Source organism: Ambystoma mexicanum, assembly GCF_040938575.1.
Source record: "Ambystoma mexicanum isolate Mex_15411 chromosome 12 unlocalized genomic scaffold, UKY_AmexF1_1 Mex_chr12_unloc.2, whole genome shotgun sequence".
Lineage (NCBI taxonomy): Eukaryota > Metazoa > Chordata > Amphibia > Caudata > Ambystomatidae > Ambystoma > Ambystoma mexicanum.
Window position 1 is genome coordinate 11,044,020 of NW_027182323.1, and position 119,666 is coordinate 11,163,685.

The 119,666-nt window shown below is 45.5% G+C and overlaps 20 non-coding genes across 20 annotated transcripts; 9 read left to right on the forward strand and 11 right to left on the reverse strand.

The window, feature by feature from the left end:
- Nucleotides 1-7,259: 7,259 nt before the first annotated feature.
- Nucleotides 7,260-7,331, forward strand: TRNAQ-CUG (transfer RNA glutamine (anticodon CUG)). The gene has a single exon. It is a non-coding gene; the product is annotated as a tRNA-Gln (tRNA).
- A 7,648-nt stretch (nt 7,332-14,979) lies between these two features.
- TRNAR-UCG (transfer RNA arginine (anticodon UCG)) lies at nt 14,980-15,052 on the reverse strand. The gene has a single exon. It is a non-coding gene; the product is annotated as a tRNA-Arg (tRNA).
- Nucleotides 15,053-24,732: 9,680 nt separating this feature from the next.
- On the reverse strand, nt 24,733-24,805 carry TRNAR-UCG (transfer RNA arginine (anticodon UCG)). The gene has a single exon. It is a non-coding gene; the product is annotated as a tRNA-Arg (tRNA).
- A 6,661-nt stretch (nt 24,806-31,466) lies between these two features.
- On the forward strand, nt 31,467-31,538 carry TRNAQ-CUG (transfer RNA glutamine (anticodon CUG)). The gene has a single exon. It is a non-coding gene; the product is annotated as a tRNA-Gln (tRNA).
- Nucleotides 31,539-34,531: 2,993 nt separating this feature from the next.
- Nucleotides 34,532-34,604, reverse strand: TRNAR-UCG (transfer RNA arginine (anticodon UCG)). The gene has a single exon. It is a non-coding gene; the product is annotated as a tRNA-Arg (tRNA).
- Nucleotides 34,605-44,284: 9,680 nt separating this feature from the next.
- Nucleotides 44,285-44,357, reverse strand: TRNAR-UCG (transfer RNA arginine (anticodon UCG)). Its single transcript has one exon. It is a non-coding gene; the product is annotated as a tRNA-Arg (tRNA).
- Nucleotides 44,358-51,018: 6,661 nt separating this feature from the next.
- Nucleotides 51,019-51,090, forward strand: TRNAQ-CUG (transfer RNA glutamine (anticodon CUG)). Its single transcript has one exon. It is a non-coding gene; the product is annotated as a tRNA-Gln (tRNA).
- Nucleotides 51,091-54,083: 2,993 nt separating this feature from the next.
- TRNAR-UCG (transfer RNA arginine (anticodon UCG)) lies at nt 54,084-54,156 on the reverse strand. Its single transcript has one exon. It is a non-coding gene; the product is annotated as a tRNA-Arg (tRNA).
- Nucleotides 54,157-60,780: 6,624 nt separating this feature from the next.
- On the forward strand, nt 60,781-60,852 carry TRNAQ-CUG (transfer RNA glutamine (anticodon CUG)). The gene has a single exon. It is a non-coding gene; the product is annotated as a tRNA-Gln (tRNA).
- Nucleotides 60,853-63,846: 2,994 nt separating this feature from the next.
- On the reverse strand, nt 63,847-63,919 carry TRNAR-UCG (transfer RNA arginine (anticodon UCG)). Its single transcript has one exon. It is a non-coding gene; the product is annotated as a tRNA-Arg (tRNA).
- A 6,610-nt stretch (nt 63,920-70,529) lies between these two features.
- Nucleotides 70,530-70,601, forward strand: TRNAQ-CUG (transfer RNA glutamine (anticodon CUG)). The gene has a single exon. It is a non-coding gene; the product is annotated as a tRNA-Gln (tRNA).
- Nucleotides 70,602-73,595: 2,994 nt separating this feature from the next.
- Nucleotides 73,596-73,668, reverse strand: TRNAR-UCG (transfer RNA arginine (anticodon UCG)). The gene has a single exon. It is a non-coding gene; the product is annotated as a tRNA-Arg (tRNA).
- Nucleotides 73,669-80,329: 6,661 nt separating this feature from the next.
- On the forward strand, nt 80,330-80,401 carry TRNAQ-CUG (transfer RNA glutamine (anticodon CUG)). The gene has a single exon. It is a non-coding gene; the product is annotated as a tRNA-Gln (tRNA).
- Nucleotides 80,402-83,395: 2,994 nt separating this feature from the next.
- Nucleotides 83,396-83,468, reverse strand: TRNAR-UCG (transfer RNA arginine (anticodon UCG)). The gene has a single exon. It is a non-coding gene; the product is annotated as a tRNA-Arg (tRNA).
- Nucleotides 83,469-90,129: 6,661 nt separating this feature from the next.
- Nucleotides 90,130-90,201, forward strand: TRNAQ-CUG (transfer RNA glutamine (anticodon CUG)). Its single transcript has one exon. It is a non-coding gene; the product is annotated as a tRNA-Gln (tRNA).
- Nucleotides 90,202-93,195: 2,994 nt separating this feature from the next.
- TRNAR-UCG (transfer RNA arginine (anticodon UCG)) lies at nt 93,196-93,268 on the reverse strand. The gene has a single exon. It is a non-coding gene; the product is annotated as a tRNA-Arg (tRNA).
- A 6,661-nt stretch (nt 93,269-99,929) lies between these two features.
- Nucleotides 99,930-100,001, forward strand: TRNAQ-CUG (transfer RNA glutamine (anticodon CUG)). The gene has a single exon. It is a non-coding gene; the product is annotated as a tRNA-Gln (tRNA).
- Nucleotides 100,002-102,994: 2,993 nt separating this feature from the next.
- TRNAR-UCG (transfer RNA arginine (anticodon UCG)) lies at nt 102,995-103,067 on the reverse strand. The gene has a single exon. It is a non-coding gene; the product is annotated as a tRNA-Arg (tRNA).
- Nucleotides 103,068-109,728: 6,661 nt separating this feature from the next.
- Nucleotides 109,729-109,800, forward strand: TRNAQ-CUG (transfer RNA glutamine (anticodon CUG)). The gene has a single exon. It is a non-coding gene; the product is annotated as a tRNA-Gln (tRNA).
- A 2,993-nt stretch (nt 109,801-112,793) lies between these two features.
- Nucleotides 112,794-112,866, reverse strand: TRNAR-UCG (transfer RNA arginine (anticodon UCG)). Its single transcript has one exon. It is a non-coding gene; the product is annotated as a tRNA-Arg (tRNA).
- Nucleotides 112,867-119,666: the final 6,800 nt, after the last annotated feature.

Below are 119,666 nucleotides of genomic sequence, written 5' to 3' on the forward strand. Positions count from 1 at the left end.
GAAAAACTATAATTTGAATGACAAATGGGAACCAAAACAACACTTTGGCGGAGAGGCTGGTGTCCTTTCCTTTGGACCAGCTGGGCTGGTCAAGATTACTTCTGTATACTTTCTTCCTTACTTCCCCACCACAGCAATGCTTGGGTGTTTTCTGGGATTTGTAGTGAACCAGCACATAATACTCAAACTCACTTAACCATCCCAGCACAGTTGATTTCATTATGTATGTGCAGGTAAATATTATTAAGGATGCTAGATTGCTAAGCCATTCTCCTAAATAACTTACTATGCTGCCACAACCGTAGATCACAATCTGCCCTTCTTTGCAGATCTCTCTGGCACCACAGTTTAATTATGTTGGCGGTTATTTCATATTTGATTTTCGAATGGATTGTGTCCTCCAACATATTCCTCATCTTTGATATTCACGCCCAGCATCGGCTGCTTCGGAAAAAAAAATTCTTGGCAGAGGGCACCGTGCGTCGATGGCCTCGAGTTGATGTCCCTCGAAGGCCTCCGTCGAGGGTGACATCATAGGGTGTACAAGTAGCAAGCGCGGCGCCCCACATTGGCCTCAGTTACGTTTTTCCACAGAACGTGTTGCTTCGGAGACTCAGCGGGCCTCGTTAGTATTTCTACTACGTAGTTCGTTCTTCGACAGAAAATCATCGAAGATGTCTTCATCATCAACCCCGATTACCCCTCGCTCGGGTTTCAAGAAGTGCAAGGAATGCAGTTCAAAAATGTCATTCAATCAATGCATCAATCGTGCCTGTGGTGTTTGGGAGAAGGCCACGACACGGAGCCCTGCTCGAAGTGCCAGGCGATGACGGGTAAATCCCTGCGAGAGAGGAAGGGGAAATTACAGGTGGGTCGTAAAACCAAAACCGACCTATCCTTGACCGTCGAGTCTGGAGTTCATTCTCCTCGACGCAAAAGTGAGCAAAAGAGGTTGAGATCCCGAAGTGGCTCCCGCCACTCAGCGTCTTTGGCGAAGCGATCGAAGAAGCGACGCCACTGGTCGCCTCCTTCATCATCGTCAGACGAATCCCCCAGGAAATGTAAGCGTTCCACCAAGCATTTTTCTTCTGCAGTGTGGGAGGCGTTTCTCCTAAAAATGCTTGAAGTGTTTGAGAAGGCCAAGCCTCTGTCCGCGCCTTCTACAGGAGCCTGCCGAGAGCATTCCCGTTCCAACACTTGCGTGCCCTCGAGCCTGGGTGATCGAAGAAAAACCCATCGAGAGACTTCGAGGTCTCAGATGAAAAAGAGTCACTTGAGTCGTGATGAGTGCTCGAGGTCTTCAATGCCGTCCAAGGCTCCTCATACTCCAAAGGTGAAATCTTCAAAGGTGGTTGTCGAGGCCTCAACGCCATTGGCGCCATTTACATCAACGCCCTTGTCGACGTCAACACCAAAACCATTGGCGCCGAAGATTTCTAAGGTGTCAGCTCAGCCCTCTGAGCATGTTGCAGCAAAAGAAAAAGCTGCTAAACCAAAGCCTTCCACAAAAGGGCCACCCCCTTTTCACCATACTCCTTTACCCAGGAAGGAATATTTTAAAGACTTGTCTTCAATATTTGAAGAAGAGGAAAGATCTGAGGAAGGGGGGTTCCTTTTGGTCTGGAGTTTGGTACCCTTCCATGTGGCCTTACAAAATAGGGTGGCCAAGAATTGGGAGTCCCTGGATTCTATCCCTGCTGTGGATAAATCCCTCACTAGAAAATACCCCCCTTCCATTAGCGACGCCAGCTATCTGTCCAAACACCCCACTCCTGATAGTCTGGTAGTCCAGGCAGCCACAGTTACATCTAACAAGGCGGTGTACCCTACCAACCCTCCAGATAGGGACGACAAGCGTGTGGATGGATGGGCACGCAATGTATTTTCAGCTGGCAGTATGGCCTTTAAGTCGGCCAACTCCACTTGTTCCTTAGCCAAGTTTTCGTACACTCTGTGGGAGTGCATCTCTGTGGCGGCAGAGCACATACCAGAAGGGGAGGAAAGGCAGGGTTTCTAGCTATCATTAGAGATGGCAAGGAGGCCATGCAAGAATCCCTTCAGTCTGTATTGGACACTGCAGATAGCGTCAGCAGGTCCATGGCTAGTAGCACGGTTATGCACAGGTTTGCATGGTTCACGCAAGTCGGGTTTCGCACCAGATGTGCAGTCCTGTCTTCTGAACATGCCATTTGACGGGTCTCACCTTTTTGGCAACAAGGCGGACGAAAGTCTTCAAAGGTTGCAGACCTCAAAAGCGGCTGCCAAATATTTAGGGGCCACTGTTAGGCAACCTCAGCCTTTTCGTTCATCAGGACAATCTTGGAGGGGACGATCCTATCGTTACTACTCCACATATGGAAAGGCGAGAGGAATGGCCAGTCAAAGAAGTCAAAGGAAAATCCCTCGTGGTGGACGGGGTAAAAGTGCAATGCCAGTTCCAGCTCCAGCTTCTTTGCCATCAGCAGCTGCAGCAACCACCTCAAAACCACTTTGAGAGCTTGCGTCACGAAACACCAGTGGGGGGCAGACTATCTCAACATCTGCAAGAATGGCGAGACATTACTTAAGATGCCTGGGTTCTGGAAACAATAGCCCAGGGTTACTGCCTTCCATTCTTAACGCAGCCTCACAACAATCCACCGGGAAACACTCTTTGAGGATTCTAGATCCGCTCCTTGTGCAGGAAATATAAACCCTGCTAGCGAAAGGTGCTATAGAACCCGGTACCTGTAGCAGAGAGGAACATGGGTTGGTATTACCCATATTTTTTGATCCCCAAGAAAGACACAGGACTGAGACCTATCTTAGACTTCCGATACTTGAAAAAGTTCATCAGGAAGGACAAGTTCAAGATGGTTACTCTTTCTCAGATCCTTCAGGCCCTCCGACTTCGGGATTGGTTGATGTCTTTGGACCTTCAGGATGTTTATTTTCATGTGTCGATCCATCTCAAGCACAGAAAATACCTGTGGTTCGCCGTTGGCGGCTCACACTATCAGTTTCGAGTCCTGCCATTTGGGTTGACCTCCACCCCAAGGGTCTTCACCAAACTGATGGTAGTGGTGGCAGCGTATCTCAGGAGAGGGGGGATTCATGTCTACCCCTACTTGGATGATTGGCTGATCAGGGCACGCTTTCCTGAGCAAGCCCTGGATCATCTCAGGGTCACTTGCCACTCTCTTCACAGACTGGGCTTCTCCCTCAATTTAAAGAAGTCACAGATAACACCTTCCAAACGGCTCCAATACATTGGAGCTGTATTAGACACGTCTTTGGGAAAGACCTCGCCACCCAAGCCGAGGGCTCAAGACATTCTTCAGATGGTTTCCAAATTTCAAAGTGCCCAAAATCTCCCAGGCTATGATTTCATGAGGTTGGTCGGCCTCATGGCATCCTGCATTTTTCTGGTGCCAGAAGCCCACCTGAGAATGAGATCCCTTCAATGGGCTCTGAGAACTCAATGGTCCCAATTCTCAGGGAGGATGACGGACCTGCTTCAGGGTCCAAGCAGGGTCGCTCAGGATCTCCTGTGATGGGCCTGCGAGGACAATATTCTGAAAGGAGAACTTTTTTGGCAACAATGGCCAGAGATTACAGTAGTGATGGGCACCCCACTCACGGGGTGGATATCCCACGGCAACGATCTGACAGTCAGCGGTCGTTGGTCTCCATTGGAGTCCAAACTACACATCAACCTTATGGAGCTGAGGGCAATCAGACTAGCGCTGAAAGCGTTCCTGCCATCTGTACGTGGAAAGAATGTCCTGATAGTGACGGACAGCACAGTGGCCCTGTATTACCTCAACAAAAGAGGAGGTGTAGGGTCACTACCACTGTGCAGAGAGGCAATGCAGCTCTGGTACTGGGCAATTCAGGAAGGAATCTCCTTATAGGCAGTTCACCTGGCCGGGGTGGAAAACACGACGGTGGACGCTCTGAGCAGGCAGGGTGCAGTGCCCCACGAATGGGAACTAGCTCATGAAGTCCTTCAAGAGAATTCCAACCTTTGGGGAACCCCTCAAGTAGACCTGTTTGCGACCGGAAGCAACCGGAAGTACGAAAGGTACTGCTCAAGAGAATTTCCTCCGAGAGGAGCTCTAGGAGACGCGTTGCTGATGGATTGGGACTTCCCACTACTATACGCTTTCCCTCTAATCCCCGTCATTCCTCAAGTAATCAGGAGGTTGAGACGGTTCTAAAACCGCATGATCCTAATTGCCCGGATTGGGCCAGGAGAACATGGTACCCGGACCTTCTAGACATGTCCATCTGTCCTACCATTCGTCTTCCGCCGAGAGAGGATCTTCTCTCACAAAGGGAGGGACAGGTTCTCCATCCAGAGGTCAACACTCTCAACCTTCACGCTTGGTTTCTGAAAGGCTGAAATACAAGGATTGGGACCTCCCGGATGACGTCATGGAGATGTTGCTTTCGGCAAGAAGGCCAGCAACAAAGTCTCTGTACCGTTGCCGTTGGAACAAGTTTTGCGACTGGTGCAGGGAAAAGAATGTTGATCCCTTTCTATGTTCATTTCCACAGGTGTTATCTTTCCTCTTATCATTGGCACATAAAGGTCTCAATGTTGGGACCATTAAAGGTTACCTGGCAGCGCTTTCCATCTTCAAGCGCTCTTCGGAAGAGTGCTCCTGTTTTAAAATTCCCTTGGTGATTCAATTCTTAAAAGGGCTCACAAATGTGTTCTCACCTTCTTCTTTTCAAGTCCCAATATAGGACCTTAATTTAGTTTTAAAGTTTTTAATGTGTGCCCCATTAGAACCCTTGCACACATGCCCATTGAGGTTGTTAACCTTTAAAACCATATTATTGGCTGCATTAACATCTGCACGTAGAGTGAGCGAGTTGCAGGCACTTTCTTCCGAGCCACCCTATACCGTGTTCCACAAGGACAAGACCCTCCTTCCTACCTAAGGTTGTATCTGATTGCCATCTGAATCAGAAAATAGTTCTGCCGGCGTTCTACCCCCTGCCGCATCCTGGTAAAGAGGAGGAAAGGCTCCATAGGTTGGACCCTAAAAGAGCTTTAAGCTTTTATATTTCTACGTTCTCCAGACTCAGAGTGGATGATCAACTTTTCATTGGGTATACCGGAAGAAAATTGGGTCAGGCTGGTGCAAAACGGACCTTATCAACGTGGATCATACTGGCATCTCGGAATGTTACAAATTGGTGGGCAAGGACCCTGCAGAAGGCTTGAGGGCTCCACCAGAGGTATAGGCTCTTCGGCAGCCCTTCAAAGGGGCGTTCCTATCAAATCAATCTGTGATGCAGCAACTTGGTCTTCACTGCTTACATTTCTAAAGTATTACTGTCTAGATGCTTCCCACTCTCAGGATGTTGCCTTTGGTAAGGCAGTACTGTATTCGGCCTTATAAATGCCGACAACTTCAAATTCTACTCCCTCCTCCAAATTCTGCAATACTGCTTTGGGAGTCTATCAAAGATGATGAATACGTTGGAGGACACAATCCATTCGAAGAACAAGTTACTTACCAACTGCTAACCTTCTTCCAATTGAATGTTCCTCCAACGTATTCCTCATCGCCATCCCATCCTACCCCTCTGTAGAATTTCCTATGCTGTTACAACTTCAGCTCTCGCAGGGCTGTCTACTGTCTGCCTACACTGACAATCAACACGAACAGGAGAGAAAAATAGAACTGAGGACAACAGGCGCTGCACGTGCTACTTGTACACCCGATGACGTCACCCTTGACGGAGGCCTTCGAGGGACATCGACTCGACGCCATCGACGCACGACGCCCTCTTTTTCCGAAGCAGCCGAAGCTGAACGTGAATAGCAAAGATGAGGAATACGTTGGAGGAACATCCAAACGAAAGAACGGTACCAGTTGGTAAGTAACTTGTTCTTCTTTTGTATCGATTGTAAAGTGCTGGATTAGAGTGCAGGATACTTCCAGTGTGCATGCGTCAACACAAAAGCAAAGCCATCTTGCATTTACCTCTTCTCCTCACTAATGTAACCCATCCCTCTCTCTCTAAGATCCTGCGGAGCCCCTGGAGACCATGCAAATGGCGCTGGATCGGGTATAAAACCCAGTAACATACCATAACCTTGATTTATGGGATCTGGGTCATCTGCCCCCGCAGTAAAACTGCTCGGGCCCCCGTTTTGTCTGTTCATTGACAACGGGGGCCCAGCCCATTTTTGTCCACCTCCTCCATTGTTAAGTATGCAGGGGACACCCCCGCAATCCCTGAGGCTACAGATACCTAACATGGGGAGCAGGGGACACCTCCAAACCCTGCTCCTCATGTTCCGGTATTTTGGCACCCAAATTGTTGGAAAAAATTCGAACTAATGGTAGTGACCGAATTGGGTCAACTCTACCATGCGATCAATATTTTCGGAACAATTTGGGTAATACCTCTTTAAGTGCATTGTGGGATTTATAATGAAATAGCAGTGACATACGCTCACCTTCCCACCCCAGCACGAAAGGCTTAAATATGTATTCCTCCATTCGTATCCGTAGGGGAACGCGATTGTTTATACCATTTACCTAAACTGGCTTATTTTCTTGCCTTATACGTTGATCAATAGCTGATCTTCCTTTCAAATGCAGCAGTTTAATTGTTTTGCACTTTAGTTCAGGTTTTTTTTCTTTCCATTGAAAATATTGTTTCGACTACCCACGAATTTCTAAGTTTATTATTCCTGCATTTGTTGCCAGTTACAAACCCAGAGTTGTCTATATTTGTCCTGTTTTTGTTATAGGGTTCAGTGTTATACTATACAGTCTGCAGGTGGCGCTACTGAGTCCTTGAAAACAGCTTCTTTTACATTAGTCCTCCTATTTAGTCCAACCCATGCAAACCCAATCTCTTTATTATACGCTAATTAGGAATAGGTTAGCGCCAACAGCGTAGATAAGAGAATGGCGAGTTGTGCATGGCTACCAGAAGCGCTGCTAGTAAGTGTCCCTGCCCTCCTGCCCCTGCAAGTGGGACGTTGAGTGATTGTGTTAGTGAGATACCTGTATTCCCGTACAATATCCATGTTTTCTCTTCTAAATAATAAAATCTCAATCATGAAAGGAGTCATTCTGGATTTTCCAGATTTGCTCATGAAATTTCACTGATTGGACGCTTGGCTATGCTTTTCTGCAAAAAGGTGAAATCTTAAACTAGAATTACAGTAGATAACAAAAATATGCTACTGCATGTACTTCTCCTTCTTGAACAGAGTATATTCAGGGACTGGAAAATACTGTTCACGTGGTTCCATGGTGTAATGGTTAGCACTCTGGACTCTGAATCCAGCGATCCGAGTTCAAATCTCGGTGGGACCTAGTTTTTTTGAAAAAAAACATTTAACATAAAAATGTTATGTCGACTTAATGTTAACAGGACGTGTCTTGCTATTTTTACTTGAAAATGGTGGCAGAAGTGACTTGTGTGTTTGGAGACGGTACACATGGTACTTTCATAGTCTTTATTTAAACAGAGAAGGCGTTCCCAGGTTTCTGCAACAGAACTTCAATTTCTCTGCCTTTCATCTCTTAGTGTTCTCTCTGAGCAGCAGGTCAGCAAAGTATTCGGGAAACAGTTGCATAGCATCTAACATTCTGTGCTCATTAATCTTGCTTACTGTCCTAAATCTACGTCCTTGCTTACTGTCCTAAATGTAAGTTGATGACTCTCCCATGACCGCAGAATCCCTTTTTTCAGTGCATGTTTTATCGCCTGGAACTGACAGGGGACCCTCTATCTAATACCTCTTTTTTTTTAGATGTACTCTCTTTGTACCCCTAAAACAGTTCAATCACATTGAGCTGGTTATGTATCAAACTCCCACATAACCTATTTCCTCCTCTTATTTAATGTGAACCAGCAGACCTTGAGACTCGCCACTTCAAGGACTATATGTCTTCTCAGTCTTTCTTTCATATCCATGTATGTTGTTGTTGCTCTGATTACTTACCGGTAATCTTCATTACTCCTAGTCCTACTCTTCCTCGTCACAGTACTTACTTCATGAGGCACCCGCCTCCGACACAGGACCTTCTTCTATTTCTTTAAATCCCTATAACTCCTCCCCCACATCCATGTCACTCAGTTTCATATTACCAAGCCGGAGCATGGGACCTTCCCCGCAGGGAGGGTGAGGAGGGTCGTCAGTACTGTGACGAGGAAGAGTAGGACTAGGAGTAATGAAGATTACCGGTAAGTAATCAGAGCATTACCTCCACGTCCACTCTTCCTCGTCCCAGTACTTACTTCATGAGGTATACCAAAGCATCAACGGGGAAAAGGTCCCAATGAGACAGAGCCAAAAACAGTGCAGCAAAACACACCCACAATAACTCTTAAATCACATCCCCACAGACAAAAACTCCAACCACGAAGGAACCAACCCCCGAGTGGGAGAAACTCAACCCATAGCGGTTGATGAAAATGCCTAGACCAGCCAAGGCGGCAGCCATACAAATCTCTTGCAGAGAAAAACCCTCCTTACATCGGGCCAGGAAGCCGCGAAACCCCTGGTAGACCGCCCCTGATTGTGCGCAGGCACAGGCAGGCCAGAAGCCACACAGGCCCTAGAGATCACAACCCGGAACCACCGGAAAATGGAAACCACAGATGCGTTATGCCCAGCCCCAGCCAGACCACAAGCAATCAGAAGACTATCAGATTGGTGGAAAAGGCAAACCAAGCCAAATACTCCAACGCGTCCCGCCGGACATCAATGTTAAGCCGAGCCACCTCCTCAGGCGTTCTTGGATCATGAAAGAAGTCAGGGAGAACCAGACCCTGAGAGGTGTGAAACCCGAGAGACAACTGAAGGGAGAAACTTCGGACCACACCCCGGCACCACCGAGTCTGGCAGCACCCTCAGGAAAAGAGCGTGACATAAGAGAGCCCCAATCTCCCCAAGCCTACGGGCAGAAGTGAGGGCAATAAGAAAAGCAGATTTCAGTGTAAGATGTTTGATATCAATCTCGGAAATGGGCTCAAAAGGAGGCCCATGAAGGAACCGTAATACAAGAGGGAGATCCCAAAAGGAAAGCCCTTTATCAGCACAAGGAAGGGAAGAAGAAAAACCCTGGATCAACTTCCCCACCAACACCTCCCCATCCAAGTGACCGTCAGAGTCCCCCAAAAGGAATTTCATGGAGGCCCGCTGAGAGCAAAGCCTGGAAAAACTGCCAGGCCCCTGTCAAAACCCCTCCTGGAGGAACCGAAGGATAGCAGAGGCCAGAACGCAGGGGAGGGATCCCAGACTGCCCATACCAGTCTCGGAAATGGCCCCAATGTCTGCCTAACACCTTCAGAGTGGAGGGTCTAAGAGCATCCATTTGGACTCAACTACAGGATCTGAGAACCCCTGAGATATCAACCTAGACTGAGCAATAGCCACACCGCCCATTGCATCCGGTGGAATTCTAACCGCAGATCCCCTTGAAGGGGAGAGCAGAAGAGGGGAACTTCTGCTGAGGCCGGGGATGCAAACAGGTCTAGAACCAAGGACCCTAATCTGACACAGGTCACCGCAAAGACCTGGGCCAACAGGACCAGTTCTGCAGAGGAGTGAAAACCGGCGTCTGAGAAGATCCGCTTGAACATTGTCCACCCTTCTGATCCGTGAGGCCAGCAGATACACCAGATGAGATTCCTCCCAGGTGCCTATCAGCGCTGCCAGAGCATTCAAGGAACAGCCGGAACCCCTTTTGCAGTTCACATATGCCAAGGCCGTCGTATTGTCCGATCGGACCAAAAACCGCCGACCGTCCAGCAACTCCTCGAAGTACACCAGAGCTTGCACAATGGCACAACTCTTGCCAATTGGATGATCACCGGCTCTCCCCAGATCTCACAACCCTTGAGCTGAGAGGACCCCCAATGTATACCCTTTCTGCTGGTGTTGGTAGTAGGAGAGGTCACAGGAGGAAGGACCATGCACACCTCAGCCTGTAGACCTGAAACCCCCCGCCACCATAGCAGGGACACTCGCAGCGCTGGGGACACTGAAAACAAAACTACGAAAGCCGAGATGTCGGGAGCCAGTGGGAGAGAGTATAAGACACCAGGAGACGTAACCGAAGACAGGCTCAAGGAACTGGAAAACATGCAAGACACCACGTGCCCCGTAACTTCAGCAACAGGTGAGTCGAGACATACTGCCTTCTGAGAACCCAGCCCAGAACAGCCAGCAAGCGCCCCCCCTGCACAACATCCAGAGTACGCTCTCCCCAAACGTCCGGACAAGCAGTGCAGGGTCTTGAGACCCATAAGCAGGTGACACATCCTAGAAGGCCTTGGGACCAGGAACACCCGCAAGTAACCCACAACAACCGTTCGGAGAGAACGGATCCCATGGCCAACTACTTGGACCGTGAGCTGGGTACCAAAGTCCTAACCATGCAAACCTGGACAGGAGGAGACAGGAACGGCAACTGATACCCCCTCCAGACGGATCCCATTACCCAGGAAGCCGAACCCCACCGGTCCCATACACCTCCGAGAAGATAGAGACGAGGAGCCAGGGAAAACCGCCAGTCACTGCACTTGCACCAGAGGGAAATCACAGGACGTTGAAACAGGCCTGCGCCACAATATAACAGCATGCTTGTCAGTCCACAAAAAGATTTGACCTATCAAAAGGAAGATACTGGACAGCCCAGAAGTCCAGCAGACTATGGCCCCCTCAGCCGACAGAGGAGCCACCAGGCTGGCGTCAAAAGGGCAGAGTACTGTCACAAAGCGGGGCAAAGCAATCCATCCCGGATAGCCGACATCAAAGGCAACCCCCTACCTGAGGTATGCCTATACTGGAAAACCCACTGAAGTGACATCCCCTCCACCGGCACCAGGGGCTCTGAGAACCCCTCTAAGCACAGACATGTGCCACCATGTGCCCTATCACTTCCCACAAGTCTGAGAGGAGGCGTGAAAGCAACACGTCAGCACCGGAGGACCTAGGGCCTAAGAGAAGAGACACTGGGAACCCCCTGCATGGCCGTTACTTCCATGATCATTTTCCATAATCCCATGCCGGACAAGGGAAAAGCAAATCAACTCCTTTGACTTTCCCTTGGGCAGTTTAGAGGAAGAGGACAGGACAAGGAGTCTGCGTCCATAGCTAGCACAGACCCAAACACACCACATGACTGAGAGGTGGCTTGAGCCCTGTATCCAGTAGCTGGTAGCCCCATGCTCTAAATCGTTCCAATGCATCGGTCTAGGAAGGATGAAGGACCGAGTCAGCACCACTGAGACTCGAACCCGAAGTGTAGACTATGCCAGGCCGGTACCCTTCTGGCCGCTTGCAGATGGTTCCAAAATCTGCGCCGTATTCACAGGCAGCACGCAAGGAATGCAGCCAACATCCGGTGCATACTGGGCTGTGTGTGTCTGAGGAGCTGGTGGTATGTGACATGTCTGTGACAGAACAGAGCCCCGCACTTTCAAATACTCTGTCACAGTCACCCCACGACAAGAAGCAGAGAGTCCTCACAGCAAAAAAGGAAGGCTAGCCCATACTGCCAAGTGCTTGCCATCATTTCCAATAAAGATGTGTACACAGAGCACGAGGTAACGGCCTTTCAAAGGAGTCAAGATGGCCATACCAGCAAGAGAGGGGAAAACATCAAGCACAGTCCTCCCCTCTCCTTACCTTCCCCCAGAGAATGCAGCTGACATCCGGTGCTTCCTGGGCCGTGTGTCTCTGAGGAGCGGGTGGTATGTGGCATGCCTGCGACAGAACAGAGCCCCCGCACTTTCAAATACTCTGTCACAGTCACCCCACGACAAGAAGCAGAGAGGCCTCACAACAAAAGGGAAGGCTTAGCCCATACTGCCAAGTGCTTGCCATCATTTCCAATAAAGATGTGCACACAAAGCACGAGGAAAACGGCATGTTGAAGGAGTCAAGATGGCCACACCAGCAGGAGAGGGGAAAAATATCAAGCACAGTCCTCCCCTCTCCTTACCTTCCCCCAGATAATGCAGCTAACATCCGGTGCATCCTGTGCTGTGTGTGTCTGAGGAGCGGGTGGTATGTGACATGCCCGCGACAGAACAGAGCCCCCGCACTCCCAAAGACTCTCTGCCACTGTCACCCCACGACAAGAAGCAGAGAGGCCTCACAACAAAAGGGAAGGCTAGCCCATACTGTCAAGTCGAATCAAGATGGCCAAAACAGGAGGAGAGGGGAAAAACATCAAGCCCAGTCCTCCCCTCTCCTTACCTTCCCCCGGGCCGTGCAGGACCCGGGACACAATGCTCACCTGCGGTCCGGAGCCCAGCAAAGAACCGAGCGAGGCAATCCAGCTCAACTGTGACCCCAAGCCCCGCAGGGGGCCCAGGAGCAGTGCCGCACCTGAGGGAGCCGAGGGCCCCGCCACACAGCCCCCCCCAGGTGGCCAGCAATCGGTGCTCCCCAGTGCCCCGCACCGGGAAGAAAAAGTCCAACCTGCCGGAGGCAGGAAAAATTTAAACTGAGTGACATGGATGTGGGGGAGGAGTTATAGGGATTTAAAGAAATAGAAGAAGGTCCTGTGTCGGAGGCGGGTGCCTCATGAAGTAAGTACTGGGACGAGGAAGAGTGGACGTGGAGGTAATGCTCTTACATGTTTTTCAGATTGACACCAATGGAATGTTATTACACGTTTAATTCACTGAAAAGGAAAACGGACAACTGGTTCAAGAAGTAAGAACCATTTGCTGAGTTTTCCCGCTCGTTACCGCGTGTGTCTTGGTTTTGCACGTGATGTGCATGAAAACATATGTGCCTATATAGTATGGTTATAAAATGTAATATGTTGTTTTGGCAGCATCTCTAGAAACCATCTTAACATAAATCATGTTTCCCTTATATCTCCCATCTGCATTTCTCTTTGAAAGTCTTGATTTATTTTTCACTTTCCGGCAAATCATTACTAAAACATGGAATCTGTATGTTCCTGCAATGGACATAGATCCCTGCCAGCTGGCTTGCCTGTGCCCAGGACGAGAAAAGGTGCTTTGCTTCCCCTCACAATGGGTGGCTGCTGCCGCTGTCCTTGAACTGATCAATAAGCTCAAATCCACTGGCTCAGCTGTGGCCCTGGAACAGCTTTTCCTTCAATGCCTTTAAGAGGCTCATCTGATCAACCCCATCTTTTCCGCTGGTTTGTCCCCCATATGAACACGGCAGGCGTTACCTTCATACTTATAAAGAAACCAACACTGGACCCCGCCATACTGGCCTCTTATAGACTTATCTCCAGCCTTCTTGTAATATCTAACATGGTTCTATGTGAAAATGTCTGCAGGTAAATGTAGTCAGCAAAAAGTCATTTTAATAAAGTTAGTCATTCAATAAAAACTATGCCAGGTCTGAAAATGTTGCCAGTAAATAAGGTCACCAAAACACCTATTTTTAAATACACAAAAGCACAAGGCTGCAACCCTAAATATGAACTCCATTCCTAAACCGTCCCCTAACTCGAATTACACCACTTATCCTACCCTAAATTCTCACAGAACAGGAACCCTTCAGCACACGAATGCACTTTATTTGCATATTAGCGAATGCAAAATAAAGAGCAAATCAACAGTGAACCTGTCTCCAATACAATCACCAGGTCGCCACAAATTACACAGCCCTAGCCCTGACCCAAACCCTTCCTGTAATACTAACCTTACCTTAATTGCAACTCTAATACTTACCCTAATGATTACTTTACCCTAACCACTAGGTTTAACCTAACTGCTATCCTACGCCAACACCACCAGCCCTTTCCATCCTCTGTATCCATTTCTTTAACACTTCCCCAAACCAATACCCAAACCCTTCAGCTGACACAGAATCTCGTCTAACCACTAACCAAACCTGAACATATTTACTCTAACCCTAACCCCTATCCTTCCCCTAACCCTAAACCAGGCAATAACAAGCCCACTAAATACTCTTTTACCTAACAATTACTGTAGCAACACTACCAATGTTGGCTACTTTTCAGCTGCGTTTTTGACTACTTTTTGCTTGGCATCGTTTTCACTGCAGAGGTATTTTCACCACGACATTTTCACAGACTATTTTTGATGGTTATATTTTGTCGGGATACCTGTAACATGATGTGCTGGTTCTGTTGGAGCGCTTGGTGGCAGAAAATATGGCTGACCACCACATCCTGCTTTATTATGACATGACATGCAATTTGCAAATTGGATGTATGTCAGGATGATGCAAAGTAGGAGTATACTGATGCTGTGAAAAGGCGGCATTTAGAGCTATTTTTAACTGGGCATGAATTGCTTTTTGTAGAGCCAGTTCAACATCCAGATGCATACTGGTCGCTGCACTGATGCCTTGAAAGCATTTCCGGAAACCTTAGTGAAGACACAATTACCACATTTGCTAAGGTAACATTACCAGCTTGAACACTCGTGCACATGTTGTTATTACACCGGTGGTAAAACAAGCAGCATGTTGTCATTGTGCTGGGGCTACAATGAGCAAAACTGTTGTAATGACAAGGTTTATGCTAAGCACCAGCGTAATGACAAAAGATGTGTTGGAATTAGGGCGCTACAAAACCCTTCATGTGCATCTCTTAGCGCCAGGCCTAACGCCGCAATGTTTGTGTTCGTGTTTTGGGTGCTTCCAACGGTGCGGATGTTAACGTTTCAGCACTGCAAACATGCAGCCATATTGTGTAATTTCACTGTCACTACAACCAGACAAATACCTTCCCTGCTCCTGCACTAGAGCAGTGCAAATTGGATGAATCTCCCCCAATGCGTGCCAGCACACACAACCCTCTTCCGACCTGAAGCCATACAATGGGCTGACAGTATTTCCTAAGCATTTGCACAGAATGGTGTTGAGGAGCATCTCATGGTCTTCTCTGTAGCCGGCTTTAGTTTCCAAAATATGACATCTGGATTTCCAGATGCGGACATCATCAACTTTTCCTATAAAAGCAAAGATAATTTAAATGTACAAAACGTCCCCGACCACGAAGGGACTCGAACCCTCAATCTTCTGATTCGAAGTCAGACGCCTTATCCATTAGGCCACGCGGTCGACTGGTTGCAACATCTGTGCTATCTTGTCTGTCTATGAGGTTAGACCAAAGTCAATCCCCCCATTCTTTATGGAAGTGATATGTTGAACACATATAAAGATGAAGACCCATTTAAATATACAGCCCAGATCTAAAGTACAGGAACCAGTCTCTCACGCGTTTTACTTCTTTCTCTCTGTCTCGCTTCATCCCCGCCTGTCCCCAAATATTGTTCTCTCCTTTTCCGCCTGTATTCTCTCTATCCGTGGACTTCTGAGGCTGTGTCTTAATCGATGCAGCTCTCATGTTCATCTAATTAACTAAACAGATGAAGATGTGTCCTGGTCACCTGCATCACCACAAGCCACAGCGCCTTCTTTATGCACACTTATAAAAAAAAAAAGCAACACCAAAAACAACATACAGCCGCTTCCTAGATCCACAAGCTTCTGAAAATGTGGGGGGTTGTGAGCTGGCAGAAGCAGCTTTAACGGAGTGACCATGCTAGGTCACAAGGGCCTGAGAGGAAGAGGAGGAGTAAGGGGAGAAAACATTAGTCAATAGACGGAGTTGAATGCAGACCCTTTAGGCCCTAATGCAACAACTGGCGACAAGCCATAAGTCCCACGCCGCGAGACGACGTCCACTGCACTCTGCAGTTCCTACGCGACTGCGGTACGCAGTTCCACTTGACACTGACTGCAGTGGCGTCCCATGCCGGCATCCAGACTCCGAGGTCAGGATGGTCTGCGTTCCAACATTACTGTTCCGCTGTGATCCGCAACTCCGCTTGCCACCAGCACTGTGTGGCGTCCCGTGCCCTCATCCAGAGACCTAGGTCAGGAAGTCCACGTACACTCTGAGGATGTACTCTGCTCAGCTGTTTCCTTTGACGCAACAGGCCCGGCTGCATTGCATACCTGTATCCGCCACAGAGGGGTAAGAAAAATGAGAACATTAAAGGATAAAGGCAACCGGTAAACAGAAGGTGTGGACCAGGAGGTATTTGCATCACCGGGAGGCCTGGAACAGCAGCAAGATGGACGAGCAGCCAGCTGAGCAGCAAGCAAGGCAGAGTTCAAGCGCAAGGGCCACTTTCCTTTGAAAACCCCCACCATTCCCATTGCAGCTCCAATTCGACAAAGGTCCCCGGTGGGCAGAATGGGTGCAAAATTTCACCGATTTCATAGGTGCTGCAGGGTAAGAAAAGTCTCTGGCCATATCTGGCATGATCACAAATGTGTTGGGCAATGAGATGAACGGTAAAATAAAGACCATACCGTAAGAAGAAAGAACACCGTATGACACCCGTGTGGGGGCACTGAACAAGAAATTAATCATCCAGCCCAACAGCGACTACAGAAATTAATACACTGCCGTTTGCGAGCTTTGCTGATGATGAGTCTACTAGGCTGAGGGTGATAGAAGGGTGTACATCGTCTACATTCTGGAAGCAGTTGCTGAAGCAGCCGCTGACCATTGACACAGTCATTGAGCTGGCCAGAGTGCATGAGAGGGTAGATCTGCAGACCACAGCCATTGAAACACAGAAAAAGAAGACAGAGAAAGATGAAACGGTGGCTGCTCTCATGACACCAAGAGGGCCGGTCAACCGGTTCATGGGAGGACCAGTTACCTCGAGGGGGCCTACTCGATATCCATACCAACAAACAGGCAGTCAGCTAGACCACAACGGATATGTTTCAGATGCGGATTCGCATTTCCGCACACCGGAACATGCCCAGCAATTTGTGAGGCATGCTCCAAATGTGGAAGAGAAGGACACTTTCACACCGTGTGCCAAGAAGGCAGACCTTTTCTGACAGCAAGGCCACCACAGACAACCATGTGGAGACCATCAATGAGGGCTTCCCAACAAACAACATGGAGGATACCACGGCCATACTCGCAGATGCCACAAAGAGTGATCAGAGCGATGGAACCGGTTCTGAAATTTGAGGTGGCGACATACAAAGAAATACCACACTAGTACGTGGATTATGCTGATCCATACGAGAATGAATTTAAAAGCCACTGAGATAATGTGGAAATGCTACAGGAGTTTTATATAGACTACACAGACGAATATTTTAATCTAATGCAAGGGGACCAGGAAGCCGAGGAAGGCCCAAGGGTGATGATTGACATGGGGCCTGCTACACATTGCTTCCTCATGGACATTGGAGCAACAGTGAGCATCATGGGAGAACACAAATTTCTCAAAATGGGTGCTAGGAAGATACTGCAAAAGAGAAAGATCCAGGCTCAATAGCCATCCGTGTGGGTTGCACACCTCAGTAACTACACATCCATTCGTCAATTTCAACTGACACTCGCACAACGAGGACGCTCGGCCAACGCCACGATACACGTGATAAGAAGCCCTATAGATGGGTGGTCCCTGCTCAGTTACAAAACGGTGAAATCAATAGGACTCATGTATATAAACTGCCAAGATACAGAAGTGGTAAGGTGCGGTATGGGGCCCCGACAGCTAACGCACAGTGTGGCAAGATTATCACACAGACCCATTTCTAAAGAACAAGTGCGATAAACAAATACCGACCCTCTTCAAGGGACTGGGAAAATAGAAATGGAGCGTCAACTAGCTCCATATCGATGAAAAGGTGCGCCCAGTACCCCAACAGCCCCGGAGGGTTTGGTTTCATTTGCAACAGGCAGTGTCTCAGGAGGTTCAACAGCTGTAGGAAAATGAAATCATTAAGAAGGCGGTAGGGCCCACACCATGGATTTCACCCCTAGTGGTGGTTCCCAAGGAAGGAAGGCGCATCAGGATATGCTTCGACATGAGCGTAGCCAACACAGCCATCCAAGGAGAACGCCGCCGCAGACCAAAAATAGAGATATGATCGTGCAGCTTAACAGAGCCACAACAGTTTACAAGCTTGATCTATCTCAAGGATATCACCAGCTGGGACTGCATCCCTCATCCCATGTGATCATCACATATGCGACACATAGTGGCCTTTTTAGATATATATGCCTTAATTTCGGCATCTCTTCGGCAGCAGAGATGTTTCAGGAAGCCATCAGGTAAGTACTGTTATCGATAAAGACCGATTTTAATTACAGCGATGACATTTTGGTATACAAAACCTCACAGAATGAACACGATCAGGCACTTATGGTATGTGAAGCATTGCAAACGCCAGGCCTCACTCTAAATTTTGACAAATGCAACATAAAGAAAAAGAAGCTGCGATTCTATGGACACGCCTTTTCAGACGAGGGAACGAAGCCAGGCCCAGACAAGGTACGCACCATAACTGACCTAGTGGCACCCACAACGGTATCAGAGGTGAGGTCGACCCGTGGGTCCTTTTCAAGGCTATGTAGTATGGTCCAAAGCCCCCTATGGGGTCCTTAGTGGTATACTGCGATTGGTCCTGTGATTACAGCTGGGCTCTTGAGGGGCCCTAATTATTCGTTGTGCGCGGCGTTATTGCGTCCTGCTCTGTGTCGGCTGCCCTCATTTGGGACATAAGAGTCCACAATGTACCTATACAATAAGAAAACTTTTTCCAAAAAAGTCAACACAATAAGACAAAATAAAACAAAAACCTTTTGCACCGAGCCCAAAACATGAGAAAACTGCGTAGAAAATCTATTTCTTTTTTCAAAAACAAATGCGAGGTATCCTGGGGGGCAGGATGACAGTTTTGAAAGCTGGTTGCGATTGGGGTCATTTACCCTTGGGCTGTCGATCCTCCCCCTCCTCTGAGCGTAGGAGGCTTAATAGCTATTAGGCATTACTTTGGCCCATTAGATGCATCTTTCATCCCAATTCAGAGGATATTTAGTTTAACAAATAGATGCTAGTCCTTAGAGTTGTGAACCATCTAAAGGCTGGGCTGAGCAATAAAGTGTTTGTCTACGTCATAGGGATATATTGATTGTGTGTGGGCAGGCTTGTGTCCTCTGCCAGTGTATGTTTCCTTCTGTTGTAACATTAATGAGTGTTTGCTGGTAGATGGTCTGCTCTACAAGATGAGAACGTTTACAAGATCTTGCTGAAGGCCCCCTTTCCAATTGGTGCCCCAGACTAAATGTCAGTTTAGTGCTGCCTTATGCCTGCAACCTCCTCAATGTGCGAGTGCTTAAGCAATCCCAAGCAAAGGGCTGGGGCCACCCCTGCTCGCATCCATATGGGTGCACTTCACAGCACTTACAACTCTTTGAGAAGAAGTGCTGGATCATTTATCAAAATGCAGCACTTTATAAAGGATGGCAACCAAAACAACAATCTCTTGGCTAAGAAGCAAGTGTCCAGTCCTTTGGGCCACCTGGGCTGGTTAAGATTCCTTTCATATACTTTCTATGCTACTCTTCCATCACAGCCACCCCTCCTCTGATTGCCTGAGAAAGGCAAGCGTTGCTATGACAAAGTGTCAGAAGAGGCCACTGAGCACAGCCCCTGAGCAAGTTAGGCTGAGAGCTAAATTGGCTCACAGCCTGCCAACCAACTTAGTCAGGAAAGTGAAATGTTTGCCCAGGGCATTCATATTTCACGCCGAACTTTAATTGAACCCGAGGTTTGTGTCTCCCATAACCCATAGCACTTCTTTTATGGCAATGCGTGGAGTGTCTCCCTTACTCCTTCCCTTCATCTCCCAATTCCAAGATCCCTGTTGCACATGGGATACAATGTATCTATTTGAGAGGGAGAGCAAAAGAGAGGGAGAGACACGGTTTGACAGTAGCAAAGTGAGAAAGTGAAATGGAAGCTCTCTGCAGACGCCAGTGGTAGGAGCACAGGAAGGACTCACATTTCTTTTGCCTTGTTTGGCATTTTTCATGTGCTGGTATAATTTATTTATTAAACATCAATATAGTACCTTCATCCAAGGCGTTGCACGTATTACAAAAAGTACAAAAATAAGGTAAACCACAACCAAGGCATGAAACGAGAGACGTCTAATGCTTTCTTTAGCCCTTCATGTCTTTTTCAGCCTTGCTCTGCCATGTGCTGTTCTGCTAAATGTGGATTCAAGATTTTGTGCGGTCCTCACCAACCTGGACCATGGACTTTGACTGCTCTCTGCACTACATGCTCAAATTCTACTTTTCATACAAAACAGGCACACCAGCAAAGCCGCCCATGCATGTCATTTGAACACCCCTCCCAACCAATATCAAACATCAGAACACTGCACCTCTGCAACCAAGTTACATACCACAACCCATGGCAGAACATCCCTTGGCACCACAGGCATATAAAGCACCCCTTCATGCAAAAACACCTTCATGCTTTTGGCACAGAACACCTGGCAACCGATCCACACATAAAGTGCAGGATACTTCCAGTGTGCATGCGTCAACACAAAAGCAAAGCCATCTTGCATTTCCCTCTTCTCCTCACTAATGTAACCCATCCCTCTCTCTAAGATCCTGCGGAGCCCCTGGAGACCATGCAAATGGCGCTGGATCGGGTATAAAACCCAGTAACATACCATAACCTTGATTTATGGGATCTGGGTCATCTGCCCCCGCAGTAAAACTGCTCGGGCCCCCGTTTTGTCTGTTCATTGACAACGGGGGCCCAGCCCATTTTTGTCCACCTCCTCCATTGTTAAGTATGCAGGGGACACCCCCGCAATCCCTGAGGCTACAGATACCTAACATGGGGAGCAGGGGACACCTCCAAACCCTGCTCCTCATGTTCCGGTATTTTGGCACCCAAATTGTTGGAAAAAATTCGAACTAATGGTAGTGACCGAATTGGGTCAACTCTACCATGCGATCAATATTTTCGGAACAATTTGGGTAATACCTCTTTAAGTGCATTGTGGGATTTATAGTGAACTAGCAGTGACATACGCTCACCTTCCCACCCCAGCACGAAAGGCTTAAATATGTATTCCTCCATTCGTATCCGTAGGGGAACGCGATTGTTTATACCATTTACCTAAACTGGCTTATTTTCTTGCCTTATACGTTGATCAATAGCTGATCTTCCTTTCAAATGCAGCAGTTTAATTGTTTTGCACTTTAGTTCAGGTTTTTTTCTTTCCATTGAAAATATTGTTTCGACTACCCACGAATTTCTAAGTTTATTATTCCTGCATTTGTTGCCAGTTACAAACCCAGAGTTGTCTATATTTGTCCTGTTTTTGTTATAGGGTTCAGTGTTATACTATACAGTCTGCAGGTGGCGCTACTGAGTCCTTGAAAACAGCTTCTTTTATATTAGTCCTCCTATTTAGTCCAACCCATGCAAACCCAATCTCTTTATTATACGCTAATTAGGAATAGGTTAGCGCAAACAGCGTAGATAAGAGAATGGCGAGTTGTGCATGGCTACCAGAAGCGCTGCTAGTAAGGGTCCCTGCCCTCCTGCCCCTGCAAGTGGGACGTTGAGTGATTGTGTTAGTGAGATACCTGTATTCCCGTACAATATCCATGTTTTCTCTTCTAAATAATAAAATCTCAATCATGAAAGGAGTCATTCTGGATTTTCCAGATTTGCTCATGAAATTTCACTGATTGGACGCTTGGCTATGCTTTTCTGCAAAAAGGTGAAATCTTAAACTAGAATTACAGTAGATAACAAAAATATGCTACTGCATGTACTTCTCCTTCTTGAACAGAGTATATTGAGGGACTGGAAAGTACTGTTCACGTGGTTCCATGGTGTAATGGTTAGCACTCTGGACTCTGAATCCAGCGATCAATCTCGGTGGGACCTAGTTTTTTGGAAAAAAAACATTTAACATAAAAATGTTATGTCGACTTAATGTTAACAGGACGTGTCTTGCTATTTTTACTTGCAAATGGTGGCAGAAGTGACTTGTGTGTTTGGAGACGGTACACATGGTACTTTCATAGTCTTTATTTAAACAGAGAAGGCGTTCCCAGGTTTCTGCAACAGAACTTCAATTTCTCTGCCTTTCATCTCTTAGTGTTCTCTCTGAGCAGCAGGTCAGCAAAGTATTCGGGAAACAGTTGCATAGCATCTAACATTCTGTGCTCATTAATCTTGCTTACTGTCCTAAATCTACGTCCTTGCTTACTGTCCTAAATGTAAGTTGATGACTCTCCCATGACCGCAGAATCCCTTTTTTCGGTGCATGTTTTATCGCCTGGAACTGACAGGGGACCCTCTATCTAATACCTCTTTTTTTTTAGATGTACTCTCTTTGTACCCCTAAAACAGTTCAATCACATTGAGCTGGTTATGTATCAAACTCCCACATAACCTATTTCCTCCTCTTATTTAATGTGAACCAGCAGACCTTGAGACTCGCCACTTCAAGGACTATATGTCTTCTCAGTCTTTCTTTCATATCCATGTATGTTGTTGTTGCTTTTACATGTTTTTCAGATTGACACCAATGGAATGTTATTACACGTTTAATTCACTGAAAAGGAAAACGGACAACTGGTTCAAGAAGTAAGAACCATTTGCTGAGTTTTCCCGCTCGTTACCGCGTGTGTCTTGGTTTTGCACGTGATGTGCATGAAAACATATGTGCCTATATAGTATGGTTATAATATGTAATATGTTGTTTTGGCAGCATCTCTAGAAACCATCTTAACATAAATCATGTTTCCCTTATATCTCCCATCTGCATTTCTCTTTGAAAGTCTTGATTTATTTTTCACTTTCCGGCAAATCATTACTAAAACACGGAATCTGTATGTTCCTGCAATGGACATAGATCCCTGCCAGCTGCCTTGCCTGTGCCCAGGACGAGAAAAGGTGCTTTGCTTCCCCTCACAATGGGTGGATGCTGCCGCTGTCCTTGAACTGATCAATAAGCTCAAATCCACTGGCTCAGCTGTGGCCCTGGAACAGCTTTTCCTTCAATGCCTTTAAGAGGCTCATCTGATCAACCCCATCTTTTCCGCTGGTTTGTCCCCCATATGAACACGGCAGGCGTTACCTTCATGCTTATAAAGAAACCAACACTGGACCCCGCCATACTGGCCTCTTATAGACTTATCTCCAGCCTTCTTGTAATATCTAACATGGTTCTATGTGAAAATGTCTGCAGGTAAATGTAGTCAGCAAAAAGTCATTTTAATAAAGTTAGTCATTCAATAAAAACTATGCCAGGTCTGAAAATGTTGCCAGTAAATAAGGTCACCAAAACACCTATTTTTAAATACACAAAAGCACAAGGCTGCAACCCTAAATATGAACTCCATTCCTAAACCGTCCCCTAACTCGAATTACACCACTTATCCTACCCTAAATTCTCACAGAACAGGAACCCTTCAGCACACGAATGCACTTTATTTGCATATTAGCGAATGCAAAATAAAGAGCAAATCAACAGTGAACCTGTCTCCAATACAATCACCAGGTCGCCACAAATTACACAGCCCTAGCCCTGACCCAAACCCTTCCTGTAATACTAACCTTACCTTAATTGCAACTCTAACACTTACCCTAATGATTACTTTACCCTAACCACTAGGTTTAACCTAACTGCTATCCTACGCCAACACCACCAGCCCTTTCCATCCTCTGTATCCATTTCTTTAACACTTCCCCAAACCAATACCCAAACCCTTCAGCTGACACAGAATCTCGTCTAACCACTAACCAAACCTGAACATATTTACTCTAACCCTAACCCCTATCCTTCCCCTAACCCTAAACCAGGCAATAACAAGCCCACTAAATACTCTTTTACCTAACAATTACTGTAGCAACACTACCAATTTTGGCTACTTTTCAGCTGCGTTTTTGACTACTTTTTGCTTGGCATCGTTTTCACTGCAGAGGTATTTTCACCACGACATTTTCACAGACTATTTTTGATGGCTATATTTTGTCGGGATACCTGTAACATGATGTGCTGGTTCTGTTGGAGCGCTTGGTGGCAGAAAATATGGCTGACCACCACATCCTGCTTTATTATGACATGACATGCAATTTGCAAATTGGAAGTATGTCAGGATGATGCAAAGTAGGAGTATACTGATGCTGTGAAAAGTCGGCATTTAGAGCTATTTTTAACTGGGCATGAATTGCTTTTTGTAGAGCCAGTTCAACATCCAGATGCATACTGGTCGCTGCACTGATGCCTTGAAAGCATTTCCGGAAACCTTAGTGAAGACACAATTACCACATTTGCTAAGGTAACATTACCAGCTTGAACACTCGTGCACATGTTGTTATTACACCGGTGGTAAAACAAGCAGCATGTTGTCATTGTGCTGGGGCTACAATGAGCAAAACTGTTGTAATGACAAGGTTTATGCTAAGCACCAGCGTAATGACAAAAGATGTGTTGGAATTAGGGCGCTACAAAACCCTTCATGTGCATCTCTTAGCTCCAGGCCTAACGCCGCAATGTTTGTGTTCGTGTTTTGGGTGCTTCCAACGGTGCGGATGTTAACGTTTCAGCACTGCAAACATGCAGCCATATTGTGTAATTTCACTGTCACTACAACCAGACAAATACCTTCCCTGCTCCTGCACTAGAGCAGTGCAAATTGGATGAATCTCCCCCAATGCGTGCCAGCACACACAACCCTCTTCCGACCTGAAGCCATACAATGGGCTGACAGTATTTCCTAAGCATTTGCACACGAATGGTGTTGAGGAGCATCTCATGGTCTTCTCTGTAGCCGGCTTTAGTTTCCAAAATATGACATCTGGATTTCCAGATGCGGACATCATCAACTTTTCCTATAAAAGCAAAGATAATTTAAATGTACAAAACGTCCCCGACCACGAAGGGACTCGAACCCTCAATCTTCTGATTCGAAGTCAGACGCCTTATCCATTAGGCCACGCGGTCCACTGGTTGCAACATCTGTATACTTATACAAATAGCGTCCTCCATCACATTGCATGTGCTATCTTGTCTGTCTATGAGGTTAGACCAGAGTCAATCCCCTCATTCTTTATGGAAGTGATATGTTGAACACATATTAAGATGAAGACCCATTTAAATATACAGCCCAGATCTAAAGTACAGGAACCAGTCTCTCACGCGTTTTACTTCTTTCTCTCTGTCTCGCTTCATCCCCGCCTGTCCCCAAATATTGTTCTCTCCTTTTCCGCCTGTATTCTCTCTATCCGTGGACTTCTGAGGCTGTGTCTTAATCGATGCAGCTCTCATGTTCATCTAATTAACTAAATAGATGAAGATGTGTCCTGGTCACCTGCATCACCACAAGCCACAGCGCCTTCCTTATGCACACTTATAAAAAAAAAAAGCAACACCAAAAACAACATACAGCCGCTTCCTAGATCCACAAGCTTATGAAAATGTGGGGGGTTGTGAGCTGGCAGAAGCAGCTTTAACGGAGTGACCATGCTAGGTCACAAGGGCCTGAGAGGAAGAGGAGGAGTAAGGGGAGAAAACATTAGTCAATAGACGGAGTTGAATGCAGACCCTTTAGGCCCAAATGCAACAACTGGCGACAAGCCATAAGTCCCACGCCGCGAGAGACGTCCACTGCACTCTGCAGTTCCTACGCGACTGCAGTCCGCAGTTCCACTTGACACTGACTGCAGTGGCGTCCCATGCCGGCATCCAGACTCCGAGGTCAGGATGGTCTGCGTTCCAACATTACTGTTCCGCTGTGATCCGCAACTCCGCTTGCCACCAGCACTGTGTGGCGTCCCGTGCCCTCATCCAGAGACCTAGGTCAGGAAGTCCACGTACACTCTGAGGATGTACTCTGCTCAGCTGTTTCCTTTGACGCAACAGGCCCGGCTGCATTGCCATACCTGTATCCGCCACAGAGGGGTAAGAAAAGATGAGAACATTAAAGGATAAAGGCAACCGGTAAACAGAAGGTGTGGACCAGGAGGTATTTGCATCACCGGGAGGCCTGGAACAGCAGCAAGATGGACGAGCAGCCAGCTGAGCAGCAAGCAAGGCAGAGTTCAAGCGCAAGGGCCACTTTCCTTTGAAAACCCCCACCATTCCCATTGCAGCTCCAATTCGACAAAGGTCCCCGGTGGGCAGAATGGGTGCAAGATTTCACCGATTTCATAGGTGCTGCAGGGTAAGAAAAGTCTCTGGCCATATCTGGCATGATCACAAATGTGTTGGGCAATGAGATGAACGGTAAAATAAAGACCATACCGTAAGAAGAAAGAACACCGTATGACACCCGTGTGGGGGCACTGAACAAGAAATTAATCATCCAGCCCAACAGCGACTACAGAAATTAATACACTGCCGTTTGCGAGCTTTGCTGATGATGAGTCTACTAGGCTGAGGGTGATAGAAGGGTGTACATCGTCTACATTCTGGAAGCAGTTGCTGAAGCAGCCGCTGACCATTGACACAGTCATTGAGCTGGCCAGAGTGCATGAGAGGGTAGATCTGCAGACCACAGCCATTGAAACACAGAAAAAGAAGACAGAGAAAGATGAAACGGTGGCTGCTCTCATGACACCAAGAGGGCCGGTCAACCGGTTCATGGGAGGACCAGTTACCTCGAGGGGGCCTACTCGATATCCATACCAACAAACAGGCAGTCAGCTAGACCACAACGGATATGTTTCAGATGCGGATTCGCATTTCCGCACACCGGAACATGCCCAGCAATTTGTGAGGCATGCTCCAAATGTGGAAGAGAAGGACACTTTCACACCGTGTGCCAAGAAGGCAGACCTTTTCTGACAGCAAGGCCACCACAGACAACCATGTGGAGACCATCAATGAGGGCTTCCCAACAAACAACATGGAGGATACCACGGCCATACTCGCAGATGCCACAAAGAGTGATCAGAGCGATGGAACCGGTTCTGAAATTTGAGGTGGCGACATACAAAGAAATACCACACTAGTACGTGGATTATGCTGATCCATACGAGAATGAATTTAAAAGCCACTGAGATAATGTGGAAATGCTACAGGAGTTTTATATAGACTACACAGACGAATATTTTAATCTAATGCAAGGGGACCAGGAAGCCGAGGAAGGCCCAAGGGTGATGATTGACATGGGGCCTGCTACACATTGCTTCCTCATGGACATTGGAGCAACAGTGAGCATCATGGGAGAACACAAATTTCTCAAAATGGGTGCTAGGAAGATACTGCAAAAGAGAAAGATCCAGGCTCAATAGCCATCCGTGTGGGTTGCACACCTCAGTAACTACACATCCATTCGTCAATTTCAACTGACACTCGCACAACGAGGACGCTCGGCCAACGCCACGATACACGTGATAAGAAGCCCTATAGATGGGTGGTCCCTGCTCAGTTACAAAACGGTGAAATCAATAGGACTCATGTATATAAACTGCCAAGATACAGAAGTGGTAAGGTGCGGTATGGGGCCCCGACAGCTAACGCACAGTGTGGCAAGATTATCACACAGACCCATTTCTAAAGAACAAGTGCGATAAACAAATACCGACCCTCTTCAAGGGACTGGGAAAATAGAAATGGAGCGTCAACTAGCTCCACATCGATGAAAAGGTGCGCCCAGTACCCCAACAGCCCCGGAGGGTTTGGTTTCATTTGCAACAGGCAGTGTCTCAGGAGGTTCAACAGCTGTAGCAAAATGAAATCATTAAGAAGGCGGTAGGGCCCACACCATGGATTTCACCCCTAGTGGTGGTTCCCAAGGAAGGAAGGCGCATCAGGATATGCTTCGACATGAGCGTAGCCAACACAGCCATCCAAGGAGAACGCCGCCGCAGACCAAAAATAGAGATATGATCGTGCAGCTTAACAGAGCCACAACAGTTTACAAGCTTGATCTATCTCAAGGATATCACCAGCTGGGACTGCATCCCTCATCCCATGTGATCATCACATATGCGACACATAGTGGCCTTTTTAGATATATATGCCTTAATTTCGGCATCTCTTCGGCAGCAGAGATGTTTCAGGAAGCCATCAGGTAAGTACTGTTATCGATAAAGACCGATTTTAATGACAGCGATGACATTTTCGTATACAAAACCTCACAGAATGAACACTATCAGGCACTTATGGTATGTGAAGCATTGCAAACGCCAGGCCTCACTCTAAATTTTGACAAATGCAACATAAAGAAAAAGAAGCTGCGATTCTATGGACACGCCTTTTCAGACGAGGGAACGAAGCCAGGCCCAGACAAGGTACGCACCATAACTGACCTAGTGGCACCCACAACGGTATCAGAGGTGAGGTCGACCCGTGGGTCCTTTTCAAGGCTATGTAGTATGGTCCAAAGCCCCCTATGGGGTCCTTAGTGGTATACTGCGATTGGTCCTGTGATTACAGCTGGGCTCTTGAGGGGCCCTAATTATTCGTTGTGCGCGGCGTTATTGCGTCCTGCTCTGTGTCGGCTGCCCTCATTTGGGACATAAGAGTCCACAATGTACCTATACAATAAGAAAACTTTTTCCAAAAAAGCCAACACAATAAGACAAAATAAAACAAAAACCTTTTGCACCGAGCCCAAAACATGAGAAAACTGCGTAGAAAATCTATTTCTTTTTTCAAAAACAAATGCGAGGTATCCTGGGGGGCAGGATGACAGTTTTGAAAGCTGGTTGCGATTGGGGTCATTTACCCTTGGGCTGTCGATCCTCCCCCTCCTCTGAGCCTAGGAGGCTTAATAGCTATTAGGCATTACTTTGGCCCATTAGATGCATCTTTCATCCCAATTCAGAGGATATTTAGTTTAACAAATAGATGCTAGTCCTTAGAGTTGTGAACCATCTAAAGGCTGGGCTGAGCAATAAAGTGTTTGTCTACGTCATAGGGATATATTGATTGTGTGTGGGCAGGCTTGTGTCCTCTGCCAGTGTATGTTTCCTTCTGTTGTAACATTAATGAGTGTTTGCTGGTAGATGGTCTGCTCTACAAGATGAGAACGTTTACAAGATCTTGCTGAAGGCCCCCTTTCCAATTGGTGCCCCAGACTAAATGTCAGTTTAGTGCTGCCTTATGCCTGCAACCTCCTCAATGTGCGAGTGCTTAAGCAATCCCAAGCAAAGGGCTGGGGCCACCCCTGCTCGCATCCATATGGGTGCACTTCACAGCACTTACAACTCTTTGAGAAGAAGTGCTGGATCATTTATCAAAATGCAGCACTTTATAAAGGATGGCAACCAAAACAACAATCTCTTGGCTAAGAAGCAAGTGTCCAGTCCTTTGGGCCACCTGGGCTGGTTAAGATTCCTTTCATATACTTTCTATGCTACTCTTCCATCACAGCCACCCCTCCTCTGATTGCCTGAGAAAGGCAAGCGTTGCTATGGCAAAGTGTCAGAAGAGGCCACTGAGCACAGCCCCTGAGCAAGTTAGGCTGAGAGCTAAATTGGCTCACAGCCTGCCAACCAACTTAGTCAGGAAAGTGAAATGTTTGCCCAGGGCATTCATATTTCACGCCGAACTTTAATTGAACCCGAGGTTTGTGTCTCCCATAACCCATAGCACTTCTTTTATGGCAATGCGTGGAGTGTCTCCCTTACTCCTTCCCTTCATCTCCCAATTCCAAGATCCCTGTTGCACATGGGATACAATGTATCTATTTGAGAGGGAGAGCAAAAGAGAGGGAGAGACACGGTTTGACAGTAGCAAAGTGAGAAAGTGAAATGGAAGCTCTCTGCAGACGCCAGTGGTAGGAGCACAGGAAGGACTCACATTTCTTTTGCCTTGTTTGGCATTTTTCATGTGCTGGTATAATTTATTTATTAAACATCAATATAGTACCTTCATCCAAGGCGTTGCACGTATTACAAAAAGTACAAAAATAAGGTAAACCACAACCAAGGCATGAAACGAGAGACGTCTAATGCTTTCTTTAGCCCTTCATGTCTTTTTCAGCCTTGCTCTGCCATGTGATGTTCTGCTAAATGTGGATTCCAGATTTTGTGCGGTCCTCACCCACCTGGACCATGGACTTTGACTGCTCTCTGCACTACATGCTCAAATTCTACTTTTCATACAAAACAGGCACACCAGCAAAGCCGCCCATGCATGTCATTTGAACACCCCTCCCAACCAATATCAAACATCAGAACACTGCACCTCTGCAACCAACTTACATACCACAACCCATGGCAGAACATCCCTTGGCACCACAGGCATATAAAGCACCCCTTCATGCAAAAACACCTTCATGCTTTTGGCACAGAACACCTGGCAACCGATCCACACATAGAGTGCAGGATACTTCCAGTGTGCATGCGTCAACACAAAAGCAAAGCCATCTTGCATTTCCCTCTTCTCCTCACTAATGTAACCCATCCCTCTCTCTAAGATCCTGCGGAGCCCCTGGAGACCATGCAAATGGCGCTGGATCGGGTATAAAACCCAGTAACATACCATAACCTTGATTTATGGGATCTGGGTCATCTGCCCCCGCAGTAAAACTGCTCGGGCCCCCGTTTTGTCTGTTCATTGACAACGGGGGCCCAGCCCATTTTTGTCCACCTCCTCCATTGTTAAGTATGCAGGGGACACCCCCGCAATCCCTGAGGCTACAGATACCTAACATGGGGAGCAGGGGACACCTCCAAACCCTGCTCCTCATGTTCCGGTATTTTGGCACCCAAATTGTTGGAAAAAATTCGAACTAATGGTAGTGACCGAATTGGGTCAACTCTACCATGCGATCAATATTTTCGGAACAATTTGGGTAATACCTCTTTAAGTGCATTGTGGGATTTATAGTGAACTAGCAGTGACATACGCTCACCTTCCCACCCCAGCACGAAAGGCTTAAATATGTATTCCTCCATTCGTATCCGTAGGGGAACGCGATTGTTTATACCATTTACCTAAACTGGCTTATTTTCTTGCCTTATACGTTGATCAATAGCTGATCTTCCTTTCAAATGCAGCAGTTTAATTGTTTTGCACTTTAGTTCAGGTTTTTTTCTTTCCATTGAAAATATTGTTTCGACTACCCACGAATTTCTAAGTTTATTATTCCTGCATTTGTTGCCAGTTACAAACCCAGAGTTGTCTATATTTGTCCTGTTTTTGTTATAGGGTTCAGTGTTATACTATACAGTCTGCAGGTGGCGCTACTGAGTCCTTGAAAACAGCTTCTTTTATATTAGTCCTCCTATTTAGTCCAACCCATGCAAACCCAATCTCTTTATTATACGCTAATTAGGAATAGGTTAGCGCCAACAGCGTAGATAAGAGAATGGCGAGTTGTGCATGGCTACCAGAAGCGCTGCTAGTAAGTGTCCCTGCCCTCCTGCCCCTGCAAGTGGGACGTTGAGTGATTGTGTTAGTGAGATACCTGTATTCCCGTACAATATCCATGTTTTCTCTTCTAAATAATAAAATCTCAATCATGAAAAGAGTCATTCTGGATTTTCCAGATTTGCTCATGAAATTTCACTGATTGGACGCTTGGCTATGCTTTTCTGCAAAAAGGTGAAATCTTAAACTAGAATTACAGTAGATAACAAAAATATGCTACTGCATGTACTTCTCCTTCTTGAACAGAGTATATTGAGGGACTGGAAAGTACTGTTCACGTGGTTCCATGGTGTAATGGTTAGCACTCTGGACTCTGAATCCCGCGATCCGAGTTCAAATCTCGGTGGGACCTAGTTTTTTTGAAAAAAAACATTTAACATAAAAATGTTATGTCGACTTAATGTTAACAGGACGTGTCTTGCTATTTTTACTTGCAAATGGTGGCAGAAGTGACTTGTGTGTTTGGAGACGGTACACATGGTACTTTCATAGTCTTTATTTAAACAGAGAAGGCGTTCCCAGGTTTCTGCAACAGAACTTCAATTTCTCTGCCTTTCATCTCTTAGTGTTCTCTCTGAGCAGCAGGTCAGCAAAGTATTCGGGAAACAGTTGCATAGCATCTAACATTCTGTGCTCATTAATCTTGCTTACTGTCCTAAATCTACGTCCTTGCTTACTGTCCTAAATGTAAGTTGATGACTCTCCCATGACCGCAGAATCCCTTTTTTCGGTGCATGTTTTATCGCCTGGAACTGACAGGGGACCCTCTATCTAATACCTCTTTTTTTTTAGATGTACTCTCTTTGTACCCCTAAAACAGTTCAATCACATTGAGCTGGTTATGTATCAAACTCCCACATAACCTATTTCCTCCTCTTATTTAATGTGAACCAGCAGACCTTGAGACTCGCCACTTCAAGGACTATATGTCTTCTCAGTCTTTCTTTCATATCCATGTATGTTGTTGTTGCTTTTACATGTTTTTCAGATTGACACCAATGGAATGTTATTACACGTTTAATTCACTGAAAAGGAAAACGGACAACTGGTTCAAGAAGTAAGAACCATTTGCTGAGTTTTCCCGCTCGTTACCGCGTGTGTCTTGGTTTTGCACGTGATGTGCATGAAAACATATGTGCCTATATAGTATGGTTATAAAATGTAATATGTTGTTTTGGCAGCATCTCTAGAAACCATCTTAACATAAATCATGTTTCCCTTATATCTCCCATCTGCATTTCTCTTTGAAAGTCTTGATTTATTTTTCACTTTCCGGCAAATCATTACTAAAACATGGAATCTGTATGTTCCTGCAATGGACATAGATCCCTGCCAGCTGCCTTGCCTGTGCCCAGGACGAGAAAAGGTGCTTTGCTTCCCCTCACAATGGGTGGATGCTGCCGCTGTCCTTGAACTGATCAATAAGCTCAAATCCACTGGCTCAGCTGTGGCCCTGGAACAGCTTTTCCTTCAATGCCTTTAAGAGGCTCATCTGATCAACCCCATCTTTTCCGCTGGTTTGTCCCCCATATGAACACGGCAGGCGTTACCTTCATGCTTATAAAGAAACCAACACTGGACCCCGCCATACTGGCCTCTAATAGACTTATCTCCAGCCTTCTTGTAATATCTAACATGGTTCTATGTGAAAATGTCTGCAGGTAAATGTAGTCAGCAAAAAGTCATTTTAATAAAGTTAGTCATTCAATAAAAACTATGCCAGGTCTGAAAATGTTGCCAGTAAATAAGGTCACCAAAACACCTATTTTTAAATACACAAAAGCACAAGGCTGCAACCCTAAATATGAACTCCATTCCTAAACCGTCCCCTAACTCGAATTACACCACTTATCCTACCCTAAATTCTCACAGAACAGGAACCCTTCAGCACACGAATGCACTTTATTTGCATATTAGCGAATGCAAAATAAAGAGCAAATCAACAGTGAACCTGTCTCCAATACAATCACCAGGTCGCCACAAATTACACAGCCCTAGCCCTGACCCAAACCCTTCCTGTAATACTAACCTTACCTTAATTGCAACTCTAATACTTACCCTAATGATTACTTTACCCTAACCACTAGGTTTAACCTAACTGCTATCCTACGCCAACACCACCAGCCCTTTCCATCCTCTGTATCCATTTCTTTAACACTTCCCCAAACCAATACCCAAACCCTTCAGCTGACACAGAATCTCGTCTAACCACTAACCAAACCTGAACATATTTACTCTAACCCTAACCCCTATCCTTCCCCTAACCCTAAACCAGGCAATAACAAGCCCACTAAATACTCTTTTACCTAACAATTACTGTAGCAACACTACCAATGTTGGCTACTTTTCAGCTGCGTTTTTGACTACTTTTTGCTTGGCATCGTTTTCACTGCAGAGGTATTTTCACCACGACATTTTCACAGACTATTTTTGATGGTTATATTTTGTCGGGATACCTGTAACATGATGTGCTGGTTCTGTTGGAGCGCTTGGTGGCAGAAAATATGGCTGACCACCACATCCTGCTTTATTATGACATGACATGCAATTTGCAAATTGGATGTATGTCAGGATGATGCAAAGTAGGAGTATACTGATGCTGTGAAAAGGCGGCATTTAGAGCTATTTTTAACTGGGCATGAATTGCTTTTTGTAGAGCCAGTTCAACATCCAGATGCATACTGGTCGCTGCACTGATGCCTTGAAAGCATTTCCGGAAACCTTAGTGAAGACACAATTACCACATTTGCTAAGGTAACATTACCAGCTTGAACACTCGTGCACATGTTGTTATTACACCGGTGGTAAAACAAGCAGCATGTTGTCATTGTGCTGGGGCTACAATGAGCAAAACTGTTGTAATGACAAGGTTTATGCTAAGCACCAGCGTAATGACAAAAGATGTGTTGGAATTAGGGCGCTACAAAACCCTTCATGTGCATCTCTTAGCGCCAGGCCTAACGCCGCAATGTTTGTGTTCGTGTTTTGGGTGCTTCCAACGGTGCGGATGTTAACGTTTCAGCACTGCAAACATGCAGCCATATTGTGTAATTTCACTGTCACTACAACCAGACAAATACCTTCCCTGCTCCTGCACTAGAGCAGTGCAAATTGGATGAATCTCCCCCAATGCGTGCCAGCACACACAACCCTCTTCCGACCTGAAGCCATACAATGGGCTGACAGTATTTCCTAAGCATTTGCACAGAATGGTGTTGAGGAGCATCTCATGGTCTTCTCTGTAGCCGGCTTTAGTTTCCAAAATATGACATCTGGATTTCCAGATGCGGACATCATCAACTTTTCCTATAAAAGCAAAGATAATTTAAATGTACAAAACGTCCCCGACCACGAAGGGACTCGAACCCTCAATCTTCTGATTCGAAGTCAGACGCCTTATCCATTAGGCCACGCGGTCGACTGGTTGCAACATCTGTGCTATCTTGTCTGTCTATGAGGTTAGACCAGAGTCAATCCCCCCATTCTTTATGGAAGTGATATGTTGAACACATATAAAGATGAAGACCCATTTAAATATACAGCCCAGATCTAAAGTACAGGAACCAGTCTCTCACGCGTTTTACTTCTTTCTCTCTGTCTCGCTTCATCCCCGCCTGTCCCCAAATATTGTTCTCTCCTTTTCCGCCTGTATTCTCTCTATCCGTGGACTTCTGAGGCTGTGTCTTAATCGATGCAGCTCTCATGTTCATCTAATTAACTAAACAGATGAAGATGTGTCCTGGTCACCTGCATCACCACAAGCCACAGCGCCTTCTTTATGCACACTTATAAAAAAAAAAAGCAACACCAAAAACAACATACAGCCGCTTCCTAGATCCACAAGCTTCTGAAAATGTGGGGGGTTGTGAGCTGGCAGAAGCAGCTTTAACGGAGTGACCATGCTAGGTCACAAGGGCCTGAGAGGAAGAGGAGGAGTAAGGGGAGAAAACATTAGTCAATAGACGGAGTTGAATGCAGACCCTTTAGGCCCTAATGCAACAACTGGCGACAAGCCATAAGTCCCACGCCGCGAGACGACGTCCACTGCACTCTGCAGTTCCTACGCGACTGCGGTACGCAGTTCCACTTGACACTGACTGCAGTGGCGTCCCATGCCGGCATCCAGACTCCGAGGTCAGGATGGTCTGCGTTCCAACATTACTGTTCCGCTGTGATCCGCAACTCCGCTTGCCACCAGCACTGTGTGGCGTCCCGTGCCCTCATCCAGAGACCTAGGTCAGGAAGTCCACGTACACTCTGAGGATGTACTCTGCTCAGCTGTTTCCTTTGACGCAACAGGCCCGGCTGCATTGCATACCTGTATCCGCCACAGAGGGGTAAGAAAAATGAGAACATTAAAGGATAAAGGCAACCGGTAAACAGAAGGTGTGGACCAGGAGGTATTTGCATCACCGGGAGGCCTGGAACAGCAGCAAGATGGACGAGCAGCCAGCTGAGCAGCAAGCAAGGCAGAGTTCAAGCGCAAGGGCCACTTTCCTTTGAAAACCCCCACCATTCCCATTGCAGCTCCAATTCGACAAAGGTCCCCGGTGGGCAGAATGGGTGCAAAATTTCACCGATTTCATAGGTGCTGCAGGGTAAGAAAAGTCTCTGGCCATATCTGGCATGATCACAAATGTGTTGGGCAATGAGATGAACGGTAAAATAAAGACCATACCGTAAGAAGAAAGAACACCGTATGACACCCGTGTGGGGGCACTGAACAAGAAATTAATCATCCAGCCCAACAGCGACTACAGAAATTAATACACTGCCGTTTGCGAGCTTTGCTGATGATGAGTCTACTAGGCTGAGGGTGATAGAAGGGTGTACATCGTCTACATTCTGGAAGCAGTTGCTGAAGCAGCCGCTGACCATTGACACAGTCATTGAGCTGGCCAGAGTGCATGAGAGGGTAGATCTGCAGACCACAGCCATTGAAACACAGAAAAAGAAGACAGAGAAAGATGAAACGGTGGCTGCTCTCATGACACCAAGAGGGCCGGTCAACCGGTTCATGGGAGGACCAGTTACCTCGAGGGGGCCTACTCGATATCCATACCAACAAACAGGCAGTCAGCTAGACCACAACGGATATGTTTCAGATGCGGATTCGCATTTCCGCACACCGGAACATGCCCAGCAATTTGTGAGGCATGCTCCAAATGTGGAAGAGAAGGACACTTTCACACCGTGTGCCAAGAAGGCAGACCTTTTCTGACAGCAAGGCCACCACAGACAACCATGTGGAGACCATCAATGAGGGCTTCCCAACAAACAACATGGAGGATACCACGGCCATACTCGCAGATGCCACAAAGAGTGATCAGAGCGATGGAACCGGTTCTGAAATTTGAGGTGGCGACATACAAAGAAATACCACACTAGTACGTGGATTATGCTGATCCATACGAGAATGAATTTAAAAGCCACTGAGATAATGTGGAAATGCTACAGGAGTTTTATATAGACTACACAGACGAATATTTTAATCTAATGCAAGGGGACCAGGAAGCCGAGGAAGGCCCAAGGGTGATGATTGACATGGGGCCTGCTACACATTGCTTCCTCATGGACATTGGAGCAACAGTGAGCATCATGGGAGAACACAAATTTCTCAAAATGGGTGCTAGGAAGATACTGCAAAAGAGAAAGATCCAGGCTCAATAGCCATCCGTGTGGGTTGCACACCTCAGTAACTACACATCCATTCGTCAATTTCAACTGACACTCGCACAACGAGGACGCTCGGCCAACGCCACGATACACGTGATAAGAAGCCCTATAGATGGGTGGTCCCTGCTCAGTTACAAAACGGTGAAATCAATAGGACTCATGTATATAAACTGCCAAGATACAGAAGTGGTAAGGTGCGGTATGGGGCCCCGACAGCTAACGCACAGTGTGGCAAGATTATCACACAGACCCATTTCTAAAGAACAAGTGCGATAAACAAATACCGACCCTCTTCAAGGGACTGGGAAAATAGAAATGGAGCGTCAACTAGCTCCATATCGATGAAAAGGTGCGCCCAGTACCCCAACAGCCCCGGAGGGTTTGGTTTCATTTGCAACAGGCAGTGTCTCAGGAGGTTCAACAGCTGTAGGAAAATGAAATCATTAAGAAGGCGGTAGGGCCCACACCATGGATTTCACCCCTAGTGGTGGTTCCCAAGGAAGGAAGGCGCATCAGGATATGCTTCGACATGAGCGTAGCCAACACAGCCATCCAAGGAGAACGCCGCCGCAGACCAAAAATAGAGATATGATCGTGCAGCTTAACAGAGCCACAACAGTTTACAAGCTTGATCTATCTCAAGGATATCACCAGCTGGGACTGCATCCCTCATCCCATGTGATCATCACATATGCGACACATAGTGGCCTTTTTAGATATATATGCCTTAATTTCGGCATCTCTTCGGCAGCAGAGATGTTTCAGGAAGCCATCAGGTAAGTACTGTTATCGATAAAGACCGATTTTAATTACAGCGATGACATTTTGGTATACAAAACCTCACAGAATGAACACGATCAGGCACTTATGGTATGTGAAGCATTGCAAACGCCAGGCCTCACTCTAAATTTTGACAAATGCAACATAAAGAAAAAGAAGCTGCGATTCTATGGACACGCCTTTTCAGACGAGGGAACGAAGCCAGGCCCAGACAAGGTACGCACCATAACTGACCTAGTGGCACCCACAACGGTATCAGAGGTGAGGTCGACCCGTGGGTCCTTTTCAAGGCTATGTAGTATGGTCCAAAGCCCCCTATGGGGTCCTTAGTGGTATACTGCGATTGGTCCTGTGATTACAGCTGGGCTCTTGAGGGGCCCTAATTATTCGTTGTGCGCGGCGTTATTGCGTCCTGCTCTGTGTCGGCTGCCCTCATTTGGGACATAAGAGTCCACAATGTACCTATACAATAAGAAAACTTTTTCCAAAAAAGTCAACACAATAAGACAAAATAAAACAAAAACCTTTTGCACCGAGCCCAAAACATGAGAAAACTGCGTAGAAAATCTATTTCTTTTTTCAAAAACAAATGCGAGGTATCCTGGGGGGCAGGATGACAGTTTTGAAAGCTGGTTGCGATTGGGGTCATTTACCCTTGGGCTGTCGATCCTCCCCCTCCTCTGAGCGTAGGAGGCTTAATAGCTATTAGGCATTACTTTGGCCCATTAGATGCATCTTTCATCCCAATTCAGAGGATATTTAGTTTAACAAATAGATGCTAGTCCTTAGAGTTGTGAACCATCTAAAGGCTGGGCTGAGCAATAAAGTGTTTGTCTACGTCATAGGGATATATTGATTGTGTGTGGGCAGGCTTGTGTCCTCTGCCAGTGTATGTTTCCTTCTGTTGTAACATTAATGAGTGTTTGCTGGTAGATGGTCTGCTCTACAAGATGAGAACGTTTACAAGATCTTGCTGAAGGCCCCCTTTCCAATTGGTGCCCCAGACTAAATGTCAGTTTAGTGCTGCCTTATGCCTGCAACCTCCTCAATGTGCGAGTGCTTAAGCAATCCCAAGCAAAGGGCTGGGGCCACCCCTGCTCGCATCCATATGGGTGCACTTCACAGCACTTACAACTCTTTGAGAAGAAGTGCTGGATCATTTATCAAAATGCAGCACTTTATAAAGGATGGCAACCAAAACAACAATCTCTTGGCTAAGAAGCAAGTGTCCAGTCCTTTGGGCCACCTGGGCTGGTTAAGATTCCTTTCATATACTTTCTATGCTACTCTTCCATCACAGCCGCCCCTCCTCTGATTGCCTGAGAAAGGCAAGCGTTGCTATGACAAAGTGTCAGAAGAGGCCACTGAGCACAGCCCCTGAGCAAGTTAGGCTGAGAGCTAAATTGGCTCACAGCCTGCCAACCAACTTAGTCAGGAAAGTGAAATGTTTGCCCAGGGCATTCATATTTCACGCCGAACTTTAATTGAACCCGAGGTTTGTGTCTCCCATAACCCATAGCACTTCTTTTATGGCAATGCGTGGAGTGTCTCCCTTACTCCTTCCCTTCATCTCCCAATTCCAAGATCCCTGTTGCACATGGGATACAATGTATCTATTTGAGAGGGAGAGCAAAAGAGAGGGAGAGACACGGTTTGACAGTAGCAAAGTGAGAAAGTGAAATGGAAGCTCTCTGCAGACGCCAGTGGTAGGAGCACAGGAAGGACTCACATTTCTTTTGCCTTGTTTGGCATTTTTCATGTGCTGGTATAATTTATTTATTAAACATCAATATAGTACCTTCATCCAAGGCGTTGCACGTATTACAAAAAGTACAAAAATAAGGTAAACCACAACCAAGGCATGAAACGAGAGACGTCTAATGCTTTCTTTAGCCCTTCATGTCTTTTTCAGCCTTGCTCTGCCATGTGCTGTTCTGCTAAATGTGGATTCAAGATTTTGTGCGGTCCTCACCAACCTGGACCATGGACTTTGACTGCTCTCTGCACTACATGCTCAAATTCTACTTTTCATACAAAACAGGCACACCAGCAAAGCCGCCCATGCATGTCATTTGAACACCCCTCCCAACCAATATCAAACATCAGAACACTGCACCTCTGCAACCAAGTTACATACCACAACCCATGGCAGAACATCCCTTGGCACCACAGGCATATAAAGCACCCCTTCATGCAAAAACACCTTCATGCTTTTGGCACAGAACACCTGGCAACCGATCCACACATAGAGTGCAGGATACTTCCAGTGTGCATGCGTCAACACAAAAGCAAAGCCATCTTGCATTTCCCTCTTCTCCTCACTAATGTAACCCATCCCTCTCTCTAAGATCCTGCGGAGCCCCTGGAGACCATGCAAATGGCGCTGGATCGGGTATAAAACCCAGTAACATACCATAACCTTGATTTATGGGATCTGGGTCATCTGCCCCCGCAGTAAAACTGCTCGGGCCCCCGTTTTGTCTGTTCATTGACAACGGGGGCCCAGCCCATTTTTGTCCACCTCCTCCATTGTTAAGTATGCAGGGGACACCCCCGCAATCCCTGAGGCTACAGATACCTAACATGGGGAGCAGGGGACACCTCCAAACCCTGCTCCTCATGTTCCGGTATTTTGGCACCCAAATTGTTGGAAAAAATTCGAACTAATGGTAGTGACCGAATTGGGTCAACTCTACCATGCGATCAATATTTTCGGAACAATTTGGGTAATACCTCTTTAAGTGCATTGTGGGATTTATAGTGAACTAGCAGTGACATACGCTCACCTTCCCACCCCAGCACGAAAGGCTTAAATATGTATTCCTCCATTCGTATCCGTAGGGGAACGCGATTGTTTATACCATTTACCTAAACTGGCTTATTTTCTTGCCTTATACGTTGATCAATAGCTGATCTTCCTTTCAAATGCAGCAGTTTAATTGTTTTGCACTTTAGTTCAGGTTTTTTTCTTTCCATTGAAAATATTGTTTCGACTACCCACGAATTTCTAAGTTTATTATTCCTGCATTTGTTGCCAGTTACAAACCCAGAGTTGTCTATATTTGTCCTGTTTTTGTTATAGGGTTCAGTGTTATACTATACAGTCTGCAGGTGGCGCTACTGAGTCCTTGAAAACAGCTTCTTTTATATTAGTCCTCCTATTTAGTCCAACCCATGCAAACCCAATCTCTTTATTATACGCTAATTAGGAATAGGTTAGCGCAAACAGCGTAGATAAGAGAATGGCGAGTTGTGCATGGCTACCAGAAGCGCTGCTAGTAAGGGTCCCTGCCCTCCTGCCCCTGCAAGTGGGACGTTGAGTGATTGTGTTAGTGAGATACCTGTATTCCCGTACAATATCCATGTTTTCTCTTCTAAATAATAAAATCTCAATCATGAAAGGAGTCATTCTGGATTTTCCAGATTTGCTCATGAAATTTCACTGATTGGACGCTTGGCTATGCTTTTCTGCAAAAAGGTGAAATCTTAAACTAGAATTACAGTAGATAACAAAAATATGCTACTGCATGTACTTCTCCTTCTTGAACAGAGTATATTGAGGGACTGGAAAGTACTGTTCACGTGGTTCCATGGTGTAATGGTTAGCACTCTGGACTCTGAATCCAGCGATCAATCTCGGTGGGACCTAGTTTTTTGGAAAAAAAACATTTAACATAAAAATGTTATGTCGACTTAATGTTAACAGGACGTGTCTTGCTATTTTTACTTGCAAATGGTGGCAGAAGTGACTTGTGTGTTTGGAGACGGTACACATGGTACTTTCATAGTCTTTATTTAAACAGAGAAGGCGTTCCCAGGTTTCTGCAACAGAACTTCAATTTCTCTGCCTTTCATCTCTTAGTGTTCTCTCTGAGCAGCAGGTCAGCAAAGTATTCGGGAAACAGTTGCATAGCATCTAACATTCTGTGCTCATTAATCTTGCTTACTGTCCTAAATCTACGTCCTTGCTTACTGTCCTAAATGTAAGTTGATGACTCTCCCATGACCGCAGAATCCCTTTTTTCGGTGCATGTTTTATCGCCTGGAACTGACAGGGGACCCTCTATCTAATACCTCTTTTTTTTTAGATGTACTCTCTTTGTACCCCTAAAACAGTTCAATCACATTGAGCTGGTTATGTATCAAACTCCCACATAACCTATTTCCTCCTCTTATTTAATGTGAACCAGCAGACCTTGAGACTCGCCACTTCAAGGACTATATGTCTTCTCAGTCTTTCTTTCATATCCATGTATGTTGTTGTTGCTTTTACATGTTTTTCAGATTGACACCAATGGAATGTTATTACACGTTTAATTCACTGAAAAGGAAAACGGACAACTGGTTCAAGAAGTAAGAACCATTTGCTGAGTTTTCCCGCTCGTTACCGCGTGTGTCTTGGTTTTGCACGTGATGTGCATGAAAACATATGTGCCTATATAGTATGGTTATAATATGTAATATGTTGTTTTGGCAGCATCTCTAGAAACCATCTTAACATAAATCATGTTTCCCTTATATCTCCCATCTGCATTTCTCTTTGAAAGTCTTGATTTATTTTTCACTTTCCGGCAAATCATTACTAAAACACGGAATCTGTATGTTCCTGCAATGGACATAGATCCCTGCCAGCTGCCTTGCCTGTGCCCAGGACGAGAAAAGGTGCTTTGCTTCCCCTCACAATGGGTGGATGCTGCCGCTGTCCTTGAACTGATCAATAAGCTCAAATCCACTGGCTCAGCTGTGGCCCTGGAACAGCTTTTCCTTCAATGCCTTTAAGAGGCTCATCTGATCAACCCCATCTTTTCCGCTGGTTTGTCCCCCATATGAACACGGCAGGCGTTACCTTCATGCTTATAAAGAAACCAACACTGGACCCCGCCATACTGGCCTCTTATAGACTTATCTCCAGCCTTCTTGTAATATCTAACATGGTTCTATGTGAAAATGTCTGCAGGTAAATGTAGTCAGCAAAAAGTCATTTTAATAAAGTTAGTCATTCAATAAAAACTATGCCAGGTCTGAAAATGTTGCCAGTAAATAAGGTCACCAAAACACCTATTTTTAAATACACAAAAGCACAAGGCTGCAACCCTAAATATGAACTCCATTCCTAAACCGTCCCCTAACTCGAATTACACCACTTATCCTACCCTAAATTCTCACAGAACAGGAACCCTTCAGCACACGAATGCACTTTATTTGCATATTAGCGAATGCAAAATAAAGAGCAAATCAACAGTGAACCTGTCTCCAATACAATCACCAGGTCGCCACAAATTACACAGCCCTAGCCCTGACCCAAACCCTTCCTGTAATACTAACCTTACCTTAATTGCAACTCTAACACTTACCCTAATGATTACTTTACCCTAACCACTAGGTTTAACCTAACTGCTATCCTACGCCAACACCACCAGCCCTTTCCATCCTCTGTATCCATTTCTTTAACACTTCCCCAAACCAATACCCAAACCCTTCAGCTGACACAGAATCTCGTCTAACCACTAACCAAACCTGAACATATTTACTCTAACCCTAACCCCTATCCTTCCCCTAACCCTAAACCAGGCAATAACAAGCCCACTAAATACTCTTTTACCTAACAATTACTGTAGCAACACTACCAATTTTGGCTACTTTTCAGCTGCGTTTTTGACTACTTTTTGCTTGGCATCGTTTTCACTGCAGAGGTATTTTCACCACGACATTTTCACAGACTATTTTTGATGGCTATATTTTGTCGGGATACCTGTAACATGATGTGCTGGTTCTGTTGGAGCGCTTGGTGGCAGAAAATATGGCTGACCACCACATCCTGCTTTATTATGACATGACATGCAATTTGCAAATTGGAAGTATGTCAGGATGATGCAAAGTAGGAGTATACTGATGCTGTGAAAAGTCGGCATTTAGAGCTATTTTTAACTGGGCATGAATTGCTTTTTGTAGAGCCAGTTCAACATCCAGATGCATACTGGTCGCTGCACTGATGCCTTGAAAGCATTTCCGGAAACCTTAGTGAAGACACAATTACCACATTTGCTAAGGTAACATTACCAGCTTGAACACTCGTGCACATGTTGTTATTACACCGGTGGTAAAACAAGCAGCATGTTGTCATTGTGCTGGGGCTACAATGAGCAAAACTGTTGTAATGACAAGGTTTATGCTAAGCACCAGCGTAATGACAAAAGATGTGTTGGAATTAGGGCGCTACAAAACCCTTCATGTGCATCTCTTAGCTCCAGGCCTAACGCCGCAATGTTTGTGTTCGTGTTTTGGGTGCTTCCAACGGTGCGGATGTTAACGTTTCAGCACTGCAAACATGCAGCCATATTGTGTAATTTCACTGTCACTACAACCAGACAAATACCTTCCCTGCTCCTGCACTAGAGCAGTGCAAATTGGATGAATCTCCCCCAATGCGTGCCAGCACACACAACCCTCTTCCGACCTGAAGCCATACAATGGGCTGACAGTATTTCCTAAGCATTTGCACACGAATGGTGTTGAGGAGCATCTCATGGTCTTCTCTGTAGCCGGCTTTAGTTTCCAAAATATGACATCTGGATTTCCAGATGCGGACATCATCAACTTTTCCTATAAAAGCAAAGATAATTTAAATGTACAAAACGTCCCCGACCACGAAGGGACTCGAACCCTCAATCTTCTGATTCGAAGTCAGACGCCTTATCCATTAGGCCACGCGGTCCACTGGTTGCAACATCTGTATACTTATACAAATAGCGTCCTCCATCACATTGCATGTGCTATCTTGTCTGTCTATGAGGTTAGACCAGAGTCAATCCCCTCATTCTTTATGGAAGTGATATGTTGAACACATATTAAGATGAAGACCCATTTAAATATACAGCCCAGATCTAAAGTACAGGAACCAGTCTCTCACGCGTTTTACTTCTTTCTCTCTGTCTCGCTTCATCCCCGCCTGTCCCCAAATATTGTTCTCTCCTTTTCCGCCTGTATTCTCTCTATCCGTGGACTTCTGAGGCTGTGTCTTAATCGATGCAGCTCTCATGTTCATCTAATTAACTAAATAGATGAAGATGTGTCCTGGTCACCTGCATCACCACAAGCCACAGCGCCTTCCTTATGCACACTTATAAAAAAAAAAAGCAACACCAAAAACAACATACAGCCGCTTCCTAGATCCACAAGCTTATGAAAATGTGGGGGGTTGTGAGCTGGCAGAAGCAGCTTTAACGGAGTGACCATGCTAGGTCACAAGGGCCTGAGAGGAAGAGGAGGAGTAAGGGGAGAAAACATTAGTCAATAGACGGAGTTGAATGCAGACCCTTTAGGCCCAAATGCAACAACTGGCGACAAGCCATAAGTCCCACGCCGCGAGAGACGTCCACTGCACTCTGCAGTTCCTACGCGACTGCAGTCCGCAGTTCCACTTGACACTGACTGCAGTGGCGTCCCATGCCGGCATCCAGACTCCGAGGTCAGGATGGTCTGCGTTCCAACATTACTGTTCCGCTGTGATCCGCAACTCCGCTTGCCACCAGCACTGTGTGGCGTCCCGTGCCCTCATCCAGAGACCTAGGTCAGGAAGTCCACGTACACTCTGAGGATGTACTCTGCTCAGCTGTTTCCTTTGACGCAACAGGCCCGGCTGCATTGCCATACCTGTATCCGCCACAGAGGGGTAAGAAAAGATGAGAACATTAAAGGATAAAGGCAACCGGTAAACAGAAGGTGTGGACCAGGAGGTATTTGCATCACCGGGAGGCCTGGAACAGCAGCAAGATGGACGAGCAGCCAGCTGAGCAGCAAGCAAGGCAGAGTTCAAGCGCAAGGGCCACTTTCCTTTGAAAACCCCCACCATTCCCATTGCAGCTCCAATTCGACAAAGGTCCCCGGTGGGCAGAATGGGTGCAAGATTTCACCGATTTCATAGGTGCTGCAGGGTAAGAAAAGTCTCTGGCCATATCTGGCATGATCACAAATGTGTTGGGCAATGAGATGAACGGTAAAATAAAGACCATACCGTAAGAAGAAAGAACACCGTATGACACCCGTGTGGGGGCACTGAACAAGAAATTAATCATCCAGCCCAACAGCGACTACAGAAATTAATACACTGCCGTTTGCGAGCTTTGCTGATGATGAGTCTACTAGGCTGAGGGTGATAGAAGGGTGTACATCGTCTACATTCTGGAAGCAGTTGCTGAAGCAGCCGCTGACCATTGACACAGTCATTGAGCTGGCCAGAGTGCATGAGAGGGTAGATCTGCAGACCACAGCCATTGAAACACAGAAAAAGAAGACAGAGAAAGATGAAACGGTGGCTGCTCTCATGACACCAAGAGGGCCGGTCAACCGGTTCATGGGAGGACCAGTTACCTCGAGGGGGCCTACTCGATATCCATACCAACAAACAGGCAGTCAGCTAGACCACAACGGATATGTTTCAGATGCGGATTCGCATTTCCGCACACCGGAACATGCCCAGCAATTTGTGAGGCATGCTCCAAATGTGGAAGAGAAGGACACTTTCACACCGTGTGCCAAGAAGGCAGACCTTTTCTGACAGCAAGGCCACCACAGACAACCATGTGGAGACCATCAATGAGGGCTTCCCAACAAACAACATGGAGGATACCACGGCCATACTCGCAGATGCCACAAAGAGTGATCAGAGCGATGGAACCGGTTCTGAAATTTGAGGTGGCGACATACAAAGAAATACCACACTAGTACGTGGATTATGCTGATCCATACGAGAATGAATTTAAAAGCCACTGAGATAATGTGGAAATGCTACAGGAGTTTTATATAGACTACACAGACGAATATTTTAATCTAATGCAAGGGGACCAGGAAGCCGAGGAAGGCCCAAGGGTGATGATTGACATGGGGCCTGCTACACATTGCTTCCTCATGGACATTGGAGCAACAGTGAGCATCATGGGAGAACACAAATTTCTCAAAATGGGTGCTAGGAAGATACTGCAAAAGAGAAAGATCCAGGCTCAATAGCCATCCGTGTGGGTTGCACACCTCAGTAACTACACATCCATTCGTCAATTTCAACTGACACTCGCACAACGAGGACGCTCGGCCAACGCCACGATACACGTGATAAGAAGCCCTATAGATGGGTGGTCCCTGCTCAGTTACAAAACGGTGAAATCAATAGGACTCATGTATATAAACTGCCAAGATACAGAAGTGGTAAGGTGCGGTATGGGGCCCCGACAGCTAACGCACAGTGTGGCAAGATTATCACACAGACCCATTTCTAAAGAACAAGTGCGATAAACAAATACCGACCCTCTTCAAGGGACTGGGAAAATAGAAATGGAGCGTCAACTAGCTCCACATCGATGAAAAGGTGCGCCCAGTACCCCAACAGCCCCGGAGGGTTTGGTTTCATTTGCAACAGGCAGTGTCTCAGGAGGTTCAACAGCTGTAGCAAAATGAAATCATTAAGAAGGCGGTAGGGCCCACACCATGGATTTCACCCCTAGTGGTGGTTCCCAAGGAAGGAAGGCGCATCAGGATATGCTTCGACATGAGCGTAGCCAACACAGCCATCCAAGGAGAACGCCGCCACAGACCAAAAATAGAGATATGATCGTGCAGCTTAACAGAGCCACAACAGTTTACAAGCTTGATCTATCTCAAGGATATCACCAGCTGGGACTGCATCCCTCATCCCATGTGATCATCACATATGCGACACATAGTGGCCTTTTTAGATATATATGCCTTAATTTCGGCATCTCTTCGGCAGCAGAGATGTTTCAGGAAGCCATCAGGTAAGTACTGTTATCGATAAAGACCGATTTTAATGACAGCGATGACATTTTCGTATACAAAACCTCACAGAATGAACACTATCAGGCACTTATGGTATGTGAAGCATTGCAAACGCCAGGCCTCACTCTAAATTTTGACAAATGCAACATAAAGAAAAAGAAGCTGCGATTCTATGGACACGCCTTTTCAGACGAGGGAACGAAGCCAGGCCCAGACAAGGTACGCACCATAACTGACCTAGTGGCACCCACAACGGTATCAGAGGTGAGGTCGACCCGTGGGTCCTTTTCAAGGCTATGTAGTATGGTCCAAAGCCCCCTATGGGGTCCTTAGTGGTATACTGCGATTGGTCCTGTGATTACAGCTGGGCTCTTGAGGGGCCCTAATTATTCGTTGTGCGCGGCGTTATTGCGTCCTGCTCTGTGTCGGCTGCCCTCATTTGGGACATAAGAGTCCACAATGTACCTATACAATAAGAAAACTTTTTCCAAAAAAGCCAACACAATAAGACAAAATAAAACAAAAACCTTTTGCACCGAGCCCAAAACATGAGAAAACTGCGTAGAAAATCTATTTCTTTTTTCAAAAACAAATGCGAGGTATCCTGGGGGGCAGGATGACAGTTTTGAAAGCTGGTTGCGATTGGGGTCATTTACCCTTGGGCTGTCGATCCTCCCCCTCCTCTGAGCCTAGGAGGCTTAATAGCTATTAGGCATTACTTTGGCCCATTAGATGCATCTTTCATCCCAATTCAGAGGATATTTAGTTTAACAAATAGATGCTAGTCCTTAGAGTTGTGAACCATCTAAAGGCTGGGCTGAGCAATAAAGTGTTTGTCTACGTCATAGGGATATATTGATTGTGTGTGGGCAGGCTTGTGTCCTCTGCCAGTGTATGTTTCCTTCTGTTGTAACATTAATGAGTGTTTGCTGGTAGATGGTCTGCTCTACAAGATGAGAACGTTTACAAGATCTTGCTGAAGGCCCCCTTTCCAATTGGTGCCCCAGACTAAATGTCAGTTTAGTGCTGCCTTATGCCTGCAACCTCCTCAATGTGCGAGTGCTTAAGCAATCCCAAGCAAAGGGCTGGGGCCACCCCTGCTCGCATCCATATGGGTGCACTTCACAGCACTTACAACTCTTTGAGAAGAAGTGCTGGATCATTTATCAAAATGCAGCACTTTATAAAGGATGGCAACCAAAACAACAATCTCTTGGCTAAGAAGCAAGTGTCCAGTCCTTTGGGCCACCTGGGCTGGTTAAGATTCCTTTCATATACTTTCTATGCTACTCTTCCATCACAGCCACCCCTCCTCTGATTGCCTGAGAAAGGCAAGCGTTGCTATGGCAAAGTGTCAGAAGAGGCCACTGAGCACAGCCCCTGAGCAAGTTAGGCTGAGAGCTAAATTGGCTCACAGCCTGCCAACCAACTTAGTCAGGAAAGTGAAATGTTTGCCCAGGGCATTCATATTTCACGCCGAACTTTAATTGAACCCGAGGTTTGTGTCTCCCATAACCCATAGCACTTCTTTTATGGCAATGCGTGGAGTGTCTCCCTTACTCCTTCCCTTCATCTCCCAATTCCAAGATCCCTGTTGCACATGGGATACAATGTATCTATTTGAGAGGGAGAGCAAAAGAGAGGGAGAGACACGGTTTGACAGTAGCAAAGTGAGAAAGTGAAATGGAAGCTCTCTGCAGACGCCAGTGGTAGGAGCACAGGAAGGACTCACATTTCTTTTGCCTTGTTTGGCATTTTTCATGTGCTGGTATAATTTATTTATTAAACATCAATATAGTACCTTCATCCAAGGCGTTGCACGTATTACAAAAAGTACAAAAATAAGGTAAACCACAACCAAGGCATGAAACGAGAGACGTCTAATGCTTTCTTTAGCCCTTCATGTCTTTTTCAGCCTTGCTCTGCCATGTGATGTTCTGCTAAATGTGGATTCCAGATTTTGTGCGGTCCTCACCCACCTGGACCATGGACTTTGACTGCTCTCTGCACTACATGCTCAAATTCTACTTTTCATACAAAACAGGCACACCAGCAAAGCCGCCCATGCATGTCATTTGAACACCCCTCCCAACCAATATCAAACATCAGAACACTGCACCTCTGCAACCAACTTACATACCACAACCCATGGCAGAACATCCCTTGGCACCACAGGCATATAAAGCACCCCTTCATGCAAAAACACCTTCATGCTTTTGGCACAGAACACCTGGCAACCGATCCACACATAGAGTGCAGGATACTTCCAGTGTGCATGCGTCAACACAAAAGCAAAGCCATCTTGCATTTCCCTCTTCTCCTCACTAATGTAACCCATCCCTCTCTCTAAGATCCTGCGGAGCCCCTGGAGACCATGCAAATGGCGCTGGATCGGGTATAAAACCCAGTAACATACCATAACCTTGATTTATGGGATCTGGGTCATCTGCCCCCGCAGTAAAACTGCTCGGGCCCCCGTTTTGTCTGTTCATTGACAACGGGGGCCCAGCCCATTTTTGTCCACCTCCTCCATTGTTAAGTATGCAGGGGACACCCCCGCAATCCCTGAGGCTACAGATACCTAACATGGGGAGCAGGGGACACCTCCAAACCCTGCTCCTCATGTTCCGGTATTTTGGCACCCAAATTGTTGGAAAAAATTCGAACTAATGGTAGTGACCGAATTGGGTCAACTCTACCATGCGATCAATATTTTCGGAACAATTTGGGTAATACCTCTTTAAGTGCATTGTGGGATTTATAGTGAACTAGCAGTGACATACGCTCACCTTCCCACCCCAGCACGAAAGGCTTAAATATGTATTCCTCCATTCGTATCCGTAGGGGAACGCGATTGTTTATACCATTTACCTAAACTGGCTTATTTTCTTGCCTTATACGTTGATCAATAGCTGATCTTCCTTTCAAATGCAGCAGTTTAATTGTTTTGCACTTTAGTTCAGGTTTTTTTCTTTCCATTGAAAATATTGTTTCGACTACCCACGAATTTCTAAGTTTATTATTCCTGCATTTGTTGCCAGTTACAAACCCAGAGTTGTCTATATTTGTCCTGTTTTTGTTATAGGGTTCAGTGTTATACTATACAGTCTGCAGGTGGCGCTACTGAGTCCTTGAAAACAGCTTCTTTTATATTAGTCCTCCTATTTAGTCCAACCCATGCAAACCCAATCTCTTTATTATACGCTAATTAGGAATAGGTTAGCGCCAACAGCGTAGATAAGAGAATGGCGAGTTGTGCATGGCTACCAGAAGCGCTGCTAGTAAGTGTCCCTGCCCTCCTGCCCCTGCAAGTGGGACGTTGAGTGATTGTGTTAGTGAGATACCTGTATTCCCGTACAATATCCATGTTTTCTCTTCTAAATAATAAAATCTCAATCATGAAAAGAGTCATTCTGGATTTTCCAGATTTGCTCATGAAATTTCACTGATTGGACGCTTGGCTATGCTTTTCTGCAAAAAGGTGAAATCTTAAACTAGAATTACAGTAGATAACAAAAATATGCTACTGCATGTACTTCTCCTTCTTGAACAGAGTATATTGAGGGACTGGAAAGTACTGTTCACGTGGTTCCATGGTGTAATGGTTAGCACTCTGGACTCTGAATCCCGCGATCCGAGTTCAAATCTCGGTGGGACCTAGTTTTTTGGAAAAAAAACATTTAACATAAAAATGTTATGTCGACTTAATGTTAACAGGACGTGTCTTGCTATTTTTACTTGCAAATGGTGGCAGAAGTGACTTGTGTGTTTGGAGACGGTACACATGGTACTTTCATAGTCTTTATTTAAACAGAGAAGGCGTTCCCAGGTTTCTGCAACAGAACTTCAATTTCTCTGCCTTTCATCTCTTAGTGTTCTCTCTGAGCAGCAGGTCAGCAAAGTATTCGGGAAACAGTTGCATAGCATCTAACATTCTGTGCTCATTAATCTTGCTTACTGTCCTAAATCTACGTCCTTGCTTACTGTCCTAAATGTAAGTTGATGACTCTCCCATGACCGCAGAATCCCTTTTTTCGGTGCATGTTTTATCGCCTGGAACTGACAGGGGACCCTCTATCTAATACCTCTTTTTTTTTAGATGTACTCTCTTTGTACCCCTAAAACAGTTCAATCACATTGAGCTGGTTATGTATCAAACTCCCACATAACCTATTTCCTCCTCTTATTTAATGTGAACCAGCAGACCTTGAGACTCGCCACTTCAAGGACTATATGTCTTCTCAGTCTTTCTTTCATATCCATGTATGTTGTTGTTGCTTTTACATGTTTTTCAGATTGACACCAATGGAATGTTATTACACGTTTAATTCACTGAAAAGGAAAACGGACAACTGGTTCAAGAAGTAAGAACCATTTGCTGAGTTTTCCCGCTCGTTACCGCGTGTGTCTTGGTTTTGCACGTGATGTGCATGAAAACATATGTGCCTATATAGTATGGTTATAAAATGTAATATGTTGTTTTGGCAGCATCTCTAGAAACCATCTTAACATAAATCATGTTTCCCTTATATCTCCCATCTGCATTTCTCTTTGAAAGTCTTGATTTATTTTTCACTTTCCGGCAAATCATTACTAAAACATGGAATCTGTATGTTCCTGCAATGGACATAGATCCCTGCCAGCTGCCTTGCCTGTGCCCAGGACGAGAAAAGGTGCTTTGCTTCCCCTCACAATGGGTGGATGCTGCCGCTGTCCTTGAACTGATCAATAAGCTCAAATCCACTGGCTCAGCTGTGGCCCTGGAACAGCTTTTCCTTCAATGCCTTTAAGAGGCTCATCTGATCAACCCCATCTTTTCCGCTGGTTTGTCCCCCATATGAACACGGCAGGCGTTACCTTCATGCTTATAAAGAAACCAACACTGGACCCCGCCATACTGGCCTCTAATAGACTTATCTCCAGCCTTCTTGTAATATCTAACATGGTTCTATGTGAAAATGTCTGCAGGTAAATGTAGTCAGCAAAAAGTCATTTTAATAAAGTTAGTCATTCAATAAAAACTATGCCAGGTCTGAAAATGTTGCCAGTAAATAAGGTCACCAAAACACCTATTTTTAAATACACAAAAGCACAAGGCTGCAACCCTAAATATGAACTCCATTCCTAAACCGTCCCCTAACTCGAATTACACCACTTATCCTACCCTAAATTCTCACAGAACAGGAACCCTTCAGCACACGAATGCACTTTATTTGCATATTAGCGAATGCAAAATAAAGAGCAAATCAACAGTGAACCTGTCTCCAATACAATCACCAGGTCGCCACAAATTACACAGCCCTAGCCCTGACCCAAACCCTTCCTGTAATACTAACCTTACCTTAATTGCAACTCTAATACTTACCCTAATGATTACTTTACCCTAACCACTAGGTTTAACCTAACTGCTATCCTACGCCAACACCACCAGCCCTTTCCATCCTCTGTATCCATTTCTTTAACACTTCCCCAAACCAATACCCAAACCCTTCAGCTGACACAGAATCTCGTCTAACCACTAACCAAACCTGAACATATTTACTCTAACCCTAACCCCTATCCTTCCCCTAACCCTAAACCAGGCAATAACAAGCCCACTAAATACTCTTTTACCTAACAATTACTGTAGCAACACTACCAATGTTGGCTACTTTTCAGCTGCGTTTTTGACTACTTTTTGCTTGGCATCGTTTTCACTGCAGAGGTATTTTCACCACGACATTTTCACAGACTATTTTTGATGGTTATATTTTGTCGGGATACCTGTAACATGATGTGCTGGTTCTGTTGGAGCGCTTGGTGGCAGAAAATATGGCTGACCACCACATCCTGCTTTATTATGACATGACATGCAATTTGCAAATTGGATGTATGTCAGGATGATGCAAAGTAGGAGTATACTGATGCTGTGAAAAGGCGGCATTTAGAGCTATTTTTAACTGGGCATGAATTGCTTTTTGTAGAGCCAGTTCAACATCCAGATGCATACTGGTCGCTGCACTGATGCCTTGAAAGCATTTCCGGAAACCTTAGTGAAGACACAATTACCACATTTGCTAAGGTAACATTACCAGCTTGAACACTCGTGCACATGTTGTTATTACACCGGTGGTAAAACAAGCAGCATGTTGTCATTGTGCTGGGGCTACAATGAGCAAAACTGTTGTAATGACAAGGTTTATGCTAAGCACCAGCGTAATGACAAAAGATGTGTTGGAATTAGGGCGCTACAAAACCCTTCATGTGCATCTCTTAGCGCCAGGCCTAACGCCGCAATGTTTGTGTTCGTGTTTTGGGTGCTTCCAACGGTGCGGATGTTAACGTTTCAGCACTGCAAACATGCAGCCATATTGTGTAATTTCACTGTCACTACAACCAGACAAATACCTTCCCTGCTCCTGCACTAGAGCAGTGCAAATTGGATGAATCTCCCCCAATGCGTGCCAGCACACACAACCCTCTTCCGACCTGAAGCCATACAATGGGCTGACAGTATTTCCTAAGCATTTGCACAGAATGGTGTTGAGGAGCATCTCATGGTCTTCTCTGTAGCCGGCTTTAGTTTCCAAAATATGACATCTGGATTTCCAGATGCGGACATCATCAACTTTTCCTATAAAAGCAAAGATAATTTAAATGTACAAAACGTCCCCGACCACGAAGGGACTCGAACCCTCAATCTTCTGATTCGAAGTCAGACGCCTTATCCATTAGGCCACGCGGTCGACTGGTTGCAACATCTGTGCTATCTTGTCTGTCTATGAGGTTAGACCAAAGTCAATCCCCCCATTCTTTATGGAAGTGATATGTTGAACACATATAAAGATGAAGACCCATTTAAATATACAGCCCAGATCTAAAGTACAGGAACCAGTCTCTCACGCGTTTTACTTCTTTCTCTCTGTCTCGCTTCATCCCCGCCTGTCCCCAAATATTGTTCTCTCCTTTTCCGCCTGTATTCTCTCTATCCGTGGACTTCTGAGGCTGTGTCTTAATCGATGCAGCTCTCATGTTCATCTAATTAACTAAACAGATGAAGATGTGTCCTGGTCACCTGCATCACCACAAGCCACAGCGCCTTCTTTATGCACACTTATAAAAAAAAAAAGCAACACCAAAAACAACATACAGCCGCTTCCTAGATCCACAAGCTTCTGAAAATGTGGGGGGTTGTGAGCTGGCAGAAGCAGCTTTAACGGAGTGACCATGCTAGGTCACAAGGGCCTGAGAGGAAGAGGAGGAGTAAGGGGAGAAAACATTAGTCAATAGACGGAGTTGAATGCAGACCCTTTAGGCCCAAATGCAACAACTGGCGACAAGCCATAAGTCCCACGCCGCGAGACGACGTCCACTGCACTCTGCAGTTCCTACGCGACTGCGGTACGCAGTTCCACTTGACACTGACTGCAGTGGCGTCCCATGCCGGCATCCAGACTCCGAGGTCAGGATGGTCTGCGTTCCAACATTACTGTTCCGCTGTGATCCGCAACTCCGCTTGCCACCAGCACTGTGTGGCGTCCCGTGCCCTCATCCAGAGACCTAGGTCAGGAAGTCCACGTACACTCTGAGGATGTACTCTGCTCAGCTGTTTCCTTTGACGCAACAGGCCCGGCTGCATTGCATACCTGTATCCGCCACAGAGGGGTAAGAAAAGATGAGAACATTAAAGGATAAAGGCAACCGGTAAACAGAAGGTGTGGACCAGGAGGTATTTGCATCACCGGGAGGCCTGGAACAGCAGCAAGATGGACGAGCAGCCAGCTGAGCAGCAAGCAAGGCAGAGTTCAAGCGCAAGGGCCACTTTCCTTTGAAAACCCCCACCATTCCCATTGCAGCTCCAATTCGACAAAGGTCCCCGGTGGGCAGAATGGGTGCAAAATTTCACCGATTTCATAGGTGCTGCAGGGTAAGAAAAGTCTCTGGCCATATCTGGCATGATCACAAATGTGTTGGGCAATGAGATGAACGGTAAAATAAAGACCATACCGTAAGAAGAAAGAACACCGTATGACACCCGTGTGGGGGCACTGAACAAGAAATTAATCATCCAGCCCAACAGCGACTACAGAAATTAATACACTGCCGTTTGCGAGCTTTGCTGATGATGAGTCTACTAGGCTGAGGGTGATAGAAGGGTGTACATCGTCTACATTCTGGAAGCAGTTGCTGAAGCAGCCGCTGACCATTGACACAGTCATTGAGCTGGCCAGAGTGCATGAGAGGGTAGATCTGCAGACCACAGCCATTGAAACACAGAAAAAGAAGACAGAGAAAGATGAAACGGTGGCTGCTCTCATGACACCAAGAGGGCCGGTCAACCGGTTCATGGGAGGACCAGTTACCTCGAGGGGGCCTACTCGATATCCATACCAACAAACAGGCAGTCAGCTAGACCACAACGGATATGTTTCAGATGCGGATTCGCATTTCCGCACACCGGAACATGCCCAGCAATTTGTGAGGCATGCTCCAAATGTGGAAGAGAAGGACACTTTCACACCGTGTGCCAAGAAGGCAGACCTTTTCTGACAGCAAGGCCACCACAGACAACCATGTGGAGACCATCAATGAGGGCTTCCCAACAAACAACATGGAGGATACCACGGCCATACTCGCAGATGCCACAAAGAGTGATCAGAGCGATGGAACCGGTTCTGAAATTTGAGGTGGCGACATACAAAGAAATACCACACTAGTACGTGGATTATGCTGATCCATACGAGAATGAATTTAAAAGCCACTGAGATAATGTGGAAATGCTACAGGAGTTTTATATAGACTACACAGACGAATATTTTAATCTAATGCAAGGGGACCAGGAAGCCGAGGAAGGCCCAAGGGTGATGATTGACATGGGGCCTGCTACACATTGCTTCCTCATGGACATTGGAGCAACAGTGAGCATCATGGGAGAACACAAATTTCTCAAAATGGGTGCTAGGAAGATACTGCAAAAGAGAAAGATCCAGGCTCAATAGCCATCCGTGTGGGTTGCACACCTCAGTAACTACACATCCATTCGTCAATTTCAACTGACACTCGCACAACGAGGACGCTCGGCCAACGCCACGATACACGTGATAAGAAGCCCTATAGATGGGTGGTCCCTGCTCAGTTACAAAACGGTGAAATCAATAGGACTCATGTATATAAACTGCCAAGATACAGAAGTGGTAAGGTGCGGTATGGGGCCCCGACAGCTAACGCACAGTGTGGCAAGATTATCACACAGACCCATTTCTAAAGAACAAGTGCGATAAACAAATACCGACCCTCTTCAAGGGACTGGGAAAATAGAAATGGAGCGTCAACTAGCTCCATATCGATGAAAAGGTGCGCCCAGTACCCCAACAGCCCCGGAGGGTTTGGTTTCATTTGCAACAGGCAGTGTCTCAGGAGGTTCAACAGCTGTAGGAAAATGAAATCATTAAGAAGGCGGTAGGGCCCACACCATGGATTTCACCCCTAGTGGTGGTTCCCAAGGAAGGAAGGCGCATCAGGATATGCTTCGACATGAGCGTAGCCAACACAGCCATCCAAGGAGAACGCCGCCGCAGACCAAAAATAGAGATATGATCGTGCAGCTTAACAGAGCCACAACAGTTTACAAGCTTGATCTATCTCAAGGATATCACCAGCTGGGACTGCATCCCTCATCCCATGTGATCATCACATATGCGACACATAGTGGCCTTTTTAGATATATATGCCTTAATTTCGGCATCTCTTCGGCAGCAGAGATGTTTCAGGAAGCCATCAGGTAAGTACTGTTATCGATAAAGACCGATTTTAATTACAGCGATGACATTTTGGTATACAAAACCTCACAGAATGAACACGATCAGGCACTTATGGTATGTGAAGCATTGCAAACGCCAGGCCTCACTCTAAATTTTGACAAATGCAACATAAAGAAAAAGAAGCTGCGATTCTATGGACACGCCTTTTCAGACGAGGGAACGAAGCCAGGCCCAGACAAGGTACGCACCATAACTGACCTAGTGGCACCCACAACGGTATCAGAGGTGAGGTCGACCCGTGGGTCCTTTTCAAGGCTATGTAGTATGGTCCAAAGCCCCCTATGGGGTCCTTAGTGGTATACTGCGATTGGTCCTGTGATTACAGCTGGGCTCTTGAGGGGCCCTAATTATTCGTTGTGCGCGGCGTTATTGCGTCCTGCTCTGTGTCGGCTGCCCTCATTTGGGACATAAGAGTCCACAATGTACCTATACAATAAGAAAACTTTTTCCAAAAAAGTCAACACAATAAGACAAAATAAAACAAAAACCTTTTGCACCGAGCCCAAAACATGAGAAAACTGCGTAGAAAATCTATTTCTTTTTTCAAAAACAAATGCGAGGTATCCTGGGGGGCAGGATGACAGTTTTGAAAGCTGGTTGCGATTGGGGTCATTTACCCTTGGGCTGTCGATCCTCCCCCTCCTCTGAGCGTAGGAGGCTTAATAGCTATTAGGCATTACTTTGGCCCATTAGATGCATCTTTCATCCCAATTCAGAGGATATTTAGTTTAACAAATAGATGCTAGTCCTTAGAGTTGTGAACCATCTAAAGGCTGGGCTGAGCAATAAAGTGTTTGTCTACGTCATAGGGATATATTGATTGTGTGTGGGCAGGCTTGTGTCCTCTGCCAGTGTATGTTTCCTTCTGTTGTAACATTAATGAGTGTTTGCTGGTAGATGGTCTGCTCTACAAGATGAGAACGTTTACAAGATCTTGCTGAAGGCCCCCTTTCCAATTGGTGCCCCAGACTAAATGTCAGTTTAGTGCTGCCTTATGCCTGCAACCTCCTCAATGTGCGAGTGCTTAAGCAATCCCAAGCAAAGGGCTGGGGCCACCCCTGCTCGCATCCATATGGGTGCACTTCACAGCACTTACAACTCTTTGAGAAGAAGTGCTGGATCATTTATCAAAATGCAGCACTTTATAAAGGATGGCAACCAAAACAACAATCTCTTGGCTAAGAAGCAAGTGTCCAGTCCTTTGGGCCACCTGGGCTGGTTAAGATTCCTTTCATATACTTTCTATGCTACTCTTCCATCACAGCCACCCCTCCTCTGATTGCCTGAGAAAGGCAAGCGTTGCTATGACAAAGTGTCAGAAGAGGCCACTGAGCACAGCCCCTGAGCAAGTTAGGCTGAGAGCTAAATTGGCTCACAGCCTGCCAACCAACTTAGTCAGGAAAGTGAAATGTTTGCCCAGGGCATTCATATTTCACGCCGAACTTTAATTGAACCCGAGGTTTGTGTCTCCCATAACCCATAGCACTTCTTTTATGGCAATGCGTGGAGTGTCTCCCTTACTCCTTCCCTTCATCTCCCAATTCCAAGATCCCTGTTGCACATGGGATACAATGTATCTATTTGAGAGGGAGAGCAAAAGAGAGGGAGAGACACGGTTTGACAGTAGCAAAGTGAGAAAGTGAAATGGAAGCTCTCTGCAGACGCCAGTGGTAGGAGCACAGGAAGGACTCACATTTCTTTTGCCTTGTTTGGCATTTTTCATGTGCTGGTATAATTTATTTATTAAACATCAATATAGTACCTTCATCCAAGGCGTTGCACGTATTACAAAAAGTACAAAAATAAGGTAAACCACAACCAAGGCATGAAACGAGAGACGTCTAATGCTTTCTTTAGCCCTTCATGTCTTTTTCAGCCTTGCTCTGCCATGTGCTGTTCTGCTAAATGTGGATTCAAGATTTTGTGCGGTCCTCACCAACCTGGACCATGGACTTTGACTGCTCTCTGCACTACATGCTCAAATTCTACTTTTCATACAAAACAGGCACACCAGCAAAGCCGCCCATGCATGTCATTTGAACACCCCTCCCAACCAATATCAAACATCAGAACACTGCACCTCTGCAACCAAGTTACATACCACAACCCATGGCAGAACATCCCTTGGCACCACAGGCATATAAAGCACCCCTTCATGCAAAAACACCTTCATGCTTTTGGCACAGAACACCTGGCAACCGATCCACACATAGAGTGCAGGATACTTCCAGTGTGCATGCGTCAACACAAAAGCAAAGCCATCTTGCATTTCCCTCTACCTCCTCACTAATGTAACCCATCCCTCTCTCTAAGATCCTGCGGAGCCCCTGGAGACCATGCAAATGGCGCTGGATCGGGTATAAAACCCAGTAACATACCATAACCTTGATTTATGGGATCTGGGTCATCTGCCCCCGCAGTAAAACTGCTCGGGCCCCCGTTTTGTCTGTTCATTGACAACGGGGGCCCAGCCCATTTTTGTCCACCTCCTCCATTGTTAAGTATGCAGGGGACACCCCCGCAATCCCTGAGGCTACAGATACCTAACATGGGGAGCAGGGGACACCTCCAAACCCTGCTCCTCATGTTCCGGTATTTTGGCACCCAAATTGTTGGAAAAAATTCGAACTAATGGTAGTGACCGAATTGGGTCAACTCTACCATGCGATCAATATTTTCGGAACAATTTGGGTAATACCTCTTTAAGTGCATTGTGGGATTTATAGTGAACTAGCAGTGACATACGCTCACCTTCCCACCCCAGCACGAAAGGCTTAAATATGTATTCCTCCATTCGTATCCGTAGGGGAACGCGATTGTTTATACCATTTACCTAAACTGGCTTATTTTCTTGCCTTATACGTTGATCAATAGCTGATCTTCCTTTCAAATGCAGCAGTTTAATTGTTTTGCACTTTAGTTCAGGTTTTTTTCTTTCCATTGAAAATATTGTTTCGACTACCCACGAATTTCTAAGTTTATTATTCCTGCATTTGTTGCCAGTTACAAACCCAGAGTTGTCTATATTTGTCCTGTTTTTGTTATAGGGTTCAGTGTTATACTATACAGTCTGCAGGTGGCGCTACTGAGTCCTTGAAAACAGCTTCTTTTATATTAGTCCTCCTATTTAGTCCAACCCATGCAAACCCAATCTCTTTATTATACGCTAATTAGGAATAGGTTAGCGCCAACAGCGTAGATAAGAGAATGGCGAGTTGTGCATGGCTACCAGAAGCGCTGCTAGTAAGTGTCCCTGCCCTCCTGCCCCTGCAAGTGGGACGTTGAGTGATTGTGTTAGTGAGATACCTGTATTCCCGTACAATATCCATGTTTTCTCTTCTAAATAATAAAATCTCAATCATGAAAAGAGTCATTCTGGATTTTCCAGATTTGCTCATGAAATTTCACTGATTGGACGCTTGGCTATGCTTTTCTGCAAAAAGGTGAAATCTTAAACTAGAATTACAGTAGATAACAAAAATATGCTACTGCATGTACTTCTCCTTCTTGAACAGAGTATATTGAGGGACTGGAAAGTACTGTTCACGTGGTTCCATGGTGTAATGGTTAGCACTCTGGACTCTGAATCCAGCGATCCGAGTTCAAATCTCGGTGGGACCTAGTTTTTTTTGAAAAAAAACATTTAACATAAAAATGTTATGTCGACTTAATGTTAACAGGACGTGTCTTGCTATTTTTACTTGCAAATGGTGGCAGAAGTGACTTGTGTGTTTGGAGACGGTACACATGGTACTTTCATAGTCTTTATTTAAACAGAGAAGGCGTTCCCAGGTTTCTGCAACAGAACTTCAATTTCTCTGCCTTTCATCTCTTAGTGTTCTCTCTGAGCAGCAGGTCAGCAAAGTATTCGGGAAACAGTTGCATAGCATCTAACATTCTGTGCTCATTAATCTTGCTTACTGTCCTAAATCTACGTCCTTGCTTACTGTCCTAAATGTAAGTTGATGACTCTCCCATGACCGCAGAATCCCTTTTTTCGGTGCATGTTTTATCGCCTGGAACTGACAGGGGACCCTCTATCTAATACCTCTTTTTTTTTAGATGTACTCTCTTTGTACCCCTAAAACAGTTCAATCACATTGAGCTGGTTATGTATCAAACTCCCACATAACCTATTTCCTCCTCTTATTTAATGTGAACCAGCAGACCTTGAGACTCGCCACTTCAAGGACTATATGTCTTCTCAGTCTTTCTTTCATATCCATGTATGTTGTTGTTGCTTTTACATGTTTTTCAGATTGACACCAATGGAATGTTATTACACGTTTAATTCACTGAAAAGGAAAACGGACAACTGGTTCAAGAAGTAAGAACCATTTGCTGAGTTTTCCCGCTCGTTACCGCGTGTGTCTTGGTTTTGCACGTGATGTGCATGAAAACATATGTGCCTATATAGTATGGTTATAAAATGTAATATGTTGTTTTGGCAGCATCTCTAGAAACCATCTTAACATAAATCATGTTTCCCTTATATCTCCCATCTGCATTTCTCTTTGAAAGTCTTGATTTATTTTTCACTTTCCGGCAAATCATTACTAAAACATGGAATCTGTATGTTCCTGCAATGGACATAGATCCCTGCCAGCTGCCTTGCCTGTGCCCAGGACGAGAAAAGGTGCTTTGCTTCCCCTCACAATGGGTGGATGCTGCCGCTGTCCTTGAACTGATCAATAAGCTCAAATCCACTGGCTCAGCTGTGGCCCTGGAACAGCTTTTCCTTCAATGCCTTTAAGAGGCTCATCTGATCAACCCCATCTTTTCCGCTGGTTTGTCCCCCATATGAACACGGCAGGCGTTACCTTCATGCTTATAAAGAAACCAACACTGGACCCCGCCATACTGGCCTCTAATAGACTTATCTCCAGCCTTCTTGTAATATCTAACATGGTTCTATGTGAAAATGTCTGCAGGTAAATGTAGTCAGCAAAAAGTCATTTTAATAAAGTTAGTCATTCAATAAAAACTATGCCAGGTCTGAAAATGTTGCCAGTAAATAAGGTCACCAAAACACCTATTTTTAAATACACAAAAGCACAAGGCTGCAACCCTAAATATGAACTCCATTCCTAAACCGTCCCCTAACTCGAATTACACCACTTATCCTACCCTAAATTCTCACAGAACAGGAACCCTTCAGCACACGAATGCACTTTATTTGCATATTAGCGAATGCAAAATAAAGAGCAAATCAACAGTGAACCTGTCTCCAATACAATCACCAGGTCGCCACAAATTACACAGCCCTAGCCCTGACCCAAACCCTTCCTGTAATACTAACCTTACCTTAATTGCAACTCTAATACTTACCCTAATGATTACTTTACCCTAACCACTAGGTTTAACCTAACTGCTATCCTACGCCAACACCACCAGCCCTTTCCATCCTCTGTATCCATTTCTTTAACACTTCCCCAAACCAATACCCAAACCCTTCAGCTGACACAGAATCTCGTCTAACCACTAACCAAACCTGAACATATTTACTCTAACCCTAACCCCTATCCTTCCCCTAACCCTAAACCAGGCAATAACAAGCCCACTAAATACTCTTTTACCTAACAATTACTGTAGCAACACTACCAATGTTGGCTACTTTTCAGCTGCGTTTTTGACTACTTTTTGCTTGGCATCGTTTTCACTGCAGAGGTATTTTCACCACGACATTTTCACAGACTATTTTTGATGGTTATATTTTGTCGGGATACCTGTAACATGATGTGCTGGTTCTGTTGGAGCGCTTGGTGGCAGAAAATATGGCTGACCACCACATCCTGCTTTATTATGACATGACATGCAATTTGCAAATTGGATGTATGTCAGGATGATGCAAAGTAGGAGTATACTGATGCTGTGAAAAGGCGGCATTTAGAGCTATTTTTAACTGGGCATGAATTGCTTTTTGTAGAGCCAGTTCAACATCCAGATGCATACTGGTCGCTGCACTGATGCCTTGAAAGCATTTCCGGAAACCTTAGTGAAGACACAATTACCACATTTGCTAAGGTAACATTACCAGCTTGAACACTCGTGCACATGTTGTTATTACACCGGTGGTAAAACAAGCAGCATGTTGTCATTGTGCTGGGGCTACAATGAGCAAAACTGTTGTAATGACAAGGTTTATGCTAAGCACCAGCGTAATGACAAAAGATGTGTTGGAATTAGGGCGCTACAAAACCCTTCATGTGCATCTCTTAGCGCCAGGCCTAACGCCGCAATGTTTGTGTTCGTGTTTTGGGTGCTTCCAACGGTGCGGATGTTAACGTTTCAGCACTGCAAACATGCAGCCATATTGTGTAATTTCACTGTCACTACAACCAGACAAATACCTTCCCTGCTCCTGCACTAGAGCAGTGCAAATTGGATGAATCTCCCCCAATGCGTGCCAGCACACACAACCCTCTTCCGACCTGAAGCCATACAATGGGCTGACAGTATTTCCTAAGCATTTGCACAGAATGGTGTTGAGGAGCATCTCATGGTCTTCTCTGTAGCCGGCTTTAGTTTCCAAAATATGACATCTGGATTTCCAGATGCGGACATCATCAACTTTTCCTATAAAAGCAAAGATAATTTAAATGTACAAAACGTCCCCGACCACGAAGGGACTCGAACCCTCAATCTTCTGATTCGAAGTCAGACGCCTTATCCATTAGGCCACGCGGTCGACTGGTTGCAACATCTGTGCTATCTTGTCTGTCTATGAGGTTAGACCAAAGTCAATCCCCCCATTCTTTATGGAAGTGATATGTTGAACACATATAAAGATGAAGACCCATTTAAATATACAGCCCAGATCTAAAGTACAGGAACCAGTCTCTCACGCGTTTTACTTCTTTCTCTCTGTCTCGCTTCATCCCCGCCTGTCCCCAAATATTGTTCTCTCCTTTTCCGCCTGTATTCTCTCTATCCGTGGACTTCTGAGGCTGTGTCTTAATCGATGCAGCTCTCATGTTCATCTAATTAACTAAACAGATGAAGATGTGTCCTGGTCACCTGCATCACCACAAGCCACAGCGCCTTCTTTATGCACAAAAGCAACACCAAAAACAACATACAGCCGCTTCCTAGATCCACAAGCTTCTGAAAATGTGGGGGGTTGTGAGCTGGCAGAAGCAGCTTTAACGGAGTGACCATGCTAGGTCACAAGGGCCTGAGAGGAAGAGGAGGAGTAAGGGGAGAAAACATTAGTCAATAGACGGAGTTGAATGCAGACCCTTTAGGCCCAAATGCAACAACTGGCGACAAGCCATAAGTCCCACGCCGCGAGACGACGTCCACTGCACTCTGCAGTTCCTACGCGACTGCGGTACGCAGTTCCACTTGACACTGACTGCAGTGGCGTCCCATGCCGGCATCCAGACTCCGAGGTCAGGATGGTCTGCGTTCCAACATTACTGTTCCGCTGTGATCCGCAACTCCGCTTGCCACCAGCACTGTGTGGCGTCCCGTGCCCTCATCCAGAGACCTAGGTCAGGAAGTCCACGTACACTCTGAGGATGTACTCTGCTCAGCTGTTTCCTTTGACGCAACAGGCCCGGCTGCATTGCATACCTGTATCCGCCACAGAGGGGTAAGAAAAGATGAGAACATTAAAGGATAAAGGCAACCGGTAAACAGAAGGTGTGGACCAGGAGGTATTTGCATCACCGGGAGGCCTGGAACAGCAGCAAGATGGACGAGCAGCCAGCTGAGCAGCAAGCAAGGCAGAGTTCAAGCGCAAGGGCCACTTTCCTTTGAAAACCCCCACCATTCCCATTGCAGCTCCAATTCGACAAAGGTCCCCGGTGGGCAGAATGGGTGCAAAATTTCACCGATTTCATAGGTGCTGCAGGGTAAGAAAAGTCTCTGGCCATATCTGGCATGATCACAAATGTGTTGGGCAATGAGATGAACGGTAAAATAAAGACCATACCGTAAGAAGAAAGAACACCGTATGACACCCGTGTGGGGGCACTGAACAAGAAATTAATCATCCAGCCCAACAGCGACTACAGAAATTAATACACTGCCGTTTGCGAGCTTTGCTGATGATGAGTCTACTAGGCTGAGGGTGATAGAAGGGTGTACATCGTCTACATTCTGGAAGCAGTTGCTGAAGCAGCCGCTGACCATTGACACAGTCATTGAGCTGGCCAGAGTGCATGAGAGGGTAGATCTGCAGACCACAGCCATTGAAACACAGAAAAAGAAGACAGAGAAAGATGAAACGGTGGCTGCTCTCATGACACCAAGAGGGCCGGTCAACCGGTTCATGGGAGGACCAGTTACCTCGAGGGGGCCTACTCGATATCCATACCAACAAACAGGCAGTCAGCTAGACCACAACGGATATGTTTCAGATGCGGATTCGCATTTCCGCACACCGGAACATGCCCAGCAATTTGTGAGGCATGCTCCAAATGTGGAAGAGAAGGACACTTTCACACCGTGTGCCAAGAAGGCAGACCTTTTCTGACAGCAAGGCCACCACAGACAACCATGTGGAGACCATCAATGAGGGCTTCCCAACAAACAACATGGAGGATACCACGGCCATACTCGCAGATGCCACAAAGAGTGATCAGAGCGATGGAACCGGTTCTGAAATTTGAGGTGGCGCCATACAAAGAAATACCACACTAGTACGTGGATTATGCTGATCCATACGAGAATGAATTTAAAAGCCACTGAGATAATGTGGAAATGCTACAGGAGTTTTATATAGACTACACAGACGAATATTTTAATCTAATGCAAGGGGACCAGGAAGCCGAGGAAGGCCCAAGGGTGATGATTGACATGGGGCCTGCTACACATTGCTTCCTCATGGACATTGGAGCAACAGTGAGCATCATGGGAGAACACAAATTTCTCAAAATGGGTGCTAGGAAGATACTGCAAAAGAGAAAGATCCAGGCTCAATAGCCATCCGTGTGGGTTGCACACCTCAGTAACTACACATCCATTCGTCAATTTCAACTGACACTCGCACAACGAGGACGCTCGGCCAACGCCACGATACACGTGATAAGAAGCCCTATAGATGGGTGGTCCCTGCTCAGTTACAAAACGGTGAAATCAATAGGACTCATGTATATAAACTGCCAAGATACAGAAGTGGTAAGGTGCGGTATGGGGCCCCGACAGCTAACGCACAGTGTGGCAAGATTATCACACAGACCCATTTCTAAAGAACAAGTGCGATAAACAAATACCGACCCTCTTCAAGGGACTGGGAAAATAGAAATGGAGCGTCAACTAGCTCCATATCGATGAAAAGGTGCGCCCAGTACCCCAACAGCCCCGGAGGGTTTGGTTTCATTTGCAACAGGCAGTGTCTCAGGAGGTTCAACAGCTGTAGGAAAATGAAATCATTAAGAAGGCGGTAGGGCCCACACCATGGATTTCACCCCTAGTGGTGGTTCCCAAGGAAGGAAGGCGCATCAGGATATGCTTCGACATGAGCGTAGCCAACACAGCCATCCAAGGAGAACGCCGCCGCAGACCAAAAATAGAGATATGATCGTGCAGCTTAACAGAGCCACAACAGTTTACAAGCTTGATCTATCTCAAGGATATCACCAGCTGGGACTGCATCCCTCATCCCATGTGATCATCACATATGCGACACATAGTGGCCTTTTTAGATATATATGCCTTAATTTCGGCATCTCTTCGGCAGCAGAGATGTTTCAGGAAGCCATCAGGTAAGTACTGTTATCGATAAAGACCGATTTTAATTACAGCGATGACATTTTGGTATACAAAACCTCACAGAATGAACACGATCAGGCACTTATGGTATGTGAAGCATTGCAAACGCCAGGCCTCACTCTAAATTTTGACAAATGCAACATAAAGAAAAAGAAGCTGCGATTCTATGGACACGCCTTTTCAGACGAGGGAACGAAGCCAGGCCCAGACAAGGTACGCACCATAACTGACCTAGTGGCACCCACAACGGTATCAGAGGTGAGGTCGACCCGTGGGTCCTTTTCAAGGCTATGTAGTATGGTCCAAAGCCCCCTATGGGGTCCTTAGTGGTATACTGCGATTGGTCCTGTGATTACAGCTGGGCTCTTGAGGGGCCCTAATTATTCGTTGTGCGCGGCGTTATTGCGTCCTGCTCTGTGTCGGCTGCCCTCATTTGGGACATAAGAGTCCACAATGTACCTATACAATAAGAAAACTTTTTCCAAAAAAGTCAACACAATAAGACAAAATAAAACAAAAACCTTTTGCACCGAGCCCAAAACATGAGAAAACTGCGTAGAAAATCTATTTCTTTTTTCAAAAACAAATGCGAGGTATCCTGGGGGGCAGGATGACAGTTTTGAAAGCTGGTTGCGATTGGGGTCATTTACCCTTGGGCTGTCGATCCTCCCCCTCCTCTGAGCGTAGGAGGCTTAATAGCTATTAGGCATTACTTTGGCCCATTAGATGCATCTTTCATCCCAATTCAGAGGATATTTAGTTTAACAAATAGATGCTAGTCCTTAGAGTTGTGAACCATCTAAAGGCTGGGCTGAGCAATAAAGTGTTTGTCTACGTCATAGGGATATATTGATTGTGTGTGGGCAGGCTTGTGTCCTCTGCCAGTGTATGTTTCCTTCTGTTGTAACATTAATGAGTGTTTGCTGGTAGATGGTCTGCTCTACAAGATGAGAACGTTTACAAGATCTTGCTGAAGGCCCCCTTTCCAATTGGTGCCCCAGACTAAATGTCAGTTTAGTGCTGCCTTATGCCTGCAACCTCCTCAATGTGCGAGTGCTTAAGCAATCCCAAGCAAAGGGCTGGGGCCACCCCTGCTCGCATCCATATGGGTGCACTTCACAGCACTTACAACTCTTTGAGAAGAAGTGCTGGATCATTTATCAAAATGCAGCACTTTATAAAGGATGGCAACCAAAACAACAATCTCTTGGCTAAGAAGCAAGTGTCCAGTCCTTTGGGCCACCTGGGCTGGTTAAGATTCCTTTCATATACTTTCTATGCTACTCTTCCATCACAGCCACCCCTCCTCTGATTGCCTGAGAAAGGCAAGCGTTGCTATGACAAAGTGTCAGAAGAGGCCACTGAGCACAGCCCCTGAGCAAGTTAGGCTGAGAGCTAAATTGGCTCACAGCCTGCCAACCAACTTAGTCAGGAAAGTGAAATGTTTGCCCAGGGCATTCATATTTCACGCCGAACTTTAATTGAACCCGAGGTTTGTGTCTCCCATAACCCATAGCACTTCTTTTATGGCAATGCGTGGAGTGTCTCCCTTACTCCTTCCCTTCATCTCCCAATTCCAAGATCCCTGTTGCACATGGGATACAATGTATCTATTTGAGAGGGAGAGCAAAAGAGAGGGAGAGACACGGTTTGACAGTAGCAAAGTGAGAAAGTGAAATGGAAGCTCTCTGCAGACGCCAGTGGTAGGAGCACAGGAAGGACTCACATTTCTTTTGCCTTGTTTGGCATTTTTCATGTGCTGGTATAATTTATTTATTAAACATCAATATAGTACCTTCATCCAAGGCGTTGCACGTATTACAAAAAGTACAAAAATAAGGTAAACCACAACCAAGGCATGAAACGAGAGACGTCTAATGCTTTCTTTAGCCCTTCATGTCTTTTTCAGCCTTGCTCTGCCATGTGCTGTTCTGCTAAATGTGGATTCAAGATTTTGTGCGGTCCTCACCAACCTGGACCATGGACTTTGACTGCTCTCTGCACTACATGCTCAAATTCTACTTTTCATACAAAACAGGCACACCAGCAAAGCCGCCCATGCATGTCATTTGAACACCCCTCCCAACCAATATCAAACATCAGAACACTGCACCTCTGCAACCAAGTTACATACCACAACCCATGGCAGAACATCCCTTGGCACCACAGGCATATAAAGCACCCCTTCATGCAAAAACACCTTCATGCTTTTGGCACAGAACACCTGGCAACCGATCCACACATAGAGTGCAGGATACTTCCAGTGTGCATGCGTCAACACAAAAGCAAAGCCATCTTGCATTTCCCTCTTCTCCTCACTAATGTAACCCATCCCTCTCTCTAAGATCCTGCGGAGCCCCTGGAGACCATGCAAATGGCGCTGGATCGGGTATAAAACCCAGTAACATACCATAACCTTGATTTATGGGATCTGGGTCATCTGCCCCCGCAGTAAAACTGCTCGGGCCCCCGTTTTGTCTGTTCATTGACAACGGGGGCCCAGCCCATTTTTGTCCACCTCCTCCATTGTTAAGTATGCAGGGGACACCCCCGCAATCCCTGAGGCTACAGATACCTAACATGGGGAGCAGGGGACACCTCCAAACCCTGCTCCTCATGTTCCGGTATTTTGGCACCCAAATTGTTGGAAAAAATTCGAACTAATGGTAGTGACCGAATTGGGTCAACTCTACCATGCGATCAATATTTTCGGAACAATTTGGGTAATACCTCTTTAAGTGCATTGTGGGATTTATAGTGAACTAGCAGTGACATACGCTCACCTTCCCACCCCAGCACGAAAGGCTTAAATATGTATTCCTCCATTCGTATCCGTAGGGGAACGCGATTGTTTATACCATTTACCTAAACTGGCTTATTTTCTTGCCTTATACGTTGATCAATAGCTGATCTTCCTTTCAAATGCAGCAGTTTAATTGTTTTGCACTTTAGTTCAGGTTTTTTTCTTTCCATTGAAAATATTGTTTCGACTACCCACGAATTTCTAAGTTTATTATTCCTGCATTTGTTGCCAGTTACAAACCCAGAGTTGTCTATATTTGTCCTGTTTTTGTTATAGGGTTCAGTGTTATACTATACAGTCTGCAGGTGGCGCTACTGAGTCCTTGAAAACAGCTTCTTTTATATTAGTCCTCCTATTTAGTCCAACCCATGCAAACCCAATCTCTTTATTATACGCTAATTAGGAATAGGTTAGCGCCAACAGCGTAGATAAGAGAATGGCGAGTTGTGCATGGCTACCAGAAGCGCTGCTAGTAAGGGTCCCTGCCCTCCTGCCCCTGCAAGTGGGACGTTGAGTGATTGTGTTAGTGAGATACCTGTATTCCCGTACAATATCCATGTTTTCTCTTCTAAATAATAAAATCTCAATCATGAAAGGAGTCATTCTGGATTTTCCAGATTTGCTCATGAAATTTCACTGATTGGACGCTTGGCTATGCTTTTCTGCAAAAAGGTGAAATCTTAAACTAGAATTACAGTAGATAACAAAAATATGCTACTGCATGTACTTCTCCTTCTTGAACAGAGTATATTGAGGGACTGGAAAGTACTGTTCACGTGGTTCCATGGTGTAATGGTTAGCACTCTGGACTCTGAATCCAGCGATCCGAGTTCAAATCTCGGTGGGACCTAGTTTTTTGGAAAAAAAACATTTAACATAAAAATGTTATGTCGACTTAATGTTAACAGGACGTGTCTTGCTATTTTTACTTGCAAATGGTGGCAGAAGTGACTTGTGTGTTTGGAGACGGTACACATGGTACTTTCATAGTCTTTATTTAAACAGAGAAGGCGTTCCCAGGTTTCTGCAACAGAACTTCAATTTCTCTGCCTTTCATCTCTTAGTGTTCTCTCTGAGCAGCAGGTCAGCAAAGTATTCGGGAAACAGTTGCATAGCATCTAACATTCTGTGCTCATTAATCTTGCTTACTGTCCTAAATCTACGTCCTTGCTTACTGTCCTAAATGTAAGTTGATGACTCTCCCATGACCGCAGAATCCCTTTTTTCGGTGCATGTTTTATCGCCTGGAACTGACAGGGGACCCTCTATCTAATACCTCTTTTTTTTTAGATGTACTCTCTTTGTACCCCTAAAACAGTTCAATCACATTGAGCTGGTTATGTATCAAACTCCCACATAACCTATTTCCTCCTCTTATTTAATGTGAACCAGCAGACCTTGAGACTCGCCACTTCAAGGACTATATGTCTTCTCAGTCTTTCTTTCATATCCATGTATGTTGTTGTTGCTTTTACATGTTTTTCAGATTGACACCAATGGAATGTTATTACACGTTTAATTCACTGAAAAGGAAAACGGACAACTGGTTCAAGAAGTAAGAACCATTTGCTGAGTTTTCCCGCTCGTTACCGCGTGTGTCTTGGTTTTGCACGTGATGTGCATGAAAACATATGTGCCTATATAGTATGGTTATAATATGTAATATGTTGTTTTGGCAGCATCTCTAGAAACCATCTTAACATAAATCATGTTTCCCTTATATCTCCCATCTGCATTTCTCTTTGAAAGTCTTGATTTATTTTTCACTTTCCGGCAAATCATTACTAAAACACGGAATCTGTATGTTCCTGCAATGGACATAGATCCCTGCCAGCTGCCTTGCCTGTGCCCAGGACGAGAAAAGGTGCTTTGCTTCCCCTCACAATGGGTGGATGCTGCCGCTGTCCTTGAACTGATCAATAAGCTCAAATCCACTGGCTCAGCTGTGGCCCTGGAACAGCTTTTCCTTCAATGCCTTTAAGAGGCTCATCTGATCAACCCCATCTTTTCCGCTGGTTTGTCCCCCATATGAACACGGCAGGCGTTACCTTCATGCTTATAAAGAAACCAACACTGGACCCCGCCATACTGGCCTCTTATAGACTTATCTCCAGCCTTCTTGTAATATCTAACATGGTTCTATGTGAAAATGTCTGCAGGTAAATGTAGTCAGCAAAAAGTCATTTTAATAAAGTTAGTCATTCAATAAAAACTATGCCAGGTCTGAAAATGTTGCCAGTAAATAAGGTCACCAAAACACCTATTTTTAAATACACAAAAGCACAAGGCTGCAACCCTAAATATGAACTCCATTCCTAAACCGTCCCCTAACTCGAATTACACCACTTATCCTACCCTAAATTCTCACAGAACAGGAACCCTTCAGCACACGAATGCACTTTATTTGCATATTAGCGAATGCAAAATAAAGAGCAAATCAACAGTGAACCTGTCTCCAATACAATCACCAGGTCGCCACAAATTACACAGCCCTAGCCCTGACCCAAACCCTTCCTGTAATACTAACCTTACCTTAATTGCAACTCTAACACTTACCCTAATGATTACTTTACCCTAACCACTAGGTTTAACCTAACTGCTATCCTACGCCAACACCACCAGCCCTTTCCATCCTCTGTATCCATTTCTTTAACACTTCCCCAAACCAATACCCAAACCCTTCAGCTGACACAGAATCTCGTCTAACCACTAACCAAACCTGAACATATTTACTCTAACCCTAACCCCTATCCTTCCCCTAACCCTAAACCAGGCAATAACAAGCCCACTAAATACTCTTTTACCTAACAATTACTGTAGCAACACTACCAATTTTGGCTACTTTTCAGCTGCGTTTTTGACTACTTTTTGCTTGGCATCGTTTTCACTGCAGAGGTATTTTCACCACGACATTTTCACAGACTATTTTTGATGGCTATATTTTGTCGGGATACCTGTAACATGATGTGCTGGTTCTGTTGGAGCGCTTGGTGGCAGAAAATATGGCTGACCACCACATCCTGCTTTATTATGACATGACATGCAATTTGCAAATTGGAAGTATGTCAGGATGATGCAAAGTAGGAGTATACTGATGCTGTGAAAAGTCGGCATTTAGAGCTATTTTTAACTGGGCATGAATTGCTTTTTGTAGAGCCAGTTCAACATCCAGATGCATACTGGTCGCTGCACTGATGCCTTGAAAGCATTTCCGGAAACCTTAGTGAAGACACAATTACCACATTTGCTAAGGTAACATTACCAGCTTGAACACTCGTGCACATGTTGTTATTACACCGGTGGTAAAACAAGCAGCATGTTGTCATTGTGCTGGGGCTACAATGAGCAAAACTGTTGTAATGACAAGGTTTATGCTAAGCACCAGCGTAATGACAAAAGATGTGTTGGAATTAGGGCGCTACAAAACCCTTCATGTGCATCTCTTAGCTCCAGGCCTAACGCCGCAATGTTTGTGTTCGTGTTTTGGGTGCTTCCAACGGTGCGGATGTTAACGTTTCAGCACTGCAAACATGCAGCCATATTGTGTAATTTCACTGTCACTACAACCAGACAAATACCTTCCCTGCTCCTGCACTAGAGCAGTGCAAATTGGATGAATCTCCCCCAATGCGTGCCAGCACACACAACCCTCTTCCGACCTGAAGCCATACAATGGGCTGACAGTATTTCCTAAGCATTTGCACACCAATGGTGTTGAGGAGCATCTCATGGTCTTCTCTGTAGCCGGCTTTAGTTTCCAAAATATGACATCTGGATTTCCAGATGCGGACATCATCAACTTTTCCTATAAAAGCAAAGATAATTTAAATGTACAAAACGTCCCCGACCACGAAGGGACTCGAACCCTCAATCTTCTGATTCGAAGTCAGACGCCTTATCCATTAGGCCACGCGGTCCACTGGTTGCAACATCTGTATACTTATACAAATAGCGTCCTCCATCACATTGCATGTGCTATCTTGTCTGTCTATGAGGTTAGACCAGAGTCAATCCCCTCATTCTTTATGGAAGTGATATGTTGAACACATATTAAGATGAAGACCCATTTAAATATACAGCCCAGATCTAAAGTACAGGAACCAGTCTCTCACGCGTTTTACTTCTTTCTCTCTGTCTCGCTTCATCCCCGCCTGTCCCCAAATATTGTTCTCTCCTTTTCCGCCTGTATTCTCTCTATCCGTGGACTTCTGAGGCTGTGTCTTAATCGATGCAGCTCTCATGTTCATCTAATTAACTAAATAGATGAAGATGTGTCCTGGTCACCTGCATCACCACAAGCCACAGCGCCTTCCTTATGCACACTTATAAAAAAAAAAAGCAACACCAAAAACAACATACAGCCGCTTCCTAGATCCACAAGCTTATGAAAATGTGGGGGGTTGTGAGCTGGCAGAAGCAGCTTTAACGGAGTGACCATGCTAGGTCACAAGGGCCTGAGAGGAAGAGGAGGAGTAAGGGGAGAAAACATTAGTCAATAGACGGAGTTGAATGCAGACCCTTTAGGCCCAAATGCAACAACTGGCGACAAGCCATAAGTCCCACGCCGCGAGAGACGTCCACTGCACTCTGCAGTTCCTACGCGACTGCAGTCCGCAGTTCCACTTGACACTGACTGCAGTGGCGTCCCATGCCGGCATCCAGACTCCGAGGTCAGGATGGTCTGCGTTCCAACATTACTGTTCCGCTGTGATCCGCAACTCCGCTTGCCACCAGCACTGTGTGGCGTCCCGTGCCCTCATCCAGAGACCTAGGTCAGGAAGTCCACGTACACTCTGAGGATGTACTCTGCTCAGCTGTTTCCTTTGACGCAACAGGCCCGGCTGCATTGCCATACCTGTATCCGCCACAGAGGGGTAAGAAAAGATGAGAACATTAAAGGATAAAGGCAACCGGTAAACAGAAGGTGTGGACCAGGAGGTATTTGCATCACCGGGAGGCCTGGAACAGCAGCAAGATGGACGAGCAGCCAGCTGAGCAGCAAGCAAGGCAGAGTTCAAGCGCAAGGGCCACTTTCCTTTGAAAACCCCCACCATTCCCATTGCAGCTCCAATTCGACAAAGGTCCCCGGTGGGCAGAATGGGTGCAAGATTTCACCGATTTCATAGGTGCTGCAGGGTAAGAAAAGTCTCTGGCCATATCTGGCATGATCACAAATGTGTTGGGCAATGAGATGAACGGTAAAATAAAGACCATACCGTAAGAAGAAAGAACACCGTATGACACCCGTGTGGGGGCACTGAACAAGAAATTAATCATCCAGCCCAACAGCGACTACAGAAATTAATACACTGCCGTTTGCGAGCTTTGCTGATGATGAGTCTACTAGGCTGAGGGTGATAGAAGGGTGTACATCGTCTACATTCTGGAAGCAGTTGCTGAAGCAGCCGCTGACCATTGACACAGTCATTGAGCTGGCCAGAGTGCATGAGAGGGTAGATCTGCAGACCACAGCCATTGAAACACAGAAAAAGAAGACAGAGAAAGATGAAACGGTGGCTGCTCTCATGACACCAAGAGGGCCGGTCAACCGGTTCATGGGAGGACCAGTTACCTCGAGGGGGCCTACTCGATATCCATACCAACAAACAGGCAGTCAGCTAGACCACAACGGATATGTTTCAGATGCGGATTCGCATTTCCGCACACCGGAACATGCCCAGCAATTTGTGAGGCATGCTCCAAATGTGGAAGAGAAGGACACTTTCACACCGTGTGCCAAGAAGGCAGACCTTTTCTGACAGCAAGGCCACCACAGACAACCATGTGGAGACCATCAATGAGGGCTTCCCAACAAACAACATGGAGGATACCACGGCCATACTCGCAGATGCCACAAAGAGTGATCAGAGCGATGGAACCGGTTCTGAAATTTGAGGTGGCGACATACAAAGAAATACCACACTAGTACGTGGATTATGCTGATCCATACGAGAATGAATTTAAAAGCCACTGAGATAATGTGGAAATGCTACAGGAGTTTTATATAGACTACACAGACGAATATTTTAATCTAATGCAAGGGGACCAGGAAGCCGAGGAAGGCCCAAGGGTGATGATTGACATGGGGCCTGCTACACATTGCTTCCTCATGGACATTGGAGCAACAGTGAGCATCATGGGAGAACACAAATTTCTCAAAATGGGTGCTAGGAAGATACTGCAAAAGAGAAAGATCCAGGCTCAATAGCCATCCGTGTGGGTTGCACACCTCAGTAACTACACATCCATTCGTCAATTTCAACTGACACTCGCACAACGAGGACGCTCGGCCAACGCCACGATACACGTGATAAGAAGCCCTATAGATGGGTGGTCCCTGCTCAGTTACAAAACGGTGAAATCAATAGGACTCATGTATATAAACTGCCAAGATACAGAAGTGGTAAGGTGCGGTATGGGGCCCCGACAGCTAACGCACAGTGTGGCAAGATTATCACACAGACCCATTTCTAAAGAACAAGTGCGATAAACAAATACCGACCCTCTTCAAGGGACTGGGAAAATAGAAATGGAGCGTCAACTAGCTCCACATCGATGAAAAGGTGCGCCCAGTACCCCAACAGCCCCGGAGGGTTTGGTTTCATTTGCAACAGGCAGTGTCTCAGGAGGTTCAACAGCTGTAGCAAAATGAAATCATTAAGAAGGCGGTAGGGCCCACACCATGGATTTCACCCCTAGTGGTGGTTCCCAAGGAAGGAAGGCGCATCAGGATATGCTTCGACATGAGCGTAGCCAACACAGCCATCCAAGGAGAACGCCGCCGCAGACCAAAAATAGAGATATGATCGTGCAGCTTAACAGAGCCACAACAGTTTACAAGCTTGATCTATCTCAAGGATATCACCAGCTGGGACTGCATCCCTCATCCCATGTGATCATCACATATGCGACACATAGTGGCCTTTTTAGATATATATGCCTTAATTTCGGCATCTCTTCGGCAGCAGAGATGTTTCAGGAAGCCATCAGGTAAGTACTGTTATCGATAAAGACCGATTTTAATGACAGCGATGACATTTTCGTATACAAAACCTCACAGAATGAACACTATCAGGCACTTATGGTATGTGAAGCATTGCAAACGCCAGGCCTCACTCTAAATTTTGACAAATGCAACATAAAGAAAAAGAAGCTGCGATTCTATGGACACGCCTTTTCAGACGAGGGAACGAAGCCAGGCCCAGACAAGGTACGCACCATAACTGACCTAGTGGCACCCACAACGGTATCAGAGGTGAGGTCGACCCGTGGGTCCTTTTCAAGGCTATGTAGTATGGTCCAAAGCCCCCTATGGGGTCCTTAGTGGTATACTGCGATTGGTCCTGTGATTACAGCTGGGCTCTTGAGGGGCCCTAATTATTCGTTGTGCGCGGCGTTATTGCGTCCTGCTCTGTGTCGGCTGCCCTCATTTGGGACATAAGAGTCCACAATGTACCTATACAATAAGAAAACTTTTTCCAAAAAAGCCAACACAATAAGACAAAATAAAACAAAAACCTTTTGCACCGAGCCCAAAACATGAGAAAACTGCGTAGAAAATCTATTTCTTTTTTCAAAAACAAATGCGAGGTATCCTGGGGGGCAGGATGACAGTTTTGAAAGCTGGTTGCGATTGGGGTCATTTACCCTTGGGCTGTCGATCCTCCCCCTCCTCTGAGCCTAGGAGGCTTAATAGCTATTAGGCATTACTTTGGCCCATTAGATGCATCTTTCATCCCAATTCAGAGGATATTTAGTTTAACAAATAGATGCTAGTCCTTAGAGTTGTGAACCATCTAAAGGCTGGGCTGAGCAATAAAGTGTTTGTCTACGTCATAGGGATATATTGATTGTGTGTGGGCAGGCTTGTGTCCTCTGCCAGTGTATGTTTCCTTCTGTTGTAACATTAATGAGTGTTTGCTGGTAGATGGTCTGCTCTACAAGATGAGAACGTTTACAAGATCTTGCTGAAGGCCCCCTTTCCAATTGGTGCCCCAGACTAAATGTCAGTTTAGTGCTGCCTTATGCCTGCAACCTCCTCAATGTGCGAGTGCTTAAGCAATCCCAAGCAAAGGGCTGGGGCCACCCCTGCTCGCATCCATATGGGTGCACTTCACAGCACTTACAACTCTTTGAGAAGAAGTGCTGGATCATTTATCAAAATGCAGCACTTTATAAAGGATGGCAACCAAAACAACAATCTCTTGGCTAAGAAGCAAGTGTCCAGTCCTTTGGGCCACCTGGGCTGGTTAAGATTCCTTTCATATACTTTCTATGCTACTCTTCCATCACAGCCACCCCTCCTCTGATTGCCTGAGAAAGGCAAGCGTTGCTATGGCAAAGTGTCAGAAGAGGCCACTGAGCACAGCCCCTGAGCAAGTTAGGCTGAGAGCTAAATTGGCTCACAGCCTGCCAACCAACTTAGTCAGGAAAGTGAAATGTTTGCCCAGGGCATTCATATTTCACGCCGAACTTTAATTGAACCCGAGGTTTGTGTCTCCCATAACCCATAGCACTTCTTTTATGGCAATGCGTGGAGTGTCTCCCTTACTCCTTCCCTTCATCTCCCAATTCCAAGATCCCTGTTGCACATGGGATACAATGTATCTATTTGAGAGGGAGAGCAAAAGAGAGGGAGAGACACGGTTTGACAGTAGCAAAGTGAGAAAGTGAAATGGAAGCTCTCTGCAGACGCCAGTGGTAGGAGCACAGGAAGGACTCACATTTCTTTTGCCTTGTTTGGCATTTTTCATGTGCTGGTATAATTTATTTATTAAACATCAATATAGTACCTTCATCCAAGGCGTTGCACGTATTACAAAAAGTACAAAAATAAGGTAAACCACAACCAAGGCATGAAACGAGAGACGTCTAATGCTTTCTTTAGCCCTTCATGTCTTTTTCAGCCTTGCTCTGCCATGTGATGTTCTGCTAAATGTGGATTCCAGATTTTGTGCGGTCCTCACCCACCTGGACCATGGACTTTGACTGCTCTCTGCACTACATGCTCAAATTCTACTTTTCATACAAAACAGGCACACCAGCAAAGCCGCCCATGCATGTCATTTGAACACCCCTCCCAACCAATATCAAACATCAGAACACTGCACCTCTGCAACCAACTTACATACCACAACCCATGGCAGAACATCCCTTGGCACCACAGGCATATAAAGCACCCCTTCATGCAAAAACACCTTCATGCTTTTGGCACAGAACACCTGGCAACCGATCCACACATAGAGTGCAGGATACTTCCAGTGTGCATGCGTCAACACAAAAGCAAAGCCATCTTGCATTTCCCTCTTCTCCTCACTAATGTAACCCATCCCTCTCTCTAAGATCCTGCGGAGCCCCTGGAGACCATGCAAATGGCGCTGGATCGGGTATAAAACCCAGTAACATACCATAACCTTGATTTATGGGATCTGGGTCATCTGCCCCCGCAGTAAAACTGCTCGGGCCCCCGTTTTGTCTGTTCATTGACAACGGGGGCCCAGCCCATTTTTGTCCACCTCCTCCATTGTTAAGTATGCAGGGGACACCCCCGCAATCCCTGAGGCTACAGATACCTAACATGGGGAGCAGGGGACACCTCCAAACCCTGCTCCTCATGTTCCGGTATTTTGGCACCCAAATTGTTGGAAAAAATTCGAACTAATGGTAGTGACCGAATTGGGTCAACTCTACCATGCGATCAATATTTTCGGAACAATTTGGGTAATACCTCTTTAAGTGCATTGTGGGATTTATAGTGAACTAGCAGTGACATACGCTCACCTTCCCACCCCAGCACGAAAGGCTTAAATATGTATTCCTCCATTCGTATCCGTAGGGGAACGCGATTGTTTATACCATTTACCTAAACTGGCTTATTTTCTTGCCTTATACGTTGATCAATAGCTGATCTTCCTTTCAAATGCAGCAGTTTAATTGTTTTGCACTTTAGTTCAGGTTTTTTTCTTTCCATTGAAAATATTGTTTCGACTACCCACGAATTTCTAAGTTTATTATTCCTGCATTTGTTGCCAGTTACAAACCCAGAGTTGTCTATATTTGTCCTGTTTTTGTTATAGGGTTCAGTGTTATACTATACAGTCTGCAGGTGGCGCTACTGAGTCCTTGAAAACAGCTTCTTTTATATTAGTCCTCCTATTTAGTCCAACCCATGCAAACCCAATCTCTTTATTATACGCTAATTAGGAATAGGTTAGCGCCAACAGCGTAGATAAGAGAATGGCGAGTTGTGCATGGCTACCAGAAGCGCTGCTAGTAAGTGTCCCTGCCCTCCTGCCCCTGCAAGTGGGACGTTGAGTGATTGTGTTAGTGAGATACCTGTATTCCCGTACAATATCCATGTTTTCTCTTCTAAATAATAAAATCTCAATCATGAAAAGAGTCATTCTGGATTTTCCAGATTTGCTCATGAAATTTCACTGATTGGACGCTTGGCTATGCTTTTCTGCAAAAAGGTGAAATCTTAAACTAGAATTACAGTAGATAACAAAAATATGCTACTGCATGTACTTCTCCTTCTTGAACAGAGTATATTGAGGGACTGGAAAGTACTGTTCACGTGGTTCCATGGTGTAATGGTTAGCACTCTGGACTCTGAATCCCGCGATCCGAGTTCAAATCTCGGTGGGACCTAGTTTTTTTGAAAAAAAACATTTAACATAAAAATGTTATGTCGACTTAATGTTAACAGGACGTGTCTTGCTATTTTTACTTGCAAATGGTGGCAGAAGTGACTTGTGTGTTTGGAGACGGTACACATGGTACTTTCATAGTCTTTATTTAAACAGAGAAGGCGTTCCCAGGTTTCTGCAACAGAACTTCAATTTCTCTGCCTTTCATCTCTTAGTGTTCTCTCTGAGCAGCAGGTCAGCAAAGTATTCGGGAAACAGTTGCATAGCATCTAACATTCTGTGCTCATTAATCTTGCTTACTGTCCTAAATCTACGTCCTTGCTTACTGTCCTAAATGTAAGTTGATGACTCTCCCATGACCGCAGAATCCCTTTTTTCGGTGCATGTTTTATCGCCTGGAACTGACAGGGGACCCTCTATCTAATACCTCTTTTTTTTTAGATGTACTCTCTTTGTACCCCTAAAACAGTTCAATCACATTGAGCTGGTTATGTATCAAACTCCCACATAACCTATTTCCTCCTCTTATTTAATGTGAACCAGCAGACCTTGAGACTCGCCACTTCAAGGACTATATGTCTTCTCAGTCTTTCTTTCATATCCATGTATGTTGTTGTTGCTTTTACATGTTTTTCAGATTGACACCAATGGAATGTTATTACACGTTTAATTCACTGAAAAGGAAAACGGACAACTGGTTCAAGAAGTAAGAACCATTTGCTGAGTTTTCCCGCTCGTTACCGCGTGTGTCTTGGTTTTGCACGTGATGTGCATGAAAACATATGTGCCTATATAGTATGGTTATAATATGTAATATGTTGTTTTGGCAGCATCTCTAGAAACCATCTTAACATAAATCATGTTTCCCTTATATCTCCCATCTGCATTTCTCTTTGAAAGTCTTGATTTATTTTTCACTTTCCGGCAAATCATTACTAAAACACGGAATCTGTATGTTCCTGCAATGGACATAGATCCCTGCCAGCTGCCTTGCCTGTGCCCAGGACGAGAAAAGGTGCTTTGCTTCCCCTCACAATGGGTGGATGCTGCCGCTGTCCTTGAACTGATCAATAAGCTCAAATCCACTGGCTCAGCTGTGGCCCTGGAACAGCTTTTCCTTCAATGCCTTTAAGAGGCTCATCTGATCAACCCCATCTTTTCCGCTGGTTTGTCCCCCATATGAACACGGCAGGCGTTACCTTCATGCTTATAAAGAAACCAACACTGGACCCCGCCATACTGGCCTCTTATAGACTTATCTCCAGCCTTCTTGTAATATCTAACATGGTTCTATGTGAAAATGTCTGCAGGTAAATGTAGTCAGCAAAAAGTCATTTTAATAAAGTTAGTCATTCAATAAAAACTATGCCAGGTCTGAAAATGTTGCCAGTAAATAAGGTCACCAAAACACCTATTTTTAAATACACAAAAGCACAAGGCTGCAACCCTAAATATGAACTCCATTCCTAAACCGTCCCCTAACTCGAATTACACCACTTATCCTACCCTAAATTCTCACAGAACAGGAACCCTTCAGCACACGAATGCACTTTATTTGCATATTAGCGAATGCAAAATAAAGAGCAAATCAACAGTGAACCTGTCTCCAATACAATCACCAGGTCGCCACAAATTACACAGCCCTAGCCCTGACCCAAACCCTTCCTGTAATACTAACCTTACCTTAATTGCAACTCTAACACTTACCCTAATGATTACTTTACCCTAACCACTAGGTTTAACCTAACTGCTATCCTACGCCAACACCACCAGCCCTTTCCATCCTCTGTATCCATTTCTTTAACACTTCCCCAAACCAATACCCAAACCCTTCAGCTGACACAGAATCTCGTCTAACCACTAACCAAACCTGAACATATTTACTCTAACCCTAACCCCTATCCTTCCCCTAACCCTAAACCAGGCAATAACAAGCCCACTAAATACTCTTTTACCTAACAATTACTGTAGCAACACTACCAATTTTGGCTACTTTTCAGCTGCGTTTTTGACTACTTTTTGCTTGGCATCGTTTTCACTGCAGAGGTATTTTCACCACGACATTTTCACAGACTATTTTTGATGGCTATATTTTGTCGGGATACCTGTAACATGATGTGCTGGTTCTGTTGGAGCGCTTGGTGGCAGAAAATATGGCTGACCACCACATCCTGCTTTATTATGACATGACATGCAATTTGCAAATTGGAAGTATGTCAGGATGATGCAAAGTAGGAGTATACTGATGCTGTGAAAAGTCGGCATTTAGAGCTATTTTTAACTGGGCATGAATTGCTTTTTGTAGAGCCAGTTCAACATCCAGATGCATACTGGTCGCTGCACTGATGCCTTGAAAGCATTTCCGGAAACCTTAGTGAAGACACAATTACCACATTTGCTAAGGTAACATTACCAGCTTGAACACTCGTGCACATGTTGTTATTACACCGGTGGTAAAACAAGCAGCATGTTGTCATTGTGCTGGGGCTACAATGAGCAAAACTGTTGTAATGACAAGGTTTATGCTAAGCACCAGCGTAATGACAAAAGATGTGTTGGAATTAGGGCGCTACAAAACCCTTCATGTGCATCTCTTAGCTCCAGGCCTAACGCCGCAATGTTTGTGTTCGTGTTTTGGGTGCTTCCAACGGTGCGGATGTTAACGTTTCAGCACTGCAAACATGCAGCCATATTGTGTAATTTCACTGTCACTACAACCAGACAAATACCTTCCCTGCTCCTGCACTAGAGCAGTGCAAATTGGATGAATCTCCCCCAATGCGTGCCAGCACACACAACCCTCTTCCGACCTGAAGCCATACAATGGGCTGACAGTATTTCCTAAGCATTTGCACACCAATGGTGTTGAGGAGCATCTCATGGTCTTCTCTGTAGCCGGCTTTAGTTTCCAAAATATGACATCTGGATTTCCAGATGCGGACATCATCAACTTTTCCTATAAAAGCAAAGATAATTTAAATGTACAAAACGTCCCCGACCACGAAGGGACTCGAACCCTCAATCTTCTGATTCGAAGTCAGACGCCTTATCCATTAGGCCACGCGGTCCACTGGTTGCAACATCTGTATACTTATACAAATAGCGTCCTCCATCACATTGCATGTGCTATCTTGTCTGTCTATGAGGTTAGACCAGAGTCAATCCCCTCATTCTTTATGGAAGTGATATGTTGAACACATATTAAGATGAAGACCCATTTAAATATACAGCCCAGATCTAAAGTACAGGAACCAGTCTCTCACGCGTTTTACTTCTTTCTCTCTGTCTCGCTTCATCCCCGCCTGTCCCCAAATATTGTTCTCTCCTTTTCCGCCTGTATTCTCTCTATCCGTGGACTTCTGAGGCTGTGTCTTAATCGATGCAGCTCTCATGTTCATCTAATTAACTAAATAGATGAAGATGTGTCCTGGTCACCTGCATCACCACAAGCCACAGCGCCTTCCTTATGCACACTTATAAAAAAAAAAAGCAACACCAAAAACAACATACAGCCGCTTCCTAGATCCACAAGCTTATGAAAATGTGGGGGGTTGTGAGCTGGCAGAAGCAGCTTTAACGGAGTGACCATGCTAGGTCACAAGGGCCTGAGAGGAAGAGGAGGAGTAAGGGGAGAAAACATTAGTCAATAGACGGAGTTGAATGCAGACCCTTTAGGCCCAAATGCAACAACTGGCGACAAGCCATAAGTCCCACGCCGCGAGAGACGTCCACTGCACTCTGCAGTTCCTACGCGACTGCAGTCCGCAGTTCCACTTGACACTGACTGCAGTGGCGTCCCATGCCGGCATCCAGACTCCGAGGTCAGGATGGTCTGCGTTCCAACATTACTGTTCCGCTGTGATCCGCAACTCCGCTTGCCACCAGCACTGTGTGGCGTCCCGTGCCCTCATCCAGAGACCTAGGTCAGGAAGTCCACGTACACTCTGAGGATGTACTCTGCTCAGCTGTTTCCTTTGACGCAACAGGCCCGGCTGCATTGCCATACCTGTATCCGCCACAGAGGGGTAAGAAAAGATGAGAACATTAAAGGATAAAGGCAACCGGTAAACAGAAGGTGTGGACCAGGAGGTATTTGCATCACCGGGAGGCCTGGAACAGCAGCAAGATGGACGAGCAGCCAGCTGAGCAGCAAGCAAGGCAGAGTTCAAGCGCAAGGGCCACTTTCCTTTGAAAACCCCCACCATTCCCATTGCAGCTCCAATTCGACAAAGGTCCCCGGTGGGCAGAATGGGTGCAAGATTTCACCGATTTCATAGGTGCTGCAGGGTAAGAAAAGTCTCTGGCCATATCTGGCATGATCACAAATGTGTTGGGCAATGAGATGAACGGTAAAATAAAGACCATACCGTAAGAAGAAAGAACACCGTATGACACCCGTGTGGGGGCACTGAACAAGAAATTAATCATCCAGCCCAACAGCGACTACAGAAATTAATACACTGCCGTTTGCGAGCTTTGCTGATGATGAGTCTACTAGGCTGAGGGTGATAGAAGGGTGTACATCGTCTACATTCTGGAAGCAGTTGCTGAAGCAGCCGCTGACCATTGACACAGTCATTGAGCTGGCCAGAGTGCATGAGAGGGTAGATCTGCAGACCACAGCCATTGAAACACAGAAAAAGAAGACAGAGAAAGATGAAACGGTGGCTGCTCTCATGACACCAAGAGGGCCGGTCAACCGGTTCATGGGAGGACCAGTTACCTCGAGGGGGCCTACTCGATATCCATACCAACAAACAGGCAGTCAGCTAGACCACAACGGATATGTTTCAGATGCGGATTCGCATTTCCGCACACCGGAACATGCCCAGCAATTTGTGAGGCATGCTCCAAATGTGGAAGAGAAGGACACTTTCACACCGTGTGCCAAGAAGGCAGACCTTTTCTGACAGCAAGGCCACCACAGACAACCATGTGGAGACCATCAATGAGGGCTTCCCAACAAACAACATGGAGGATACCACGGCCATACTCGCAGATGCCACAAAGAGTGATCAGAGCGATGGAACCGGTTCTGAAATTTGAGGTGGCGACATACAAAGAAATACCACACTAGTACGTGGATTATGCTGATCCATACGAGAATGAATTTAAAAGCCACTGAGATAATGTGGAAATGCTACAGGAGTTTTATATAGACTACACAGACGAATATTTTAATCTAATGCAAGGGGACCAGGAAGCCGAGGAAGGCCCAAGGGTGATGATTGACATGGGGCCTGCTACACATTGCTTCCTCATGGACATTGGAGCAACAGTGAGCATCATGGGAGAACACAAATTTCTCAAAATGGGTGCTAGGAAGATACTGCAAAAGAGAAAGATCCAGGCTCAATAGCCATCCGTGTGGGTTGCACACCTCAGTAACTACACATCCATTCGTCAATTTCAACTGACACTCGCACAACGAGGACGCTCGGCCAACGCCACGATACACGTGATAAGAAGCCCTATAGATGGGTGGTCCCTGCTCAGTTACAAAACGGTGAAATCAATAGGACTCATGTATATAAACTGCCAAGATACAGAAGTGGTAAGGTGCGGTATGGGGCCCCGACAGCTAACGCACAGTGTGGCAAGATTATCACACAGACCCATTTCTAAAGAACAAGTGCGATAAACAAATACCGACCCTCTTCAAGGGACTGGGAAAATAGAAATGGAGCGTCAACTAGCTCCACATCGATGAAAAGGTGCGCCCAGTACCCCAACAGCCCCGGAGGGTTTGGTTTCATTTGCAACAGGCAGTGTCTCAGGAGGTTCAACAGCTGTAGCAAAATGAAATCATTAAGAAGGCGGTAGGGCCCACACCATGGATTTCACCCCTAGTGGTGGTTCCCAAGGAAGGAAGGCGCATCAGGATATGCTTCGACATGAGCGTAGCCAACACAGCCATCCAAGGAGAACGCCGCCGCAGACCAAAAATAGAGATATGATCGTGCAGCTTAACAGAGCCACAACAGTTTACAAGCTTGATCTATCTCAAGGATATCACCAGCTGGGACTGCATCCCTCATCCCATGTGATCATCACATATGCGACACATAGTGGCCTTTTTAGATATATATGCCTTAATTTCGGCATCTCTTCGGCAGCAGAGATGTTTCAGGAAGCCATCAGGTAAGTACTGTTATCGATAAAGACCGATTTTAATGACAGCGATGACATTTTCGTATACAAAACCTCACAGAATGAACACTATCAGGCACTTATGGTATGTGAAGCATTGCAAACGCCAGGCCTCACTCTAAATTTTGACAAATGCAACATAAAGAAAAAGAAGCTGCGATTCTATGGACACGCCTTTTCAGACGAGGGAACGAAGCCAGGCCCAGACAAGGTACGCACCATAACTGACCTAGTGGCACCCACAACGGTATCAGAGGTGAGGTCGACCCGTGGGTCCTTTTCAAGGCTATGTAGTATGGTCCAAAGCCCCCTATGGGGTCCTTAGTGGTATACTGCGATTGGTCCTGTGATTACAGCTGGGCTCTTGAGGGGCCCTAATTATTCGTTGTGCGCGGCGTTATTGCGTCCTGCTCTGTGTCGGCTGCCCTCATTTGGGACATAAGAGTCCACAATGTACCTATACAATAAGAAAACTTTTTCCAAAAAAGCCAACACAATAAGACAAAATAAAACAAAAACCTTTTGCACCGAGCCCAAAACATGAGAAAACTGCGTAGAAAATCTATTTCTTTTTTCAAAAACAAATGCGAGGTATCCTGGGGGGCAGGATGACAGTTTTGAAAGCTGGTTGCGATTGGGGTCATTTACCCTTGGGCTGTCGATCCTCCCCCTCCTCTGAGCCTAGGAGGCTTAATAGCTATTAGGCATTACTTTGGCCCATTAGATGCATCTTTCATCCCAATTCAGAGGATATTTAGTTTAACAAATAGATGCTAGTCCTTAGAGTTGTGAACCATCTAAAGGCTGGGCTGAGCAATAAAGTGTTTGTCTACGTCATAGGGATATATTGATTGTGTGTGGGCAGGCTTGTGTCCTCTGCCAGTGTATGTTTCCTTCTGTTGTAACATTAATGAGTGTTTGCTGGTAGATGGTCTGCTCTACAAGATGAGAACGTTTACAAGATCTTGCTGAAGGCCCCCTTTCCAATTGGTGCCCCAGACTAAATGTCAGTTTAGTGCTGCCTTATGCCTGCAACCTCCTCAATGTGCGAGTGCTTAAGCAATCCCAAGCAAAGGGCTGGGGCCACCCCTGCTCGCATCCATATGGGTGCACTTCACAGCACTTACAACTCTTTGAGAAGAAGTGCTGGATCATTTATCAAAATGCAGCACTTTATAAAGGATGGCAACCAAAACAACAATCTCTTGGCTAAGAAGCAAGTGTCCAGTCCTTTGGGCCACCTGGGCTGGTTAAGATTCCTTTCATATACTTTCTATGCTACTCTTCCATCACAGCCACCCCTCCTCTGATTGCCTGAGAAAGGCAAGCGTTGCTATGGCAAAGTGTCAGAAGAGGCCACTGAGCACAGCCCCTGAGCAAGTTAGGCTGAGAGCTAAATTGGCTCACAGCCTGCCAACCAACTTAGTCAGGAAAGTGAAATGTTTGCCCAGGGCATTCATATTTCACGCCGAACTTTAATTGAACCCGAGGTTTGTGTCTCCCATAACCCATAGCACTTCTTTTATGGCAATGCGTGGAGTGTCTCCCTTACTCCTTCCCTTCATCTCCCAATTCCAAGATCCCTGTTGCACATGGGATACAATGTATCTATTTGAGAGGGAGAGCAAAAGAGAGGGAGAGACACGGTTTGACAGTAGCAAAGTGAGAAAGTGAAATGGAAGCTCTCTGCAGACGCCAGTGGTAGGAGCACAGGAAGGACTCACATTTCTTTTGCCTTGTTTGGCATTTTTCATGTGCTGGTATAATTTATTTATTAAACATCAATATAGTACCTTCATCCAAGGCGTTGCACGTATTACAAAAAGTACAAAAATAAGGTAAACCACAACCAAGGCATGAAACGAGAGACGTCTAATGCTTTCTTTAGCCCTTCATGTCTTTTTCAGCCTTGCTCTGCCATGTGATGTTCTGCTAAATGTGGATTCCAGATTTTGTGCGGTCCTCACCCACCTGGACCATGGACTTTGACTGCTCTCTGCACTACATGCTCAAATTCTACTTTTCATACAAAACAGGCACACCAGCAAAGCCGCCCATGCATGTCATTTGAACACCCCTCCCAACCAATATCAAACATCAGAACACTGCACCTCTGCAACCAACTTACATACCACAACCCATGGCAGAACATCCCTTGGCACCACAGGCATATAAAGCACCCCTTCATGCAAAAACACCTTCATGCTTTTGGCACAGAACACCTGGCAACCGATCCACACATAGAGTGCAGGATACTTCCAGTGTGCATGCGTCAACACAAAAGCAAAGCCATCTTGCATTTCCCTCTTCTCCTCACTAATGTAACCCATCCCTCTCTCTAAGATCCTGCGGAGCCCCTGGAGACCATGCAAATGGCGCTGGATCGGGTATAAAACCCAGTAACATACCATAACCTTGATTTATGGGATCTGGGTCATCTGCCCCCGCAGTAAAACTGCTCGGGCCCCCGTTTTGTCTGTTCATTGACAACGGGGGCCCAGCCCATTTTTGTCCACCTCCTCCATTGTTAAGTATGCAGGGGACACCCCCGCAATCCCTGAGGCTACAGATACCTAACATGGGGAGCAGGGGACACCTCCAAACCCTGCTCCTCATGTTCCGGTATTTTGGCACCCAAATTGTTGGAAAAAATTCGAACTAATGGTAGTGACCGAATTGGGTCAACTCTACCATGCGATCAATATTTTCGGAACAATTTGGGTAATACCTCTTTAAGTGCATTGTGGGATTTATAGTGAACTAGCAGTGACATACGCTCACCTTCCCACCCCAGCACGAAAGGCTTAAATATGTATTCCTCCATTCGTATCCGTAGGGGAACGCGATTGTTTATACCATTTACCTAAACTGGCTTATTTTCTTGCCTTATACGTTGATCAATAGCTGATCTTCCTTTCAAATGCAGCAGTTTAATTGTTTTGCACTTTAGTTCAGGTTTTTTTCTTTCCATTGAAAATATTGTTTCGACTACCCACGAATTTCTAAGTTTATTATTCCTGCATTTGTTGCCAGTTACAAACCCAGAGTTGTCTATATTTGTCCTGTTTTTGTTATAGGGTTCAGTGTTATACTATACAGTCTGCAGGTGGCGCTACTGAGTCCTTGAAAACAGCTTCTTTTATATTAGTCCTCCTATTTAGTCCAACCCATGCAAACCCAATCTCTTTATTATACGCTAATTAGGAATAGGTTAGCGCCAACAGCGTAGATAAGAGAATGGCGAGTTGTGCATGGCTACCAGAAGCGCTGCTAGTAAGTGTCCCTGCCCTCCTGCCCCTGCAAGTGGGACGTTGAGTGATTGTGTTAGTGAGATACCTGTATTCCCGTACAATATCCATGTTTTCTCTTCTAAATAATAAAATCTCAATCATGAAAAGAGTCATTCTGGATTTTCCAGATTTGCTCATGAAATTTCACTGATTGGACGCTTGGCTATGCTTTTCTGCAAAAAGGTGAAATCTTAAACTAGAATTACAGTAGATAACAAAAATATGCTACTGCATGTACTTCTCCTTCTTGAACAGAGTATATTGAGGGACTGGAAAGTACTGTTCACGTGGTTCCATGGTGTAATGGTTAGCACTCTGGACTCTGAATCCAGCGATCCGAGTTCAAATCTCGGTGGGACCTAGTTTTTTTGAAAAAAAACATTTAACATAAAAATGTTATGTCGACTTAATGTTAACAGGACGTGTCTTGCTATTTTTACTTGCAAATGGTGGCAGAAGTGACTTGTGTGTTTGGAGACGGTACACATGGTACTTTCATAGTCTTTATTTAAACAGAGAAGGCGTTCCCAGGTTTCTGCAACAGAACTTCAATTTCTCTGCCTTTCATCTCTTAGTGTTCTCTCTGAGCAGCAGGTCAGCAAAGTATTCGGGAAACAGTTGCATAGCATCTAACATTCTGTGCTCATTAATCTTGCTTACTGTCCTAAATCTACGTCCTTGCTTACTGTCCTAAATGTAAGTTGATGACTCTCCCATGACCGCAGAATCCCTTTTTTCGGTGCATGTTTTATCGCCTGGAACTGACAGGGGACCCTCTATCTAATACCTCTTTTTTTTTAGATGTACTCTCTTTGTACCCCTAAAACAGTTCAATCACATTGAGCTGGTTATGTATCAAACTCCCACATAACCTATTTCCTCCTCTTATTTAATGTGAACCAGCAGACCTTGAGACTCGCCACTTCAAGGACTATATGTCTTCTCAGTCTTTCTTTCATATCCATGTATGTTGTTGTTGCTTTTACATGTTTTTCAGATTGACACCAATGGAATGTTATTACACGTTTAATTCACTGAAAAGGAAAACGGACAACTGGTTCAAGAAGTAAGAACCATTTGCTGAGTTTTCCCGCTCGTTACCGCGTGTGTCTTGGTTTTGCACGTGATGTGCATGAAAACATATGTGCCTATATAGTATGGTTATAAAATGTAATATGTTGTTTTGGCAGCATCTCTAGAAACCATCTTAACATAAATCATGTTTCCCTTATATCTCCCATCTGCATTTCTCTTTGAAAGTCTTGATTTATTTTTCACTTTCCGGCAAATCATTACTAAAACACGGAATCTGTATGTTCCTGCAATGGACATAGATCCCTGCCAGCTGCCTTGCCTGTGCCCAGGACGAGAAAAGGTGCTTTGCTTCCCCTCACAATGGGTGGATGCTGCCGCTGTCCTTGAACTGATCAATAAGCTCAAATCCACTGGCTCAGCTGTGGCCCTGGAACAGCTTTTCCTTCAATGCCTTTAAGAGGCTCATCTGATCAACCCCATCTTTTCCGCTGGTTTGTCCCCCATATGAACACGGCAGGCGTTACCTTCATGCTTATAAAGAAACCAACACTGGACCCCGCCATACTGGCCTCTTATAGACTTATCTCCAGCCTTCTTGTAATATCTAACATGGTTCTATGTGAAAATGTCTGCAGGTAAATGTAGTCAGCAAAAAGTCATTTTAATAAAGTTAGTCATTCAATAAAAACTATGCCAGGTCTGAAAATGTTGCCAGTAAATAAGGTCACCAAAACACCTATTTTTAAATACACAAAAGCACAAGGCTGCAACCCTAAATATGAACTCCATTCCTAAACCGTCCCCTAACTCGAATTACACCACTTATCCTACCCTAAATTCTCACAGAACAGGAACCCTTCAGCACACGAATGCACTTTATTTGCATATTAGCGAATGCAAAATAAAGAGCAAATCAACAGTGAACCTGTCTCCAATACAATCACCAGGTCGCCACAAATTACACAGCCCTAGCCCTGACCCAAACCCTTCCTGTAATACTAACCTTACCTTAATTGCAACTCTAACACTTACCCTAATGATTACTTTACCCTAACCACTAGGTTTAACCTAACTGCTATCCTACGCCAACACCACCAGCCCTTTCCATCCTCTGTATCCATTTCTTTAACACTTCCCCAAACCAATACCCAAACCCTTCAGCTGACACAGAATCTCGTCTAACCACTAACCAAACCTGAACATATTTACTCTAACCCTAACCCCTATCCTTCCCCTAACCCTAAACCAGGCAATAACAAGCCCACTAAATACTCTTTTACCTAACAATTACTGTAGCAACACTACCAATTTTGGCTACTTTTCAGCTGCGTTTTTGACTACTTTTTGCTTGGCATCGTTTTCACTGCAGAGGTATTTTCACCACGACATTTTCACAGACTATTTTTGATGGCTATATTTTGTCGGGATACCTGTAACATGATGTGCTGGTTCTGTTGGAGCGCTTGGTGGCAGAAAATATGGCTGACCACCACATCCTGCTTTATTATGACATGACATGCAATTTGCAAATTGGAAGTATGTCAGGATGATGCAAAGTAGGAGTATACTGATGCTGTGAAAAGTCGGCATTTAGAGCTATTTTTAACTGGGCATGAATTGCTTTTTGTAGAGCCAGTTCAACATCCAGATGCATACTGGTCGCTGCACTGATGCCTTGAAAGCATTTCCGGAAACCTTAGTGAAGACACAATTACCACATTTGCTAAGGTAACATTACCAGCTTGAACACTCGTGCACATGTTGTTATTACACCGGTGGTAAAACAAGCAGCATGTTGTCATTGTGCTGGGGCTACAATGAGCAAAACTGTTGTAATGACAAGGTTTATGCTAAGCACCAGCGTAATGACAAAAGATGTGTTGGAATTAGGGCGCTACAAAACCCTTCATGTGCATCTCTTAGCTCCAGGCCTAACGCCGCAATGTTTGTGTTCGTGTTTTGGGTGCTTCCAACGGTGCGGATGTTAACGTTTCAGCACTGCAAACATGCAGCCATATTGTGTAATTTCACTGTCACTACAACCAGACAAATACCTTCCCTGCTCCTGCACTAGAGCAGTGCAAATTGGATGAATCTCCCCCAATGCGTGCCAGCACACACAACCCTCTTCCGACCTGAAGCCATACAATGGGTTGACAGTATTTCCTAAGCATTTGCACACGAATGGTGTTGAGGAGCATCTCATGGTCTTCTCTGTAGCCGGCTTTAGTTTCCAAAATATGACATCTGGATTTCCAGATGCGGACATCATCAACTTTTCCTATAAAAGCAAAGATAATTTAAATGTACAAAACGTCCCCGACCACGAAGGGACTCGAACCCTCAATCTTCTGATTCGAAGTCAGACGCCTTATCCATTAGGCCACGCGGTCCACTGGTTGCAACATCCGTATACTTATATAAATAGCGTCCTCCATCACATTGCATATGCTATCTTGTCTGTCTATGAGGTTAGACCAGAGTCAATCCCCTCATTCTTTATGGAAGTGATATGTTGAACACATATTAAGATGAAGACCCATTTAAATATACAGCCCAGATCTAAAGTACAGGAACCAGTCTCTCACGCGTTTTACTTCTTTCTCTCTGTCTCGCTTCATCCCCGCCTGTCCCCAAATATTGTTCTCTCCTTTTCCGCCTGTATTCTCTCTATCCGTGGACTTCTGAGGCTGTGTCTTAATCGATGCAGCTCTCATGTTCATCTAATTAACTAAATAGATGAAGATGTGTCCTGGTCACCTGCATCACCACAAGCCACAGCGCCTTCCTTATGCACACTTATAAAAAAAAAAAGCAACACCAAAAACAACATACAGCCGCTTCCTAGATCCACAAGCTTATGAAAATGTGGGGGGTTGTGAGCTGGCAGAAGCAGCTTTAACGGAGTGACCATGCTAGGTCACAAGGGCCTGAGAGGAAGAGGAGGAGTAAGGGGAGAAAACATTAGTCAATAGACGGAGTTGAATGCAGACCCTTTAGGCCCAAATGCAACAACTGGCGACAAGCCATAAGTCCCACGCCGCGAGAGACGTCCACTGCACTCTGCAGTTCCTACGCGACTGCAGTCCGCAGTTCCACTTGACACTGACTGCAGTGGCGTCCCATGCCGGCATCCAGACTCCGAGGTCAGGATGGTCTGCGTTCCAACATTACTGTTCCGCTGTGATCCGCAACTCCGCTTGCCACCAGCACTGTGTGGCGTCCCGTGCCCTCATCCAGAGACCTAGGTCAGGAAGTCCACGTACACTCTGAGGATGTACTCTGCTCAGCTGTTTCCTTTGACGCAACAGGCCCGGCTGCATTGCCATACCTGTATCCGCCACAGAGGGGTAAGAAAAGATGAGAACATTAAAGGATAAAGGCAACCGGTAAACAGAAGGTGTGGACCAGGAGGTATTTGCATCACCGGGAGGCCTGGAACAGCAGCAAGATGGACGAGCAGCCAGCTGAGCAGCAAGCAAGGCAGAGTTCAAGCGCAAGGGCCACTTTCCTTTGAAAACCCCCACCATTCCCATTGCAGCTCCAATTCGACAAAGGTCCCCGGTGGGCAGAATGGGTGCAAGATTTCACCGATTTCATAGGTGCTGCAGGGTAAGAAAAGTCTCTGGCCATATCTGGCATGATCACAAATGTGTTGGGCAATGAGATGAACGGTAAAATAAAGACCATACCGTAAGAAGAAAGAACACCGTATGACACCCGTGTGGGGGCACTGAACAAGAAATTAATCATCCAGCCCAACAGCGACTACAGAAATTAATACACTGCCGTTTGCGAGCTTTGCTGATGATGAGTCTACTAGGCTGAGGGTGATAGAAGGGTGTACATCGTCTACATTCTGGAAGCAGTTGCTGAAGCAGCCGCTGACCATTGACACAGTCATTGAGCTGGCCAGAGTGCATGAGAGGGTAGATCTGCAGACCACAGCCATTGAAACACAGAAAAAGAAGACAGAGAAAGATGAAACGGTGGCTGCTCTCATGACACCAAGAGGGCCGGTCAACCGGTTCATGGGAGGACCAGTTACCTCGAGGGGGCCTACTCGATATCCATACCAACAAACAGGCAGTCAGCTAGACCACAACGGATATGTTTCAGATGCGGATTCGCATTTCCGCACACCGGAACATGCCCAGCAATTTGTGAGGCATGCTCCAAATGTGGAAGAGAAGGACACTTTCACACCGTGTGCCAAGAAGGCAGACCTTTTCTGACAGCAAGGCCACCACAGACAACCATGTGGAGACCATCAATGAGGGCTTCCCAACAAACAACATGGAGGATACCACGGCCATACTCGCAGATGCCACAAAGAGTGATCAGAGCGATGGAACCGGTTCTGAAATTTGAGGTGGCGACATACAAAGAAATACCACACTAGTACGTGGATTATGCTGATCCATACGAGAATGAATTTAAAAGCCACTGAGATAATGTGGAAATGCTACAGGAGTTTTATATAGACTACACAGACGAATATTTTAATCTAATGCAAGGGGACCAGGAAGCCGAGGAAGGCCCAAGGGTGATGATTGACATGGGGCCTGCTACACATTGCTTCCTCATGGACATTGGAGCAACAGTGAGCATCATGGGAGAACACAAATTTCTCAAAATGGGTGCTAGGAAGATACTGCAAAAGAGAAAGATCCAGGCTCAATAGCCATCCGTGTGGGTTGCACACCTCAGTAACTACACATCCATTCGTCAATTTCAACTGACACTCGCACAACGAGGACGCTCGGCCAACGCCACGATACACGTGATAAGAAGCCCTATAGATGGGTGGTCCCTGCTCAGTTACAAAACGGTGAAATCAATAGGACTCATGTATATAAACTGCCAAGATACAGAAGTGGTAAGGTGCGGTATGGGGCCCCGACAGCTAACGCACAGTGTGGCAAGATTATCACACAGACCCATTTCTAAAGAACAAGTGCGATAAACAAATACCGACCCTCTTCAAGGGACTGGGAAAATAGAAATGGAGCGTCAACTAGCTCCACATCGATGAAAAGGTGCGCCCAGTACCCCAACAGCCCCGGAGGGTTTGGTTTCATTTGCAACAGGCAGTGTCTCAGGAGGTTCAACAGCTGTAGCAAAATGAAATCATTAAGAAGGCGGTAGGGCCCACACCATGGATTTCACCCCTAGTGGTGGTTCCCAAGGAAGGAAGGCGCATCAGGATATGCTTCGACATGAGCGTATCCAACACAGCCATCCAAGGAGAACGCCGCCGCAGACCAAAAATAGAGATATGATCGTGCAGCTTAACAGAGCCACAACAGTTTACAAGCTTGATCTATCTCAAGGATATCACCAGCTGGGACTGCATCCCTCATCCCATGTGATCATCACATATGCGACACATAGTGGCCTTTTTAGATATATATGCCTTAATTTCGGCATCTCTTCGGCAGCAGAGATGTTTCAGGAAGCCATCAGGTAAGTACTGTTATCGATAAAGACCGATTTTAATTACAGCGATGACATTTTGGTATACAAAACCTCACAGAATGAACACGATCAGGCACTTATGGTATGTGAAGCATTGCAAACGCCAGGCCTCACTCTAAATTTTGACAAATGCAACATAAAGAAAAAGAAGCTGCGATTCTATGGACACGCCTTTTCAGACGAGGGAACGAAGCCAGGCCCAGACAAGATACGCACCATAACTGACCTAGTGGCACCCACAACGGTATCAGAGGTGAGGTCGACCCGTGGGTCCTTTTCAAGGCTATGTAGTATGGTCCAAAGCCCCCTATGGGGTCCTTAGTGGTATACTGCGATTGGTCCTGTGATTACAGCTGGGCTCTTGAGGGGCCCTAATTATTCGTTGTGCGCGGCGTTATTGCGTCCTGCTCTGTGTCGGCTGCCCTCATTTGGGACATAAGAGTCCACAATGTACCTATACAATAAGAAAACTTTTTCCAAAAAAGTCAACACAATAAGACAAAATAAAACAAAAACCTTTTGCACCGAGCCCAAAACATGAGAAAACTGCGTAGAAAATCTATTTCTTTTTTCAAAAACAAATGCGAGGTATCCTGGGGGGCAGGATGACAGTTTTGAAAGCTGGTTGCGATTGGGGTCATTTACCCTTGGGCTGTCGATCCTCCCCCTCCTCTGAGCCTAGGAGGCTTAATAGCTATTAGGCATTACTTTGGCCCATTAGATGCATCTTTCATCCCAATTCAGAGGATATTTAGTTTAACAAATAGATGCTAGTCCTTAGAGTTGTGAACCATCTAAAGGCTGGGCTGAGCAATAAAGTGTTTGTCTACGTCATAGGGATATATTGATTGTGTGTGGGCAGGCTTGTGTCCTCTGCCAGTGTATGTTTCCTTCTGTTGTAACATTAATGAGTGTTTGCTGGTAGATGGTCTGCTCTACAAGATGAGAACGTTTACAAGATCTTGCTGAAGGCCCCCTTTCCAATTGGTGCCCCAGACTAAATGTCAGTTTAGTGCTGCCTTATGCCTGCAACCTCCTCAATGTGCGAGTGCTTAAGCAATCCCAAGCAAAGGGCTGGGGCCACCCCTGCTCGCATCCATATGGGTGCACTTCACAGCACTTACAACTCTTTGAGAAGAAGTGCTGGATCATTTATCAAAATGCAGCACTTTATAAAGGATGGCAACCAAAACAACAATCTCTTGGCTAAGAAGCAAGTGTCCAGTCCTTTGGGCCACCTGGGCTGGTTAAGATTCCTTTCATATACTTTCTATGCTACTCTTCCATCACAGCCACCCCTCCTCTGATTGCCTGAGAAAGGCAAGCGTTGCTATGGCAAAGTGTCAGAAGAGGCCACTGAGCACAGCCCCTGAGCAAGTTAGGCTGAGAGCTAAATTGGCTCACAGCCTGCCAACCAACTTAGTCAGGAAAGTGAAATGTTTGCCCAGGGCATTCATATTTCACGCCGAACTTTAATTGAACCCGAGGTTTGTGTCTCCCATAACCCATAGCACTTCTTTTATGGCAATGCGTGGAGTGTCTCCCTTACTCCTTCCCTTCATCTCCCAATTCCAAGATCCCTGTTGCACATGGGATACAATGTATCTATTTGAGAGGGAGAGCAAAAGAGAGGGAGAGACACGGTTTGACAGTAGCAAAGTGAGAAAGTGAAATGGAAGCTCTCTGCAGACGCCAGTGGTAGGAGCACAGGAAGGACTCACATTTCTTTTGCCTTGTTTGGCATTTTTCATGTGCTGGTATAATTTATTTATTAAACATCAATATAGTACCTTCATCCAAGGCGTTGCACGTATTACAAAAAGTACAAAAATAAGGTAAACCACAACCAAGGCATGAAACGAGAGACGTCTAATGCTTTCTTTAGCCCTTCATGTCTTTTTCAGCCTTGCTCTGCCATGTGATGTTCTGCTAAATGTGGATTCCAGATTTTGTGCGGTCCTCACCCACCTGGACCATGGACTTTGACTGCTCTCTGCACTACATGCTCAAATTCTACTTTTCATACAAAACAGGCACACCAGCAAAGCCGCCCATGCATGTCATTTGAACACCCCTCCCAACCAATATCAAACATCAGAACACTGCACCTCTGCAACCAACTTACATACCACAACCCATGGCAGAACATCCCTTGGCACCACAGGCATATAAAGCACCCCTTCATGCAAAAACACCTTCATGCTTTTGGCACAGAACACCTGGCAACCGATCCACACATAGAGTGCAGGATACTTCCAGTGTGCATGCGTCAACACAAAAGCAAAGCCATCTTGCATTTCCCTCTTCTCCTCACTAATGTAACCCATCCCTCTCTCTAAGATCCTGCGGAGCCCCTGGAGACCATGCAAATGGCGCTGGATCGGGTATAAAACCCAGTAACATACCATAACCTTGATTTATGGGATCTGGGTCATCTGCCCCCGCAGTAAAACTGCTCGGGCCCCCGTTTTGTCTGTTCATTGACAACGGGGGCCCAGCCCATTTTTGTCCACCTCCTCCATTGTTAAGTATGCAGGGGACACCCCCGCAATCCCTGAGGCTACAGATACCTAACATGGGGAGCAGGGGACACCTCCAAACCCTGCTCCTCATGTTCCGGTATTTTGGCACCCAAATTGTTGGAAAAAATTCGAACTAATGGTAGTGACCGAATTGGGTCAACTCTACCATGCGATCAATATTTTCGGAACAATTTGGGTAATACCTCTTTAAGTGCATTGTGGGATTTATAGTGAACTAGCAGTGACATACGCTCACCTTCCCACCCCAGCACGAAAGGCTTAAATATGTATTCCTCCATTCGTATCCGTAGGGGAACGCGATTGTTTATACCATTTACCTAAACTGGCTTATTTTCTTGCCTTATACGTTGATCAATAGCTGATCTTCCTTTCAAATGCAGCAGTTTAATTGTTTTGCACTTTAGTTCAGGTTTTTTTCTTTCCATTGAAAATATTGTTTCGACTACCCACGAATTTCTAAGTTTATTATTCCTGCATTTGTTGCCAGTTACAAACCCAGAGTTGTCTATATTTGTCCTGTTTTTGTTATAGGGTTCAGTGTTATACTATACAGTCTGCAGGTGGCGCTACTGAGTCCTTGAAAACAGCTTCTTTTATATTAGTCCTCCTATTTAGTCCAACCCATGCAAACCCAATCTCTTTATTATACGCTAATTAGGAATAGGTTAGCGCCAACAGCGTAGATAAGAGAATGGCGAGTTGTGCATGGCTACCAGAAGCGCTGCTAGTAAGTGTCCCTGCCCTCCTGCCCCTGCAAGTGGGACGTTGAGTGATTGTGTTAGTGAGATACCTGTATTCCCGTACAATATCCATGTTTTCTCTTCTAAATAATAAAATCTCAATCATGAAAAGAGTCATTCTGGATTTTCCAGATTTGCTCATGAAATTTCACTGATTGGACGCTTGGCTATGCTTTTCTGCAAAAAGGTGAAATCTTAAACTAGAATTACAGTAGATAACAAAAATATGCTACTGCATGTACTTCTCCTTCTTGAACAGAGTATATTGAGGGACTGGAAAGTACTGTTCACGTGGTTCCATGGTGTAATGGTTAGCACTCTGGACTCTGAATCCAGCGATCCGAGTTCAAATCTCGGTGGGACCTAGTTTTTTTGAAAAAAAACATTTAACATAAAAATGTTATGTCGACTTAATGTTAACAGGACGTGTCTTGCTATTTTTACTTGCAAATGGTGGCAGAAGTGACTTGTGTGTTTGGAGACGGTACACATGGTACTTTCATAGTCTTTATTTAAACAGAGAAGGCGTTCCCAGGTTTCTGCAACAGAACTTCAATTTCTCTGCCTTTCATCTCTTAGTGTTCTCTCTGAGCAGCAGGTCAGCAAAGTATTCGGGAAACAGTTGCATAGCATCTAACATTCTGTGCTCATTAATCTTGCTTACTGTCCTAAATCTACGTCCTTGCTTACTGTCCTAAATGTAAGTTGATGACTCTCCCATGACCGCAGAATCCCTTTTTTCGGTGCATGTTTTATCGCCTGGAACTGACAGGGGACCCTCTATCTAATACCTCTTTTTTTTAGATGTACTCTCTTTGTACCCCTAAAACAGTTCAATCACATTGAGCTGGTTATGTATCAAACTCCCACATAACCTATTTCCTCCTCTTATTTAATGTGAACCAGCAGACCTTGAGACTCGCCACTTCAAGGACTATATGTCTTCTCAGTCTTTCTTTCATATCCATGTATGTTGTTGTTGCTTTTACATGTTTTTCAGATTGACACCAATGGAATGTTATTACACGTTTAATTCACTGAAAAGGAAAACGGACAACTGGTTCAAGAAGTAAGAACCATTTGCTGAGTTTTCCCGCTCGTTACCGCGTGTGTCTTGGTTTTGCACGTGATGTGCATGAAAACATATGTGCCTATATAGTATGGTTATAAAATGTAATATGTTGTTTTGGCAGCATCTCTAGAAACCATCTTAACATAAATCATGTTTCCCTTATATCTCCCATCTGCATTTCTCTTTGAAAGTCTTGATTTATTTTTCACTTTCCGGCAAATCATTACTAAAACACGGAATCTGTATGTTCCTGCAATGGACATAGATCCCTGCCAGCTGCCTTGCCTGTGCCCAGGACGAGAAAAGGTGCTTTGCTTCCCCTCACAATGGGTGGATGCTGCCGCTGTCCTTGAACTGATCAATAAGCTCAAATCCACTGGCTCAGCTGTGGCCCTGGAACAGCTTTTCCTTCAATGCCTTTAAGAGGCTCATCTGATCAACCCCATCTTTTCCGCTGGTTTGTCCCCCATATGAACACGGCAGGCGTTACCTTCATGCTTATAAAGAAACCAACACTGGACCCCGCCATACTGGCCTCTTATAGACTTATCTCCAGCCTTCTTGTAATATCTAACATGGTTCTATGTGAAAATGTCTGCAGGTAAATGTAGTCAGCAAAAAGTCATTTTAATAAAGTTAGTCATTCAATAAAAACTATGCCAGGTCTGAAAATGTTGCCAGTAAATAAGGTCACCAAAACACCTATTTTTAAATACACAAAAGCACAAGGCTGCAACCCTAAATATGAACTCCATTCCTAAACCGTCCCCTAACTCGAATTACACCACTTATCCTACCCTAAATTCTCACAGAACAGGAACCCTTCAGCACACGAATGCACTTTATTTGCATATTAGCGAATGCAAAATAAAGAGCAAATCAACAGTGAACCTGTCTCCAATACAATCACCAGGTCGCCACAAATTACACAGCCCTAGCCCTGACCCAAACCCTTCCTGTAATACTAACCTTACCTTAATTGCAACTCTAACACTTACCCTAATGATTACTTTACCCTAACCACTAGGTTTAACCTAACTGCTATCCTACGCCAACACCACCAGCCCTTTCCATCCTCTGTATCCATTTCTTTAACACTTCCCCAAACCAATACCCAAACCCTTCAGCTGACACAGAATCTCGTCTAACCACTAACCAAACCTGAACATATTTACTCTAACCCTAACCCCTATCCTTCCCCTAACCCTAAACCAGGCAATAACAAGCCCACTAAATACTCTTTTACCTAACAATTACTGTAGCAACACTACCAATTTTGGCTACTTTTCAGCTGCGTTTTTGACTACTTTTTGCTTGGCATCGTTTTCACTGCAGAGGTATTTTCACCACGACATTTTCACAGACTATTTTTGATGGCTATATTTTGTCGGGATACCTGTAACATGATGTGCTGGTTCTGTTGGAGCGCTTGGTGGCAGAAAATATGGCTGACCACCACATCCTGCTTTATTATGACATGACATGCAATTTGCAAATTGGAAGTATGTCAGGATGATGCAAAGTAGGAGTATACTGATGCTGTGAAAAGTCGGCATTTAGAGCTATTTTTAACTGGGCATGAATTGCTTTTTGTAGAGCCAGTTCAACATCCAGATGCATACTGGTCGCTGCACTGATGCCTTGAAAGCATTTCCGGAAACCTTAGTGAAGACACAATTACCACATTTGCTAAGGTAACATTACCAGCTTGAACACTCGTGCACATGTTGTTATTACACCGGTGGTAAAACAAGCAGCATGTTGTCATTGTGCTGGGGCTACAATGAGCAAAACTGTTGTAATGACAAGGTTTATGCTAAGCACCAGCGTAATGACAAAAGATGTGTTGGAATTAGGGCGCTACAAAACCCTTCATGTGCATCTCTTAGCTCCAGGCCTAACGCCGCAATGTTTGTGTTCGTGTTTTGGGTGCTTCCAACGGTGCGGATGTTAACGTTTCAGCACTGCAAACATGCAGCCATATTGTGTAATTTCACTGTCACTACAACCAGACAAATACCTTCCCTGCTCCTGCACTAGAGCAGTGCAAATTGGATGAATCTCCCCCAATGCGTGCCAGCACACACAACCCTCTTCCGACCTGAAGCCATACAATGGGTTGACAGTATTTCCTAAGCATTTGCACACGAATGGTGTTGAGGAGCATCTCATGGTCTTCTCTGTAGCCGGCTTTAGTTTCCAAAATATGACATCTGGATTTCCAGATGCGGACATCATCAACTTTTCCTATAAAAGCAAAGATAATTTAAATGTACAAAACGTCCCCGACCACGAAGGGACTCGAACCCTCAATCTTCTGATTCGAAGTCAGACGCCTTATCCATTAGGCCACGCCGTCCACTGGTTGCAACATCCGTATAATTATATAAATAGCGTCCTCCATCACATTGCATATGCTATCTTGTCTGTCTATGAGGTTAGACCAGAGTCAATCCCCTCATTCTTTATGGAAGTGATATGTTGAACACATATAAAGATGAAGACCCATTTAAATATACAGCCCAGATCTAAAGTACAGGAACCAGTCTCTCACGCGTTTTACTTCTTTCTCTCTGTCTCGCTTCATCCCCGCCTGTCCCCAAATATTGTTCTCTCCTTTTCCGCCTGTATTCTCTCTATCCGTGGACTTCTGAGGCTGTGTCTTAATCGATGCAGCTCTCATGTTCATCTAATTAACTAAATAGATGAAGATGTGTCCTGGTCACCTGCATCACCACAAGCCACAGCGCCTTCCTTATGCACACTTATAAAAAAAAAAAGCAACACCAAAAACAACATACAGCCGCTTCCTAGATCCACAAGCTTATGAAAATGTGGGGGGTTGTGAGCTGGCAGAAGCAGCTTTAACGGAGTGACCATGCTAGGTCACAAGGGCCTGAGAGGAAGAGGAGGAGTAAGGGGAGAAAACATTAGTCAATAGACGGAGTTGAATGCAGACCCTTTAGGCCCAAATGCAACAACTGGCGACAAGCCATAAGTCCCACGCCGCGAGAGACGTCCACTGCACTCTGCAGTTCCTACGCGACTGCAGTCCGCAGTTCCACTTGACACTGACTGCAGTGGCGTCCCATGCCGGCATCCAGACTCCGAGGTCAGGATGGTCTGCGTTCCAACATTACTGTTCCGCTGTGATCCGCAACTCCGCTTGCCGCCAGCACTGTGTGGCGTCCCGTGCCCTCATCCAGAGACCTAGGTCAGGAAGTCCACGTACACTCTGAGGATGTACTCTGCTCAGCTGTTTCCTTTGACGCAACAGGCCCGGCTGCATTGCCATACCTGTATCCGCCACAGAGGGGTAAGAAAAGATGAGAACATTAAAGGATAAAGGCAACCGGTAAACAGAAGGTGTGGACCAGGAGGTATTTGCATCACCGGGAGGCCTGGAACAGCAGCAAGATGGACGAGCAGCCAGCTGAGCAGCAAGCAAGGCAGAGTTCAAGCGCAAGGGCCACTTTCCTTTGAAAACCCCCACCATTCCCATTGCAGCTCCAATTCGACAAAGGTCCCCGGTGGGCAGAATGGGTGCAAGATTTCACCGATTTCATAGGTGCTGCAGGGTAAGAAAAGTCTCTGGCCATATCTGGCATGATCACAAATGTGTTGGGCAATGAGATGAACGGTAAAATAAAGACCATACCGTAAGAAGAAAGAACACCGTATGACACCCGTGTGGGGGCACTGAACAAGAAATTAATCATCCAGCCCAACAGCGACTACAGAAATTAATACACTGCCGTTTGCGAGCTTTGCTGATGATGAGTCTACTAGGCTGAGGGTGATAGAAGGGTGTACATCGTCTACATTCTGGAAGCAGTTGCTGAAGCAGCCGCTGACCATTGACACAGTCATTGAGCTGGCCAGAGTGCATGAGAGGGTAGATCTGCAGACCACAGCCATTGAAACACAGAAAAAGAAGACAGAGAAAGATGAAACGGTGGCTGCTCTCATGACACCAAGAGGGCCGGTCAACCGGTTCATGGGAGGACCAGTTACCTCGAGGGGGCCTACTCGATATCCATACCAACAAACAGGCAGTCAGCTAGACCACAACGGATATGTTTCAGATGCGGATTCGCATTTCCGCACACCGGAACATGCCCAGCAATTTGTGAGGCATGCTCCAAATGTGGAAGAGAAGGACACTTTCACACCGTGTGCCAAGAAGGCAGACCTTTTCTGACAGCAAGGCCACCACAGACAACCATGTGGAGACCATCAATGAGGGCTTCCCAACAAACAACATGGAGGATACCACGGCCATACTCGCAGATGCCACAAAGAGTGATCAGAGCGATGGAACCGGTTCTGAAATTTGAGGTGGCGACATACAAAGAAATACCACACTAGTACGTGGATTATGCTGATCCATACGAGAATGAATTTAAAAGCCACTGAGATAATGTGGAAATGCTACAGGAGTTTTATATAGACTACACAGACGAATATTTTAATCTAATGCAAGGGGACCAGGAAGCCGAGGAAGGCCCAAGGGTGATGATTGACATGGGGCCTGCTACACATTGCTTCCTCATGGACATTGGAGCAACAGTGAGCATCATGGGAGAACACAAATTTCTCAAAATGGGTGCTAGGAAGATACTGCAAAAGAGAAAGATCCAGGCTCAATAGCCATCCGTGTGGGTTGCACACCTCAGTAACTACACATCCATTCGTCAATTTCAACTGACACTCGCACAACGAGGACGCTCGGCCAACGCCACGATACACGTGATAAGAAGCCCTATAGATGGGTGGTCCCTGCTCAGTTACAAAACGGTGAAATCAATAGGACTCATGTATATAAACTGCCAAGATACAGAAGTGGTAAGGTGCGGTATGGGGCCCCGACAGCTAACGCACAGTGTGGCAAGATTATCACACAGACCCATTTCTAAAGAACAAGTGCGATAAACAAATACCGACCCTCTTCAAGGGACTGGGAAAATAGAAATGGAGCGTCAACTAGCTCCACATCGATGAAAAGGTGCGCCCAGTACCCCAACAGCCCCGGAGGGTTTGGTTTCATTTGCAACAGGCAGTGTCTCAGGAGGTTCAACAGCTGTAGCAAAATGAAATCATTAAGAAGGCGGTAGGGCCCACACCATGGATTTCACCCCTAGTGGTGGTTCCCAAGGAAGGAAGGCGCATCAGGATATGCTTCGACATGAGCGTAGCCAACACAGCCATCCAAGGAGAACGCCGCCGCAGACCAAAAATAGAGATATGATCGTGCAGCTTAACAGAGCCACAACAGTTTACAAGCTTGATCTATCTCAAGGATATCACCAGCTGGGACTGCATCCCTCATCCCATGTGATCATCACATATGCGACACATAGTGGCCTTTTTAGATATATATGCCTTAATTTCGGCATCTCTTCGGCAGCAGAGATGTTTCAGGAAGCCATCAGGTAAGTACTGTTATCGATAAAGACCGATTTTAATTACAGCGATGACATTTTGGTATACAAAACCTCACAGAATGAACACGATCAGGCACTTATGGTATGTGAAGCATTGCAAACGCCAGGCCTCACTCTAAATTTTGACAAATGCAACATAAAGAAAAAGAAGCTGCGATTCTATGGACACGCCTTTTCAGACGAGGGAACGAAGCCAGGCCCAGACAAGGTACGCACCATAACTGACCTAGTGGCACCCACAACGGTATCAGAGGTGAGGTCGACCCGTGGGTCCTTTTCAAGGCTATGTAGTATGGTCCAAAGCCCCCTATGGGGTCCTTAGTGGTATACTGCGATTGGTCCTGTGATTACAGCTGGGCTCTTGAGGGGCCCTAATTATTCGTTGTGCGCGGCGTTATTGCGTCCTGCTCTGTGTCGGCTGCCCTCATTTGGGACATAAGAGTCCACAATGTACCTATACAATAAGAAAACTTTTTCCAAAAAAGTCAACACAATAAGACAAAATAAAACAAAAACCTTTTGCGCCGAGCCCAAAACATGAGAAAACTGCGTAGAAAATCTATTTCTTTTTTCAAAAACAAATGCGAGGTATCCTGGGGGGCAGGATGACAGTTTTGAAAGCTGGTTGCGATTGGGGTCATTTACCCTTGGGCTGTCGATCCTCCCCCTCCTCTGAGCGTAGGAGGCTTAATAGCTATTAGGCATTACTTTGGCCCATTAGATGCATCTTTCATCCCAATTCAGAGGATATTTAGTTTAACAAATAGATGCTAGTCCTTAGAGTTGTGAACCATCTAAAGGCTGGGCTGAGCAATAAAGTGTTTGTCTACGTCATAGGGATATATTGATTGAGTGTGGGCAGGCTTGTGTCCTCTGCCAGTGTATGTTTCCTTCTGTTGTAACATTAATGAGTGTTTGCTGGTAGATGGTCTGCTCTACAAGATGAGAACGTTTACAAGATCTTGCTGAAGGCCCCCTTTCCAATTGGTGCCCCAGACTAAATGTCAGTTTAGTGCTGCCTTATGCCTGCAACCTCCTCAATGTGCGAGTGCTTAAGCAATCCCAAGCAAAGGGCTGGGGCCACCCCTGCTCGCATCCATATGGGTGCACTTCACAGCACTTACAACTCTTTGAGAAGAAGTGCTGGATCATTTATCAAAATGCAGCACTTTATAAAGGATGGCAACCAAAACAACAATCTCTTGGCTAAGAAGCAAGTGTCCAGTCCTTTGGGCCACCTGGGCTGGTTAAGATTCCTTTCATATACTTTCTATGCTACTCTTCCATCACAGCCACCCCTCCTCTGATTGCCTGAGAAAGGCAAGCGTTGCTATGGCAAAGTGTCAGAAGAGGCCACTGAGCACAGCCCCTGAGCAAGTTAGGCTGAGAGCTAAATTGGCTCACAGCCTGCCAACCAACTTAGTCAGGAAAGTGAAATGTTTGCCCAGGGCATTCATATTTCACGCCGAACTTTAATTGAACCCGAGGTTTGTGTCTCCCATAACCCATAGCACTTCTTTTATGGCAATGCGTGGAGTGTCTCCCTTACTCCTTCCCTTCATCTCCCAATTCCAAGATCCCTGTTGCACATGGGATACAATGTATCTATTTGAGAGGGAGAGCAAAAGAGAGGGAGAGACACGGTTTGACAGTAGCAAAGTGAGAAAGTGAAATGGAAGCTCTCTGCAGACGCCAGTGGTAGGAGCACAGGAAGGACTCACATTTCTTTTGCCTTGTTTGGCATTTTTCATGTGCTGGTATAATTTATTTATTAAACATCAATATAGTACCTTCATCCAAGGCGTTGCACGTATTACAAAAAGTACAAAAATAAGGTAAACCACAACCAAGGCATGAAACGAGAGACGTCTAATGCTTTCTTTAGCCCTTCATGTCTTTTTCAGCCTTGCTCTGCCATGTGATGTTCTGCTAAATGTGGATTCCAGATTTTGTGCGGTCCTCACCCACCTGGACCATGGACTTTGACTGCTCTCTGCACTACATGCTCAAATTCTACTTTTCATACAAAACAGGCACACCAGCAAAGCCGCCCATGCATGTCATTTGAACACCCCTCCCAACCAATATCAAACATCAGAACACTGCACCTCTGCAACCAACTTACATACCACAACCCATGGCAGAACATCCCTTGGCACCACAGGCATATAAAGCACCCCTTCATGCAAAAACACCTTCATGCTTTTGGCACAGAACACCTGGCAACCGATCCACACATAGAGTGCAGGATACTTCCAGTGTGCATGCGTCAACACAAAAGCAAAGCCATCTTGCATTTCCCTCTTCTCCTCACTAATGTAACCCATCCCTCTCTCTAAGATCCTGCGGAGCCCCTGGAGACCATGCAAATGGCGCTGGATCGGGTATAAAACCCAGTAACATACCATAACCTTGATTTATGGGATCTGGGTCATCTGCCCCCGCAGTAAAACTGCTCGGGCCCCCGTTTTGTCTGTTCATTGACAACGGGGGCCCAGCCCATTTTTGTCCACCTCCTCCATTGTTAAGTATGCAGGGGACACCCCCGCAATCCCTGAGGCTACAGATACCTAACATGGGGAGCAGGGGACACCTCCAAACCCTGCTCCTCATGTTCCGGTATTTTGGCACCCAAATTGTTGGAAAAAATTCGAACTAATGGTAGTGACCGAATTGGGTCAACTCTACCATGCGATCAATATTTTCGGAACAATTTGGGTAATACCTCTTTAAGTGCATTGTGGGATTTATAGTGAACTAGCAGTGACATACGCTCACCTTCCCACCCCAGCACGAAAGGCTTAAATATGTATTCCTCCATTCGTATCCGTAGGGGAACGCGATTGTTTATACCATTTACCTAAACTGGCTTATTTTCTTGCCTTATACGTTGATCAATAGCTGATCTTCCTTTCAAATGCAGCAGTTTAATTGTTTTGCACTTTAGTTCAGGTTTTTTTCTTTCCATTGAAAATATTGTTTCGACTACCCACGAATTTCTAAGTTTATTATTCCTGCATTTGTTGCCAGTTACAAACCCAGAGTTGTCTATATTTGTCCTGTTTTTGTTATAGGGTTCAGTGTTATACTATACAGTCTGCAGGTGGCGCTACTGAGTCCTTGAAAACAGCTTCTTTTATATTAGTCCTCCTATTTAGTCCAACCCATGCAAACCCAATCTCTTTATTATACGCTAATTAGGAATAGGTTAGCGCCAACAGCGTAGATAAGAGAATGGCGAGTTGTGCATGGCTACCAGAAGCGCTGCTAGTAAGTGTCCCTGCCCTCCTGCCCCTGCAAGTGGGACGTTGAGTGATTGTGTTAGTGAGATACCTGTATTCCCGTACAATATCCATGTTTTCTCTTCTAAATAATAAAATCTCAATCATGAAAAGAGTCATTCTGGATTTTCCAGATTTGCTCATGAAATTTCACTGATTGGACGCTTGGCTATGCTTTTCTGCAAAAAGGTGAAATCTTAAACTAGAATTACAGTAGATAACAAAAATATGCTACTGCATGTACTTCTCCTTCTTGAACAGAGTATATTGAGGGACTGGAAAGTACTGTTCACGTGGTTCCATGGTGTAATGGTTAGCACTCTGGACTCTGAATCCAGCGATCCGAGTTCAAATCTCGGTGGGACCTAGTTTTTTTGAAAAAAAACATTTAACATAAAAATGTTATGTCGACTTAATGTTAACAGGACGTGTCTTGCTATTTTTACTTGCAAATGGTGGCAGAAGTGACTTGTGTGTTTGGAGACGGTACACATGGTACTTTCATAGTCTTTATTTAAACAGAGAAGGCGTTCCCAGGTTTCTGCAACAGAACTTCAATTTCTCTGCCTTTCATCTCTTAGTGTTCTCTCTGAGCAGCAGGTCAGCAAAGTATTCGGGAAACAGTTGCATAGCATCTAACATTCTGTGCTCATTAATCTTGCTTACTGTCCTAAATCTACGTCCTTGCTTACTGTCCTAAATGTAAGTTGATGACTCTCCCATGACCGCAGAATCCCTTTTTTCGGTGCATGTTTTATCGCCTGGAACTGACAGGGGACCCTCTATCTAATACCTCTTTTTTTTAGATGTACTCTCTTTGTACCCCTAAAACAGTTCAATCACATTGAGCTGGTTATGTATCAAACTCCCACATAACCTATTTCCTCCTCTTATTTAATGTGAACCAGCAGACCTTGAGACTCGCCACTTCAAGGACTATATGTCTTCTCAGTCTTTCTTTCATATCCATGTATGTTGTTGTTGCTTTTACATGTTTTTCAGATTGACACCAATGGAATGTTATTACACGTTTAATTCACTGAAAAGGAAAACGGACAACTGGTTCAAGAAGTAAGAACCATTTGCTGAGTTTTCCCGCTCGTTACCGCGTGTGTCTTGGTTTTGCACGTGATGTGCATGAAAACATATGTGCCTATATAGTATGGTTATAAAATGTAATATGTTGTTTTGGCAGCATCTCTAGAAACCATCTTAACATAAATCATGTTTCCCTTATATCTCCCATCTGCATTTCTCTTTGAAAGTCTTGATTTATTTTTCACTTTCCGGCAAATCATTACTAAAACACGGAATCTGTATGTTCCTGCAATGGACATAGATCCCTGCCAGCTGCCTTGCCTGTGCCCAGGACGAGAAAAGGTGCTTTGCTTCCCCTCACAATGGGTGGATGCTGCCGCTGTCCTTGAACTGATCAATAAGCTCAAATCCACTGGCTCAGCTGTGGCCCTGGAACAGCTTTTCCTTCAATGCCTTTAAGAGGCTCATCTGATCAACCCCATCTTTTCCGCTGGTTTGTCCCCCATATGAACACGGCAGGCGTTACCTTCATGCTTATAAAGAAACCAACACTGGACCCCGCCATACTGGCCTCTTATAGACTTATCTCCAGCCTTCTTGTAATATCTAACATGGTTCTATGTGAAAATGTCTGCAGGTAAATGTAGTCAGCAAAAAGTCATTTTAATAAAGTTAGTCATTCAATAAAAACTATGCCAGGTCTGAAAATGTTGCCAGTAAATAAGGTCACCAAAACACCTATTTTTAAATACACAAAAGCACAAGGCTGCAACCCTAAATATGAACTCCATTCCTAAACCGTCCCCTAACTCGAATTACACCACTTATCCTACCCTAAATTCTCACAGAACAGGAACCCTTCAGCACACGAATGCACTTTATTTGCATATTAGCGAATGCAAAATAAAGAGCAAATCAACAGTGAACCTGTCTCCAATACAATCACCAGGTCGCCACAAATTACACAGCCCTAGCCCTGACCCAAACCCTTCCTGTAATACTAACCTTACCTTAATTGCAACTCTAACACTTACCCTAATGATTACTTTACCCTAACCACTAGGTTTAACCTAACTGCTATCCTACGCCAACACCACCAGCCCTTTCCATCCTCTGTATCCATTTCTTTAACACTTCCCCAAACCAATACCCAAACCCTTCAGCTGACACAGAATCTCGTCTAACCACTAACCAAACCTGAACATATTTACTCTAACCCTAACCCCTATCCTTCCCCTAACCCTAAACCAGGCAATAACAAGCCCACTAAATACTCTTTTACCTAACAATTACTGTAGCAACACTACCAATTTTGGCTACTTTTCAGCTGCGTTTTTGACTACTTTTTGCTTGGCATCGTTTTCACTGCAGAGGTATTTTCACCACGACATTTTCACAGACTATTTTTGATGGCTATATTTTGTCGGGATACCTGTAACATGATGTGCTGGTTCTGTTGGAGCGCTTGGTGGCAGAAAATATGGCTGACCACCACATCCTGCTTTATTATGACATGACATGCAATTTGCAAATTGGAAGTATGTCAGGATGATGCAAAGTAGGAGTATACTGATGCTGTGAAAAGTCGGCATTTAGAGCTATTTTTAACTGGGCATGAATTGCTTTTTGTAGAGCCAGTTCAACATCCAGATGCATACTGGTCGCTGCACTGATGCCTTGAAAGCATTTCCGGAAACCTTAGTGAAGACACAATTACCACATTTGCTAAGGTAACATTACCAGCTTGAACACTCGTGCACATGTTGTTATTACACCGGTGGTAAAACAAGCAGCATGTTGTCATTGTGCTGGGGCTACAATGAGCAAAACTGTTGTAATGACAAGGTTTATGCTAAGCACCAGCGTAATGACAAAAGATGTGTTGGAATTAGGGCGCTACAAAACCCTTCATGTGCATATCTTAGCTCCAGGCCTAACGCCGCAATGTTTGTGTTCGTGTTTTGGGTGCTTCCAACGGTGCGGATGTTAACGTTTCAGCACTGCAAACATGCAGCCATATTGTGTAATTTCACTGTCACTACAACCAGACAAATACCTTCCCTGCTCCTGCACTAGAGCAGTGCAAATTGGATGAATCTCCCCCAATGCGTGCCAGCACACACAACCCTCTTCCGACCTGAAGCCATACAATGGGCTGACAGTATTTCCTAAGCATTTGCACACGAATGGTGTTGAGGAGCATCTCATGGTCTTCTCTGTAGCCGGCTTTAGTTTCCAAAATATGACATCTGGATTTCCAGATGCGTACATCATCAACTTTTCCTATAAAAGCAAAGATAATTTAAATGTACAAAACGTCCCCGACCACGAAGGGACTCGAACCCTCAATCTTCTGATTCGAAGTCAGACGCCTTATCCATTAGGCCACGCGGTCCACTGGTTGCAACATCTGTATACTTATATAAATAGCGTCCTCCATCACATTGCATATGCTATCTTGTCTGTCTATGAGGTTAGACCAGAGTCAATCCCCTCATTCTTTATGGAAGTGATATGTTGAACACATATTAAGATGAAGACTCATTTAAATATACAGCCCAGATCTAAAGTACAGGAACCAGTCTCTCACGCGTTTTACTTCTTTCTCTCTGTCTCGCTTCATCCCCGCCTGTCCCCAAATATTGTTCTCTCCTTTTCCGCCTGTATTCTCTCTATCCGTGGACTTCTGAGGCTGTGTCTTAATCGATGCAGCTCTCATGTTCATCTAATTAACTAAATAGATGAAGATGTGTCCTGGTCACCTGCATCACCACAAGCCACAGCGCCTTCCTTATGCACACTTATAAAAAAAAAAAGCAACACCAAAAACAACATACAGCCGCTTCCTAGATCCACAAGCTTATGAAAATGTGGGGGGTTGTGAGCTGGCAGAAGCAGCTTTAACGGAGTGACCATGCTAGGTCACAAGGGCCTGAGAGGAAGAGGAGGAGTAAGGGGAGAAAACATTAGTCAATAGACGGAGTTGAATGCAGACCCTTTAGGCCCAAATGCAACAACTGGCGACAAGCCATAAGTCCCACGCCGCAAGAGACGTCCACTGCACTCTGCAGTTCCTACGCGACTGCAGTCCGCAGTTCCACTTGACACTGACTGCAGTGGCGTCCCATGCCGGCATCCAGACTCCGAGGTCAGGATGGTCTGCGTTCCAACATTACTGTTCCGCTGTGATCCGCAACTCCGCTTGCCGCCAGCACTGTGTGGCGTCCCGTGCCCTCATCCAGAGACCTAGGTCAGGAAGTCCACGTACACTCTGAGGATGTACTCTGCTCAGCTGTTTCCTTTGACGCAACAGGCCCGGCTGCATTGCCATACCTGTATCCGCCACAGAGGGGTAAGAAAAGATGAGAACATTAAAGGATAAAGGCAACCGGTAAACAGAAGGTGTGGACCAGGAGGTATTTGCATCACCGGGAGGCCTGGAACAGCAGCAAGATGGACGAGCAGCCAGCTGAGCAGCAAGCAAGGCAGAGTTCAAGCGCAAGGGCCACTTTCCTTTGAAAACCCCCACCATTCCCATTGCAGCTCCAATTCGACAAAGGTCCCCGGTGGGCAGAATGGGTGCAAGATTTCACCGATTTCATAGGTGCTGCAGGGTAAGAAAAGTCTCTGGCCATATCTGGCATGATCACAAATGTGTTGGGCAATGAGATGAACGGTAAAATAAAGACCATACCGTAAGAAGAAAGAACACCGTATGACACCCGTGTGGGGGCACTGAACAAGAAATTAATCATCCAGCCCAACAGCGACTACAGAAATTAATACACTGCCGTTTGCGAGCTTTGCTGATGATGAGTCTACTAGGCTGAGGGTGATAGAAGGGTGTACATCGTCTACATTCTGGAAGCAGTTGCTGAAGCAGCCGCTGACCATTGACACAGTCATTGAGCTGGCCAGAGTGCATGAGAGGGTAGATCTGCAGACCACAGCCATTGAAACACAGAAAAAGAAGACAGAGAAAGATGAAACGGTGGCTGCTCTCATGACACCAAGAGGGCCGGTCAACCGGTTCATGGGAGGACCAGTTACCTCGAGGGGGCCTACTCGATATCCATACCAACAAACAGGCAGTCAGCTAGACCACAACGGATATGTTTCAGATGCGGATTCGCATTTCCGCACACCGGAACATGCCCAGCAATTTGTGAGGCATGCTCCAAATGTGGAAGAGAAGGACACTTTCACACCGTGTGCCAAGAAGGCAGACCTTTTCTGACAGCAAGGCCACCACAGACAACCATGTGGAGACCATCAATGAGGGCTTCCCAACAAACAACATGGAGGATACCACGGCCATACTCGCAGATGCCACAAAGAGTGATCAGAGCGATGGAACCGGTTCTGAAATTTGAGGTGGCGACATACAAAGAAATACCACACTAGTACGTGAATTATGCTGATCCATACGAGAATGAATTTAAAAGCCACTGAGATAATGTGGAAATGCTACAGGAGTTTTATATAGACTACACAGACGAATATTTTAATCTAATGCAAGGGGACCAGGAAGCCGAGGAAGGCCCAAGGGTGATGATTGACATGGGGCCTGCTACACATTGCTTCCTCATGGACATTGGAGCAACAGTGAGCATCATGGGAGAACACAAATTTCTCAAAATGGGTGCTAGGAAGATACTGCAAAAGAGAAAGATCCAGGCTCAATAGCCATCCGTGTGGGTTGCACACCTCAGTAACTACACATCCATTCGTCAATTTCAACTGACACTCGCACAACGAGGACGCTCGGCCAACGCCACGATACACGTGATAAGAAGCCCTATAGATGGGTGGTCCCTGCTCAGTTACAAAACGGTGAAATCAATAGGACTCATGTATATAAACTGCCAAGATACAGAAGTGGTAAGGTGCGGTATGGGGCCCCGACAGCTAACGCACAGTGTGGCAAGATTATCACACAGACCCATTTCTAAAGAACAAGTGCGATAAACAAATACCGACCCTCTTCAAGGGACTGGGAAAATAGAAATGGAGCGTCAACTAGCTCCACATCGATGAAAAGGTGCGCCCAGTACCCCAACAGCCCCGGAGGGTTTGGTTTCATTTGCAACAGGCAGTGTCTCAGGAGGTTCAACAGCTGTAGCAAAATGAAATCATTAAGAAGGCGGTAGGGCCCACACCATGGATTTCACCCCTAGTGGTGGTTCCCAAGGAAGGAAGGCGCATCAGGATATGCTTCGACATGAGCGTAGCCAACACAGCCATCCAAGGAGAACGCCGCCGCAGACCAAAAATAGAGATATGATCGTGCAGCTTAACAGAGCCACAACAGTTTACAAGCTTGATCTATCTCAAGGATATCACCAGCTGGGACTGCATCCCTCATCCCATGTGATCATCACATATGCAACACATAGTGGCCTTTTTAGATATATATGCCTTAATTTCGGCATCTCTTCGGCAGCAGAGATGTTTCAGGAAGCCATCAGGTAAGTACTGTTATCGATAAAGACCGATTTTAATTACAGCGATGACATTTTGGTATACAAAACCTCACAGAATGAACACGATCAGGCACTTATGGTATGTGAAGCATTGCAAACGCCAGGCCTCACTCTAAATTTTGACAAATGCAACATAAAGAAAAAGAAGCTGCGATTCTATGGACACGCCTTTTCAGACGAGGGAACGAAGCCAGGCCCAGACAAGGTACGCACCATAACTGACCTAGTGGCACCCACAACGGTATCAGAGGTGAGGTCGACCCGTGGGTCCTTTTCAAGGCTATGTAGTATGGTCCAAAGCCCCCTATGGGGTCCTTAGTGGTATACTGCGATTGGTCCTGTGATTACAGCTGGGCTCTTGAGGGGCCCTAATTATTCGTTGTGCGCGGCGTTATTGCGTCCTGCTCTGTGTCGGCTGCCCTCATTTGGGACATAAGAGTCCACAATGTACCTATACAATAAGAAAACTTTTTCCAAAAAAGTCAACACAATAAGACAAAATAAAACAAAAACCTTTTGCACCGAGCCCAAAACATGAGAAAACTGCGTAGAAAATCTATTTCTTTTTTCAAAAACAAATGCGAGGTATCCTGGGGGGCAGGATGACAGTTTTGAAAGCTGGTTGCGATTGGGGTCATTTACCCTTGGGCTGTCGATCCTCCCCCTCCTCTGAGCCTAGGAGGCTTAATAGCTATTAGGCATTACTTTGGCCCATTAGATGCATCTTTCATCCCAATTCAGAGGATATTTAGTTTAACAAATAGATGCTAGTCCTTAGAGTTGTGAACCATCTAAAGGCTGGGCTGAGCAATAAAGTGTTTGTCTACGTCATAGGGATATATTGATTGTGTGTGGGCAGGCTTGTGTCCTCTGCCAGTGTATGTTTCCTTCTGTTGTAACATTAATGAGTGTTTGCTGGTAGATGGTCTGCTCTACAAGATGAGAACGTTTACAAGATCTTGCTGAAGGCCCCCTTTCCAATTGGTGCCCCAGACTAAATGTCAGTTTAGTGCTGCCTTATGCCTGCAACCTCCTCAATGTGCGAGTGCTTAAGCAATCCCAAGCAAAGGGCTGGGGCCACCCCTGCTCGCATCCATATGGGTGCACTTCACAGCACTTACAACTCTTTGAGAAGAAGTGCTGGATCATTTATCAAAATGCAGCACTTTATAAAGGATGGCAACCAAAACAACAATCTCTTGGCTAAGAAGCAAGTGTCCAGTCCTTTGGGCCACCTGGGCTGGTTAAGATTCCTTTCATATACTTTCTATGCTACTCTTCCATCACAGCCACCCCTCCTCTGATTGCCTGAGAAAGGCAAGCGTTGCTATGACAAAGTGTCAGAAGAGGCCACTGAGCACAGCCCCTGAGCAAGTTAGGCTGAGAGCTAAATTGGCTCACAGCCTGCCAACCAACTTAGTCAGGAAAGTGAAATGTTTGCCCAGGGCATTCATATTTCACACCGAACTTTAATTGAACCCGAGGTTTGTGTCTCCCATAACCCATAGCACTTCTTTTATGGCAATGCGTGGAGTGTCTCCCTTACTCCTTCCCTTCATCTCCCAATTCCAAGATCCCTGTTGCACATGGGATACAATGTATCTATTTGAGAGGGAGAGCAAAAGAGAGGGAGAGACACGGTTTGACAGTAGCAAAGTGAGAAAGTGAAATGGAAGCTCTCTGCAGACGCCAGTGGTAGGAGCACAGGAAGGACTCACATTTCTTTTGCCTTGTTTGGCATTTTTCATGTGCTGGTATAATTTATTTATTAAACATCAATATAGTACCTTCATCCAAGGCGTTGCACGTATTACAAAAAGTACAAAAATAAGGTAAACCACAACCAAGGCATGAAACGAGAGACGTCTAATGCTTTCTTTAGCCCTTCATGTCTTTTTCAGCCTTGCTCTGCCATGTGATGTTCTGCTAAATGTGGATTCCAGATTTTGTGCGGTCCTCACCCACCTGGACCATGGACTTTGACTGCTCTCTGCACTACATGCTCAAATTCTACTTTTCATACAAAACAGGCACACCAGCAAAGCCGCCCATGCATGTCATTTGAACACCCCTCCCAACCAATATCAAACATCAGAACACTGCACCTCTGCAACCAACTTACATACCACAACCCATGGCAGAACATCCCTTGGCACCACAGGCATATAAAGCACCCCTTCATGCAAAAACACCTTCATGCTTTTGGCACAGAACACCTGGCAACCGATCCACACATAGAGTGCAGGATACTTCCAGTGTGCATGCGTCAACACAAAAGCAAAGCCATCTTGCATTTCCCTCTTCTCCTCACTAATGTAACCCATCCCTCTCTCTAAGATCCTGCGGAGCCCCTGGAGACCATGCAAATGGCGCTGGATCGGGTATAAAACCCAGTAACATACCATAACCTTGATTTATGGGATCTGGGTCATCTGCCCCCGCAGTAAAACTGCTCGGGCCCCCGTTTTGTCTGTTCATTGACAACGGGGGCCCAGCCCATTTTTGTCCACCTCCTCCATTGTTAAGTATGCAGGGGACACCCCCGCAATCCCTGAGGCTACAGATACCTAACATGGGGAGCAGGGGACACCTCCAAACCCTGCTCCTCATGTTCCGGTATTTTGGCACCCAAATTGTTGGAAAAAATTCGAACTAATGGTAGTGACCGAATTGGGTCAACTCTACCATGCGATCAATATTTTCGGAACAATTTGGGTAATACCTCTTTAAGTGCATTGTGGGATTTATAGTGAACTAGCAGTGACATACGCTCACCTTCCCACCCCAGCACGAAAGGCTTAAATATGTATTCCTCCATTCGTATCCGTAGGGGAACGCGATTGTTTATACCATTTACCTAAACTGGCTTATTTTCTTGCCTTATACGTTGATCAATAGCTGATCTTCCTTTCAAATGCAGCAGTTTAATTGTTTTGCACTTTAGTTCAGGTTTTTTTCTTTCCATTGAAAATATTGTTTCGACTACCCACGAATTTCTAAGTTTATTATTCCTGCATTTGTTGCCAGTTACAAACCCAGAGTTGTCTATATTTGTCCTGTTTTTGTTATAGGGTTCAGTGTTATACTATACAGTCTGCAGGTGGCGCTACTGAGTCCTTGAAAACAGCTTCTTTTATATTAGTCCTCCTATTTAGTCCAACCCATGCAAACCCAATCTCTTTATTATACGCTAATTAGGAATAGGTTAGCGCCAACAGCGTAGATAAGAGAATGGCGAGTTGTGCATGGCTACCAGAAGCGCTGCTAGTAAGTGTCCCTGCCCTCCTGCCCCTGCAAGTGGGACGTTGAGTGATTGTGTTAGTGAGATACCTGTATTCCCGTACAATATCCATGTTTTCTCTTCTAAATAATAAAATCTCAATCATGAAAAGAGTCATTCTGGATTTTCCAGATTTGCTCATGAAATTTCACTGATTGGACGCTTGGCTATGCTTTTCTGCAAAAAGGTGAAATCTTAAACTAGAATTACAGTAGATAACAAAAATATGCTACTGCATGTACTTCTCCTTCTTGAACAGAGTATATTGAGGGACTGGAAAGTACTGTTCACGTGGTTCCATGGTGTAATGGTTAGCACTCTGGACTCTGAATCCAGCGATCGTGGGACTTAGTTTTTTTGAAAAAAAACATTTAACATAAAAATGTTATGTCGACTTAATGTTAACAGGACGTGTCTTGCTATTTTTACTTG